At 34.6% G+C, this 140,203-nt stretch overlaps 20 protein-coding genes and 2 non-coding genes across 26 annotated transcripts; 10 read left to right on the top strand and 12 right to left on the bottom strand.

Annotated features, from left to right (window-relative positions):
• Window positions 1–6,162: 6,162 nt before the first annotated feature.
• LOC102624193 (hypothetical protein) lies at window positions 6,163–7,532 on the top strand. The gene has a single exon (XM_006492638.4). The coding sequence runs from the start codon at window positions 6,276–6,278 to the stop codon at window positions 7,212–7,214; it is 939 nt and encodes a 312-aa protein (XP_006492701.1). The 5' UTR covers window positions 6,163–6,275; the 3' UTR covers window positions 7,215–7,532.
• A 5,302-nt stretch (window positions 7,533–12,834) lies between these two features.
• Window positions 12,835–25,032, top strand: LOC102624474 (E3 ubiquitin-protein ligase BRE1-like 2). The gene is made up of 20 exons (XM_006492640.4): window positions 12,835–12,997; window positions 13,204–13,377; window positions 14,375–14,536; window positions 14,657–14,744; window positions 14,862–15,092; window positions 15,994–16,161; window positions 17,466–17,668; window positions 17,766–17,849; window positions 17,964–18,083; window positions 18,164–18,350; window positions 18,432–18,592; window positions 20,119–20,190; window positions 21,011–21,087; window positions 22,282–22,476; window positions 23,259–23,331; window positions 23,498–23,584; window positions 23,735–23,872; window positions 23,956–24,158; window positions 24,412–24,574; window positions 24,683–25,032. The coding sequence occupies exons 2-20, from the start codon at window positions 13,237–13,239 to the stop codon at window positions 24,812–24,814; spliced, it is 2,685 nt and encodes an 894-aa protein (XP_006492703.1). The 5' UTR covers window positions 12,835–12,997; window positions 13,204–13,236; the 3' UTR covers window positions 24,815–25,032.
• A 746-nt stretch (window positions 25,033–25,778) lies between these two features.
• Window positions 25,779–28,590, top strand: LOC102624959 (hypothetical protein). Its single transcript, XM_006492641.4, has 4 exons — window positions 25,779–26,190; window positions 26,313–26,396; window positions 27,972–28,144; window positions 28,244–28,590. Exons 1-4 carry the CDS (start codon window positions 25,896–25,898, stop codon window positions 28,436–28,438), a joined length of 747 nt encoding a protein of 248 aa, XP_006492704.1. The 5' UTR covers window positions 25,779–25,895; the 3' UTR covers window positions 28,439–28,590.
• A 603-nt stretch (window positions 28,591–29,193) lies between these two features.
• On the bottom strand, window positions 29,194–33,950 carry LOC102625244 (uncharacterized). The gene is made up of 8 exons (XM_006492642.4): window positions 33,495–33,950; window positions 32,750–32,875; window positions 32,591–32,630; window positions 32,417–32,499; window positions 31,590–31,667; window positions 31,390–31,443; window positions 31,066–31,197; window positions 29,194–30,933 (listed from the first exon to the last, which is right to left on the bottom strand). The coding sequence occupies exons 1-8, from the start codon at window positions 33,768–33,770 to the stop codon at window positions 29,377–29,379; spliced, it is 2,346 nt and encodes a 781-aa protein (XP_006492705.1). The 5' UTR covers window positions 33,771–33,950; the 3' UTR covers window positions 29,194–29,376.
• Window positions 33,951–34,519: 569 nt separating this feature from the next.
• LOC102625516 (uncharacterized) lies at window positions 34,520–38,252 on the bottom strand. Its single transcript, XM_006492643.4, has 8 exons — window positions 37,688–38,252; window positions 37,503–37,608; window positions 37,325–37,417; window positions 37,028–37,223; window positions 36,592–36,770; window positions 35,894–36,141; window positions 35,331–35,503; window positions 34,520–35,076 (listed from the first exon to the last, which is right to left on the bottom strand). Exons 1-8 carry the CDS (start codon window positions 38,007–38,009, stop codon window positions 34,909–34,911), a joined length of 1,485 nt encoding a protein of 494 aa, XP_006492706.1. The 5' UTR covers window positions 38,010–38,252; the 3' UTR covers window positions 34,520–34,908.
• Window positions 38,253–41,265: 3,013 nt separating this feature from the next.
• On the top strand, window positions 41,266–42,359 carry LOC102613530 (non-specific lipid transfer protein GPI-anchored 6). The gene is made up of 3 exons (XM_015525301.3): window positions 41,266–41,739; window positions 41,862–41,957; window positions 42,063–42,359. The coding sequence occupies exons 1-3, from the start codon at window positions 41,403–41,405 to the stop codon at window positions 42,197–42,199; spliced, it is 570 nt and encodes a 189-aa protein (XP_015380787.1). The 5' UTR covers window positions 41,266–41,402; the 3' UTR covers window positions 42,200–42,359.
• A 3,122-nt stretch (window positions 42,360–45,481) lies between these two features.
• Window positions 45,482–47,785, top strand: LOC107174442 (hypothetical protein). Its single transcript, XM_015525335.3, has 2 exons — window positions 45,482–46,044; window positions 47,438–47,785. Exons 1-2 carry the CDS (start codon window positions 45,562–45,564, stop codon window positions 47,480–47,482), a joined length of 528 nt encoding a protein of 175 aa, XP_015380821.1. The 5' UTR covers window positions 45,482–45,561; the 3' UTR covers window positions 47,483–47,785.
• A 180-nt stretch (window positions 47,786–47,965) lies between these two features.
• LOC127899754 (uncharacterized) lies at window positions 47,966–48,457 on the bottom strand. The gene has a single exon (XM_052433729.1). It carries the CDS (start codon window positions 48,455–48,457, stop codon window positions 47,966–47,968), a length of 492 nt encoding a protein of 163 aa, XP_052289689.1.
• A 1,654-nt stretch (window positions 48,458–50,111) lies between these two features.
• LOC102625982 (hypothetical protein) lies at window positions 50,112–52,394 on the top strand. The gene is made up of 2 exons (XM_015525300.3): window positions 50,112–50,786; window positions 52,133–52,394. Exon 1 carries the CDS (start codon window positions 50,264–50,266, stop codon window positions 50,783–50,785), a length of 522 nt encoding a protein of 173 aa, XP_015380786.1. The 5' UTR covers window positions 50,112–50,263; the 3' UTR covers window position 50,786; window positions 52,133–52,394.
• A 7,155-nt stretch (window positions 52,395–59,549) lies between these two features.
• Window positions 59,550–62,717, bottom strand: LOC102626374 (DAR GTPase 2, mitochondrial). Of its 4 annotated transcripts, none has more exons than XM_006492646.4 (7): window positions 61,981–62,674; window positions 61,700–61,888; window positions 61,394–61,550; window positions 61,042–61,112; window positions 60,775–60,871; window positions 60,338–60,546; window positions 59,550–60,122 (listed from the first exon to the last, which is right to left on the bottom strand). In XM_006492646.4, the coding sequence occupies exons 1-7, from the start codon at window positions 62,383–62,385 to the stop codon at window positions 59,862–59,864; spliced, it is 1,389 nt and encodes a 462-aa protein (XP_006492709.2). In that variant the 5' UTR covers window positions 62,386–62,674; the 3' UTR covers window positions 59,550–59,861. The 4 variants fall into 4 exon arrangements, with proteins under 4 accessions (XP_006492709.2, XP_024948976.1, XP_006492710.2 ...); XM_025093208.2 differs by having other exon boundaries at window positions 61,700–61,829; XM_006492648.4 differs by having other exon boundaries at window positions 59,980–60,181; window positions 61,981–62,717.
• Window positions 62,718–62,893: 176 nt separating this feature from the next.
• LOC102627238 (F-box/kelch-repeat protein At1g55270) lies at window positions 62,894–66,654 on the bottom strand. The gene is made up of 2 exons (XM_006492650.4): window positions 66,298–66,654; window positions 62,894–64,755 (listed from the first exon to the last, which is right to left on the bottom strand). The coding sequence occupies exons 1-2, from the start codon at window positions 66,352–66,354 to the stop codon at window positions 63,505–63,507; spliced, it is 1,308 nt and encodes a 435-aa protein (XP_006492713.1). The 5' UTR covers window positions 66,355–66,654; the 3' UTR covers window positions 62,894–63,504.
• Window positions 66,655–72,780: 6,126 nt separating this feature from the next.
• On the top strand, window positions 72,781–79,324 carry LOC102627524 (serine/threonine-protein phosphatase PP2A-4 catalytic subunit). 2 transcript variants are annotated; one of them, XM_006492652.4, is made up of 11 exons: window positions 72,786–73,132; window positions 74,840–74,896; window positions 75,349–75,432; window positions 75,912–75,983; window positions 76,211–76,282; window positions 76,551–76,591; window positions 77,438–77,504; window positions 78,167–78,358; window positions 78,444–78,533; window positions 78,635–78,742; window positions 78,845–79,324. In XM_006492652.4, the coding sequence occupies exons 1-11, from the start codon at window positions 73,040–73,042 to the stop codon at window positions 78,908–78,910; spliced, it is 942 nt and encodes a 313-aa protein (XP_006492715.1). In that variant the 5' UTR covers window positions 72,786–73,039; the 3' UTR covers window positions 78,911–79,324. The 2 variants fall into 2 exon arrangements, with proteins under 2 accessions (XP_052291453.1, XP_006492715.1); XM_052435493.1 differs by lacking the exons at window positions 78,167–78,358; window positions 78,444–78,533; window positions 78,635–78,742; window positions 78,845–79,324 and adding an exon at window positions 77,733–78,119 and having other exon boundaries at window positions 72,781–73,132.
• A 517-nt stretch (window positions 79,325–79,841) lies between these two features.
• On the bottom strand, window positions 79,842–81,997 carry LOC102628113 (phytoene synthase 2, chloroplastic). The gene is made up of 6 exons (XR_008052577.1): window positions 81,483–81,997; window positions 81,334–81,384; window positions 80,955–81,126; window positions 80,601–80,836; window positions 80,326–80,518; window positions 79,842–80,204 (listed from the first exon to the last, which is right to left on the bottom strand). It is a non-coding gene; the product is annotated as a phytoene synthase 2, chloroplastic (transcript).
• Window positions 81,998–83,498: 1,501 nt separating this feature from the next.
• Window positions 83,499–85,002, bottom strand: LOC102613828 (zingipain-1-like). The gene is made up of 2 exons (XM_006492688.1): window positions 84,534–85,002; window positions 83,499–84,070 (listed from the first exon to the last, which is right to left on the bottom strand). The coding sequence occupies exons 1-2, from the start codon at window positions 85,000–85,002 to the stop codon at window positions 83,499–83,501; spliced, it is 1,041 nt and encodes a 346-aa protein (XP_006492751.1).
• Window positions 85,003–103,359: 18,357 nt separating this feature from the next.
• On the bottom strand, window positions 103,360–104,943 carry LOC107174267 (phytoene synthase 1, chloroplastic-like). The gene is given in 7 exon segments (XM_052433704.1): window positions 103,360–103,527; window positions 103,621–103,813; window positions 103,907–104,143; window positions 104,243–104,357; window positions 104,360–104,413; window positions 104,571–104,621; window positions 104,922–104,943. Coding segments are annotated over 7 exon segments (840 nt in total).
• A 679-nt stretch (window positions 104,944–105,622) lies between these two features.
• On the bottom strand, window positions 105,623–107,245 carry LOC102628404 (ervatamin-C). Its single transcript, XM_006492654.4, has 2 exons — window positions 106,712–107,245; window positions 105,623–106,419 (listed from the first exon to the last, which is right to left on the bottom strand). The coding sequence occupies exons 1-2, from the start codon at window positions 107,181–107,183 to the stop codon at window positions 105,845–105,847; spliced, it is 1,047 nt and encodes a 348-aa protein (XP_006492717.1). The 5' UTR covers window positions 107,184–107,245; the 3' UTR covers window positions 105,623–105,844.
• Window positions 107,246–109,342: 2,097 nt separating this feature from the next.
• Window positions 109,343–111,434, bottom strand: LOC102614132 (phytoene synthase 2, chloroplastic-like). Its single transcript, XM_052434831.1, has 6 exons — window positions 110,789–111,434; window positions 110,633–110,683; window positions 110,304–110,476; window positions 109,949–110,184; window positions 109,663–109,855; window positions 109,343–109,569 (listed from the first exon to the last, which is right to left on the bottom strand). Exons 1-6 carry the CDS (start codon window positions 111,123–111,125, stop codon window positions 109,402–109,404), a joined length of 1,158 nt encoding a protein of 385 aa, XP_052290791.1. The 5' UTR covers window positions 111,126–111,434; the 3' UTR covers window positions 109,343–109,401.
• A 1,266-nt stretch (window positions 111,435–112,700) lies between these two features.
• TRNAG-UCC (transfer RNA glycine (anticodon UCC)) lies at window positions 112,701–112,772 on the top strand. The gene has a single exon. It is a non-coding gene; the product is annotated as a tRNA-Gly (tRNA).
• A 149-nt stretch (window positions 112,773–112,921) lies between these two features.
• On the bottom strand, window positions 112,922–116,006 carry LOC102628708 (hypothetical protein). Its single transcript, XM_006492655.4, has 3 exons — window positions 115,712–116,006; window positions 113,974–114,354; window positions 112,922–113,722 (listed from the first exon to the last, which is right to left on the bottom strand). Exons 1-3 carry the CDS (start codon window positions 115,863–115,865, stop codon window positions 113,022–113,024), a joined length of 1,236 nt encoding a protein of 411 aa, XP_006492718.1. The 5' UTR covers window positions 115,866–116,006; the 3' UTR covers window positions 112,922–113,021.
• An 871-nt stretch (window positions 116,007–116,877) lies between these two features.
• On the top strand, window positions 116,878–118,788 carry LOC102628979 (probable polyamine transporter At3g13620). Its single transcript, XM_006492656.4, has one exon. The coding sequence runs from the start codon at window positions 117,212–117,214 to the stop codon at window positions 118,634–118,636; it is 1,425 nt and encodes a 474-aa protein (XP_006492719.1). The 5' UTR covers window positions 116,878–117,211; the 3' UTR covers window positions 118,637–118,788.
• Window positions 118,789–125,761: 6,973 nt separating this feature from the next.
• Window positions 125,762–127,594, top strand: LOC102609523 (probable polyamine transporter At3g13620). Its single transcript, XM_006488833.4, has one exon. The coding sequence runs from the start codon at window positions 125,862–125,864 to the stop codon at window positions 127,275–127,277; it is 1,416 nt and encodes a 471-aa protein (XP_006488896.1). The 5' UTR covers window positions 125,762–125,861; the 3' UTR covers window positions 127,278–127,594.
• Window positions 127,595–128,209: 615 nt separating this feature from the next.
• On the bottom strand, window positions 128,210–129,875 carry LOC102609805 (ervatamin-C-like). The gene is made up of 2 exons (XM_052432743.1): window positions 129,256–129,875; window positions 128,210–128,964 (listed from the first exon to the last, which is right to left on the bottom strand). The coding sequence occupies exons 1-2, from the start codon at window positions 129,725–129,727 to the stop codon at window positions 128,390–128,392; spliced, it is 1,047 nt and encodes a 348-aa protein (XP_052288703.1). The 5' UTR covers window positions 129,728–129,875; the 3' UTR covers window positions 128,210–128,389.
• Between the last annotated feature and the right edge of the window lie 10,328 nt (window positions 129,876–140,203).

The following is a 140,203-nucleotide window of genomic DNA, read 5'->3' as shown; positions in this document are numbered from 1 at the left end:
ACTCTATCCCGAGGTTCTGGCAGAAATCCCTGAAGCTGTGATTATCGAACTGTCTGCCATTATCCGTTATCAAGGCATAAGGGATCTCGTACCAACAGACCAGGTTTCTCCATACGAAGTCTGTTGTCTTCTTTTCTGTGATCCTGCTAAGGGTTTCTACCTCTATCCACTTCGTGAAGTAGTCTATTGCTACTATTGCATGTGTTGCTGCTCCTCGTCCCCTTGGCAACGGCCCGATCAGATCAATTTCCCATTGAGCAAATGGCCAAGGGGAGGCCATAGAGGTGAGCTTTGGAGAAACTTGCAAAACTCTGGCAGCTTACGCAGCTTCTGGTCTTCTCCTACGCATCCTGGTGCATTGTCATCCTCATCCAAGCACCGAAGGAACGGTAGCGTATATCCTCGTCGATATAACACCTCATCAATCATTGTGTACCTTGAGGCCAGGGCTCTGATCTTCTGTGCTCGCAGCTTATCTGGTGGTAATACCCCGTCTCTAATGTATGAAATTATCGGATCCATCCACGAGCATTTTTGTTCTATCTGCATCGCCTCCAAATTCTGCTCGATGCTAGGGTTGGTTTTCACCTCCAAAGGGACCGACTTAGGCATTTTCGAGTCTGCTACAGCTGGCCAGAATATCTGCTCTATTATTCTGCTCCCTTGGAATTTGTATCACCTCAATCGCTTCGAACTTCCCCATCATCTACTTAACTTTCTTCAAATACTGTTCCATCTTCCCATCTCTCGGTTGAAATCTTTCACTGACATGATTTGCAACCAGCTGGGAATCAGTTCTAAACTTCACTCTATCTGCTTTCACTGCCTTAGCCAATTCCAAACCTGCTATCAAGGCTTCGTATTATGCCTGGTTATTTGTGGCTGTGAAATCTAACTTTACAGCATAAGAGATCTTCTCCCCCTCTGGGCCTTCCAAGACAATCTCTGCTCCTGATCCCTGCTCCCCTGATGACCCATCTACAGACATCTACCATACTCGAGCTTCGCTACTGTCTGTAGCAGTATCCAAATATCAATTTATTTAAGTGTGCAATTAAATTTATTCTTTTTATTTAAGGACAAAAACTCAACCAAAAATACAAACTCATTGTTCAAACAAATAAAAATTATTTTACAAATTCATAAACTAACACTTTATTACATAATTAAATAATTGATAGCATGTTAAATAAATCTTATGTTACAAAAGAAAATTAACTACATAGAATATCAAATTAAATTTATTGCCGTATTTTGTACATTACATTTACTTGAGATAGTAAAATCTCTTGTGATGGAATAAAAAAAGTTATGGGGTTTGAACCTTGGTCACATGGTTGAAAAGAAATTGGTTGTCGTTATGTTATAATAAAAAAAATTATATTTATATTTATCATTAATTATGGTTCATAAATAATATACCTAGTTTAACTATATAATAAATTAGTTAATTTTTTAATGAATAATTAAATTTATTAATTGAAATATATATTAATAAATGCAAGAATAAGTTATTTAATTGGAAATCTAGTTCAATAGTGTAAAAAAAATTCGAATATTATGGACTTATATGTCATAATTTTAAAACTTTTGATTTTTCTTATTTTGTATGAACAAGAAGGGCTTTTAATGTTAATAACCTAAAATCACATCTAAACCATTATACAACTCTTGATTTACATCCAACGGTGAATTTGAAAAAGACAAAAAAATGGGGCACCAAACCTCAAGGGTAACGTAGCTGGACCATTTCAAGAATGATAATCGAAAGAATGTGAGCATTTTGTTGCCTCATTTCGATTAAAATTTCTTTGAGAAAGATGAAACTTTTGAACTTTCTCTTAAAAAAAAAAAAAGAAAAAAAAATCTAAGATATAAGTTGAAATTGGAAAACTCTACTATACATTATACACGGTCGCCCAATTACATGATGGGCTTTTCAAGGCCTGGGCTTCCCCGAAAACAATGTTTGGGCCCATCCTAAATGTTTCTCTAAGATTTCAATTGCATTGATATTAGGTTTTATTTAATTAGATTATTGTGAATATGTTTCTGAGCACAAGCTTGAAAATATGAATATTAATTGCAACTCATGACACTGCCGATATTGGCTTACATTTTTTTTTTCCCTTGAAAGAAATAACTTCTTAATAACGCCATTTATATAAATTGACTGGATATTAATTATACAAAATTACAACGATTACTTACATTTTTACAAATTACACCTTGCTAATACTTATTATTATTTTTTCATTAAAAATGTATAAAATAAAAATTCAATCTCCTCCCCACCCGCATACTATGCAGCAGGAGATCGAATGTTGTTTTGTCAATTCTAACTTATTGATAACGAAGAACCTCTTTACAAGGCAATTTATAAAAATTGATTGGATTTTCGATATTTATAACTTATTTTTGGGTTTGTTCACAATCATACATCGATATGAAATGTCGAAGGGAATAATAACTAATCACGATGCCCCCAATATTAAGCCCCACAGTTACACATGTTTCATTATCATCAGAGCAGTGTATATTATTAATCGAGTATGTTATCTAACAAACCAAAAAAAAATCCTGTAACCTAAATTTAGAACATTGTATAGTATATTTATAATATCGCAAAAGTCGATCTCATATTTTATTAGTGTGGATTCCTTTACCTGATAATATACATATATGTGCGTAGAATGACTTTTTAATTAGTGATTCCTGATCACATTAAGGATAAGTTAAAAAAAAAAAAAACTACATATGTTAATATACTACATATTAAATTATATTGCATTAAAGTCTATCTTTTTTGTCTAAGTTTTTTTTTTCTGAATACTAAATCAGTGGTTGTTTGAAAAGTAAAATATAAAAATAACAATAATAAAGAATTTTGATCAATGATTTAGTACTCAACAAAAACTAAACTCAGCACTGAATTCTAATTTAATTTTAATATGGTTAAGGATTTCTAATTTTAAAAAAATATCTCATAAAAGAAATTATTTGAAAATAACTCGGCTATAAGAAATTAGAGTTTCATTTCCATTATAGTAAAACAATCAATTCTAATTTTTAACAACTATTTAGAAGTTTACATCTTATAAAGAATAATAGTGTGCTTATAAAGTTGATAAATAAAGTTTGTATTCCAAATGATATGATAACTTTATGTGTCATTTGTCCATTTTTATAGTCACTAATGATATACTTATAAAGTTAAGATAAAAAATTTATATCTCAAATGATGTGTCACTTAATATATAATTCATTCAAATGTTCCGTTTGGTACAATTTTTCAAATAAAACTTATTTTAGTAGAGCTTTTATTATTAGACCTTTTGTAAATAGAGCTTTTATTAAAAAAAATTAATTGTTTGGTTGTCAATAAGATCTTTTATTAAAAATGTATGAAATTACTTTAATAGATAGGTTTTTTAAAGTTATATTATAAAAACAATAAATAAGATTGTTAAATAAGTAGATGATATTTTAGATATTTTGGCATTTTAAAAAAGATTTTCAACCTCTTACTTCCAAAAGTTCAAAAAGGTATTTAACATTTTGAACTTCAAAAGCTCTATTAGAAAAACAATCAAACACCAACAAAAATTATGATAAGAGTTTATGAGATTAAATAAGCATTTATTTTCATTAAATAAGTCATACCAAACAGGCACCAAGTAAAATTGCTTGAACTTGATGTGTTATTCGTCCATTTTTATAGTTACCAATGATATACTTATAAAGTTAGGATATAAAATTTATATCTCAAATGATGTGACACTTAATATATAATTCATTCTAAGAAAAGTTGCTTGAACTTTGTCTAAAAGTTATATTTTCTAAATAAAAAACAAGTAATAATATACATCCTAAATTTTTATCCTGAATTTTACCCCAAACGATGTGTCATTTATTGAGTGGTTGATAATTATTTACAAGATTTTAATGAATTAATTATATTATCTCATCAATTAATTAATAAATATCATATTATTTTTATAATTTTTTAAAATAAAAAATTTAAAATGTATAAAACTACTCAATAAAAATTATCATATTATAGTGTACTACCACAGAATCAAGCGTATCCATGGAAATTTCACACCGGTATTTCACAAGCAAAAATAACATTACGTAATTGAGAACGTGACATGTTCATAAAATCTTTTCAGATAACACGTGTGCCGGTCTTGGTTGGCTGGTGGATGGCCATATGCTATGTAATCGATGAGTTCAACATTTTTCTACACGTTTACTTGTCAAACAATTAATGAAGATTCTAAAATTTTATCTAATTATGAGGTAAGAAGATAAGGATCAAATGTTGTTCAAATAGGGGCAAATCGCAGAATACAAATAAATATTGAATTAGAAATAAGAAATGAACCCAAAAAAGAAAAAGAAAATTTTGACTTGTATGTTGAAAAGAAAACAATAACAATGCTAGAGTTCTAAAGTATACTTGGAGAAGAGTGGTGATAATATTATAAATTTTTATGTGAATTTATTTTGCATAAATTAGTGTAGTATAATTTTTTTAGTTGGATGAAAAATATAAAATAATAAAAGTCAATTATGTGATTAAGAGATTATCACATTAATTTGTATAAAATAAATTAATAAAGAGTTTATATCTTAAAATATACTTGGAAACTCTAGCATAATTATGTAGAGGGTTGGGTGATCACCTCAGCCCTCAGGTCGAAAAATACTTTCGCAAGAAGAAAAATATTGAGTTGAAAATTTTATGCGTTTTTTATGGACAATTCACGTTTGGCCTCTTCAAGTTTATTACTTTTTTCATTGTTATCAATAGAACCAAATATTGACCCACTACTTGAGAACCCAGCACTATTCTAAACCAAAAAAATAAATTAATTAAATTGCTGATGGGGAAATTGCGTGAAGGAAAGTGCAAATTTGAATGCAAAAATGGGTTTTCAATCGCAGTTGACTTTATCCACTAAAATAATAAAGCTAGTGAATTAATTAGGATTAGTAATGTAATCGCTTCTCTTAATATTTAAAATTCTCAATGCCGTAGCCGTCGCAACCGGGAGAACATCGTTTTTATGTTTACAAATGAGCAAACATATAAAAATGAAAATACAGGTCTTTGTCATTTTGAAAAGATATATCATCATTATTAAGAAGAAAAAAAAAATTATTATACATTTCCTGTTCTTTTGTATGTACCATTAAGCACTCATAGTATTAGGTTTAATTTCTTTCTTTCTCTAAAAAAAATGTTACTAATTAACCTGTGTAAATTTTCCTTAGAGTTAACAATTTTATTACTAAGATTAATTGACTACGTAAAGGAATCAGAGCTAGGTTGAAGCATAAATTTTTTTTTACATCAGTCAAAAATCGACATCTATTAATAGCTTTTTTTTTCCTCGAGCAAAAATTCAATATAAATTAAAAATTGATAATTCCCACTCAATTCTTAAAAGAAAGACAATGGAGGATTAAGGGTTGTTGCTATCAATGGCAGAAAAAACAGTTTCTGGATGCTACTATAACTATTTTCAGGAGAAAAATGTGTTGAAGCAATATCAAATTAATCAAACCTAATATAATGACCTTATCTTATATTCCAGAAACAATACACATTTGTTAGCATCCAGAATTATTCCAGATTACACTATACTGCAACTGTAAAAGCAAAACTTCATTAATGGAAATAAAGTTTATCGTCATAATTAAAATGCATAATTTAGTGGATTACCAACTAAGCAGCGTATAATTATAAATATAGTGACTTGATGACAGGTATATTCGTTTCAAAATGGCCCAACTTTCATTAGAAGATCGAATAGTTGCATGCAGCACATGAGCACATGCCTGTAATAAATAAATTCACAGCAGCCATGAGAACAAGTACCATTTTTTATTTTATAATTTAATAATCAAAAGGGTAATTCTGTCATTATACACACAAAGCTCGTGTAATTTAAAAGTTGAATGTGAATTCTCCAATGTTTCTAGAAAAACAAGCTACACAAAAGGCACAAATCAATTTCAATGCTAATGGGTTTTATTGGTCAACTTCTGCTAATGACAATAATCTTGTTGTTCAAGCCAGCCAGCAGTCACGTTCAAACATTCAAAACCTTATAGAAGCCTCTAGACATCTTAGGTCCTTGGCATGTTTCAACATCCAAGCCCCCTTAAAACCCCAACCTCCCTCACAATTTTGGCTCACAATTCCTCTCCCTTGTTTGGCTCCCGCAAAAACATATACCAATAGAGCCCCCCTCAATTAAAACATTATGGGCACTTTAGTCGGTCATGTGGCACCTGGCTTTGCCTTCTTGGCACTTGGGTTATGGCACCTTTTGAACCATATCAAGCTTCATTCTCTTCGCCCAAATTCCTACACATCAGCTCCATGGTTCCCCACATCAAGAATAAAGTACTTGGAGCTTTACATGATCATGTTAGGTAGCTTCTTATCCATGGCTATGGAGCTTGTCATCGGCCCCGAAAAGCATCAACCCTTTGACACAGATGGAACAATTCCACCAAACCATCTTCACAACTTTGAGCATGCAACAATTTCACTCACTTTCTTCACTTATGCAGCTCTTTCTATTGTTCTGGACAAAACTTGCTCCAAGCTCCAATATGGCCTAACTCAATTTCTTGGAGCCATAGCCTTTGGGCAACAGTTTCTTCTTTTCCACCTTCACTCGGCTGATCATATGGGTGTTGAAGGCCAATATCACTTGCTTTTGCAAATTGTTGTTCTTGTTTCTTTAATCACAACCCTTCTGGGGATTGGTTACCCAAAAAGCTTCTTGGTCAGCTTTGTTAGGTCAGCAAGTATTTTCTTTCAAGGTGCTTGGTTTATACTCATGGGATACATGCTTTGGACCCCGTCACTTATACCTAAAGGCTGCTTCATCAACAGTGAAGAAGGTCACCAAGTGGTCAGATGCCATGGAGCTGAAGCTTTACATAGAGCAAAATCATTGGTCAATCTTCAATTCAGCTGGTTCTTGATCGGTGTCACCATATTTTCAGTCTCTTTGTACTTGGTTTTGGACAAATTTTATGGTGATCAAAAGGTTGAGTACTCATCATTGACTAGAGAGGAAGATGAAGATTCAGATGATGTCGAGTCACAAAAGGAACACAAACTTGATGAGTCCAAGAGTTTTATTGCCATGGGAAAAAAAGTCTTTGCATCTGTTGACATGGAGAGGTAAATATGAGAGATAATATACACAAAAGATAAAGCAGCTAGAATCTATTCGAATATATTTGATTGTTAATTAGGTGTGTGTACAAAAGTAATTAGAGTTGGTGGAATCCCACTTACTTTAATATTTAAGCCTTCAATAATGTTGGCTTAAAGAAAGCCCATGGCTTTGCTCTTGGTTTGCATTGAGTGTTGGAGTTCATATCTGTTTGTTTGTATAGAAAAAAGTTACAAGTTCTTTTACTTTATATTTTTTAATTGTACCTCTCAATACCAACTTCTTGCAGAAGATCTCTATTTGATTTGATTCAAATTTTTTTTCTAATATTTTATCGTCTCCTAGATACAGCCACCACTTTGCTATGTTGTTTAGACTTGAGATTATGTTTAATTGGCCGAATTAAAATTAATTCTAATTAACTATGGCAATTGGGTAAAATATAAACTGAATTTTGAGCTTTTTTCCCCCCCTTTTTTTCCCCTACAAAACCAACATCCTTGTACATGCAGAACAAATTAAAGGAGGCTGCTGTAGTTTTGCCAGCTTGCCTTAACCTCAAAATATGGCTGACGCAACATCGGCTTTGAAAATGACATTGGCTGCTGGACTGCCCGTAGCTCATTAATTATAATGCCTAATATTGCAAATACTAATTACAATAATACAAATACTAATAATAACAACAATATTCATATTAATAATAAACTTATTCTAATATGTTGGATAATGGTTGAAATAACAATGCTCTGCTTGGGTGTTGATTATTGAAAAAGCTAGAGCAAAGCTATAAGGACCGCAAAATTAGGATGATAGATATTTGAAGTAGGCCATATGAAGGTGATAGAATCTCAACTCTGTCTCAAGGATGAGGCTTAGTCAATAAAATACTACCAAGAAAAACAATGAACAATTACATTGACTGCCTTCACAGCCGCAAACCATTTCAATTGATCCCGACCCATTTGAATTTCATCTCACTGAGTAATTATTTGCATTAAAAAATTTAGTTATTTACAATGCATATAAAATGGATAAACAAAATTAGATAAATAATTAGTTAAATTATGTTGCCCTCACCTTTATCAATGGATAGGGATGTTGACGTAAGATAAAATACTAAATTGACAATGAAGTAAAGTTTAATTATTTGTCTCTCTAATTGTATCATCATCATACGGTACCAAAGTTTATGTCAATCATCCATTGAAATTAACCGTTGGATTCAGTTGTCAAAAGTATTTAGGTGGATCAACGAAAGCAAAACTTGAGATTAAGATAAATTATAGAGGAGGGGTAGGTAATTAATTAATTAATACACACTCTTATTCAAACTCAGACTCCTATCCCTCATATGTTAAAAATCGACGGACTAATTTGAAAAAGTTTCTCCCCTCTTTTCTAGTTAGTCCAATTTTGACATAAACGTGTGTCTAATCCTAAAGGGCCCATTAGCTGTTTTATTTTTATTATTTTTTATTTACTTTTTTTTTGTGTTTTTATGTTCAAGTCCAGCTAGTCGTATTATTAACAAAGAGTAAGAAATTAATATCTCTGGTTCGGACTTTAGAGAAATGAAATTTAATGATACCCAATAATTGTCATTGCAGATTCTTCAAAATAATTATTAATGGACAATTTCATTAGGTGTAGTCTAAACATGATAAATCTAAATTAGTTCAATTATCTGCCGCAGAATTACCTTTTCTGTAAAAAGGGGAGCAATGGAAAATTAACACCCTTTAACATGTTCAAATAATTCATCCACTTAGTGCGTAAGCTCTATGGTGGCATATTCCTATTTGTTAGCCAAACAATGAAACAATGGGCAAAACATGATTACTTTCTAAGACACTAAGTTTTTATTAATTAAGTGTTCTTCTTAAAGACACTTTAAATCCATAAAATAGATTTTTTTTTCTTTTTCCTTAACAATATACTAGTGCTCTGACAATCTCAATCTCCTACAACTCATCAGAGATTTGTATAAGTCATTCATCATGAATGAAAAAGGCCAATCAATCCCAAAGATTTTGATCCACATGTGAAACCATATGAATCCAAGATTAATTTAATCTATGTAATTGCTCAATATCATAATAAAGCTTTGAGCTTTGTGCTTTTCTTCTTCTGCAAAAGCAATTAAGACCAAAGACGTAAATCACCAACTTTTCTCAAAAGACTTGAAACTTCCCACACAACACAAACGATCTTTAAATAATTGCTTGTTGCTTTTCTAATTCAATAATAATTAGATTAGATCCTTTCACGCAATCCATTGCCCGTTGTTGTGCATGCTTGTGCTTCCATGCTTTGCACATGCAGCGATAATGGTGAATTAATTAATACATCCAAATTTGAACATTGCATTCACTAAAATATTTCTTTCTTTTGCTTGTTTAATTTGTTGCCTTTTGTTTGTTTTGTTGTTGTTTTTTGCTTTGTTGCGTATGCAGTGAGGACACAAGGAGGAAGGAATTAAATTATATTTTACATATCATGTGCCAATGAAGTCTGAGTCATTTGAGACAAACAATGAAACAATTAGACCAATAAGTGTGTAGATCAGCTGGCATAAAATTGTTCTAACTTAAAACAAAGTTCTCGGTTCGAGATTTGGGAATGCAACTGTGTTAAATATTTATTGGGAGAGCTTTGTCGTTCTAGTAGTCCTACCCGGCTCGAATCTAGATTAGTTAGGACCCAATGTAGTCTCCAGATACTAGATGGTTTAATACACTTTAAATCTGGATTAGTTATGACTCAATATAATTTTCGAATACCATATGGTTTAATACACCCAAAAAAAGGATGAAACAATTAGGGTGATGATTAATTTTGGTTACGTTACCAATTGCGAAAACGACCTAATTATTCTTTTTTGAATGTGTGACACGTTTGTTGGGATGTATTCGTTATTTTAATGTGTCGATATGTATAATTGACAAATTTTTATGTGAAGTAAGATAGATTTTAAGGATCTCAATCAAATTTATTTAGAAATTCTGGAATTGGAACTACGTACTTGTATAAATATTTATATATACGCGAGTTCATCTTAATTTTTTTATCTTAGATACGAAAATTCTTGAAGTGGCACTCTTTGTGCATATAGGTTGGTCATTAATTTTGCGTGCCAAAATTAACGTGCGATTACATATTAATAATTCATCTGCTTATTGGCTAAATAATTAATTAAAATTGACTACAATTTGATGTCGTATTCTGCCAGAAATTTTCAATTACAACATCTAATCATCTTTGTAATTTGATGCGGACTCTTATCTCATTTAATATGATTTCGATAGGCTCAATATACACTTCATATTTGTACAACTTGTTACCCACGCTTCACCTTTATTTGTTTAATTTTTTTTTGGGGGGAGGCTAAATTATATATGTAGCGTATTAGGTTTCTTGCAAGCTAGGATAATCGTCTTGTTGCAAGCATAACTTTATATTGTAAAGTTTCAACAAAATGTTACATAGTTTTTAAATAAAATATGATAATTTAGGTAAAAAAATCTCTATTCTAGTCTTTGTACACTAATTTATATGCATCGGATTGGCTTGAAAGAGTTGGAATCCCAAATCTGGCCCTGCTTTAAACTGAAAACGAATATGTACTACCATAACGTGTGGAAGCAAATTGGGAAGTTGCTCAACGCTAAGTAATAATGGTTCTTAAGAAACTTATCTACTAAGAAAAAATAAAAAATAAAAAATTGAGAGTCATTTCTTTGTTAGAAGTAAAAAAGAACAATCAAATTCAATTGAGTGTGAGCATTGAAAAGGAAAAAATAAAAAATAAAACACCGTTATCACTAACGAACAAGAACAATCAAATCAATCGATCAAATCCTACCATATTGTGTGGAAGCCAATTGGTAAATTGCTCAATGAATACTACCATATCGTGTGGAATCCGATTAGTAAATTGCTCAATGCTAAGTAATGATTCTTATAAAAACTTATGTGCTAAGAAAAAAAAATGTTTATCATCCCTTCCTTGAGAAGAAAAAAGAACAATCAAATTCAATTGAGTGTGAGCACTGAAAAGGAAAAAAAAAAAGACCATTTATCAATGACGAACAAGAACAATCAAGTCGATCGATCAAATATATTTACATTTCATGAGCTAAATAGATTGTTCTAAAAATACTTTATTAGATATACGTCATAATCTCAAATAGATGTTTTAAGACAGCAAATTTTGGAATATTCTGAAAAGACAAATTGTGAAGTTTCTTTCTAGAAATATACAAGATAATTACATTTATATTTTTACTTAATTGGTGGTGTTCACTTTGAAGAGCGGAGAGGAGTGGAAAAGAGAGGACATCAGAGAAAAAGAGGAGAGGGGAGAGACAATTAAAATTTATATTATTTTGTTTGCCATGAAATTCTAAGGGAGAGGGATGGATTATTTATAATTTGAATAAGTTTATCCTTTGTGTTAAAATTTCAATATTTGTTATTAAGTCAAATTTTAAAAAAAGAAAAAAAATATAAAAATTTGCATCGTTTACCAAATTCGAGAATTTTTCTAGAAAAAACATAAAATATAAATATAAACAAACAAAGTTATAAATAAATAAAGCAGCTAGTAATTGAAAGAAAAAAATTTATAATGAACTGATTTGATTTTCTTTAATTTTTATGTTTACAATTTAAAAATAAAAATGTAGTATAATATATATATCATATAGATAACATTCATTCGGTCGTCAATGATAAGTTAATTAAATATTTGAAGAGAATATAGGCTTCACCTTCACCTTCCTCGTTTGCTGTTACTGCCTTTTTTTTTTTTTTTTTTGTCTTTTTTAATGATTAATTTGTTGATTAAGTGAAAATATGAAGTTTCTATTTTTATCTCTCTCATACTGGCAAATGGTAACGGCAAATAAAATAACCAAGTGCAAATGATTAGCAAAGGATAAGAAGTTTAAGATGTGGACAATAGGACACGATATTTGAGGGATAAATATGGTAATTTACCTCTCCTCCAGTGGTAGAATTCGATTTCCTCACTCAACATGAGAGGAAACTTCAAGCCAAATTCTTCAATTTGCAGCAATTGAATTCCTCTCCTCTCTCTCCTTCTCCCCGGTCAACTCCCGAAAAGTATTCTAAAAGACAGTCAACGACACATGACATAATAATATTATTAGTGTTGTTGTATTAATTAATAAATGGCACAATGGGCCGTCGGATTGGTTGAACAATGCCATGAAAGCACTCACATGCAATGGCAATGAATTAAATGAATGAACCTTCAATTTACTTATGTTTGAAAGTCAATCTCGAGTGCTCTATATAGCAGCCATGTGTACTTTCTCTGTCATTTCATTTTTTTTTGGCCTGTTTGTGCTGAATCTACTTCATTATTCGTCATAACTTTCTCAATGTTCGTCATTGCATACACAGCAATATAGGGTTGTGCTAACTTTCTTGGGTGTATTCAGAAATGAGAAAGGGTGTATCAACAATCTAAGCCTTTGCCACCACCGACCTGATTTTGAGCCCAACTTAAAAAATGAAACCCAAAGTGATATGGGCCCCATTTAAACATTTCATATTTCCATTACCGGAACCGCTACTCAGAACAACGTCGTTTTAGTTCAATATAAAACCAACGCCATTTCAACAACACTTGTCTCTTTCACTCACTGTCGCTCTCTTGCAATTGACGAAGAATTAAAAAAAAAAAAATTCCATTTATTTGCCGCGAACCGAAAGAAGGCAGCAGCAGCCGTAGCCGTTACCAAAACGTCGCCGTCAAACGAACGGTTAGTTCCTTCGATACTCCCCGATCATGTAAGCCTCCGATTTCGAAATGCTAAAAACATGCCATTCGAGTTGAGAAAAAAATTGAAATCTTGAGGGCGATTTTGTCTTTTAATATCGGAAACGCTTTAGAATTCAAAATCTGGACTGAACTTTGCTCGATTTTATCCAATTAGAGAGAACTCACACACGGTGTCTTTGATTTTAGGGTTTTGAATTGCAGAGGTCTGTAAATGAGTAAATGGAAAACGAAGAAGAATTGAAAGAGCCAGAGAAGAAGAAGCCGCACTTGAACTTGAATTCTCACTCTCACTCTCACTCTCACTCTTTGTCTCCAACCATGGCTCGTAATACCCCTAGTTCCCCTTCCAGTAACAAATCTGTATGTTCTCTCACCTCTCTTTGATTTAAGTGTCTATTCTTATAGTGTTTGCCATGCTTGGTTGCATAGATAATGGAATTGAATTGAATTGTGTGCATTTTTGGACATAGTGAAATTTTAGTATTTTCATTTGTGGAAAATTGAATAATATTTGTGGTTATTTACGATTACTGTGGAGATATATTTTGGCGGGAGACGTTGATACTTTATGGATGGAACACATTTGCACACGTGTTGTTTGTGTTGGTACTCCATAAAATAGGCAACACAATCACACCACGTGCGCTCCATAAAGCGGCAATACAATCACATCACGTGTGTACTGCACTCTATGGTTGTGTTATGGAGCGCGCATGCGCTCATGGTGTAATTGTAATACTAGTTTGTGGAGTACACTTGCGCACACGGTGTTATTGTGTTGTTAGGTTAAGGAACATGTTTGTGCACGTGGTGTGATTATGTAGCACCTCATGAATTGAGTTGAAGTGGTGAGTAATGAAATTTTCACATGGTAATGTTGCTCATGATTAACAATATACACACGCACACACAGACGTATATATATATAGTAAAATGTTTAAAAATACTATTGAATAGTTGTAGTTAATGCGGAAATAGGGCTGTATACTTAATTGGAAAAAAATTGTTTCCATTTATACTGGATGCTGGAGCAAGCTTCTTATTTTTTAAAATCTAGTGAAAGATCAAAATAACAATTTGGTCTGGCTGATGAGTGGTAAGCAAAAGCATGGGGACTTTGCCACTCAAGCAGAAACGTGAAACAAATGCTTCTGCACAGACACTCACTGGGTAGGTGGGTTTCTGTTATCTGGTAGATGACTACAAGTTTGAAATACTAGTTGGTGGTTGCAGATAATCATGATGTAATGTGAAGTCGTTGATTTGCTTTTTTAAATAATTGACATGGTTGCCTTTGTCACTCCGGTTGACATGAAGTTAAAGAGAATATCATAAATATTTTTTTTCTTTTGTCCAGGTTGATTCAGCGGTTCTCCAATACCAGAATCAGAAACTAGTGCAGCAACTAGATTCTCAGAAGCATGAGTTGCAGAGTCTTGAAGCCAAAATTAAAGAATTACAAGAGAAGCAAACTTCATATGATGAAATGTTGATCACAGTGAACCAACTTTGGAATCTGGTGAACTGTGAAATTCCCTTATTTCCTATTTACTTTTTATATACTGCACTCTTTTCTGGTCTCTCTATCAGCTGTAGTTTGGATTGTCTGATGGGAAATTTTGCTATGTTGTCCTTGTAGTTTGTCGATGATTTGATCCTGCTTGGAGTACGGGCTGGGGGAGGATCAAATGTTTTACAAAAGTTGGATTCTGAAAACCAGACACGAGGTCTTTTAGCAGTTTATTGTCTACAAGAAGATTGGTTTTTTGGTTGTTTATTCTTCTGTATTACTAAACCCTAGTTTCACGATACATTTAACTATATTGACTTGTTGTATTCTTTAGATTCAATTCCATCTGGTCCTCCAGAGGATATGTTTCTCTGTAGACTACTTCAAGTGAATTCCATTGAGAGCAGTAGCAAAGATGGAATACTCCAATATGTTGAAGAGGCCCTTGCCTCACGTCACTCATCTGCTAGGGAGTTGATGAAATTTATTGAAGAAGTCATTGATGCTCAGAGAGTGAAAACTAAGAGCATAGCTGAGGCTTTCCATGAAAAGCTATCTGCAGAAGGTCAGAAAATCTTGATTGTCAGGTCCAATTGTTATTTTGTATTCATCATTTATGTTTCCTGTGATTAGGTTAGTCGTCTGCGACTAGGGGTGTTTAGAATCCAATCCGATCCGTTCAATTCGTCTGATCCGCAAAATTCCTATCTATAGATTGGTGAATTGGATTGGATTGGATTGAAAATTTGAAAATCCACAGTCAGTGCACTGGCTATAAATTTACTTCTATAAATCTACAAAAATTCACGAATCCATAAAAAAATAAAGAATATTTATTTAATTAAAAAATTAAACTTGTAAATGCGGCATTACTACTTACTAATAATAAAATAAGTTAAAATATACTTACGTTAACACCATATTATATCTTATCCAAAATAATAAAAAATAAAAAATAAGTAAATAAGTAAATATAGCTTCCTAAACAGTTAATTTTTATGTATTGATCTAAACGAATGAGTTTTTTTTCTTTTCAGTGTGTTTTATTTTGAAATTTTGAATGTATTATTCTAGCTTTGTTTAAACAATTAATTTATTTAACTTTTATTCAATTTTGAATTTGATCAGTAGTAAAATTATTTTTATATTATTTCTTTTATTTAATTAGTTCGTGGATTTGATAGAATTAAAAAAATTTAACCTACACACTAATTTGCAAAATGGTAGATTGGATATGAATTGAGTTAAATCCGCATTCGATCCGCAGACATGTGGATTGGATTTGGATGGAATTTCACCAATCTATCGATTGGATTGGATTGAAAATCTAGAAGGTGCAAAATTATGGATCAGATATGGATTGACACCAAATCCGCTCCGCGAACACCCCTATTTGTGACTTAGATCTTCAACATAGTATTTTCTTAGGAACTTCACATTGATTGTCATATATTTGGGGTTCTCAGATGCCATTATCCAGCTGTCTAAGATTGATGATATGATGAAAGAAGAGGCTAAAAATCTGCATGAGGTGATGGAGATTATCCACTTGAAGCATAAGGAATATGCTGATCAAATTGAGAATTACATAAGCAGTCATTCGGTTGATCAAGCTGAGATTCAACACCTTGCAGGTTTGTGAGATGATTCAATCTGAATATTTCTGTTAGGTAGGAAATTTTGTGGATAATTTACCAGCACTTGTGAATAAGATCACATTCATATCTGCACAATTATAAGAATAAGATATAATTCACAAAAATTTTAATATCAGATTTAATTGCTTCGTCACACGTTCATCTTCTCTTTTCATATTCACTTTCTTGCACCCACCAACAACTCTTTTAGTCAAATAAATTCAACGAACCAATTGCAAATATTGATAGACATTGAATCCTGGTACCATTCAGAGGCATTTTAATTTAATGTAATTTTCTTTTTGAATTTATCTGTTGATCCTATTTTAGCTGCAGGACTTAGAATTAAAAAAAAAAATGTAGCAGAGTATATTAATTCAGTTAACAAAAATAATGGCATTATAGAATTTTGTTGTGTAATTATTATTTGCACATATTTTTTTTTTCAGTTCAATTTTTTGTGCATTATATTAATTTTATTTTTTTGTTCAGTTTCTCCTTAAAAAAGGGTGACATTTTTACGAAACTGTAAGAGTATGTTTGTTACGGAAAGAGTGCACCATTCAAAGTAAGCATCAGAGGGAGAAAAAAAATTTAGAAGGAAGAAGGCGTCAGGAAATAGTTTGAGAGATTGTTAACTTGAGAAATTCAGGCAATTATGTTGCCAGCATATTTTGGAATGTCATCTTCTAATTTATAATCTTGTCTGAAAATTACAAATTTTTGTATTAGTTATTATGTCATTCTTATGATAAGCCTTTTCTTAATCACCATAACAATAAAAAAAAAAAATTTCATGATTCTTTTATAAATCCCTACATAATATTCATTAGTAAGCATCAAACTGGAATTACTCGTGATTTTGCCTGTGAAGTATTGTATAGCATAATTTGTTTCTAATATATCAGATAACAAATAACCATTACAAAAATTTAAAAAAATCTAAACAAAACTAATATGCATCTAAACAAAGAAAATATTCATGAAGTTTTTTGTGTATTTTCTTATTAAAAATAGAATAAAAATTAAGTAAATCACCATTTATGCTAGACTTGGCAGATATCAATTTCTGTTTGACATTAATAATTTTACTCTTAAAATGTATTTTTATTGCTTGGAGCATTAAATGCTCCTGTAACCTGATGTATATGCCGGGCATCTTATAGGCTTCTTTATTTAGCTATATTTATATGCCAACCAGATTTAATCTTTGGCCACTCGTTTGATCCAACGGTCAATAGCTGGACAATTCATCTTATGGTTGTCTATTAAATATGCGCCTATTTTATTAATACTTAAAGGTGAACTTGAAGAGACCATGGCTGAACTTGAGGAAAGTAGAAGAAAACTGGTCAGTCTAAAGATGCAAAAAGATATAGCATCCGGTACGCATTCACTGGTTCCAGCTGCTGCTATGGTAAATGGAAGTGTATCGCCAGAGAAGAGGCCTGCTGATGGGAGGATGGATTTGCAAGAATTGAAGGATTCTGTCGAGGAAGCAAAGGTATCAGTTATGGATAATTATCTTTAATTTTTCTGTTTGTGTATATGGACTTGCTTGCTTGTGTGTATAAGGAAACATTACTTATCAAATATTACAGATACTGGCAGCAGACCGTCTTTCCGAGGTTGAAGAAGCACAGCAAGACAATATAAACTTGTCAAAACAATTAGAGAATCTTCAGGTTCACAAATTCAAATTGTTAATATATGTCCCTTCATTTACATGTCATCTCAAGGATAAAAGTTTTTATTTTGTTACATTTCAGAATCTAATTTTTGATATTTTGTTTGCATAGAATGAGCTGAATGACGACAAATATGTACACTCATCTCGATTGTATAATTTAGTAAATGATCAACTCCAGCATTGGAATGTTGAAGTAGAACGATACAAAGCATTGACAGATTCTTTGCTGGTAAACTGCCATATTTTGTTGCTTTGTCATGCTTCAGATATTGGTGTCATTATTGGTCTACTTTAAAAGTGCAATTTCAGATTGACAGGTCTCTTGTTTTGAGAAGAGAGAAGGAAATAAATGTAAGAGCAGAGTCGGCAGATGCTGCAAGGAACACCGTTGATGATTCTGAATCTAGAATTGAACGGCTGGAGGTTCAGTTGCAGAAGAGTATCATTGAAAAAAATGATCTTGGTCTCAAAATGGAAGAAGCCATTCAGGATTCAGGTGAAGAGGTTAATTATGCTAGTTTTTATCTCAGCTGAAATCTGGTGAAGCTTCTGGTTGTAATGTTGTTGTTTACTCCAGGAAGAAAGGATATTAAAGCAGAGTTTCGGGTGATGGCTTCTGCTTTGTCCAAGGAAATGGGAATGATGGAAGCTCAGTTGAATCGGTGGAAGGAAACTGCGGATGAGGCCCTTTCTTTGCGTGAAAAAGCAGTCTCTCTAAAAGTGTCCTTAAGTGCAAAGGTTTATCTTTTCATTATGCTTGTCTTTTCTATTATCTGTTATTTATTTGAGTAAATCCTACTGACACTCATGAGGTGTTATTATTGTAATGTTTTTCAGTCACTCATTCCATTATTTAGCATTGACCTGGACAAATTATCCATAGTGATAGCATTTGTAAGTAGTGTGAAATCATAGCTTACCCGTTAACTTGCTGTTGGGGAGGGTCTACCAATTTTATTTAAGCTCTAATAATGGCATGTGGACAACCTCAACCACACAATAAAACTTATTATACTATAATTTTATCAATATGGAGGGATTCAAATGCAAGATCAGTTTATCAAACTTGGCTTTGATACCATGTTAAGTCTGCATGACCTGGAAGCTAATGCTAAAGAGCCCAATAATAACATGTAATCTCTCTTACTTCCAAAATATTAGTCTAATTTTTCTTTTATTAAAATACGTCTGAGGACGTAGACAAGTCTCATCTCTCCCCTAATGCTTTGTCATCTGTGTGCACCTAGGTACATCCATATTCCATACGATGCAATTGTTAGAATTTTTGTCGCAAAATTTAAATTTCAAACAGTTGATGGATTGCCAAAATCACTGTCCAGAACATTCAAAAGATTATGAGCATTAACATCAGAGTCATGAACTTGGCTTTAGCAAGATTCTAGCTAACACATCTTTGCATTACCTAGTTGATGATGTTCTGAATTCAGAAAACAATATGATAAGCATTTGGCATTACGCATGAAGTTAGGTATTTTGGCGGATGCGCATATAATTCAATTGTTAGATCATTTTTGTAATGCAACTTTAAAGTTTGCCTACTTAGGACAACTGAGCTTGTATTCCACTGCTATGGTGGCTTTTGTGGGTTGCTCTTCCTTTAGGGCCAGTTTTAGAATTTTTTTAATTTCCTTGATGCAGTCAACAAGATATGATAAATTTATCATATCTTTGATCGCATTAATGATTTCTAGCTCTTTCTTTCTTTTTCTTTGTTATTATTATTATTATTATTATTTGGGTATGTGTGTGTGCGTGTGCGTGTGTTGGGTGTTTTAAAATCCAGAAATCCCTAGACTAAGTTGTAAACTGGCTGCTACTTCTAAACCCTATGACATTGGTAGTCAAGAAGCTTGTGGGATATAAAATATTTATCCCAGCTGGTTGTTCAAGGGGATTCAAGTACAAGGGTCTTAACCACTCGACCCAATCCCTTGGAGTTCTAATCATTTTAATTGTCATATTTTATTTGTTGAAGTTCTGTTGTGAAACAAGTGTTACTAAGACTTGATTTCTGCATTTTTTGAATTTATCTATGGCTATTCTTTGGATTATGATGATATCAAAAGGAAAGGAATTTAAATTTTGGAAATAGGTACTTGTTCTGGTTAATTATTGTATCTGTTCATGGATGGATCGATAGCTTGTTGTTCTCATGCCTGCCTATTATTTTTGCCTGTTGTCAGTATATGATGATTGAAACCATACCTGCAGTGATATAAACCAATTTTTTGTTGTTGGCATAGACAAATGAACAAAAGCGCTTGACAGACAAATGTGTGGAACAGATGGCAGAAATCAAATCCCTGAAGGCCCTAGTGAGTTTGCTCATTCTAATGTTAATTTATATTTCATATTCACCTAATGCATTTGGTGCATGGAGCTTGGTTGCTTTCATGAATTCAATAAGAGGAATTTTCTGGCTGTTTATTAGGCAGACTCTGTCAGTATCCACTGCTGTCTTTTGTATAGCACAAACAGTGCTAGTCTTTGTTTTCTGGGTGGACAGCTGGTCCGCTATCTGTTTTTATATATTCTTTATTAATACATCTTTGAGTTTCTTATCAAAAAAAAAAAAAAAGGTATCCGCAGCTCTCTGTGACTTCTCATATTAATTGTCCAAGGTTTGCTTTGAACAAAGTACTTTCATCAGTTGGACTCTATTAACAATGTGTCATCTAGTTGGGCCTAATTGTATCACATCTAATTTGGCTTTTTTTTGTTTCAGTTTTTAACAGCCTCCGCTCTTCCTAGTTTTTTCTATCTGTTATTGCTATTGTCAGGAACATATTTAGGGAAGCAGGATTCCATATGGATGCAGAGTATATTAGTTGAAAATAAACTGTGGATTGACAGATTTTGGTAAACCCTCAAGTGTCGATTGACTTCAAGAACCTACGTTACACAAGGTCATGATTATAAGAATTAAGAGCATAATCAAATGTGGCGAGTGTGCTAGAAATTGGGGCCAGTAGTATCTACTGCATCTGAAATCTTATTACTTGAATCTACCATCACTGGCGAGTGTGCTAGAAATTGCGGCCAGTAGTATCTACTGCATCTGAAATCTTATTACTTGAATCTACCATCACTAACTAAATTAGTTTTTTGTAGCTGAGGTTGATTTTCATGTTGCAGATTGAAAAGTTGCAAAAGGACAAACTGGAATCGCAGATTATGTTGGACATGTATGGCCAGGAAGGTCGTGATCCCAGGTATGTCGATCTAAGTATACTTTTCTACAAAAATACAAGAAGAAGAAGAGAAAAACAATTTGTCAAATCATGTGTTTATGAGCGCCCATAAAATCTTTTTTAGTCCTTTCATTCCTGGTGAACTGATTGGATTGTTAAGAGCGGAACGAATGGGGTGCGCTTTGGAATCCACCGGCAGAAAAAAAAGTTTTGAATATACAAAACAATAGAATGCTACAAACTAGCTGTCTGTACATTATGATTTTGGGATGTAATCTATTGGAAGGTTGGGTAGACTGAACTGTATGATTAACTTTGTTCAGGGTGCATTTACCGTTGCTTTTTCAATTATTGTTTTGAATATAAAAGTGATTAGTTTTTTGTGGATTTGAAAACACATTTGGTGGCATGTTTTGTTAAACAATTTTTGAAAATCAAAACAGTGAAAACACATTTGGTAGTTTTGTTTGAAATATGAAAATATGTGAAACATGTTTGTAAATTTGTTTACAAAAACTGTTATTTAATAGTTGCATTATACAAATATATTAATATAATTAATTAATATATTTATTCATATTAGTTATCATGCATACCTGTGGTTGTGCAATGCATCAATGACTCTGACCTACAAGATCAAAGTTAAGTTATATTAATTCTTTTGAATTTTTATTTTTTATATTTTAAAATATATTAATTTAAGATAATTTAAAATTAATTTATTTTTATCACATTTTTTGTATTAATTTTGATGGATTATATTTTATTAATATATTTTTATAAAATACTTCAGCAGTATGCACGAGTCATAATCTTAAATACACGCATATCCTATTTTGTTATCCATCTATTATACTAATATATTTTATGTATCATTTATATAGCATATCTTGTGGAATCCTGAGGGACCTATGTAGCGTTCTATTGCGAATATTGCACTAACTATTATAAGGAAATTGAAAATCCCATATATTGCATTTTCCATTCCGTTCTCTTTCATGGCAAATTATTCATGTGTACCAAGACTTTTACTTAATTTGAGAATTTTCTCAAAACTGCATGGAGCAAACAGATATTGTGTTTTCCTATTCTTGAAAAGCAAAATACACTGAGCATAAACAGTACTATACACACCGTCGTAATTTGTTTTCATTTCTCCAAAAATTTTCCTTCTAATATTTCCTTCATGCCAAAGTTTTGAATTTTGAATTCCAGGGATTTGATGGAGATAAAAGAATCAGAACGTAGAGCTCATTCACAAGCTGAAGTCCTGAAAAATGCCCTGGATGAACATAGTCTAGAGTTGAGGGTGAAAGCTGCTAATGAGGCTGAGGCTGCTTGCCAGCAAAGGCTTTCTGCTGCAGAAGCTGAAATAATTGAACTGGTGGCCAAACTGGATGCTTCTGAGAGGTTCATTTTTTTATCTCATGTTCTGTACAACTTGTCACGTACATTTGAAAATCACTCATCATTATCCAATGGCAATAACTTGATTGGAAGTGGAAAATGAAACTTGTGTGCTTCTATTGTCAAATTCCTAGAAATTGTATGAATTGATTTTGCTTTCCCTCCACGATCATTGTATAATAAATTTAAATGTTTAGAAATCATATAATTTTTTTGATGTTGTACCTAATTCTTTTTGCATACAAATTCTTACTATTTCAAAGACCTGTTAAACAATGACATAAATGCTTACTGTCTGCCTAAGCTGGGTTTAATGAGTCATAAACTAAGGCTAGGGAGAGAATTTCATACATTGCTCTCATGTAATCCTGGTGTAAGGAAGCCTATGCAGTGCCGATAGGGTTGTACATCCATGCAAATGTTTCAGTCTAACCTAATGGATGGATCACTCTTAAGACATTGACTCAACCTGATTTATTGATCAGTTAGCATTTCCCTTGGTAATTTATCTTTGGCCTCGTATTTTTATCTCGTGCCTTCACCCATTGGTATTTGATCGCGACCAGGTGTGACATAAAGATTGTTTTATGCTCACTTGTGAGTCTTTTTAACATTTCACATCTGTTCACAGTGACATCAGCTGTATGAGCAACATTTGTTGAAATCTGTTTTTGTTATTTGTTTAATTCGGTCATATATAAATGGAACCCTTGCGTGATTTTGAAAATTGGAGGATATGAGATCATTTAATACTCTTTAACCACCTTATGCTATCCCTTCTGTAGGGATGTGATGGAGCTCGAAGAGGCTATGAAAAGCAAAGATCGAGAAGCGGAAGCATACATTGCTGAAATGGAGGTTATTAGTTTTCTATAAGATTTGCTCTTTTTTCCTCCCTTTTTGGCTTTTAGGGGTGGATGGGTTTGCACGGTGCAGCTTTGGTTTCTTGGCACACTTTCCACTACTCTTATAGGCATTTGCTTATTTTTCCTGTTCAATGACTGCCTTCTTTTGTCTTTTTCAGACCATTGGTCAAGCATTCGAAGATATGCAGACACAGAACCAGCATTTGCTCCAGCAAGTGGCTGAGAGGGATGACCTAAATATTAAGGTCTTTCTTATACCATCAGGCTCTTTTTTTTTCTTCTTTTTTAAAAAACAATCTTAGCCCTTTGATCCCGTTACATTGATTTTCACCATTTTTTTTCCTTTTGTTTTCAAAAAGTTGGTTGCATAATGTTCCATCTGGTTTTTGGTACAGCTTGTCTCTGAGAGTGTGAAGACTAAGCAAGTGCAAAGCTTTCTACTCTCTGAGAAGCAGGCACTGGCAAGGCAACTTCAACAAATCAATGCATTGGTGGAATCTGCAAAATTGAGAATTCTCCATGCTGAAGAACAGGTAAAGCTTCTATATGCAATGCAGACAAATTTTCAACTCAGTTACTCTCGTTTTTCCTTTATCAATTATTGATAATCTTGCAGATGAAAGCCTGTCTGACAGAGGCTCTTAGATATAACTCTGAAGACAGACATCTTGCAGTCAACCTTGAAACTACAAAGTGGGAATTAGCAGATGCAGAGAAAGAGTTGAAGTGGCTGAAGTCTGCCGTTACTTCTTCTGATAAGGAATATGAGCAGATCCAGCGGAAGACGGAAGACATGCGAAAAGAATTGGAAAATGAAAGGTGGGTTGTTTTTTTAATGCTGGTTTGATGTCGAGCTCTGGTTATATGTCATCCATCATGAACATCCGTAGTTGGGATGTTGAAAATAATTGAGTGCAACAAAGGGTAATTGCTGGGACATATTGATCTCGATCCTTGTTTCAACATACTCATCAAGTTATTCGTGGATTTCTATCATGTCACTGCCTTAGAATTAGCTCATGGACCAATTTTTTCCTCAAATTTCGGCTTTATCAATGTTTTGTTAATCCAGAAATGAAAGAAAGAAGCTAGAGGAAGAGCTCATGGAAGTAAATAATAAGGTTGCCGAATTGACTTCTGAAACTGGTGAGGCTGCAATACAGAAACTTCAGGACGAGATAAAAGATTGCAAAGCAATTCTCAAGTGTGGCGTGTGTTTTGACCGCCCCAAAGAGGTTAGTATGCCATCCCATTGCTTATTGCTTACTTTATGCTAGGTGATGTTTTTGTTCTGCGTGCTTTGTTTCAAACTGATGAACATTCGGCTGCTTTAAATTTGACAGGTTGTTATAACAAAATGCTTTCATCTGTTCTGCAATCCGTGTATCCAAAGAAATCTTGAGATTCGCCACCGGAAGTGCCCTGGCTGCGGAACTGCTTTCGGTCAAAGTGATGTTCGTTTTGTAAAGATATAAATGAAGCAGAGCTTCACCCATGTTTTTTCTATGAACTGTAAGCTTAGCTTTGCTCCGCATTCAGTTTTGCAGGAGCCTGACCTTGGAGCATCAGCGTAAAATTATTTTTGATTTTTTCCTTTAAATTATATTTTAATAATTTACATATGCAACTATCTAGATATCTCATAATTTATAAAAATAAGAATAATAATAATATGAGAATTATATTGGGACCCCTTGAAAATTGCCATGGCGCTGCCTTTAGTTTACTGTAATGTATGGTTTTAACATATTTTTGCATTCAACCAAACGAATTATCTCTTCCCTATGCATTTTGCAACTCTTTGTTTCTTTGAATCAAATGAGAAGAGAAGAGAAGATCTTTGAACTTCTATTTTTGGATATATTTCCAAGAAGAGAAGCTCTTTGAACTTTTATTTTTGGGTGTTCTGTTACATGTTTCACATGTTTTAAGTTTTTATATTTGTTTGAAGATGTGAGACATGCGACGTGTGAGGGATGTGGTAGTGTTATAACATTGCTAATTTTATATTATATATATATATATTATTCGATTTACTATCAATTCGTACAAATTAAAAAAAAAATCCGTATATAAGTATGAATATGTGGTATTACCTTTTCTTAAAAAAAATTATATTTGATATTTTTTTTGGAACAACATGGTAAGGGTGAAGTCGACGGATATTTGGATTTAATTTTGTCTAGGATGAGACTCATGCCCCACAATTGACTGATACTACTACCAAGTACCAACTTAACAAGGGATGGATAAGACGAAGATAAAGATGAAAAAATTTATTCATTTTCATTCGGAATATTTCAATATAATAGCTGCCAAGCCTGCCTCCTCTCAATTTCAAGCAGCTTTTTCAAATAAATAATAAATTGAGGGCATTATTGAAACAATATTATTGAACCAATCATGATTTGCTATTTCGCTTTGCTGAAAACGACACCGTTCTTATGTTTAGCTCACTAAGACAAACCAAAGCTCGCCAGACCCTGCCTCTCTTCAACAAACCTTCTTCTCTATTAGTCAGTCTGTTTATTTTCACAAACAAATCAATAAAAAGAAATGCAACTCTCAACAAACTTCACAGCTTCACCATTTCGATCCCAAAACCATCTCTTCAACAATCTCAGTCCCACTTCTTTTCTCCACAAATCACTGTTCCTTTCAAGACCCACCAAAACCCTCCAAAATCTGCTCTTTTCAAACCCCAAATCATCACAAAAAAAGTTACTTAGAACTTCAACAATTAATGCCTCTTTGCTTGAAGCTCCACTCTTGTGGGCTGGTAGACTTTGCGTTTACTATGCCCTCTTGAAAGCTGGCTTAGCTGGATCTCAAGCTAATCCTCTCGTCTCTGGTGGGTTTTCATTTTGTTCCTTTTGTTTTTGCTTTACAGATGACGCTTTTTTTTTTTTTTTGCGTTAAAGGTTTGATTTTCATTTACATTTTTTATGTGGGTATTTTTGTTCGTGTTTTCAGATTTGGAAAGTGGTGGTGTCACTGGTAGTGAAGGTGCTGATTTGGGGTTCTCTAAATGGTTAGAAAACATAAAAGGGAAGCCAGGTTTGTGGGTTTCTTTCTGTTTTTGGATTTACTTTGCTTATGTAATAAAGTTGCGAACTTTTATCTTGTTTGTAAATTTGTGAACTTTTATCTTTGTTGTTCATTTACCTGCAAATTGTTGATAAAGTTGTGCACTTACGTAGATTCCCATTTTCTCCTTTTGGCTGTTGACTTGAAACGAAAACTGAAATTGTAATTTTGTGAGCTTAGAATTAGTAGTACCACACTAAATAAGAACAGTGGATCTTGTTGCGGACACAGCTTCATTCAACTTATAACTGCTAGAACATATTGGTTTTAGATTTGTTAGTTAATAAAATGAGAATCCTCAGTAATTATTGGAATAAAGTAATTGCATTTTAATAGTGTGTCCATTGTCAAAGTTGGGAGCCAGAGCATTAGGAGGATTGATCTACAAGTTGAATCAGCATAACCATTTGACTTTTACGGTGGAACATATGTTTTTAATTAGCAATTGGTAAAGCATCTTCACTTCATATATAATAAATGGTTGGGAAAGATATAAGGAAAGTTTCTGTTTTTGCATTTGCTTCTTATATGTAATAAAGTTACAAACTTTTATCTTGCTAGCTGTTTGTAAAGTTGAGAACTTTTGTAGAGTCCCAATTTTACCTGGTTTTGGACTTCTTAACAATCATTTGCTTGTTTATTTTTTATAAAGTTTCATACTTCAATAGAGTCGCATTCTACCAGGTTTCAGACTTTTTTTTTCCGTGCATTTACTTTCCCATTATTGATAAAGTTGTACACTTTTGTAGATTCCTATTTTTGGCTATTAATGGGAAGGGCAAATAAAAGTACCTATTTTAAGATATGATTTAATAATACTAGAATAAAATCACATTGGAAATTGTTGTGTGCACAGACTTAACTGTAGCTTGTTGTTAACTCACTTTCTTTTCAGTATATAATTGCAAAATTTTGTTTGTTTCATTGTGCTACATTCTTTTACTGAGACCCTAATTATTTATTGAGATAGAAGTAATTCAGCGACATCAGTGAACATTGTGGTTGAAAAAAATTAAGTGCAGTTTTTGGAGTCTCTGGTTTCAAAATTGCATGTTAGAATATTATGAGGATTGATTTACAAGTTTAATCAGCTTAGTCTTTTGATCACTCTCAGTGATTGCAAATTTTATTGTAAGTTCTGCTTTTGTTTACTGTAACTGATTGCAAATTTAGTAAGGAAAGAATCATTGTATTTTTTTAAAAAAAATGTATTCCTAATTCTTGAGCTCAATGGCTATTTTGACATGCCTACTCAGCCATTGTGTCTTTTTGGCCTTCCATCAACAATCAGATCCATTTTCATCTTAGTTCAAACTATTGTCCATTCTGTCATACTGGTAGTTGTGACACCGTTTTGGTTGTTTTCTTGGTGGAAACATTTATTTTAGATAATGAATTTAATACCAAAAGATTACATTTCACATCATATAACCTTTATTCTACTTAGCTCAAATATATGTTATATTTACATGTCTCTTACTTGTTGATTTGGAAATATATACTCTTTTTCTCGTTGGAATAATTCTCTTGTTTTGGTTCATCAAGACAAGGAAGCGGCTGACAAAAGGAAATTGGTGAGCAAATGGCATCCTACAACAAAGGGAACACTGAGACGGAATTACAGGGTGCCCTCCAAATCTGAAGGGCGCAGACTTCTTAAAGCCATTGCGTCGTTGCTGTCTGATGATGATCACTTCACGGATGCCACTTCCCACAAGGTTTTTTTTACCTCAAGACAACATATAACACTTCTGAATATATTTGGAATATAGTACTTTGACTGCCATTTTGATGGCACACATTTTGTTGTTTGTTAGGGTTGTCAAATTAGGAGGGAGAATGCTCACGGTGAATCTGTCTGCTGCAATAACGTTAGGGCTCTCTTTGATGAGCTTCCAACTCCTCACTTGGTTGTGGAAATCACACCTTTTCCAGCCGGACCTCTAACCGAAAAGGATTACGTCAAGGCTGAGAAACTAGAGAGGGTACTGAGGTCGGGCCCTTCTATTTGATTTGCCGACAAATCATATTCTCATCTTTTGTATGTATCAAAAATGCTGCTTGACTGTACATATTAGAACGAGAAATAGAAACTTATATTATTTTACCTTTAAAAGTTTACTTGTGCATAACGATTGATAAAGAGAGTTTTTCTTACCTTTCATCGTCTATCTAAAATATGTAAGGCTTTTTTGACGATACAAAATCCATGGTTTAAGTGTATATAATTACGTACACTGGCAATGACGATTATGCTACATTGCTATGCATATATCCTCCTGCATGTAGAGCATTCATTTATCTTTGCAGTGGCAAATCGGGAGCATCTCTTAATTGGGTTCCTGCTCAAATGTTAATGAAACCAAAATTTGATGTTTGCTCTGAGAGAAGTAGAATAAAATTAAACCAAAGTTTGATATTTGCTTGTTTGATTTGAAGCTTCTGATTTAACACCATGCAATTGAAAAAAGTAATATTAATACAAGTGGTGGTACGAAATAAGGAAAGGTTATACACATTCTAATATTCATGTGTTTCTTCTAAGTAATGCATGCATACGACACGTTTGGGAATTGTACATTGAAACAAATCAACATTTTAATTAATTAAAGGCAATATATGATTATACGCAGAGTCTCACTATCATATTGTAAAATAATGATAGTATTTAAAAATTTGTCAAGGAAATTCATCGTTAACATTGAACAAAAAATAAGAACGGTTTATGATGATCAGCACAAGGAAAAATATAAAATAAATAATGAGGTAATCAGCAAATCAAGGATGAAATATTTAAATAAATGTAAGAAGGAAAACGACAACATTTCTTTTTACGATTCCCAGAAAATAGAATTCAGTAACATGTCACAAGTAATTTCAACAATCCTCTATCTCCATTTCTCTCATTTAGGGTCTAACCTACTGATTCATTCAACAAGGCAACACCACATCATTTAACTCCAACAGAAGCCATCAAATCTTCATACTCTGGATCATTCTCCGGTTTTCTTGCCCGAGCCGGATTACCTCCCTGCTGTTGAGATGGAACAGACGTGGAAGTAGGGGAGAATGGATCATAAATCTGTGGTCCTCCAGAGCGGTTGTTACTAAACTGCTGATTCAGGCCCATGTGCCTTTCAGGTCGATTGGGTAGAGCTGGATGATTTCGTGGCAAAGGATTTGCTGGCCGAGGTGGGAAAGGCCCAGGCGGATAATGCATTTGGGGACCTGTACTGAAACTTCTCGGTCCCATTTGTGAAGGCGGAGTAGTAGGTGAAACTGGACTTACATTTGCAAAAGCTGCATTTGGGTTTCTAGCAAATGGAACAGCTGATGTGTGCTGGGCATGAGGCTGACCCATCTGGTTTCCGACCTGTGGCCTAGGAACTTGCATGATATGCTGAGGAGCTGTATTAGGAGCACCCATGCGGAAAGATGGAGATTGAGGAGCAGGCATTTGTCCCATTGATCTAGTGGATTGAGTAGGCAGCATTCCACTTGGCCTCGGAACTGTAAGAGGGGATGGATTTTGTGGCTGGTGAGGTTGAAAAGTGAAATCACCAGAACTTGGGTGTGGAGGTCTGGGGGCTGTTGCAGAAGACAGATTCATAGTCGAAAAATTTGTTATGCTCCCAGAAAAAGAACCCGAAGTTCCTGCCGGCATTGTTGGCCGTGATACAGATAGCACTGGTGATGCTGCCATTGTCAGATGTGGTGAAGGCTGGACTGGTGTATGTGCAGAACCAGGAACTTGTGTTGGACGTAAAGCAGCAGGAAATGCAGGGGATGTCCCCCCTGCAGCGGGAGGTGCAGACGCAAAAACAGGCCGTGACCCCTGGGGAGGACCCATTGCGTGAGCCAACTGCCCCAGGTTGCTTGAACCTAAAGATGCTGCAGCATTTGCAGGAGCTCCAGACCATCCAGTCAAGTTCCCAGCAGGAATCAATGGCCGGTCAGGCAGTGGTCTAGGTCCAACGCTTGACACAGCTTGAGGCAATGAAGGCATCGATGGCCTTCCAATGTGAATTGGCCCTGTTGGTTGGGGTTGGATTCCAGTAAAGGGATGTGAGCCTGGCATGTTAGATTGAATTGATGAAGGCTGCGGTGCTGGCACAGGAAAGTTTCTCGGCGCACCAGAGTGGATCTGAGGCATATACGGACCTGGTGGAACTTGCATTTGCAGCTGCGAACTGGGGGGAACAAGAGATGGGGTCTTAAAAGTTGAAGGGAATCTAGCAGGCATGTTCACAGGATTGGAAAGGATTGGAGATGAAGTGTTCAGAGGATGCATTGGATTCTGAGATGGGCCTGAGGGGAACCATGGAGTTTGGCTCTGAAACTGACCGTGTAAAGGAGTTTGCAATGGACCAACCTCTGGTTGTGGTACTCCCTGGTTAACAAAAGTATTAGGGACCAAAAATTGGGCACCGTCACCTTGGCTTTGATTAAGAGCACTGACATTTTCACCAGAAACCAAAGTAGATGTGGAAATGGCAGCCAAACTTCCCTACATAAAAGGCAATGCAGTTCTGATTAAAACAAGAACAACATAAACAACATAGGACACCATGTATAAGCTCTAAATTCCAACTGAAGAACTACAAGCAAATAACAGTTTTCTTCCAAGTAATGAACTCACTGATACTGAAGTGACTAGCAATTCAATTAGATCAGTTGCTGCATCAACTTTCTCATACGAGTCAGCAGATATACTAATGTGAAACTCTTCGTAAGTACTCTGGACATTTGCATCAGATGTAGAAATTTCAACCTAGAATTAACAAGATAAAGAAGAGAAGTTAAAATAGCTTGATCTAAATATTTTGTCCGATCTAGAAGCAAATATCTCAATGAAGATTTTTATGAAGTAATACATACTTAACAAGGGAAGAAGAAGAATATAAAATGACCTCATTTTTTAATTATCTAGAAGGAAACATCTGATATAAAGTTGATGAGTTACCTTCTCTCCTGTATCTGCTTTAGTGCCATAGACTTTTATTACGGTTCTAGTTTCCTAATATGCAAAAAGAAAAATAGATTATTAAGAAAAAGAAAATCAGTGAACAATGAAATCTTTCGTATACATCATGCAGAATGAATGAGTTTGCTGATAATTACCTCAGCAAAGGATAACATAATGGCAGAAGCTAAAATATTTACCTTTTCTAACCGTTTTTGAGTATCACTAGCAGGTCCAAATATTAGGCCGAGAAAATTGTATCCTGGATACTCCTTAACCTGCAAAGGCAGTCAGCCACAGCCACATCAAGAGCTGCTACTTTATATACTATGAATATACACTTGTACACACACAAAATACATTAGAGACAACTGATGTAGCCACAGATTTAAAAATACTGATATATGTAGTAGTTCACAGTATGTTAACTCTGTTTAGGATGAGTAGTCAGCAATCTAAATAAAAGTTGTTTAATTCTACCACTACTTTCTAAGGTTGGAAAAGCACGATGTTTGTATGTCTCCAAAAGAGCAACCACACAAAAAGAGATGAAAGCTTTAAATATTTACATTGTCCTGACTCTGAAATTCAGCAGGGACGCAAACAGAAAGTATATTCTAATATCTGGATTAAAATCTCCAGCTTTACAGTTTTTCAAGATTAATCGGCACACAGACATACGACAATTAAGACGGGAAATGAAGAAGCTTTAGCAGCCTTTTACTCCTCCCCACCTTCTCTTTCTGACATCCCAGACCCAACTATCAAGCCTGAGTTCAAAACTGGCCCCACCCCCCTCCCCCCAGCAACACACAAAAAAAAAAAAAAAAGCAATGATAGATTCATGAAAAAGGCATAATCCACACTTTGTGATAAAGAAAATGGTTGGTAATCTTTTAATTCGTTGTTGAATTTTCTTGATTACAAAATTGAGCATCTCACTTCTTGCAGCAGAGAAATTAGAGTCTAATAAGAGGATAAATGAAAAACCAATTAAGGAATGTTTCAAGCATTTACACTAACTTACAGGGATAGGAACCACAGCCTCTTTCAGTAAAGGTTTATAATCTGGTGGTGTTCTGTAACTTGGATTCAACTTTAGTATCTCACCTGCAAATGCACGTAAAACATAATCAGTTCATACATAATATGGGAAAAGAAGAAATGTAAAAATAATCTAGGAAAAAAACATTAACAATACCTATCACTTCCTGCTTCTCAAGTTCCAAACATTCTAACTTCTACATTCAGAAACAATACCAAATGTGCTCAGAACCTCAAATATTTCTTAAGATGGAAATAGAGAGAACCCAACAATCAAAGCAATCAACAAGGAATGCAATGTCAATAGTAACTGTACCTCTCTGTCAACTTGAGGATTGGGAGACTTCTGATCAGCATTCTGAGCAGCTACCTCCGGGACTTGATTTTCCTCAGCTTCTAGACTTCCCGATTCCAGTTGTTGCACAATTTGATCCACCCGAGTCTGCCCAAGGCAGTAATATCACTTAGTGGCACCTGGAATGGGAAGCCTCCATGTGAGCCATTCACACGGAAGACACCGACATTTTAGCACCCAATGGGAAAAGGGAAATCTTTAATTGCCACCAGCTGAGCAATGTACAAATTCCTCCCACAAATTGGGGCTCTTAATGCCTCAAACCCACTACACTTCACCATAATTTAAAAAAAAAAAAAATTGGGAAAAGTCCAACAAACTTAACATATTAGGTATCGATTGCTATTAAATTTGAAAAAAGCCATTCCACAAAACAACCTTCAGTTTACATGTTGTCGGAAATATTATTTCAAAACTACAAAAACTCTCCTTCTACTTCTACAAGGAATTAGGTATTGATTGCTATTATGGCCCATCTGGGAGTGCTTCTTTAAAAAAGTAATTGTGTTTTTTTGCATTTCCAGCAAGAAGCATACGTTTTTTCTCTTTTTCTGCTCACCAAACCCTAAAAGTTAGCTGAAGAAAAAAGTTTTTTTTCAGGAAGCACTTCCCTAAAGCGGAAAAAAAAAAGGCTGTTCGATATTCAACACCCAAACGGGGCCTTACAAACAGATAAATATACACAGAGTCGTCATCGTCGTCATACCTGATAAGCCAACGCTCGTCCTCTTTTAACAGAAGCATCTAGCGATAAATCAGGTCCCCATTTTGTCTTCCTCACAACCTTCTTACCGTCATCATTACTACTAGCTTTTTCTTCTTCGTTGATCGCATCGTTCTTCTTCGCGCCTTTGAAAACGGGAACCAGAGAACCCGAGAGCTTGTTCTTCGGTATCACAAACCCTGATTTTGCGGCGAACTTCGAGATCTTGGGCCCCGCATTCGATACTGTAGATGGCGTCGTCGCTGCTGTAGAGGACATGTTAGCTGTATCAGATTTTAGCAAATTGAGAGGGTAAATTACAAGAAAGAGAGAAGTTAGGGTTTTTGAAATGATCTAGGAAGTAGGAACGGAGCCGAGTTTCAGATGATGAAGTGAATATTAGGAGATGAAGTGAAACGCTGCGTTTTGAGAACAGTGAGGACTGATGAGGTCAGAGATACTTTATTTTAAAATCTTTGCATACGAAGGGCAGGGGTTTCTGCCTTTCGGGATTTGATGTGCGGGGGTTTTGGGTTTTAATTGGGCCAGATTTTTCGGCCCCTCTTACCTGGGCCTTTAGAAGTAGATACAATTTTGGGCCTGTATCGTATATTTTTTTAATCAATTTGTACAAAATGTATATGAATTTAAAAATGAGAAATTAATAGCATTACCTAGTAAATAAAATAATTCGCAAGAATTGGAAGCACCCATTATAGGAGTTGAAGTCTATCTTCTGCGTATTTTGAAAAAGAATTTCTTTCAATTATTTAGATTTTGAAGGCAATCCAGATTATTCTATGGCGCAGATAGTCTGGCCGCTCAACAACATAACCATCTAAATAAGATAATGATAGATTACGAATTTATGATTTTAAATATTTGATTATAGTTTTAATATCTTTCGGAATACTAGAGTAATACAATACATAGATCACGTTAACATTCTTAATAAATATGCTCTTTAAAATATTTTTTTTAACTTTTTTCCCCCAAAGCATACATGTGAGTGGGACTTTGTATCACCATGATATCAAATATACCCTTTTATTTTATATAATTTTTATTTTCTTAACAGAAGAACACTACTTACATCAACTCTTATAAACTCAAAAATTTTCATAGCCAAATCTGCACTATCTGGGCCTACAAAATTCGAATAGCAAAAATGGTTCACCAATCTGTTCAGCCTAAGATTAAAAGAAAAATGATAGATACTGACGACAGAAGCGATCATCTCTTGCTGCGGATTTACTCGAATTACTGCAGGGGCATCCAGTGAGTGGATTTTGTAATTTTGTATGATTAGAATGAAGAATTTAAGCAGTCCAGTTCGAGGTGAGGAAAATTGCAACAACTTCGGTTGAGAGAAGCTCCGAGATGGGTATATCAATAAAACGCCATGATAGAAGATTTATCAAGTGAACGGGTAGAAGTTTGAAAAGAGCAAGCTGCCTATAAGGATGTAGGCTGCGCAATACGTCCAGATCAAATAACCCCATCTCTTATCCATAACAGGTGACATTATTAAATACGAAGCAAACCAGTAAAGAGGAGGACTAGCAGATAAGAACCGAGTTGAAACCTGTCAAAGTGTCAGTGGTGAAACATCAGAAATAGTGATGCATGGTAACCGCCTTTAGCCGACTAGATCGGAGTATTAACCATCATTCGTAAAGAAAGAGAAATAGATAAACAGCAAACTAGAACAATGATCACCTCACTTGACAAGTTGGTCATCATTGTGAAAGAAAATTTCATATCTACAAACATGTGGAGCCAGTATCTCTAACACCTATACACGATGATAAATAGAAATAGAATACGGAGGACCCTAACCTGGACATGCATCACAAAAAAGGCTGTTGCTGCCATAAAACCCAAGTGAAAGATAAAAGGCAGGACAGCAGGAGACAAGTATCCAGACTTCATTGTCGATCCACAGTCAACTGGAACCAGAGCAGGATTCCCTCCTTTTTGCATTTGCTTCCTCAGCCTCAAATTTTGAGTACCTGTCTCAAAACAAACGAATAATTGCAATAGTTTTCTTTATATTGCAGTAGATGGGGAAAAATTAAGACATGAACTGAACAAGAAAAATACTTTTCATATCTCTGTCGCATGCAGACAAATTTCACAACACTATAGATAAGTACCACATAGCAAGCATAATGCACTAATAACAAGTCACAATTAATAAACACAATATTAAATTAAGCTGGCTAAATTATTGCCCCTCTCAAATTTGAATGTAAGCCATTGGAAAAACACCAGTCAAGCTAATATCATCTAGGACTGTAGTGTTTAAATTTAAGATTTCACCAATTATATTGCACTTCGGAAAACAGCAGTAAGTGGATAACCTAGCAACTATCAAATCAACACATGTTTAAAAGTAATACCGTGTATTTTTGAAAGGGGTTTCTCTGCAACAGGGGCACTATTTGATTTTGGGGCTGCGCCTGAAGAAAAAAACACAGGAGCATACTCTTTTCCCTCATTGGAAGCTCGAAAACCTAAGGAGTAAACAAGCTCGGGCTGTGACTTCACATAATGGATAATAGAGCAAAGTGCCAGGGTTAACATTGGTGACGCAAGAAGAAAGTTTGGCAACTGTTTGAATTGGAAGTACCTCAAGAAACCCACTCCCCTGGCATTGAAAGAAACTACAATGTAAATTAGAAATATACTAGCATATTCACCTTTTTCATACATAGCTTACCAAAGAGCATCTCCTACATAGAAATGAAAATCTCCGGACACAGAACAGACAATAGCGCTGATTCTATTTTAAATCAAAGTCACTTCCACTTCATCAAAAAAATGCTAATCAGCGATGCTCCTTATTCAATTATTGAACAAAAGGTACTAATGATGTTCCAGTAATATAAAAACAAGAACTTCTTTAATATTGCTCTGAAGTAATTGTTGAGAAGAAATTGTATAGACGCATTAACCTCTCTGTACCAGCAAGAAATCCAAAGAGCAAGTAAATATGACTGCAAAACTATAACCTCGGCCTAGTACCATTGACGCTGCTTAAGTAATTAGGAAATCAACGTGGTAAGAAATTCATATTAAATAGTAAAGATGAATTTACCAATAGTGACTTTGAATAAAATTGTACAGTAATGGTACTTTTGCTTTGCACCAAGGCCTCATTTCATCTGGAGAACGTCCAAGACACATATTGAAGTAGCCATATACTTGGAAAGAAATAAATGGAGCAAAGATGCATATGCAGCGCAACGCTCCACAAACAAGAATCCACATTGCCAACTGCAACAGAGAAAAGAAATTACAAAGCACACAAATTTCAGAGCCTTGAATGCCCAACAACTATGACCCAAGCTTGTTGGAAGCGAACTGCTGGTGACTAATGCATAGGTTCTAATAACCCTGAGCCTATTCAAATGAAAGTTTATTCAGCATACAATTCAATTGCTTCTCCTGTCTTCCCACATCTTTTGCATACTATTAAACAGAAACAGTAAAGAAAAATAGAACATGCCAATCATAAAGAATCACAAACTTACAAAATGGCGTTTCTTCAGGAATAAAGCATCATAAGCCTGATGCATAGTCTGAAAACAGAAATATCCGGCATTAAGCACTCCATTAGACCTTGCACAACCAGAGATAGCAAGCCAAAGAACCGAAATGTTTAATGCACCAGACATTAAGTAGTACAATCCCCCAACTGAAAACAGTGCATATAAACTCTCTGAATATCTGCATTTGCAAACAGAATCAAATTTTGCAGTTCAATTCATTTTGTAGCATATTCAATCTATTTCTTTTTTTTTTCCCTTTTTGACCAGAAAGAGCATTACATTGATGTATAAAAGATGGAAGCCGGATTGAAGCAAAACAACAGTGAAGCGCACAAAGCTGCATCAGGGTCTTTCAAGATCATAACCGATAGCCTGTTAGAACCAATCAACAAATACAAAAAAACTCACCAATCACGTATTCTAAACAGAACCCAGTTCTCAAATTTCAACAAATCACCTGTAAAAATAAACCGCAGCAAACAAGAAAGCTACATTGCTGACAATATAACCAGCCAATCCCAACACAGCCCTATACCCAATAACGCCAATCAACGGCGCTAGAACTGCAAGAAAACACCAAACCCATATAAACAAGTTCCTGAACAAAATGGAATGAATCCAAATGCATCGTTTTACTTTTACCTGAGCGAGATAACAGGTGAGTGAAAGCGGGAAGGAGGGGGAGGAAAGCGTAAGACTGCTCGTACTCGTACCCGCATTGAGCGATACGGACGAAGTAGACGCTGTCCCAAACGATGCTACTTTCGATTCTGGAACCGATCGAACTGTTAGGCGAGTGTTGTTGTTGGTGGGGATCGACGAGGCAATTGGGGTTTAACGGAGCGGAGGTGTCGTAGGGGCTTAAGAGAGCTCGCCAGAGTACTATTAGCGCTAAAAGCAGGAGCCTTGAAACGGCAGCGGATTTGAAAACTTGGGTTTCGTGTGGGAAATTCAGGGTTTCCATTGCTGGTTTTGAAATTTTGAAATTTGACGAAGAAGAAGAAAAAGCTTGAAATCGAGGAGATGGAGGTCAAAACAAATTTTATCATTCAGATCCCTCATCTTCCATTATTTAAGTTGAGGGATTCAATCTGGCGCATAAAATTATCTTCTAGATAATAACGCGTGGATCCTCAAACTTATATGATTTATCAATTATGGACAAAATTTGTCAATTTCGGAACAAGCCTTTGTCAAGCTGCTCAAGCCCGTGGATGGATGAAAATTGGAAAATGAGGGCAGTTTGTGAAGGTCCAATGAAATTTCTCCTTAAATTAAGCCAACGCCGAGCTTTTCCTCGTATTTGAAATTGGCGTGTTGTAATTTTTATAATTTAATTGTTAAGAAATGTTTGATAGTAGTCAAGTAAATGTATCATGCTAAAATGAGATCAAATTTATGTTATTGGGAAAACCAATCACAAATGATGCCGGCATCAAAAGAATAATGTCACCATCGATTGTACAAGCATTGGATGTGAAAAATTAAAATATCATCTAAATCTTAGCAATCGTACACACACACAGATTATGAGGCCATTTTCTGATTTTCATTTGCATGTGAGCTAGTTACTTACATGGGGTCATGTGCAATTTAAAGTTGTTGCAGCGAAAGTACCAATATTCATCAATGGCCCTCCAAAGCCCTAAAAGTTTTCTAAATTGTATAGGAAATATGTGGCTTTTACTTTCTTTTTTTAGTTCTTTGTCCCTCCAAACAAGTCATAATCACTTAGTGCACGCGTGAAAAGTTAGATCCATGTTTAACATAAACCCTTTCTTTTTTTTTTAAGGTACCAAATGGATAAAGTGTAATCTCTTTCATCTTTTAATATATAAAAATTTGAGTGATTAACTAAATAAATATACTTGAAAATCGTTCGATCGCACTCTTAAAGGCATAAATTTTTTAAATAGTAACATAAAAAAATATAATAATAAAATTATCAATGTCATTAAGCTTGAGTGCTGATTTTTCCTAACAAAAGTTGAGGGAGAACGGGTTATGTGCGTTCCACTAAAAAAGACGATACAAATATATATATGTAAAGGAATAGGATCCTCTCGTGATTTGAGTTCTACTGAGCTTTTAAAAATATTATGTCATATGTCTTTTAGTGGTAGTTTATGAGTAAAATTTATTTTTTTATTAACAACTAATTAATAATTAAATTATTTGTTCAAGACATAACCAGATCAGGAGAGTATTTGATCCATATACAAAACATTAATTATGGTGACATATAAATGGTACGTACATTAGTGAATTTTTTGCATGCAATTGTAGGCCTCAATAAATTCAATGACACACCGTTGCCGTGGCACAGAAGGCACATGGCCCCTTTACTTTCGTATTGTGCATGGAAGCGCCTCTGTAATTAAGTCATTGATAACTCTTTCTTTGTCGAAGTGTTCGACGCGTGCGTGTGTGATTTAAATTAAGTCAATGACAATACCCTAATTTTAAGGCCAAAAAAAAAAAAAAAAAAAATTAAAAATTAAGATTAATTCGGATGGCCATATATCAATAAAGAATCTAATAAATTTCTGATGTCCAATAACCTTGCAAGCACGGCATCAAGTTTAATTGTTACCAATCCTAGGAGTAGAGATGTACAAATTTTGCATCATGCTATTGCTCCATTAATTAAATGGTGAGATGTCGTGATTTTAGTGAAATGAAATAACAGATACCAATTCTTGTCATTTGTCGATATTTTACGGTACCAATAACTTCGGTGATGCGTACATGTCAGTCCAACTAACGTACAATCAATGAAAGCAGACCTTATCCTAAAACCAACCTCTATCAAATGATGCACTAATTTCGGACACATTAAATTTCGTAATGTAGCATTTTCGAGCCCCACGATTGATGATGAAGGTTAAAAAAAGATAAAAGACAAATAATGCGCGTCGCCCAATTTAATTATGATCTCCATAGTATTTTTTTTTTTTTTTTTTTTGGGCCAAACCAAGCTAGTTATTTTTCATTTCTAAGGAAATACTCTTGAGTTATTATCATAGGTTTCAAAATTGATTGATTAAACCGCAACATAGGGTACGAACAATTTAAAAGAATAAGACATGTACTTAGAAATTTCCACACAACTCCATAATATTGGAATGATATGAATAAATTAATAGTTGAGGGAATTTTTTTAAAGATAAGAGATGTAGTTACTCATCCTATCAGAAGAAGATGAAGTCCAAAAGCTCAAGAAACAAAGGCCTCTCTTTGATATGTTCTATCAATTAAAATAAATCAATAAATGAAATTTTTGAAACTATCAATTGGATGATATTGATATGTTAGCTAAGGCAAATAATAAAAGTAATCAATAAATCTTGATATAAGGGACAAAATTTTAGGTCCCTTCGTCAACTTTAATTAATTTCTGGGTAATCACGGATTTGATCCCCCCTCCAAAAAAAAAAAAATCACAACAAATGAGAAATTCAGCAGTATCACGGGTCGCAAAAACAAATTGTTCATATTTCCTGAAAGATTCTTTGAAGAAACAATACAAAAACTTGAGTAATTAAAATTTCTTTCTTTTATAGAAAAATTAAACAAGATCACCGAGTGAACTCGACAAATTAAATCTTTGTAGCTAAGCTGTTTCTTCGCAGGCCGCGGCTGCTAACTGTCCAGTCAGAAACAAGAGCCAACGCATTAACTGCTGATTTATTGAGTTGGGGTCCAAAATCTGCGAGTCCACCCGTATAAGGGTCCGAAGCAGATTCTAATCTTTTGTGTGCACTTTGTTAAAGTGACTAGGCCTCATATGATTTTTTTTTTTTTTTTTGGTTTCGATTAATTCAGATTCGAGTTGGATAAGATTATTATGACAATAAAACTCTCTCAATTAATATTTAACGCAGCAACATTTTCAAGTCTCACATGATTTTTACCACAATACAATATGTTTGTAAATATTACAGTGCAGCCGTTGTCAAATAAAACTTAATGTCTTTAATTTTTCTGTTCGCTCTAAACCTCTAAAATAAAATATAATTAATGTAAACCCAAAGACATCAAGTACCATTTTCTATCTTATTCTTAAACTTGACTTGTGTTACTCTCACTAGAATGCTTTGTCCACTCTAAGACAAAACAGCTTCTTCACACGTGAAGTTTAGGGTAAAATTTTGTAATGATTATAAGCAACACAATTATTTCAATTCCACTACCACCCACTACTTGATATCTCTCATAAATTAGCCACAAACAAAAGCATAAAAAGGGACAGCCTTAGCCTAGCCGCCCATATCACTTGAGTCCTTACCCTCCTCATCACCACCATTCACTCAACTCTTCCCCTTTTCTTTTAAGTTTCCTCTCCACAATACTTATTATGGCTTCAAAACTTGCTGCCATGGTGCCGTTTTCTTGCATTCTAGTGTTGATGCTACTCGGTCTTGCAAGCTCGAACATAGACCAGGACAAAGCAGAATGCGCCGACAAAGTCGTCGCGCTCGCCACGTGCCTTCCTTACGTTGGTGGTGATGCAAAAACACCAACCGTCGATTGCTGCGGCGGGCTCAAACAGTTGCTTGACAAGAGCAAGAAGTGCTTGTGCCTTCTGATCAAAGACAAAGATGATCCCAGCCTCGGTCTCAAGATCAATTCCACACTTGCTGCTAATCTCCCTACTGCTTGCCACTCGCCGGCTAACGTATCGGAATGCATCAGTAAGTAAAACACACACACACACACATATATAATTAGCAACATGATGTTAGTTATTACATATGCTTACGCATCCAAGATTATATAATCGTTAATAATGATAATCTTGATTCGTTGTTACTAGATTTGCTTCACCTGCCTCCGAATTCACCCGACGCAAAGGTGTTCCAAGGATTTTCAAACCTAACACAAGGGCACGGTGGCACCCCAGCAACAGCTGGTAACTAATTAATTAACACCACATTTGATTTTGATCTCTTATGTACAAACTTGATTCAGCATAATTTTTAATTAATCAAATTAATTATCCTTTTTGTGATTTCAGTTGGCAGTAACTCAAAAAATGGATCACCAAGTGCTGACCAAAAGAGTGATGGTGGGAAAGCAAGTAGGTTGCTAGGGCTAGAGATGGCTGTGTGGGGTTTTAGCTTGCATTTTCTTCTCGTTACACTTGGTTTCTAGTGTATGAGATAGCTTAGGGGTTTATTTTTAATTTTTATGTGTCGAAGTTTGTGTACTTCATCATCTTTAATTGATATTAATTTTGTATCTTATTTTGTCATCAAACAATCATGATGTGATCAAGTAATTAATTAATCATCCTACCTTCCTTTTACATTAATTTTATTTGTTTTTGCAACTGTAATACAAACTAATTAAAGGGACCCATATGGATTCATTATATTTGATGGGGCAGGATCCCATCATATTCATTTCTTAAATTTCCAACTATACATATGTGATGTAATACTATCGATTGTGTTGAGTCATCTAATATCTACAAGAAGAAGGTTAGTTCCAATTTTTCCCTCTTCGTTAAGGCAAAAGTCATTGAATTAAGGAAAATGTTTATTCTTTATAAAAAAAAAATCAAATGAAGTAATTGACAATTTAAATAAAGGCAAGATCATGATTCATGTGACACTAGCCCTCTTCATTTTATGTTTACCATGGTAACTAGTTGCAAAATTCTCAAAAGACAATAATTACAAGGTTAATTACAATAGATTTTGTTCACTGCTTGCTCATGTATACAAGTTTTAATCACCATATCTGTATGTTCACGGTTTAAGCATGAAGTTTTATTAATTTGGCCCATTTAATTAACCAAACATTTCACACTTCTATTGACAATACAGTGATCTCAACTCACAAGTGCTTCTTTCCCAGGATGCTAAGATGAAATTGAAAGGCTGTGTTTATATATATATATATATATATATATATATATATATATATTCATACTTACTATAAATAGGAGCATTAATCCTTATTTTAGCATTCACATGACACTGCTTCTTCAGTTTAGTTACCAGTTATTCAGCAACATATATATGGCTAAGGGACCATGCCCTTAACCTGCTTCTCTGTTTCAATTAGTCGTTTTTCTTACTCAATAATTAAGAGATTTTATCAATTGAACTACTATTTAAATTCATAGATGAACTAATTTGATTGCTGTATGTTAATAATTAGTAATCAAGGCTTAATTTGCAGCTGTGGCTTTTGAGCTGCAGCTCTCCTACGGCAGTATCAAACAAACCGTTGCTCGCTTAATCTGAATCGCGAAAAACATTAAAACATGGCTGTGAGATTTATTGAAAATTTCCAACAAAATGCATATTAATCGACTCATGGAGCTCCATTCATTACTTGCGTTTGCCTCTTTGATCTATTATATTCCAGAATCAAGATTGCAGAATCAATGTTTAATGACACAAATCACAAATCACCCAATTCATTATACTCTGTTAACCTGAAATGAACATAAGCATGACCTCCAGAAAGAAATTAAAGCTCAGTATTTTTCCCCAGATTATAAGGTCCTTGACGAAGCTCATGAAAGATGCAAACAGATTTGTGCAGAATGTGCAAAGAGTTTCTATCTAGGTCATTATTTTATCAACGATTTATTTGCGAGTACTCATTGATAGATAATGATTTTTCCAATGAAAATATGCATGTGGATTTTGGTTCCCAGTTATTAATTTGAGAATGTTTTGGATGCTTAAATTGTTGATGCAGCCCCGGGGACAGGCTTGAAGCTGCTGCTCTTACTGAGACTGTTTTTAAGACATCGAGATGGCTTACAGTGTTCAATAAACCATTTGATTTCCAGTTCTGATTATATATATCTGGCTAGTAGAATTTTTCTTTTTCAACATTGATAGCCTTTCAAGGGACTCCATTGAAGGAATGAGAATGGATACAAGGAAATGTGAATATGAAAACTTTTAAGAGCTTTATGGTCTGTCCATTTGCTATTGTATAGAGGAATCTTGGATGCCATATATTGATGATTAAATCTTTAAAAAAAATTTTTTTAATTACACGAGACTAGTGCTCAGATTATAACTCATAGTATATGAGGTTTATAACTGATACTTACAATCAAACAATTATTGTAGCGTGACTAATTTACAATTAGTATATCAAATATTCAAAAGATATTTACTTCACTTATATTTTGAAATAAATCCCTACGTGTGTCGCGGGAGCTTGAACTGCTACCCTCATAATTATAAGTGTAAGATTCTGACCACTGGACCTTTGTCAAGTGGTTAAATCTTCACATATAATGAGATCTTATCAGAAGGATCTTGGATGCTATGAGGATTAACTCTTCTATTTTTTTTTCACTTTTGACTCGTTACATCACTAAATCCTTGTGAGTGGGGGTAAATCTTCTAATTATATATACATACTGCTATCGTAATAAATTTCAACTGTTCAATCATTGACTATTATAAGAAGATAATAGCAAAATGCCTGTGATATAAATTTGGCTTTTTAAAGGCGATAATTTTGACTTGTCAATTCCCATAAAAGTCCGAAGAGAAGCATGTAAAGTCGTGTCTACACTGCTGCACAGACGAAATTGTTTGTTTGGAATCGACAAGATCACCTCGCCAATAACTTCATTCAATCTAACGGCCGATATTTCTCCAATCCCTACCTAACAAACGGCCGTACATCCTCTTCCGAGTTCCGACAACCACACAAAAACGAGAACAAGATCTTATCATTTAGATCCCTGAACTTTTATATTATTAATTTAAGGAAAATTTAACACATTTTATCAAACAAATATCTTTATGCATTCCCTTTCCCTCCCCCCCCCTTAATACCAACACAAAAAGTGACTTTGATTGGATTTTAATCATCCATGACTTTCCTCTTCATTCATACGAGCAATGTGCAAAATTTAAATTCAATCCTTTTATACTATATTACCCTAAAATTTTACTTATTAAACGAACTAGAACCCTATAATTATTGTATAGCATAATTATATTTGCATTCATTTTAAAAAATATAAAAATAATATAAATGGTTATCTATTATTGGTATTATATTAAAACTTAAATGAGCAATGAAAAGGTATGAGACTAATCTCACATAAGATCTCCACATAATTAATGAGAAAAAATATTAATTTTTCTTTTAATATTTTATATTTTTCATTCTAATGTTTCACTTAAGATTTTCACATAATTATTGAGAAAAAATATTATCTTTAAAAATTTTAGAAATTAAAATTTAATATTTTACACACAACTTTAAAAGAAATTAGTTTAATTTTGTGGAGGGTCGAGACCGAGTGTCTATAAGAAATATTACTTTGATAAAAGTTGTTAAATCATGTCGCTAAATGGTAAATTAAAGATGTTTAGGGATTTTAATGATAAAACGCAAAGACAAAATCTCTCTCTGTCTGACCAAATCGATATAAATCATACCCTCATCTTAACAAAGATTTCTTCACACTTCACAGCTTTCATTTCATTCTAAAGAAATTTCTCAGAAGCAAATCATCAAACAAAATGTCTGCAAATATCCTCATCCTTTTTCTTCTCTCACTCTTTCTGCTAAGACCAACCCTGTCGCTCTCCTCTGATCCTTCACCACCAACAGTGTACGAAATCCTCCCCAAGTTCGGCCTCCCACAGGGCCTCTTACCCAGCAACGTCGTCAGCTACACCCTACAAGACGACGGCCTTTTCACCGTCGAATTGTCATCCGAATGCTACGTCGAGTTCGATTACTTGGTCTATTATGAGAAGACGGTCACTGGCAAGATCAGTATCGGGTCCATTTCGAACTTGAAGGGCATTCAAGTTAAGAGGTTCTTGTTTTGGTTCGATGTTGATGAGATCAGAGTTGATTTGCCTCCGTCTGATTCGATTTATTTTCAAGTGGGCATCATTAACAAGAAGCTTGATGTTGGTCAGTTCGAGACCGTTCATTCCTGCCGTGATAATGGGCTTTCTGAGTCTGGTTGTGGGTCCTGGACACGCGTTCTTCAGGTAATGGTGTTTTAGGGTTTCTTTCTTTGTGACAACTGATGAAATGTTCATTTAAAGTTTTGATTTTTTATCACGTTATTCACGTGGGTTTAGTGATTGGTGGAGAATTTACATCTGAGTTTTTGAAATTTATGGTTATTGGAGTAAAAGATTTCTTGTGATTTTGTTAGGGTTTGTAGTGGATCGTGCATGTGTTTGCATCTTCTTGTATTTTAAGAACTGGTGATTATGCTATATCCTACAGCAGCTGCGAAATTGAGATATTATTTATTGGTTTTCTACTGTTGTTAAATCAAACCTTTTGCGAATCGATTCTCTGAGCGTTTGTATATGCTTATGACATTTGATTATTGTGACTTGTTGAGGTTATAGTTCTTTTGATGAACGTAACAATATGCTTTTCTGTTATATAAAATAAATGGATAAGTGTGGAAAGGGTTTTTGCTTCTGTTATATTTGTGGAGAATTAAAAGTTAAGTTAGGCCTTGTAAACATTACATATGTTCTTTTTGCATTATTTAGCATTTGAGCTCATAGTACCAATAAAAATGATTAATTAGTTTGTGTTTATCCTATATAATTTATTTATTTGAGTGTGCTCAGGGATTAAAGGTTTTGTCATGGTTTCTGTGAATAGTTTAGAAATAGAGAAATGTGTTATTATGGATAGAATGCAGTTTTAGTTTTATGTTGCCTAGTACTGAGACAAGTGCCTGATTGAAGTTGCTACTCTACCTTGAGAGATTTAAGGTGCTTACCTTTGAAGGCACTATTTGAAGTATTGAGCCGCAGCTTAAAGATAGATTTATAATAAATCATTTGAAGAAGTGTTCTAGTGCTCATAAAGCATTATGTTGAGCGGTCTTACTTGCAGTTTCTTACATATATTTGGGGAAATTATGTGTTTGTGACCAGTCTTGAACTTATATCATCATCTTTCTTTTACTGTTTACTAGTGTATTTATCATATCCTTATTAGCTTCTTTTTCATTATTGAATTTGGAGAAATTGATTATGCTGCGTAACCAGTAAAGGTATGGAAAGTAGGTGACCTTCTCTTTCTTTGTTAGTCTGAAGTTGGTTCTTTATTGTTGAACTGTTCTAGATGAATGTTTGAACTTCGAAGTCTTGTTCATGCTGGCATTCATGCTGATATTACCACATTAGAATCAAATTTCAACTGAACAGTTGCAAAAACAGTCATTTGCAGAGATTTAATTGCGGCATCTGTGTGCTTGTTTCTAAAGTTTTTCTTTGGAACTTCTTTCCTTGGGTTGTTTCATGTTTACAGTTTGTCTGATTATCTGTCTCTGAACTTGATCCATCTATATGCTTTAGCGAAAAATTTTATTGTTTCATAATCATCTCACTTTCAGAATCTTTCTATTTGTAGTTGCCAACCCCCACCAATGAAGTGCAGATGCTAATCACAGAGTAGATGCTCACCAAGCACTTGCCTTCTGCTATATGCGTGTGCACTAAATCGGTGTCACCTAGTTACAATTTAGACCTAGTTATCTTCAGATCAAAAGTCTGATTGTCTTCCTAAACAAGTTGTAAAATTGTACTATGTAGTATATGCTAAGCAGTAGATTTAGCTCTAGCTTTAAATCAGCCACTCTGTACTACTCTGTTTGAACCACTTAGAATGGAACACCATTCTGTACTACTCTGTTTGAACCACTTGAAAACTTATAATGGAACACCATTTCATGGTGCAGGTCTATTCTGTTGTGCTTTACTCTTCATATTTGATCAAATAAAAACAACAATGCAGATTAAAAGAATAAACTTTTAATTAATTCAATAATTGTACTTTTCAATACAAACACCTGAATTGTGTTCCTAACTGTTGTGCTGATCTCACCCTGATATAAAAGAATATCCATATAATAACATCATCAAAACAAAATTTCACGGATTAGTAATCCTCATAATCCCAATCCTCATTAAAACTGTAACCCTCTACTTCATCTTCTTCATTCCCATGGTAACCGCCAATCGCATCCCCATAATCATCTTCTTCTTCACCATAATTCTCTTCGCTTTCAACAATGGTCTTCACTTTCTCATTCTTATTGCCACCTTCTTCTTCGCCTTCATCTTCTTCTTGTTTCTCCAACACATCAAAGTTTACCTTCGAACTCAGCCTCTGCTTCTTCTTCTTCTCCTCAATCTCATCATTAATCCTCTTCTTTCTCTTTGCTCCTTCACTTTTCTCATTCTTTTCCTTTCCGGGTCGCTTTTGTTTTTGTTTCTGGCTCTCGCCTTGCAAATATCTTTTGTTCAAAATTTCCCATATGATATTCTTGTAGATCATATCCTTCTTTGTATTCAAATACCCTTTAATCTCTGCATCATCAATGGCGGCAACGCCTCTGTTTCTTGTTCTTCTTCTTCCTGAATCATCCATAACGCTTTACGTGCAACGCGGAACCATGCAAGCGTTTTAGAAGCCGTTAATATGGAGAAGCCTCTGCCGCCTTATGAAATAAGAGCAACCGACTTGCTTTAGTTTCCCTTATGCTTAGGGTTTATATAGTTTATATATATATTTTAATTAAGATTAACTAGGGTTTGATAATATTCCAAAAATAAAATGCGATCTTAGAAAAGAATTAAAATTTGTTTGAAAATAGGATTTGCAATTAGTTTCCCAACTAATTAGGAGGATATTTTTATCTTTTTTTTTTCTTTAAATGGAAGACATTTTTTTTTATATTGGATAAGAGAATTTGTTGGGAAATTTCTAAATAAAATACAAAAAAATGATTTTAGAAAATCCACAGATTTGCTTAGAAGCGAAATCCATAGATTTGCTTAGAAGCAACGCAAAGGTTTATTCGCATGATACCATTAAATTTGATAAAATGAGAGTCCTTTAAAATTTTTCTATCTCACTTTTTCTTTTCTTTTTTTCCTTTCTTTTCTTGAAGATTATTCTAATTTGCACATTTACATTCTTACAAAATAACATGCAGATGCAACCAGAGCCCAAAAGTCTTTTTCAGTCTTTTGGGCCATTGTTTACCGCATTTAAACAAACAAAATAGTTGTAAAATTTTATTATTTTTTAAATTTTGAAATAAAAGAGTGAAATTTTAGTTTTTGAAACTTTAAATTAGGGGTGGCAAATCGAATAAAAGAATCAAATTCAAATCAAGTCGTAAACGAATTGAGTCAAAATTCTACTGATTCAGATTCAATTTGTTCATTAAACGAATATTCGATTCGATTTGTTTAATTTGTTTAGTAGAATTAAAAAACAAATTGGATCGAATATGGATTTGTTTATTATTCATTTATCATATTATGAATCTATAATGAATCAAATTGAATCAGGATTCGTTTAGAATTTGTTTAAAAAATATAATTAATAAATAAAATTAAGTAAAATAAAATATAAAAAGTCACAAATTTAACATCCTACAACAAAATACAAATGACCCATACCATATTCTAGGATTAAATATACAGTCATCTAAATTATAATATTAACCTTTAAATTTTAAAAAAATTTCAAATAAATTTAAGGACAAAAAAATAATTTAATTAAACGAATTTTAAACGAACCGACATTTATTCGATTCGTTTATGACCTATTTATTAAATGAATCATAAACGAATAAATAAATCAATATCTTCAAATCCGGATTCGATTCGATTTGTTTAATTAACGAATCAAATCGAATTGAATTCAGTCATTTATTAAACGAATCAATTTTTTCAAATATAAACTCATTTAATTCGCATCGAATTGAATAAAAAAAACGAATCATGACCCGTATTGCCGCCCCTACTTCTAATGTCTTCGAATGAACAATTAAAAGATTCTAACCCTTGAACCAAGTCCCCTAATCTGAATCTATATATCCCCCACTGCTTGATCCGATTAAGAATTAACATAATATTGTTGTGTGGTTGCAATTTGGATAAAAAAATAATTTTTTAAAAAAAATTATAGCCCCAGTACTCCAACCAACCATTGATTTCTCGTTCCAATTTTACCCTCCATCATCCCCCCATATTACCATCTCCAATCCTTAAAAAATGGCCCAACACAACAAGAAGATACGACTTACGAACAACATTTCTAAAATAATCAACTCAAAGTCAACTCAACAAAATTTTGTCTTCCAATTTTACGCTTTCATTCCCCATTTTATTACCACCTGACCTTTCTTCTTCCTTTCTCCAGAGTCCAGCCAACCTCTCGACAATGGCTTCTCCTCACTCAATCTCCCTGTGCCTTCTCTTTCTCACCCTCTTATCGCAAACCGACCTCACATTCTCCCTCACCATCACCCAGAAACCCTTTAATCACAGCCGTACATCTCATCCTCTCCAGTCAATCATAGACGTCCACGACCTTCTTCCTCTCTATGGCCTCCCAAAGGGCCTGATTCCAAGCGACATCAAGTCCTACACTCTTGATAAATCCACTGGCTCATTCTCTATTGAGATGACAAGAACTTGCTATGTTCACTTTCAGCAGCTTGTTTGGTATGACAAGCATATAAAAGGGAAACTTAGTTATGGTGCTGTGCATGATGTGTCTGGCATTCAAGCTAAAAAATTGTTCCTTTGGTTGCCTGTCACTGGGATTGAGACAGTCAAAAATTCTGATGTGTTAAGGTTCTTTGTTGGTGCTCTGTCCGAGGATTTACCTGCTGAGCAGTTTCAAGAAATCCCACAATGTAAGAGCAAAGTTTCTCAAAGGTCTAGCATTTCATCAATTTAAGGTAAATTTTATTCTTTTTATTCATATATTATCATTTTTATTTTAGACTGAAATTTGGGTTACAGTTAGTTCTGATTGAGAGGAATTTTGGTTTCTCTGTAGTTAAATTGAATAGTTGTATTGAAATGATGCTTTGCAATTTTGGGGATGAAACGATGATTTTGTTGAATGGGATCATTTTGGTTTCTGGGAATTTGATGTGGCAGCTTCATAAATGTCAAAATGAGGACTCCAAAACTTGTGTGGTCAATTTGTAAAATGATGATCAATAATTTTGGAATTGATGAAAATTTTTAGGTCATCATCCTTGCAACTGAGAATCAAATGTTCATTTTGGGGAGTCGGAAAAGGGAGATAATATTGAGGACAAGTGCAATTTTTTTAATATATTTGAAAGGGTGCTGCTGTGTTTGTTTTCATTTGTTTCAAGCGTCCTCAACTACCAATAATGCATCAGATTAGTTGGACCAACCATGAACAACTCGTTGATTACAAACAACAATTCAAAACTAATGTTGTTAAGATCTCTCAAATTAAAATCTTATTAGCTGACATGCAGCATATGCCTGATAGATACAGTATTCCCAATATTTTTTAAGCAAATGGTGAAGCATCCTGTTTGAACACGCTTCCATTGAGAAATTAGTGTACACATAATTAATTTTATTCGTACTTGAAAAATGTTTTCAGTTTATGATTTTTAACTTGAATAATGAAGTACTCTTTTCTACTTAATAATAATGAAGTACTCTTTTCTACTTAATGTTGTTTCTTAGCCTAGTACTACAATTTGTCTAAATTGTTGCCTACTGCTGGCTTTAGCATTCAACTCCAAAATGATGCCAACCTATGATGGTATTATTAATTCCTGTTAATTGCTCTCTGCGGATGAGCAGCGGAGCTGAAATATAGCAATTATGTTTTGCTTTAATTTTGTAATGAATTGACTGATAGCCAGAGGATTCTAGAATAAGATTTTTAAGCAATAGCAGAAGGACAATATGGACCCTTATTCTAGAATTAACACCATCTTAATTTCTTAAGAAGCATGTGCGGACCTTGAATTTGGACAAGTTCAATAGGAATCCTTTTGCTGATTGAGAAATGAAGGATGCTTTCATATGGCTGAGCAATATTTCTGAATTTCCTTAACAAAATTTATGAGTCATGACAAAGTAGTGGAACTGGTGATGTTTAGATTCCTGCCATCACTTGAAACCAGTTGGACAATTAAATTAAGTATAAATGAAAGCTTTTTGTGTCTGCTGGACAAACTAGAATTGCTAAAGTATAATATATGGTATTCTTTTGTTCTCAAGAAGATGCCTTGAATTTGATTCTTTGCAGGTGGAACTTGGAAGTAGACCAGTTTCTTGTAATTCCAGAGGTTTCCCTATTCATCTTTACATCTGCACAGTTGAAGCCCATGAACATATAGGGATCTCTTAATACGAGTTGAGTGCATGTACTGTAAAATGTTGTAATACTAATAGTTTCTTTGATTATAAGCATTGATCATTTAATAAAAATAACATGCTGGATTTATCTTGTATGTGTAATCACTTCCTGTGTGTTTTTTCAGTAATAAAGCAGTGTGGTTATAGCAACAGATTCAATGTTTGGTGTCTTTCAATTTTTTCTTGCCTTTTTCAGCCACACATTTTCTCATTTTTCATTATTTCTTCATGTCTGTAACTTTATGTGTGAACTAAGATACAGCAGAAATTGCCATTACCGTCCTGGTAATAGAACATATCTTAATAAAGGCTGTGCACATTAATTCAAGTATCCTGTTTTGATTAGTAACTATGAAAGCAAAGCAATCTTTACATTCTTATGATAACCATTTTGAATAATATTATGTCTACTTGTGCTTCCCAGTTTCGCTCATCTAAATTTTTTTAACCTTTTCAATTCAAGATTAAGCAGAACTTTTCTGGAAGGTCATGCATTACCATCTAAGATTAATTAAATAAAACATGTTCATTATTGTGCATAAAAACAAATGTCTGTTTGTATATGTTTGGATGTTTAGCTTCTGTCAACTATGGCAGCTGTTGAAACCCAGTTAGTGACCATATGCCAGCTGTATTTTTCCATTTTTTAATGTAGTTTTCCCGGTTTACAAACAGTTTATGGCCTAATCCATCCTATCTCAAGCATAATTAGTGATCATATTACCATTCATTACATCGGAATCATAATATTTTACTCGAAAATTTGATTAGATTTCCATGAATCGCGACAGAAAATGCCTTAAGGTGGGGGGGAGCCTCTAATAATTAATCGCTAACAAATTAAAGCATTCTCAGATGATTTCTTTAATTTCCATTATCAAAAAGTTGTTTGTTACTTATAATAAACAAGTATTAAAACTTCTTTGCTGTTTCCTAAGCCTCTACACATGCCAAAATCATGCTTCTAATCTTGAACTTGGGAGCTGGAAGCATGATGAATAGACCTATAAATACAGGATAGTGATGTTTTGAGTTAGCATCACTGAAGCAATTCTCTCTATACAGAGCTAGGAACTCTGGTCCAAAAGTAAAGAATAACCTATTACACAACCCTTCAAAGACTCGACGACTTGTCCATCTAAGCAGCTGATATGGAGAACCACAGAGAGGTTTATATTCATGGAGGCCATGGCATGAATGACAAGAAGAAGACTAATACGAGTGGAAAAGCAAGGATGACAAGGCAGCTGATTGTGGAGGATGAGAGGGGTGACATCAATGAACTAGCTGATGCTTTCATTAAAAACTTCCGCAATCATCTGAAGATTCAACGGGATGAGTCCTTCAAACGATATCAGGAGATGATTTCCCGAGGAATTTGAATTCTGAACCATGTATGTCTGGAGTGAAAAGTTGCAGTGAATTCTCAGTGTTTTATAATAAATGAGTATTGAATACAGATAGCCAGCCATATGTATTTGATTTCTTTGTTTTGCGTCTTTTGAGGCAATACTGAAATCAAAAGCCTGAAATTTTAGTTCATCAACCGGCTTCTGTATATTGACTCTCTTTGTTTAGGCATTACAAAAACCAAAACTAATATTGTCAAGATACCTGAACTATCATCTCATTAGCCGACATGCATCATATGCCTTACAAAGCATGATTTTAAAAGCTTTTCAATAATGAGCCCTCCTGCGCAAACACACTTCCCTCAAGATTTTAGTACACTCCAAATTATTTGCACTTGCTTGATAGGCTCTACTGAACCTAGGTTACTGCTAGTTGGTCTCAGAAATGGGAAAATTGTTATCTGTTTTTGAAGTTTGAATTTGAATAATTATCCGAACCAATATCATTATCTGGAGTAATGTTATTTCTGGTTGGTCGCAGATATGAAAAATGACTTCATTCTTCCTGTTAATAGATGATTATAGCAAAGATGTTCGCGTTCTCTGTAGAAATTGTTCATAGCAACAAAGAAATAACTGTACAGAGCATTTTTAGTTTTCGCTTTTTGCATTACACTTGTATAGAAATGACAGATAGCTAGAGGGTTATTGAATAGGGACCCATATTTCACAAGAAGCATGTGCAGACTTTCAACTTGGATGAGTTCAATAGGGATCTTTTTGCAGACTGAGGCTGCTACAAGGAATCCTGACAAAAGTGGGAAGTAGAAAAAAAGGACTCACATTTTAGGCAGTTAGAAATATTTAATCAATTCCTAAGTTGTGGAACTGGTGACGCTTAGATCCCTGCTACCACATTAAACCGGTTGGATACTTAAACTAGTATAGATAAAAGCTTTGTCTTCCTGCTGGACAGATTCTAATTGCTGAAGTATAATCTAAGATTTTCTTTTGAACTCATGAAGATGCCTTGATTCTTTGCAGGTGGAAGCAAACCTGTTTCTTATAGTTATAGAGCTTTCCGTGTTCATCTGTATAATTGCACCGTTGAAGCACATAAACATACAGGGATCTCTTAATGGTTATTTCGTCAAATGTTGTAATAGTTTCTGTGACTACAAACATTGAGCTTAAATTAAATATAACATCAGAGATTTGATCATGTATGTTCGCCATATCTCGTGTGTCTTATATTTTGTAATAAAGCATATGCTTGCTGTGAAAGGAATGTTGAACACAGAAACCAAATACAGAAAAAAATTGCCATTTCTTTTACATTACACTGTTAATTCATTTACCCTTGCGCATTATGGAGAAAATTTAAAAGAGCAAAGCAATCTTGTGCTCTTATGATCACCATTTTGAAGAAAATCATGTCAACATGGACTTCACAGTTTGACTCAAAGCATGTTGTCCAATGTAAAAATGGGATTAGGAAACACCTATTTAGAAATTCATTCATCACCATCTAAGGTTAATTAACAGAAAAACAATTCATTATTGTGTTTATGAACGGATAAGTGTTTGTGTGTACATGTTCGGAATGTTCTAGCTTTTGTCAACAATGGCTGCAGCTGCAAACCTAGTTAATGACCAAATGCAAGCTGTATTTTCACATTCTTTAATGCAAATCAGAAATCTCCCTGGTTTGCAAATTCTTTATTGCCTAAATCATCCAATCATAAGCATTGTTAGTGATCAGATTATTATTGCCTAAATCATCCAATCACAAGTATGGTTAGTGATCAGATTATTATTAACATCCTTATCATTACGTCGGAATAAAAATATTTTACTTGAAAAAGTGACAAAATGTCCATGAAACGTGCCAAAAAAGGCCTTTGTTTAAGAAAGAAAATGGTCCCTATCAAGTTATTGACAAATTAAACCATTCAATAACGATTTCTTTAATGTTTCATATCAAAAAGTTGTCTGCCACCAATGATATACAAGTGCTTTTTTAACTTCTTTGCTGTTTCCTTTGCTTTTAACCATGCCAAACACATGCTTCTAAGCAGAAACTTCGAAACCGGAATCTTGGAAGTACCTTATGAATACAGGATTATGATGTTTTGTGATCATCACAAAGGCAGTTCTTCTCTCTTTCCCAAGAGTGCTGGAAACTGAACATCAAGCGTCCATCATCATAGCGGGGAAATTGACTGTTTGAGCTGCTTAGATGGAGCATAACAGAGAGGTTCTCACTCGCGGAAGCCATGAGACGAAGGATAAGAGGACGACTAAAACAACAAGGCGGTTGATTGTGGGAGAAGAAAGAAGAGATATCAATGAACTAGCTGATGCTTTCATAATGAACTTCCGTAATCAGCTGAAGATTCAACGGGATGAGTCCTTCAAACGATATCAGGAGATGCTTGCTCGCGGTGTTTGAGCTTTGAACCGTGTATACGTAGAGTGAAAAATCGCAGTGTTTTCATAATAAATGATTCTTGAATACAAATATCCATCCATTTATACTTATTGTTCTCTGTTGCTCATCTTTTGGACAGTAATAAAACCAAAAGCCTGAATTTTCGGTTCATCAACTGCTCTCTGCCTTTCTGGGTATTGAATGCTAACTTCTGGCAAAGTTTCATCGAAACAAAAATGGTTCGCTCTATCGGTTCTATCGACCAGTTTCAGATCATCAAATTATTGAAGGATCAAAGACTTTGTATACTATAATCGCATACCATTTGAAGGCTAGCGGTTAGTAAATGTGGCAAAAAGCAGAGGAATCGTTTGTTTCTCAAACAGGCCATGCGCTTTTAGATTACATGATATTTTTTGCCAAAATTATGAAATAATCTATCATCTAAGTTGTAGATTTTTCAGATAAAGTTCAATGACCTTTTCCAAATATTTCAACGTAACAGATATCTCAATTGAAACCTATCCATCTTATTTTAAATTTAATTGCCTCAAGGGAGAATTGTAGATACATGCATGGCTAAAGCGACAACAAGAAGATGTTGGGTCCATCTCACTTGGATGGCCAAAATCCAAAGCTTCCATTAGTTTGGATGTTTAAATAATTAAAGGAAACAAGTTGGGGCTAAAACAAAATTGCAATATGACATAAGTCAATAATCAGGTGGATATAAAAGCATGAGGTAGCAGCTAATTTGGCAAGCAATTCAGCGTGCGAAAACGAGAGAGAAGAAGAAGATACTGCCGTGACCTTGCTTTGGGTGCTAGGGTTTTAATCTTTAAATGAATGATCGGAAGTGATTTTAACTCCGCTCTTTATCATATTTGGAGGGCAAGTTCCCAAGATACTAATCTACAGTCTCAATAGTGTCAATTTACGAAATAGTCTATCTTTAGTAGATACTTGTGATACCCATTTGCAAAATGATTTGGTTATATGTCGTTGTATTGAGCCTAGAATGATGTGGTTCTTGATGTAATGAGACTAGCATTATCTAGAGAAGTGTTGTGCTCAATCTCATTAATTATATAATGAAAGGTTATATCAGACTACAGTCATGTAGTTTTTATCTCCTGAGGTTGGTTTATTATCTTGAATTGTATTAATTGAATTTCTACTTATTTATTTATTTGTGATATGCATCTTGTTTTAATTACACAAAAAGAGAAAAAGATAGTTTTTACTTGACTTGCAGTTGCTTATATGGGTTCTTTGACAATAAAAGGAACAAAACTCTGTTTGATAAATATTTATACCATCAGTCCATCTTGTTGTAAGAGCTCTTAATTTGAATCTCGAGTAATGAGTTGGCTAAACCTCATTAAAATATCATAACCAGCACTTCATAATTAAAAAAAAAAAAGAGTTATTTTGTTAAATTTCTTTTAAGCTTCAATAAAAAAAAAAAGGTTTCCTTTTAGCCACAAATAAGTAAATCTTAGCACTTCAATAATTTTTTGAAATATTAGTTATGCAACCCAAGAGATGGTGAATTAAGTTTCTAAAACTTATGAAATAAGTAAAACAAAATCAATGTAAATATCCAATAAACTCAAATAAATGATAATCAAATTAATATCAACAATCAAAATATAAAGAGAGAAGGGAAAGAGAATCAAACATGGGAATTTTATATGATTCCACAAACTCCATCTATATTCACGCCTCCAAATTCACTGAGTTTGAAGATTTTACTATTTAAACCTTACACCTTAAGGCTTTAAAATCTTTACAATTGACTTTTAAGGTTTCAATCAACCTTTACAATATAAGGTTATCTCAAACCTCTTAATTTAAGTGTTTCTCACACTTACAATCACTAAAAAATGAAGATTACAAAGAGTTTTCCTCGGACAATGTATATGTTTTACGAATGAAAGCTCAAAGTGTGATTTAATGAAAGAATAAAAAGTTTTAAGCACAGGAGAGATTTAATATACAATGACAAGCTCAATGATAATCGCAGAATCTTTTTCAGATTTCAGATAGATTTAGATGTTTAAAATAATTCTTTTCTTTTTTAATATAATAATTGTAAATTTTAGTTTAAGATTGAGAATAATGATGGTGATTGAGAAAAGAATAACCATAGATAACTATGAATTGGGAACACTTCCAACTTAGGATTAATTGATTGAAAAAATAACTTAGATGCGTATCTCTCTATAGCTACAACCTATTCAAGAGAAGCTCATTTAGATTAAAAAATGTTGTCAAACTAACCTACTCACACCTGCTATAATTAGTCATAATATTTTTCAATTGACCTATATATTTATGTGTAGGTACAAATCACAACATTCATATTCGTTAAATGTTACTAACTCGATGTTGGAAAAATTCATATTCGTTAAATGCCAAAGGCCGAGTGGCACCTATTTAGAGATTCAATTATTCATTTATTGTATTTATGAACAAAAAGTGTTTGTGTGTAAAGTTGTTTTTGGAATGTTCTAGCAACGCTGGCTGCAGTTGCAACCCAGTTAGTGACCAAATGCAAAGTTATTTTTTTCTCGTTTTTATTAATGCAAATTTCCTGGATTACAATCTCTTTATTTGCCCAAATCATCCAATCACGAGCATAATTAGTGATATGATTATTATTATAAAACATCGTCATCATAACGGTCGGAATCAAAATATTTTACTCGAAAATGTACAAAATTTCCGTGAAAATGATAGAAAAGGCCTTTGTTTAAGAAAGAAAATGATCCCAATCAACAAGTTATTGATAAATAAAAGCATTCACTAATGATTTCTTTAATGTTTCACCATCGAAAAGTTGTCTCTCACCGAGGATTAACAAGTGTTTTTTTAACTTCTTTGCTGCTTCCTTTGCTTTTAACCATGCCAAACACCTGCTTCTGAGCAGAAACTTGGAAACTTGAATCTTGAAGCACCTATAAATACAGGACTATAATGTTATGTGATCGTCACAGAGACAGTTCTCTTTTTATCTCTTTCTCAAGAGAGCTGGAAACTTAACATCGAGAGTCCATCATCATAGCGGGAAACTTGACTGTTTGAGCTGCTTAAATGGAGCACAACAGAGAGTTTCTCACTCGCGAAAGACATGAGACAAAGGATAAGAGGACGACTAAAACAACAAGGCAGTTGATTGTGGAAGAAGAAAGAGGAGATATCAATGAATTAGCTGATGCTTTCGTTAAGAACACGCGGAACCAGCTGAAGATTCAACGGGATGAATCCTTCAAACACTATCAGGAGACGGTTGCTCGTGGTGTTTGAGCTTTGAATACAAATATCGATCCATTTTGTGTACTTACTGTTCTATGTTTCTCATTTTTTGGACAATAACAAAATTAATAGCCTGAATTTGCGGTTCATCAACTGGTTTCTTGGTACTAACTGCTAACTTCACAACAAATATGATTCATTTTATCAATCAGAAATGAATAAACACCCAATGAAAAGATTGAATCGGTTCTATCAAAATAGCAATCTAGGAAACAAAGATTTTATGTGCTTTCTGTCATAACATTTGAGGGCTAACAGTTGGTAAATGTGCCAAAAAGCAAAGGATTCGTCTCTCAAACAACTATGAGATTTCAATTAAAAGATCCAAGTAAAGAAAGCCTTGAAAGTTAGGATTATGACTAAGAAGCCGAACTCAGGCCGAATGAGCTGCTCATACTGATAGTCAGGCATCACTGCTGGCCCAACTTGATTAAAACGAGAGGGAGATGTAAATGTAATAAATAAATAATTACAAAAGAAAAAAAATAAGTCAATAACATTTAGGAGCTACAAATGATTCATTCGCAGGATGCTCTTCTCTTTGGAAGATGATCCAATGTATAATGCCCAAGCCTGCCAGTACGATAAAGATTCAGCAACTTAGAAGCAACTTTACTGTCAGCATCCTCACCTGAATCCATGGGAATCTGAAAAGCTTCCCTCAGTGCCTTGAACTCTGCCTCAATAAGCTTTACTAAATCCTTTTCATGGTCCAAATTTCCGTTGAAACATGACATTATCTCATACAAGCTCTTCCGAACTTTCTGCACCATGAAATCCTGCCGAACAATTAAGGACTCGACATCAAAACAAATCGCTTGCTTAATTAGACAGTCATCTGCAAAATTTTAACCCAAAAAAAAATTCCTTCACTCATGAGCACTGTTAACCGTTTCATTATTGTCAGCTACAAATTTGAGATAGATAAGTAATTTACAGCGATCATATTTCGTATATGGTTTGTGCAGTGCCCAGTTTATATTGAAATTTATACCTGTGTGTGATCTGTGGGATTTTGCCTTTTCCATATCATCCCTGACTCAGAACCACTTGATTGATCTGCTTTGTGGTGCAACGTTAATGGTTTGTTAATCTGATTAATGGAAAACTTTGCCCACTTCTTATATTCATCACTGAAATTGAGGATGCCAAGAAAATATTGAGCGAGTTCCTTTCCCCCAACGAAGCTGTCTCCGATTGCTCCTACATTTAAATTTAGAGAACAAAAACATTATTTGAGTGACTGCCGAGGCTTTTTGCAATTTGAATCATCATAGGTGTCCCTAATACGTTACAATAAGGACAAGTTGATCGTATGACTTGCCTGAGTAATGCTAATTAAACCAGTGAGCTAGGCACGCTATGGGATAAAATCTCATGAATAATTTTGATCAAAAGTTGGAGAAAAAATCCTTGGTTTGATCATCGCACCTGTTAAAGCTAGCTTGGAGCAAACCTCAACATCATGGATCTCGGGAGGCAAAATGCCTGGGGTGTCCAACACATAAATATTGGGATGGCTGGCAATCTAGAAAAAAGGAAATAATTTTGAGCAATGGCGGCACGGCAAAATGGAAAGTGAAAAGAGAAGTGTGCTAAAAAGGATGTCTAATCTTCAAATAATTGGATTTAGGAATACCATACAGAATTCTGGATTAAAAAGAACACCTCAAGGACAAGGCAAGAGAGGCAAATCACCTTCAAACTGTAGATATCTTTTGTCTCTCCAGGCTGTGGACTCACAGTTGCATGCCTTAGCTTTCCTTTCTCTTTTTCACAACCAAAAAGCCGCAGAGACAAAAATAAAAATAAAACTTCTTACCATTTTTGTACTAAAAAACAATTAGTAATGACAAGCTTACAAATTTTGGATACAATGTTTGTATCTCAAATGACGTGTGATCGTCTGACTATTTTCACCATCATTACTCAGATAATTTCAAAACAGCATCTCTTTTTTTTTGGGGTGGGGGGGGTAAGCAAATCATTACACATCATAAACAAATAAATTAATACTATAAAAAGAAAACTTAAGAGAATACAGAAATACCTGCAGCAGTAATCCTGCCGATTTGATGCAAAGAGTTGGCAAGGGCTGACTTTCCAACATTAGGAATCCCAAGCAGCATTACCGTTACGGTATCACTTGAAGCATCATAATCACTTTTCCTTAAATTTCTGACATGAGCTTGTAAAAATTTAAGAAACTGAGAAAAGCAGCAAAGCAGAATGAATATTATTATCATTATACAGTCAAGAAAATAACTACGGAAAGCAGAACAAATACGTAAAGAAATAAATAAAATAGATGATGAATTGATCATTAAGGAAGATAAAAAGGAAGAGTTAACCAAACCTCCTTGACATTGTCCTTGTTATGGGAATTGACGCCAAAAGAAGGGCAGTTTTGCTGGTCGAAAAAGGTGATCCACTCCTTGAACTGAGTTGGGCTCGCGAGGTCCATCTTGTTAAGAACCAGGATTCTCCTAGATGAAGAAAAAGGGTGGTGGTTCCTTAATTGATCAAACTCAGATGAAAATGGAATCTAAACCACCCCGGAGCATTGTTCAGTGAGACATTCAATCGAACAACAAACGGACATTCATGATGTATACATGCACGTACAAATATACCCACCCTAGCGTCTCTGACTTCGAGGATGATATCAACTAACGGCATCCGATCAGCGATGGCACGAGTGGCTGCGGCCATGTGAGGGCCGTACCAACCTCCTCCTTTCTTTTGACTCACCGCAGTTCCTATTTCCCTCGCTAATTTGAATAAACTAGACGACGACGTTGCCATGGATATCTCCGTAATTAAATAATGAATAAGAGGCGGGGGACCGGCAGGAGTGGTCAAACACTTCAATGTAATATACACTACACTACGATGTACTTGTATTGAATCTGGATTTTTAAAAATATCAACAATTTTGTTTTTTTTTTTCTTTTTTAAAATAAAAATAAAAAATAAATAAATCAGATTATAATCAGCATATAAAGTAAAGACCCCTATCCTCATCACCTTTTCGTATATCATTTCAGTTCATATGATTACTTTATCGAGAATTTATAATCCTCATATGCTACGTATGAACTTTCGGCATAACAACAAATGATCAATTGCTTTAATGATTCCCGTTTGGAGAATAAGATAGTGATGGCATCCCAGTTTGGTGGCAAAAGTTTGTGTTCAAGAAAGAAAGCAAAGCGCCTTTTCAAAAAGTTGCCAACATTCAGGCATGTTTTGTTAAATATTTCTTTTAGGCCTCGCTGTCAAGGCAAACTTTTTAGCCATAAACAAGCAAATCTAAGCAATCCAATGGCTTTCGTGCTGGCCCCTTTGTTACTGCGCATGCAAAACAAAAGATGCAGAGCGAAGAGTCCTTGAAATGTTATCAAGAGATGTGAAACATGCATTTCTGGGTTCAGAAGAAGTTGCAATACAAAAAGGTATAGAAAATTATATGGATCAAATCTAGTATGACGCATATTACCTGTGATGGTAGTTTAGGGACAACACAATGAAGTAACATTTCATAGCCATAGAGATGTGATCTAAGTATATATTGACTCATCTTATGTAACCCATGTACATTCACAAAAGCATCTCAAAGACTACATTCTACATACAACTAAGATAAAAGACTCCAAAATACAAAGAAAGACTCCGCCCTAAAAACCAAATTGACTAAGATTTACATGTATCTGCTCTCTTCCTGAATGTAATCAAATGGCCCATAACTCTATTACCCAAATCAACGGTAACTCTGCCTTGCCTCCAAATAAGGGATTACCACCCGAAAAGTTTCACCATACCTCTCACATGAAATGTCAGGGATAATTTTGCCATCTCCATATTCACGGCACCTTATCGACAACAACCTGAAGAACATTTATCATTTTCACTTTCCCAAGCCTCAGCATGAGCAAAACAATCTAACAAGAAAAAATCCAATAACTCCCCAGGCACATCATTGTCAATTCAATCTCTGCAAAATTGAAGATCAGAGCAGTAACAGAGAGTATATGAAGCTTTCTGGAACAAAAAATGCAGAATTCCCATATAGGTTAACTGCAAATATGAAAACCCATCACAGCCAAGTGAAGGAAATGCACAAATTGCTATGGTAAGCATGAGCAAAATCAATTATGGGCTTCACGCTTGAAGCACCTGACAGTGCACAATGTGACTTTTCAAACCACTCCGGCCTGCTATGCTAGACAGTAAATTTGTGACAAGAGTCCTGAAATGACCTTTCCCAGCAATATTTTCCCATATGTGTGGATTACTCTCCACATGTTTGTCAGGACTAGAAACATCAACCATACTAATGCTCATGTTGTTACGAATGATACAAAGTTTCCCATTCAGGGGAACAATTGCTGCAGCCTCCAATGCGCGGGAGCTCCCTAGATGAAGCTTGCTATCCATAAATTTGTTCCATGAATCAGTGGCTTCATCATAAACCCTCAGCTTGCACCCATCCCGGCAATCCAAAGCATAAAGCCTACCATTTAAAGAGACACTAGGGTTACGCCAACCTGCAACCAGGCCATCACTAATTGGAGTCCAGCTATTAGTTTCAGGATCATAGGCTTCACTCATGACCTCACGGTGGGACCCTAGACCTTTTAGAAACCATTTTCCATCATAAATGACTCCTATGAAGGGCACCATTGCTGTGCTCATGTCTGCAATAAAGCTCCATCGGTTTTTGTTAGGGTCATAGATTTCAGCAGAGCGGAGAGTCCTTTGAATTCCTTCGCATTCCCCACCGGCCACATAGAGACAGTTATTTAGGACACAAGAACCAAAGAAATGACGTTTCCGAAGCATATCAGGCGCCCTATGCCATTTATTTGTTCGGGCACTGTAGAAAATGACCCGTCTCATGGACCCCCTAAGTGGATCCTTTCCTCCAAATAAGTATAGATGGCAGCCGCTTAGAACAGCACAGCCGAAACCAAGGGCCTCAGAATATTCTTTGGGAACTGGTGGAAGTGGTTGCCAGAGCTGATAGACAGGGTCGAAAGCATTCCATGATATCTTTCCATCACGATCTCGCTTGAAGACATAAACCCACTCTTCAGCCATTCCTAGACTTTTTCTAAGAGAATAAAAGTAGTTTCCAGCGAGCAGGCGGTACCATCTCTTACAAACAAGACGAAGTTTTCGATGTTCAGCGCGAGGAACTCGAATCAAACATGCAATCGCCAGATCATCAGGAAGGCCAGGCAAGAGTGGTGGCTGGATTCTGCTCCTCTCCCTCCTTGAGTTTTTGCTTTTGTGTGCATTAGGATTGATATCAGGCTGGATACATAGTTTAGATCCTGGAACAAATTTCCTTGCTTCAGCAACGGTTTTTAGCCCAGCATCTACTTTGCAATAGCATGAAACAGAATCAACCTGCCAAATTATCCATGTTTGGCACGGGATAACAAGAGTTCAATGCCAAAGAGTTCAACAATCCATCAATTAGAACAAAAAAGTATGAATAACAAAAAGAAAATATAATAAGAACCAGAACTTCATCAAGCTCTAGACACCTAGAATGTTGGCGTATTTGATGTCACTTAGCAAGAAGCTGTATTTTCTGATTTATATTTTCCAGTAACTTTTGGTAACAAAATTAACTAGGTGTGGATCATTCTAACTGTTTAGACAGACATCAGAATCTCAGAGATGAATCACAATTCACATAGAAAATCGAATTTGTGCAACCCCTTAGGCTTCATGACAAAAAGAGTTCAGAATATTTCCAGATAGGTGGAGGAGTCAGCAGATTCAACAAGAATCCACATACAAAAAATATCTTCTTTGGTGCTCCATCTTGACAACATTTTGGGATGCTTCATTCCAGACACCATAGACTTAGATGCCCTATTGCTGTCAATTTGCATCAATACTGTACCACTGCTCTATTCTGACACAGAATTCACATTTTGCCTGCTCTTCCATGCCCATTTTACATTTTAGACATAGGCCATACTAGAAGAAACAGGTGGATTTTTACAGGCTATTTCATAATAGATTCAGAAGAAAAAAAGCATGATTTCGAGTGCTAAATCATTTTTTATTCAACAGCATATTCCTCAATGTTTGTGTTGTCTTCAAGACAATGCTGCTTTGATAGCACCAAGAGTGTTAAGCTCCACAAGTGTTAACTAATACTAGAAGATGAAGTCAGACCTACAATCTAGGAGGCAAAATGGCCAAGGATTCCAAGGAGCTCAAAGAAAACAGATCATCGGTGAGGAATCCTATATAAATTTTCTGCATTATTTCAGATAAGACAACCAACCACCATTCATCCAAAATGTACATACAATCGATGAGGAAAACCAGAAAATGAACACAGCTAGATTAAAGTTCCAATTTTCATTATGTTTGAATAGAAACTTGCATCAGTTATTTATGCAAAAACCCCAGCTTTAGAGACACAAAATAAAAATGCAGCATAAAAAATGCAGAAATAAGAACCGGTTGTCAAAAAATTGAGCACTTAACAAGCATACTTTAAGACATACATATGGGATCCTAAACAAAGTTCCAAATTCTCCCGAACAGGTGATTCATTTGACCAGAATTTTGGCATCCATAGGAACTCACGAGACTATAAACCCCACCAAAAAAAATATAGTGAAAAATAAAAACCAAGCAAACTCCGATCCTAATAGTCTCATCAAGGCTACGAATTTATCATCCAATTGCACAGTTGACAAGCATTTCCTGTCTGGGTATCTACAAAAACTCACAAAACCAATAGCCTAAGAACCGAAAAATGCAAGAATTCTTCAGTTACTTAACCACCAAAGCATATCCAAATACCCTCAAAGAATTCACATTTAACGGTAAATTAAGCAACTTGATACCTCTTAAATCTCCTAACAATTCACAAAATTAACAAAAGAAAGGCTAAAACGCACCAATAGACCAAGTAAAGCTTACCAATGGAGCTTGAACTCGAAACCCTCTTAAAGCATTTGAAGACTGTTGTTGTTCCATCTTCACAAGCAAAAATTCATAGACACCCAGAACCCAAAACAAGCTCAAATAGCTCCAATCTTCAAATTTAGATCAAGAAAAAGAGACTTGATCCAAAGAGGCCTTGCTTTACTGTCTGTAATTGTTAAAAATGTTGCCTTTTTTTGCCTCTGCAAATGCAAACAAAGAGTTGACAAAAACAAAACTTAACTGAAGAGCCTTTTTCTCTCTCTCTCTTAAAACTCAAAGCTTGAGTCTTTTGTCTTGTTGAAAATTGAAAGCGTGCACCAGCTGGACATTTTTATGCAATGGGTTTCACCAACTTCTTTAAATTGTCTTGGTTTTGCATTAAATTAATTAATTTGATTTAAAATTTTGTATTTTTATTATTTGTATTATTTTACTATTATATTTTTGTTTTGTTTTTCAACTCTCATGACAAAGAAGATTTAATTAAAAAGTCTTATGACATTTATTCATTTGTTTACCATTTTTGGGTCAAACCCCACTTTGAATGAAGAGAGAGGTGAGGAAAGAAGGTTTATTGCACTGGATTTTAGTGGATCTATCATGTGGTTGAATTAAACATCATTTTCAGATATTTATTTATTTATTTATTTTTCATTTTAGATGTACGAATCCAACCTCGAAATGACCAAATTTTCAACAAAATAAGAAGTTTTAACCAATACTCAAGTGTGTGCTAAAGTGATTTCATTTGATTTCTCGAAAAATCAAATTAAGATCCGTTCACACAATCAACTAAACAATTTATTTTTATTTTTATTTTTTTGGCTCATCTTTTGCAAAATCAAATTGAGAATTAATTGGTAAAAAGTTTTAATCCAATACTAAAGTAATCTATTCTAAATTTTGCCCCCCAATAGTCAATATGATGAGAAGGAGAGATGTGACTTAACACTAGAGGGTACTTAAGTCATTTTGATAGGGTTAATGACCTATCGGATGTCAATAGACAAACTATACTTTATATGTAATAACGCAAAAATCAGGGATCATTTGTTGTTATGGCATAAGTATTAAGAACAAAATATCCATATACTTGCAATAGGAGAAGGGTATGTTCGAAAGTATTTTATGAAAACTACTTTTGGAAGTGATACATGTAATATGTTGTCTTTCCAATATTTTTAGGGGGCATTTTTTATTGAACATAAAATAGTATTTTGAATGACATATATGCATTTATTTGGGAACTTAGTTTTTTTTTTAATTTTTTGGGCCACTTTAGTTATTTTTGCAAAATAATACGAAGATATTTTTTTAGTTTATTTTAAAATATTTCTAGGTTGATTGTTTGGATCTAATGAAATTTGACCCTGTTCAACCTATGAGGTTTAAAACTATATTAAAATAGAAAATTAAACTTATTCTTCTTTTTGAAAAATATTGGGATTGAAAGAGATGTTAATGTGTTATCATTAAAAAGTTATTTTTGATACTAAATATTTTTTCACCTTTTTAATTGTTTCTTATTTGTGATAAATGGGAAAATCATGAATAAATAAGAAATTTTGGTATTATAAATTGCACGTGACATTTAAGAATATTTAAAACAATAAGAATTTATTTGACAAACAAATATAGATAAAATTTAAAAATTATATTAAAATTACCTCAGTCTCACTTTCTCTACGAGTGCTTGTAGTCTAGATATTATGAAAACTATAAGTGTTAGTTAATACAAAAATTAACTTTTTTATGGTCTCATAAGAAAAAGAGAGGGATATACAAATATGTAACAAATGCAATTGAAAATATAAAAAAAAAATTTGGTATAAAAAGAGAGCTCACCTAAAATGATTGATAAAAAGATAGCCTCTTGAAAGGAAATTAAACTCTTCTCAGACAACAGCTTGAAAATATTCCAAACCAACTTATAACACTAAAAGAAAGATTATGAAGGAAGTCGAAGTTAACATATTTTCCATTGGGATCTCTACATTATACTTTCTCAGCACTAGAATTGTCATATTTATACTAGTCTTAAACCATGGTTTATTTACTCTGGTTAAAGAATCAACGGCTTAGACGAGTAACGCCCGTTGTTTTAAATGACTCAAGAAGAATCAATGGCTAGAGTCACAAAATCTAAAGATATCATAATTGAGATATTATGACTTGCTAAATATGTAAAATTGTCAATAAATTTATAACCAAATCATTAAAGGTGAGTTATCTGTTCTGAACTGGCTTTGTCAGATATACTGTATATATTTGATTGAATATTTGTTTTATTTATTTTTTATTTTTTACATATATTAATGTGCATAATTTCTAAACTATTTGGGCGGAGTTGGTACACGTGCTGCATTGTATGCACTACATGAAATTGAATGGACTATAATGTATTGTATTAAGGTGTTAGAAAACTGAAAAAAAAAGGTGTTTAACTAAATTACCAGAAATTGATCTCCCTTCATATAAATTTTATTTTTACCCCTAGATTTATTAAAATTTTTATTATGACTCCCCAATGTTGTAATATTTACATTATAGTCCCCCAAAATGCAAATTCTTAGTTCGGTAGCTTCAGCCATCTCACAATGCTGAGAAGATATTTTTCCAACTTAAATACTCAATTTATTATGTTCGTACATTTGAGCAATTAATCATTTTTTATAGGCTGTTCTAACGTACTCATTGGACTTTCATAAAAATCTTATTCTCACTAATTTCTTAGGCTTTTGATGACTTGGTCTTCTTTGCATTCCATTAATGCCTACATCATTGGCTGAAATTCTCTCCTCTACTTTCATTTAAATAATTAACTTAATTATGGTCATACATACCACAAATATATAAGCAATATTATAACCAAAGTTGGTTGGTGTGAGTGATTCGACACTCTCACTTCTTAAGAGAGGTCAGGGGTTCAAGCCCCGCTCTCGTATGAAGTCACCACTTTGGCCAGCACTTTACCTCTTACGGGCTGACCCGGTGCGAGCGGGGATTAATCTGAGTTGTGGTACGGGCTTAAAGATATTTCCCACAGTTGGGGCCCACTCAAGACCATCTCGCGTTTCAGACAAAAAAAAAGGGCAATATTGCAATTGAAAAGCAATAATTGACTTCAGAATATAGCTAAAATTCATCTAAGACCGTGTATGGACTTGCGCATCCCCCTCAATTAACAAATTAAAGACTTCTAATTCTTGTAATCTTAAAAGGTTCATTTGCATATATGCACAAGCCATAAATGTACTTGCCCTTTTGGCTCGTATGCACACACATGATAAGAAATCTGCAAATGTCAATACCCAGAAGTGCTTCATTTTCTTAAGTAACCAGTAACCAACCATTTTGTTCAAGCACGTACTCTAATTGCTTTGTACAGTTGTATTTGACTTGAGGCAAACAAGTCCTCTTTTGGACCATTGTGCACGTGGGAAGTATTTTATTATTATTATTATTTTCTGTTGTTGATTTTTCTCAGTTCATGTGTTTGGTAACTTTGGCTCGCAAGTTTTGTCTTATTTGGAAAAATTCTTTGTGTTTTCACTTACGAGTGAAGTTGACCAAAAAGCATTTTTTCTAGATTCCCAAATTTTGCTCTCTTTTTTTTTTCCTTATTGTTTCTTAAATTTTTAATATGAAGGGTTTGCTGGAGAGATCATTTCGATCCGTGTTTGTAAAGTGCTTCTCTATTCTCTAAAGTAAGTTTCTCGTAGACAACTAACAACAACATAAAAAAGCACTTATGAAAAGCACTTTTATCTACTTCAACCAAATCCATAAACAGTCGTCTTTCAAAATAAATCAAATAAATTTAGAGACACACGCATATGTGAACAATCTGGTTACCTTTACAACATGCTACGTAATATTATCAAATTAAATGAGAGATCACAATCATACAAGGTTTGGTTTCAGGCACCTTTCAGTTCATTTTTAAATCTCAAACTTGATAACTTATCAACTAAGCAAGATTATGATACATGTACCGTTGATGCACGAACGGGTTGATTTTCAATATTTAATCTAGCTAGCTAGCTAATGCATGGCAACATATATATATATATATATATATATATATATATATATAGGCATCCATATGCAACGTAAAGTGACAGTATACTCATCCATGATCTAAAAGTCTGATTAATGCCTCCATGTATATATATATATCTATCTATATATATACATTAATATTTATTTGATCCATTCGTAACGTATTTGAAGTTTTAGAATTTTTCTTAGTCCAACTTTTGAAGTCTAATTTAATAAAAATAAAATTTTATATATCGTAAATTTGTAAAATATAATTAACAAAATATCTAAAAATATAGCACATAAATTTTGGACTTTTAGGTTGGGCATAAAAAAATCTGACCCACCCCGACAAAAGACATGCTCTAATTGTGTTTAGGCATGGCCAAGTCCAAAACTCGAAATTTTGCCAATCCTATTGAGAGAAAGAACCCATGCACCAAAAATTTGTTTTATTTAGCATGATATATAATATTGGAACGAATAACGATATTTGGACCAAAGTGTGACATAAATGAAGCATCATTAGCAAGCTGCTGAATAAATAAAAAAAAAAAAATTCAAGATTTTCAATCTCTATATCCAAGAACCAATAAGAAGCAAAGTGACTAAGGAAAAGTGTATTCGAGACTTCTGAACTACTCAAATATCATACACCATTTCAAAGCCTTAGCTATGCATATATAAATTCTCGCCTATGAGATACCTCAACGTAATTGTGATATATAATTAAGATTTTTGAGGTCATTGATAAGAAAGATTTAAAACATTTTTTTTTTGGGTTTGTGTTTTCTTTTTTCCCACTCAATGGGGTTAAGAGTTATTTTGTTGATTGCAACAAATTTGAAAACCATCGTCGCATTAATTATCTTTTAAAATCATCATTACATAATTATTGGCTTTGGTCTTTTCGATTTTGCCTCAATTTCACTTGACTAATGCAAGATTTGTGAAGATGAAGTAGGTAACTTACTTAAGGTATACTGTAGTGTTAAAAATTTGTTGTTTTTTAATCGTATAATGTGTTAATAATCTTTTTTTTAATACTGTTATACAGGACTGTAGGTACTACAATTAATATTTACAAACAGATTCTACAATTGGGACCTTTTTCGTGGCATGTACTCTTCTGAAGCGCTGTCCAAATTCTTCAAACCCTCTCAAATATTCGAGGACTGTCCACTTCACTCACATTTCGTGAGGGATAGACTGACTCCACTCAATTATTTGATAATTGAGAGAGGATTGTAAATAAGCTTCATAAATACTTTTATAGAGGCTCGAACCCTTATACTTAATATTGTAAGTGCAAGGGTTCTCCCACTGGACCTAATGCCCATTGATTAATGTGTTAATAACCTACTTGTATAAAGGGTTTCTCAAATTTTATTTGTTTGTTGTAAAAAGTAGTTTGGAAAATCTACGTCAAATCAAGGCTTTCTTTTTACAAGCATATCCCACTTATTAATTACCTACTTTAGCAAAGTAGATTTTTTTTTTTACATGAAACTATAAGTAATATTTAAAAATCAAATTATTATTGGGATCAATTTATATAAATACTTATAAAGTTCTGTTAAATTTTAACCCTCATTGATATTTGAGAGATGCATACTCCACTCACATTTAGGTAAAAGAAAATACTACTTTCACTCAATTATATAATATAATTAAGAAATAAAATACCCCCACATTACGCTTGTGGGGGTTCCTTCCAAGTTGAAGGACAGTAGCTCTAACCACTTGACCAAAGGGCGAGTGGTTAAAAAAAAAAAAGAACATTCTAAACATAAAATACCCTTGAGTAATTTACTGTATAAGGATCGCGCAAATATTATTTTACAAAGAGTGATAATATTTGAATGTCATGAGACGTTAGAGCCACAAAATAATATTTTACTACACGATAACACTTAGTATACCATAGCATCATATTATTTATAGATAATATCATCGTTTCTATCACTCTACTGGGATCTTAATGTGAGTTAAATAAGAAAAAAAAAGGGGGTCAAATTAGACAATGCCTTCTCGTCATTAATTGACAATTTAATTTCTCGTTAGAATTATTTACTTTGATTTCCATTAAAATAATTTACTTTAAAAAAAAATTAAACTCAACGATATTTTTCAATGAAGCATCTAGTTACCAGAACATCACTAAAAATCTCACGTCTCTGGTTTCTCTAAACAGTCGAAAGATCTTTCCCTCTTTAAAATGGGCCACTCATATCCACAATTTCATACCCCTCAATTCCCCACGCGCGTCTTCCCGTCTGACGCACCACTACCCAGTCCTCAATGGGCGGTGGCATCACGCTCCCTGTCCGCATGTCGCTCGTTAGGGACCCAAATGCAAAAAAGAAGTTTAAACAAAAAAGCGAAAATTAAAATAATAAAATAAAAGAGAGTAATTATCATTACTATTATTGGTTTCCTCGCCACCGTTCGCCTTTTGTTAAAACTTTCTTTCAAAATGTTTGTTATTTTAGCCCATTTCTCTCTCTCTCTCTAAACACTGAAGCCTTCTCTCTTTTTTTTTTAAAATTTTTTTTTGAGATACAAAATTGAATTTTGATTATAGGGTTTCGAAAAAATTAGGGTTTGTTTGTTGAAATTTAGGGTTAGGGTTAGATTAAAAAGAGGAAAGTGAAGGGATCTGAGTCTGCAAATTAAGAAGAAGAAGGACAAGAAAATGAGCTTGGATTCGGTCCCTTCAAATTCACATGGAAATCTCGACGAGCAGATTGCTCAGCTTATGCAGTGCAAGCCCTTATCGGAACAAGAGGTACTGTAATGTGAAAATTAAAAAAATATGATTTTTTTGTTATTGTGAAAATTTGTTTTTTTTTTTTGGATTTTCGCTTATTTGTAGTGGTTGTGTTAATTTATGAGTAGTGGTACGGATCGGGGTTGTTTGGTTTGTTGTGTAGGACTTGTGAGGGATCGATGAATTTGATGTTTTTGGCGGGAGATCTGTCAATTTTGTTAATCTTAGGGATATATTGGATCGATCTGGAAATGGATTTGTGGGTTATCCTAGGGATTGAATAAGATCTGTTAAATGAGATGATTTTAAATTGCATTTTCGGTTTCTTAAGCTGGGAACTTTTTATTTTTCTGGTTTATTGAATTGTAATAGATGCAGAGATATAGAAATTTTAATCTTTTCTTCTTGCATTTAATTTTTGGGATGCCCTAAGATTTGGTCTTGCTCTGAGTGCTGCTGATACTTTCACGGATTATATTGTCGGTTGTCCGCGCAGTCCTGGTAGATGTTAATGTGAGAGCTGCAGATCTTGGCATTTGTGACTGCGAATTTTCAATTTCTGTTTTCTTTTTGTTTGGGATATGGGGAGTAGAAGCCTTAGTTAGATTCATTTGATGGAAGATGCTTTTGTTGTGTTTTTCCTTTTTCTTGATTAGGCTTGTTGAAGCTGATGTCCATTTACATTGTATGTGGAATAGCATGTGAGGGGTGGGGAAGGATTTCAAAGTGCTTAGTCCGCAGAGGTTTTTTATATTTCTGAATGGGACTCTTGGAAAAAAAGAAATGGGTTGTGGAGGGAATCAGCATATTAGCATGCAAGAGGGCAGTTTGTACATACTTGTATTTTGATGCTTCTTTCTTTATTCTCAGCACTTTAATTATGTTAATCAAGATTTCTTATTCTCAATGCTTCTTGGTTGAGAACTGAACTTCATGTTGAGTTGGTGTAAATATGTGAGGGACCTAAGACGTGGAATGTTGTAAATTTTTTCCCCCTTCGTTTTGGTTCTACCTAGTACTTTCCTGCGATGTGTTTGGGAAAAGTCAATGAATGAGCCTATGGTTTTCTACATGAGAATGTTAATAGGCAACTGCATGCCATGAAAATTTCTGAGCCTTTTTTGGAAATATTTTTAGGATTTAGGCATATCACGAAGTTACTTCAGAAAATTGGCAAATACCATGCTCATGAAGAATCGGAAAATACCATGCTCATCTGCTTCCATCTTTCAATCCATTTGATAAAAAAAGGTGTATCAATGTTCCTATAGTGAGTTTTGTTTCAAGCTTGTTGATTTAAGGAGAAAAATTGTTATGGTGATGGCATAAACAAAAGCCAACGATTTTTGAACTGTTGACAAAATATGTTTTGCCACAGTTTCCTGGAACTCTGTCAATGTTTTCACTTCCATGTGCTTTTTTAGCATATTTACTTAAGTGGCAGTTTTTCCTTGCGATGTTTGTATTTTAACTGCACATAGGTCCATTGTCTGTGGCACATGTCCTTTTTTTTTTTATTTTTACTATTTTCCTTGTCTTAGGTTATGTTGCTTGTATCTATAGGAGTAGAAATACAATTTGTATCAGCGTTTTTACTGTTTTCCTTGGCTCAAGTTATTTTATTTGTATCTATTGGAGTAGGAAAACAATTTGCATCAACACTACTAGAGGTGTCTTTTATTTTATTTTATTTCTTTTTCCTGACATTTCTTTTTTATGTTTCAGGTTAGAGTGTTATGCGAAAAGGCCAAGGAGATATTGATGGATGAAAGTAATGTCCAGGTGTGCTTATTCTGCCATTGTATACGATGGCCTTTTTTTAAAAAAAAAAATCTGACAATTGTTTCTGTAGATACTATCAATTATTATTCTTTATGTGCTTGAATCCTGTTTTGTTTACATTTTGTTTTTCTTTGTCATTATCGTACTTTTCAATCTCAAGTTTCAACTTAGTAGATTTTAGGATGGCCATTTGGGTTGTGTTAGAGACAATGATCATGACCAACCTTAGTTTACCGCCTGTTGGTACTGTTAGTGCTTACTAAGCCTAAGTGATATGTAGGATCATTTGCTGTACTGTGTTTAAGGTTCTCAATCTCTTTTTCTTGGTTAGCTGGTCTATGCTTCATTTTTATATTTGGTAGTGCTTTTCTTGTATCAAATTTGCTAGTACTTACCAGGAGTTTAAGGTGTTGTGAATTTTAGTTAATCTTGTTTGTTTGCTTGCATTGCAGCCTGTAAAAAGTCCTGTTACAATTTGTGGTGATATTCATGGACAATTTCATGATCTTGCAGAGCTTTTCCGCATTGGAGGAAAGGTACTTCTTCTTAAGGGGTTATTATTGTCTCTGCTGAAGAAATGTTCATTAGTTATGCTGGATATTTAAGATATTCTAATTGGAGATTTATATTAGCCTCTTTTAAATATGGGGTTGAAGTCCTCTGCATATCTCAAGTAGAGGAGCTTTTACGTTCTAGCAGCTTAGGTGATGTCATGTGTGATGCATCCTGGCAATAGTGGTAATAACTGTCTGAAGCTGGGATCCTATGCACATTGTCACCTTATACCTACTTTTGTCAGTGCTGGGATGGTTCATAATTTAGCCAAAGTCATTTTCAACTGTATATGTTATCTTAAGTTTGGTGTTTTTGGATTGATAACTTTTGTGTTTGATTGTTTTGTCTGCTTGACTTGTTGTCTCACTGTATGTATTCATTTTCATTTATTATTTGGATATATTCACCATATTGGAGTTCGCAGTTAAATGTGTATTTTCGATTCCATGGTTTCTTTCAGTGTCCAGATACAAACTACTTGTTCATGGGAGATTATGTTGACCGTGGTTACTATTCAGTAGAAACTGTTACGGTATGTATAAGTTGGTATCTTTTGTTTTTAGTTTAAATGTTTAATTTCAGTTCAAAGAGTTATCTATAGGTAAGAGTGAGGATGCACTCTTTGTAGTTTCTTTTCAATCTGAAGCTTCTCATTTTCCGAATTATCAATCACTTTGGATTTAGTTTAGGTTTTGTGGTTTATGGCTGGGGCAGTATATTATGTTTCTGAATGTTTTTTTTGCCTCCCTTTTTCTCCAGCTTTTGGTATCTCTGAAAGTGCGTTATCCTCAAAGGATTACTATTCTAAGGGGGAATCATGAAAGTCGTCAGGTATCCTTCATATTTTATTTTAGATATGCTTTCTGGAAGTGCTTGTCAAAGTTGATATAATTGTCCTCCTCTTATTTCAGATTTCTTAAAATAATAGGTAGTAATCAAAGAACTATAGTTAGTTATTCTGTTTAAGTGGTGCCTTCTCTGTACGCCCTTATACAGGTTTTGAAATGTTTGCTTGCAGTTGAAACTTGTGATTCTCAGTCTTTTATCTCTAAAACTTTATCAGCATTAGCTGATTATGGCATTGTGTTTCCTTCTGCAGATTACTCAGGTCTATGGATTCTATGATGAGTGCCTTAGGAAGTGAGTTTCCGGGAATCCTTGGTTTCTAAGGTTCATCTTTTGATTGGAACAAAGAATTTTTGTAGCTTGGGACCTTGATTGGAAATTTTATCCTCACAATTGTAATATTGACTGTGTCAGACAACATGCTTTTCTTCTATTCAAGGTCTTGGTGCGATTATCTCTAGGCTTTCATCTGCTCTCAGATAGATCTAATGTGTTGATGGAACAGTTGTAGCTAGTCAGTCAATGTGGTTTTATTTTAAATTATTCAATTTCTGATTCATGAACACGGGCATCGATACCAATAACTGGTGCTGGCAGTCATTTCAAATAGATGCTGAAGAAAAAAAGTAAACATATTAAGGATTGGCTGTAGTGATTGGTTCAAATTTCCCCATAACATGCGATTGAAAGGTCTATTGTTTCTATAAAGGGACACAAGGGTCATGCTTCAACATTTATAAAGGTTGTCAGTCATCTGTCAAATATTCTATACACTCAGAGCATATCTATTCATGTGTATACATGGATTTGCAATGAACATATAAAAGTGATTATATGCCACGTTTATTCTGAAAAATGTGGCGAAATAACTACGAAGACAAAATTCGGTTTATAGCAGTGAAGACATATTTTGTAACATTGGATTGGGAAACAGTCTGCGGACCGTAGTTGGGTTGATGCACATGAAGAATAAGAATATAGTTTACCCTTAAGAAATGACTACTGTATTTTATGTAATTCTACTCAATATTCTTTCACGTCTGAAGTGTAAATCTTTTTTTCTTGGTTCAGTAAAGTTTCTTCTATATTTATCCTTGCTTGCTGTTTGTTTAGATATTCATCTCTTGCTTTTATTTGCAGGTACGGCAATGCAAATGTTTGGAAGATATTCACAGATTTATTTGACTATTTTCCACTGACAGCATTGGTTAGTATGACTTTATTTGTTTCTTTTGTTTTATGTCTAAAATGAAAAAAAGAAAAAAAAAAAGGGTATTCTTGGGTGCATAGAAAAGGGGCGTTGGGAGGTGGGGGATATTAGAGGATGGCCATTTGAATATTCATATCCATTTTAGATGAGAGTCCTAGTTTGGAAACCCCTAAAGATGTGATAATTGATTGTTGATCTGAGATAGTATTTTTTTTTTTTTTTCAGTCATGAAGGACTGTCTTATTTTATCAGTTTTTGAGCTCGTGCCAGGCAAGCATGAGTTACCTGAGTGTCAATTGTCAGCGTGGTTGCACTATTGTACTCACGACAGACCAGTACTGCTGCTACACAACCCCATTTATCATCATTGCCATCATGGTCAATGATTTAGAACCTGTAAAGCGCTCCACTCTGTCCTCTCTGCTAGAACACCCTCTACAACCAGCTTAAACCCAATCTGTTTATTTTCCAATATCCTCCATTTCATTTTCATGTTGAGTGTTGAGAATGCTGATTTATATTTTTTTATTTCCCCAACTACTACCTTAGCTGATCCTCAAGCTTGATAAGTGAAAATTAAATATTTTAATTGCTCTGCCATTGTTTTAGTTGATATTTGTAGTTTTCCATTATTATATGTAGTTTTTTCTGTTTTGAAGGTTGAATCAGAAATATTTTGTCTCCATGGTGGATTGTCTCCGTCCATTGAGACTCTCGATAACATTCGTAATTTTGACCGTGTTCAAGAAGTTCCCCATGAGGGTCCCATGTGTGATCTTTTATGGTCTGATCCAGATGATCGTTGTGGTTGGGGTATATCGCCAAGGGGTGCTGGATATACCTTTGGCCAAGTAAATACAATTGCTCTTTCCTTTCGTCATTGTATGTCACCCATTCAGAAAACTGTTTTTGTTGCTTATTTTCTTGTTGTTGCAGGACATATCAGAGCAATTTAATCATACAAATAACTTAAAGCTGATTGCTAGGGCTCACCAGCTGGTTATGGAAGGATACAACTGGGGTCATGTAAATACCTCCTATTTTAAAGCTGATGTGGCATTCTCTCTTTTTGGATTGGTGGTTTTCTTTTTTTCTTTTTTAAACTACGTTCTGCATATCTTTGACAGGAACAAAAGGTGGTTACCATATTTAGTGCACCCAATTACTGTTATCGCTGTGGGAACATGGCGTCCATCTTGGAAGTTGACGACTGCAAGGGCCACACATTCATTCAGGTTGATATCTCTCTCTTTGTTTTCCCGACACATGGTTCAAAATCCTAGAAGGCATGCGGATTGTTGCACTTGCTAAATCTTATGAAATTTCTATATTTGCAGTTTGAGCCTGCCCCAAGAAGAGGAGAGCCAGATGTTACCCGGAGAACACCTGATTACTTTCTATAATGCAAGCCGTCACAAACTTGGTATGTTACCAGCAGCCACTGCCTATCAGCTGGTGTATGTGTTCAGGGCGTTTCTCAAATTTAAGATTTATGCTTATGATTATGGTGGTGGACGGAAGGCAAAATCATGTAAAATGGACGGGTGAGGCTTCCTTGAATTGATTGTTTACTTGGATTATGATTGAGTTTCAAGAGGAAGCAGTGGAGCCGGCATTGCTCTAATCGACGTATGTACCATTTCCTGCAAACAAACAATATGGCCTTTTTTTTTTCCTTCTCTTGCTTTCAATTTTTTTGTTTCTTTTTGGTTCTTTCTTCTGTAGAAGGATGATGCTGGGAGTTGGGGATCTGTAGAGGGACGATGAGTTAAAAACATTTTTCTTATAATGGGTGTTTCTATAATTTTTTTCAATCATTATCTGTTGTGCTTTCAAATATTGCAAGCCTTATATTGTTCAAATTATTTTGTCTTTCAAACGTAAAAAAGCTTAGATTCCTTTGGTAAATTAACCCCTAATTCTATTATCTGATCCGTTCATAATTTTGAGGGTGGTAATTCTAATGGATATCGATTACAAATCTCATAGAATTATTCATTTATTTGAGGATGGGGATGTTGAATCTGTGGGAACAAATTGAAAAACTGTGTTGGGGGTTACACGGTGAAATCACAAATTCACAGTGAACTCTTTTGGCAATCTAGAAGATATTCTCCTGCGATAATGTTATGTTTACAAAGTTAACCAACGTACCATATGAAGGTTATTCATCATTTTTTATTATTAACTTTGTAAGGATGTAATTTTAGTATCTCACCTTTATAACCATATTCAAATGTCCCTTTATTTTGGCAATGAAATTGCAGAATCTAATGTAATTATCCTAAATTGCCAAGAGTTTGGATATTAAATCTAGATTGCATCATAAGAATCTATTGCAAATGTGTATAAATCAATATATTTCTTACTACAATGGACGTATTACAAATTTAATACATGGTCTGCTGATTGAATGCTTGTATGGCTGCCTCAACATGATATGAGTATTGGTGCTTCTAAATAATATGCTAAATCCCTAGGTTTTCCTGTATTATCTTCTTAAAACAATGTGTAAGAAAAATTGGAATAAAATAATTAATCCGTAGCTGTTGAAATTGATTGAGCTCTATAGTATGCCTGTCGCACCAAGAAAAGCTTTTTAATGTTTCCAACATAGGCTCTCTTTGTCAAGTTGTCATAGTCATTATCTTGTATGGCATCCAAGATTTTTTGATACAATATCAAGACTGTCCACACCTGCATGCATATCATTCACCGTGTCAATAATCTTCAGACTTGAGTCTTGTTTTTGTTGCAATTGTGAATCTTCATTAGATGGATTAATTCTTAGTTTATTTCAAAGTATTTTTTTAGTTACCGGCCATCGGCTAGCCTTGTCAAGCTCTGAAGCCCCCTCTTCTGCTAGCTTGTAGAAATATCTTGCTCTTGTAATTTGCTCTTTCATGAACTCTCTCCATTCATCACTGACCTTTCTTGAGAAAATATCCTCGTCGCGTAATCCAAATTTCGCAAGCTCGTCTTGAGGAAGATAAATTCTCCCTCTTGAAGCACTGAAAGTAAAGATTTTAATTGTTGGTAAGGATGTATTTAAATGCAACCACTAGCTGCCAAGTAGAAGTTTACGAAACTTACTCTTCGCCCACATCTCTGAGAATGTTTGTGAGTTGATTTCCGATACCTAAGTAGAGAGCTGCATTGTATATACTTTGAGCAGAAGCTGAGGAATCCGGATCCATCCCCATCACCGGAACGCTCATTAGGCCTACAGTGCCACCTGCATAGTAGCAGTAAAGATAGAGCTCTTGGAAGTTTGCATATCTGCATTTCTCTGTGTCCATTCTCATGCCCTTAATCATGTCCCTAAAAGGCTATTCATCATAAAAAAATTGAAACACCACATCAGATTCATAGACATAAGCCTAAAGCCAAAAAAATTTTAAAAAAATAAAATAAAAATCCATTTCTGAAATCAAAACTTTGAAGTACCTTGATGTGTAAATTGAACTTGGAAACAGTATCAGTAAGTGCAGCATCAAGAATGTCATTAGGGTGCCCATTGAAGATATCTTGTAGTCTCTCTTCCATCTATCAAGAGCAGCAGGGCTTACACAAAATGCATTCGGGCCATCAACTAGCTCATCAGTTCTCTTGCACCAAGCTGTGACAACAAAGCATTGAGTTGAATATTTAACACTTACATGTGCATTGCAACAATTAGTAGCACACATGACACGATTCTGTAACAGTTTTGAAGTTATGGATTAACCAAACAAGCGTGGTAATGTTGTTCACTATAACCTGCGCAACTTCGCTCATTATATCATTTCTATGATTAATTTACGTAAATTTAGTAGCTATTCCTCACCGTAAACCGCCCATATGGCTTTCTGTCTCTCTTTTGTCAGCAACAAAGTTCCTGCATCAACAACACAACTAGAATCATTTAGAAGAACAAAAGCAATAGAAGTTCATGTGCTATTAAGCTTCATCAAAATGGATGGAAATTAAAAGTACCCAAGTAATAAGTCTTTGCATATTCTGCACAAATTTTCCTGCATCTCTCATAAGCTTCATCAAGAAACATAGCATCGAGCTGTGGCTTGCTTCTGAAGGCATCTCCCTTGTCTGATAAATTGTTAGCCAGTGACTGTCTTTCCGCGATTTCGCATATATGTACATCACTCTGAAGCATGCCTTGTGTTGATAATCTGGGAGAATGATCGAGTTTTTCTCTCTGGGGATGTTTATGTTCAATTCAGATCTTGCCGCTGAATTGATAACTTGTAGACTCCATATTTTGCCTCTGCTCTCTCCGATGGATGGCTTAGCTGCAAGTGAAAAAGTTGAACACATTTTGCAGAAGCTTCAATTTTTCCCCCTTTTTTTGTTTCTCTCTTCAAAGATTCAGCACAACAAGGTGATGAATGTAGGACGATTTTACTTGCTACCCCACAGATTATGTAAGGTATAAGCCTGAGGGACCCTTAAGTGTTGTTTTAATATAGTAGCAAGAATGTGACGACTTTTCAAATTATAAAATGATGAATCAACTTTGAAATTTTTGATGACTTCTTCCGTCTCTGAAACTTTTGTTGACGTCTTGGCGCTTGCTTACTTTGACTCAAATGCCGTATAAAAATGAATGTCTACGCCAACTAATTAATGAAATGGGGAATCTATGAATTCACAGAGCTGAAGTGTTGAATTTAATATAATTAAATTCTACATATATTTGTGTGTTCATACACACAAACACGTAATACATATTAACATGTGATTCGCGTTATAAAATATCTACGTAAATTTTTCCTGCATATTTCATTCAAGAAGAACTAAAATGATTATTTTATTCTTAAAAAAAATACATTTTATTTGACAATAATAACACTAGGGAAATAACCTTTTGTTCGAACTGATATAGCCAGATACACCATCGACACATATCTCGTCTTATAAATATATTTTTTAATTCCCTCCATACATGAGACATGCGATGATAATTGATTTATATACATATAATATTGTCACATTACTTTTACTAACAAAAATGGCACAAGAATTTGTATATACAAAATTAATTAAAATAAACACGTTGTACTTTACAGTGACATGGACATTATATTTGTTTTCTTTTAGTAATAGTTTTAATATGTTGACGTATTCAAGGGTCCACAGAGGTATCAAGAGTGAAATTAAAAGAAAATCAAACTTATCTCTGTATTTGTTGGGTATTTAATGTATTAAAAATTATGCAATCACCTATTGTTAATAAGGTGGCAAATCACATTATTTCTGAAGTGTCCTTGTAAATGGAAAGGTTTTCTTTAACATATTGGAAACAAATTCAGTCGTAAGTCGTTCTAAGCCCAAACATGTGGACAATAAATGCCTCAACCGATCTGTCTAGGAAAGTTGTAGGGAATTTCTAGTTGTTATTGTAATTAGTATTCATGCAAATTCAAGACACTCACAAGTTTCTTCTTTCAACTTATAGTATTTGAAAAATAAATAAATAAAATGCAAATTCTTGTCCAGTCAATTTGGGTGCATGATATATGAAGATTTATCCTACTACACATAACACACTTTGACAAGGATACACATATAACACATTATAACAAGGATTTAATGCTGAATTGAGTCTCTTTAGTACTAAATCGCTGGTTGTCGGGTAATATAAATAAAAAATAAAAACACAAAATAAATATTGACCATTGATTCTTTGCTTAATAAAAAATAAGCTCAGCTTTAAATTCTAATCCAACACATTGATGTTGCAACTTGGAGTTTGGAATCTACAAAGAATCATATTGTAAATATGATATGAATTTTCTGTAATTACCTTTTTCCACCTAAAATTTCTATATATTAAGCAATTTTATTTCTCAATGTAAGTTTATTTATTGAATCAATTGTATTCTAATTAATTAGCATTGTAATTTTATCAATTTGATTAACTTGTACAAAGTTTGTGACTTCTACCATTATTGTATAATATAATATGAAACTAACACTAGCTAGTAGCTACAGTCATGTAATTGGATAGGCAGCCTGAGTGCCAATGCCGCAGAGACCTTCATCTCTTTGAATCCTCATGTAGCCAGCCTCACCCCAAGTGTCCCCCCATGAATTCTTAATTAACCAGTATTTGGTTCCATCTTCAGTTGTTCCAAACCCAATAATAGTGACAGCATGATCCAACTGAGTCCCACATACTCCATTAAAAATACCTCCTTTGTAATTCTTGAAGTCTTGTCCGGTGCCTTCAATATTAATGGATACTGGCTGCATGCTCACAGCCTTAAGTAAAGCCTGCTCATCACCCGAGGGTAAAACTTCATAACTACTGATTTTAGCGGCAGCTGCATGCTCACGGCCACAGGATCCTTGGACTTGATGGTATGGATAATCAGCTTCCGTGGCAATACCCTGGTTTTTTATGATATATTTAAAAGCAATATCACTCTTGCCTGCGACACAACCCGAGTTACCATTTGAAGAGCAGTCTAGTAATTGTTGCTCCGAAAGTCGAATCAGATTACCACTACTTATCTGAGTGATCCCTTCCACCGCCGCCACTGCTGAAAATGCCCAACAAGCTGCTGCATATATATATGTCCTAGATCAGTGATATTCAGTGAAAAATTAAATGCTGATAAAAATAACGATAAACTGAAGTTTACCTTTGCAACTTGAAGTCTAATTTTACGATGGATGGAAAATTGATATTTTTTAAATCACTGGGTGGACCGCTGCAATCACATCTATTTTATGTATGTCATGTTGGCATGTTAAATGTAATTTAACAAATCAATTGTTTTAGCCCCTACATCCCTAAGATTCAAATCAGAGTATCCACATAAAGAAAATTACTTAAAAACCACTAGGACAACAAGCACATGTGACGATGTATAATTACCATAGATAAAATTTAATTAGTATTTATGTATGTGTGTGTGTAATTTTACAAATCCAGAATCCTGGATTGAAACATCTATATAAACACACAGATAAAATCACATTGATTTGATTCACATTATTAGTTAATCAATAATAATAGATTACCACATCCGCCTTGGTTCTTAATAGAAGTAACAGCTCCTTTCTCCCTCCAGTCCATGCTAGTTGGAACTTGGGTCAGGTTTTGGTACTTGAAGGATGAGTGCTGGCTAGTTATTGCCATGCTGTTTCCGGCATATGAAGCACGAAACTCCGCATTGGTTAAGTCTGAAAATTGATTGGTACCTAACTGGTACGTCCGATTGATCCCTTCATTACTATTATTATTATTATTGACTTTGTCAATGTATTCAAGGTTTTGCTTGAATATCTTAAAGCGCATGTCCTTTTCTAGCTCGTCCTTGTAACTGCGTCCATGCTCAGCCATCCATTTTTCGTGTTTCTCAGCAATGGAGATGGATGCTGCTTCATTCATTGATCGGGACACCGCCACTTGAACATGTGATGCACAAATGGTGATCACCACAACGATGATAATCATCATAAAACCGCTCTTCTTGAATATTAAAACCATGGTTTATTTAGCAAGTCGAAGGAGTTGGCTATATAGCTAATTTATAAACAAAATTGTGAATAACTGAAGCAAACATGGCAGCTCCCTGTCTATATATAAATAGTAGCAGCAGAAGATCTGGCTGATTTGTTCTCTCAGATAACGTGGATCACATTTAATCCCCTGTGTATGTGTAAGCGCGGGCAATAATTTTCGGATTTGGTTGTGCTGAGTTTTTTTTTTTATAATAATATGTAATTAAAATTTAACCTTACACTATTATAAATGCACGTGCAACAGAAATGTACTGCTTTATTCTAGAGCTAAATAATTAAATTACATAAGAGTTATGAGTGAAGTCATGCCCTGTGGTAAAAGATTTATAATTCGATAATACATGCACACATTTGTTTGCACGGAGGAAATCTTGCAAAATCTGCGATGAATTTTGATACCTATAATATTAATGAGTCGCATGAAGAATCCTTAATTAATTACCAACATCAAGACGTGCTATAATGTCATAAAACATACAACTAGAATCGGGTATAATCTCAAATACGATAAAAATCATAAGTATTTTGACTTGTAAATGTGGAAAATGCATCTCTGAATTATTACACGTCTGTGTGTGCTTCTGTTTTTCGTTTATATAGCAATTCTATTTCTCATTGAAAATTATTGTTTTTCTCGATTCTTGAAAATGAAATATTATCCTCTGATATGTATAAATATTCTTGCTCTACTTGCTTAGTTTATCGTCTCGAAGCAAGTAAACTGTAAACGTGAAATTTCATTTTTAAAATTGAAGACACAATCAGAGAAGTGAATCTGAAAGCAGAATTCCATAATTCATACAAATTTCAGTGCTTTCAACTCTTGATTTTGTTCTTTGTATAATTTATTGGTTGAAATGTAAACAAATAATTGCAGCAAAGAGCAAACTTATACATTTAATCGCGAGACTTAACATTAATTGATACCAGGCCAAATACATACATTCAATTACAAACATTAATAGTTTAAATAAAGATTAAAAACATTATTTAACTTAACGAAAAATAAAAAAACACAAAATATATATCAGCTTTTTGTGGCAAATACATAATGCACGTACGTATTCATGCAAGTGGATAGAAAGATTGAGCGCCCAGTGTCACGGAGACTGTCATCTCTGAGAATCTTCATGTAGCCAGCCTCACCCCAAATGTTGCCCTATGAATTCTTAATTAACCAGTAATTGGTTCCATCTTCAGTTGTTCCAAACCCAACAAAATCTAATACTGGCAATTAAGCCTAATAAATTATTCTCATATGTCCGCGGCCGCGTGTTTTACAGTGTTGTAAATGCATAAGCCCGCACTTGATAATGCTCTCTAAACAAAATGACCAGTGATTATCTGGTGTGGATGTCCGCCTTTTATAAAATGAAGACAGATGGTCTTTTTCACATGTTTACAGTAACGTCACCGGAGAAATTCCCGATATGGTATACGATTCACTTAATATAATTACAATTTTACCGCAAAAGCCTTGGTCCTTGATAAAGTGACAGCTCCTTTGCCCGCTAGTCCAGGCTTGTCGAAACATTAGTCAATGGACAGGTTTTGGTACTTGAAGGTGATGATGTTGTGGATGGGTGGCTCGGGCTTGGCATCTTGTATCCGGTGTATGAAGTCACGTACACATCGTTAGTTAAGCCCGAAAACTTGATTGGTGCCTAACTTGTACGTCCAATTCCCCTCCTTATTGGGTTTTCTCAATGTATTCAAGGTTCACCTTGAATATCTTAAGCCTCGTTTCCTTCTCTAGCTCGTCTTTATAACTGCGTCCGTGTTGAACCATCCATTTTCGTGTTTCTTAACAGCGGATTGTTCAAGTGATGCACAACTCACCAGGATGATAATAATAAACCATGGGAATAATATTATTGATCTAAAATTGCTACTTTTCTCAAATATTAAAACCATGGTTAATTTTTGCAAGATAATTATATGTATTGATTAACAAGTTGTGAAAAGTTGAAGCACACATCGTAGCTAGCAAATAGATGGAACTTGTTCTCTCAATTAATCGACATGAATCACATATATTTAACCCGTAATGCGTGATCCAGGCGTATACATGCTTTAATTTGTTTGTCGTACGTGCCGTCCATACTTCCTGACTTTTCAATCAAGAATAAGAAGAGGGAAATTTTGATAATAACAAAGCTATTCTTGCGTTGCGTTGGGCGTGAGTCAAAGCAGCCTTATCAAGAAAGACTGCAAGAATCTGTCAAATTATACTCTAAATTTGTTTTTTGTCAACTCAAACTTTAATTTTATTGCTATACAATCATAGAAGTGCTTTATTATCCCCCACAATTAACAATTGATAGAGATACGAGATTAATTAGTTAAAAGAATGTGAATTGAAAAAGCTGTAAAGGGTTTTACGTACGGGGGTGGCAGGTAAATGCATTATAGATTAAAAAAAATAATATTAATGAAAGGACTAAAAAAGATTTTATATAAACACATGATTTGACAAATTGCTTTTCTCTTCTTCTTCTTGTATTTTTGTAGAAAAGCATACTTAGATCGACATACCTGGGATCATGACCTTCCTGGCCATACATGTCCAACATAATCTGCGATTCCAGTTTGTCCTTTTGCAACTGAATTAGTGTTTTGTAGCTGAGGTTGATTTTCATGTTGCAGATTGAAAAGTTGCAAAAAGAAGCTCAAGTGCAGGAAATTTTCTGAACTTTTCAACAAAAATACAAGAAGTTGCAAAAATCTTATAACTCATAATCATGGCTTTTGAATGATTACCTCTTCCCTTTTGAACATAAATGGTGTTAATTTAGATGATAAATGGACCTAGGATTACCTTACAACATTGCTTTGGCTGTGAAGCCTGTGATTATTAACCTTGTATGAAGCTGCCTCAATCTTCCCCTTAAGCTATGGTTTGGCAAGCCAATAAGTCAAACCCAGTCAGCTTTAATACATTGAGTTACCAACTTTGCGTGAGCATTTGTTTATAATTTAGATGATGTTGATTGTCGGTTTGGTTCATCAGCGCAATTAATAAAATTCTAACTTTGGACAAAATCTTAGAAGATGACATCATGACAACACCACCACTTCCGTGTACTACTATTTAATAAAATTTTACCATATATACAAAATGTGCATGATGCTTAATTTATCGGTAAGTTTGTATGTGAAGAAAATTAATTGCTCCATAGAGTAGTGTGCTTACATGCGATATAATGGCATCAGCACCACCTAAAAGGACAGATTTTTGCAACTTCTTGTATTTTTGTTGAAAAGTTGCAACTTTTGATTCATCATAATCCTCTCCAACATCAAGGGCATGGTGTATTCCACTTTTATTGAGCAGTAGCTGCTTCTAGGGCTCCGGGGGACAGGCATCCCTCTTTTTGTTTTCTTTAATTTTACCCGTACAATTTGCATGAATGAAGTCTTTATTCTCCTTGCTTAATTACTATGTTATAATTTTTTGAAAAAAATAATATTTATTTGAGAAAATAAATTGGCTAATATCTGTTTAACATCAAAATAACACCCTTGCATAAATATTTCTCACTCAAAATTTTATTTTTCCAAGAAAAGATTGAAAAAAAAAAAAACCCATCAATACACCATTATTACTTTTCCACTTCTTATTTTAACCCCCCCTCTTTTATTATGATATTCACAAAGAATTTGAAGTAAATAGGTCCTCTTAATTATTAATGGAGTGAATTTAACTCATTTTGAACCTAAGTTTTTATTTAGATATTCAAACTACTTTGTATAATTGATTTAGGATATTAGAATAATTTTTTAATTATAAATATCAATATTTTTGTCAAGTAATTTGATGACTTATAGTGAAAAGTCATTTTTTACTTGTATAATTTTTTTAATAAATAAATTTAATGTAATAGTGACTCTATATTTTTATTCCTAAACCTTTTTTTTTATTTTTTGGTTAATTATTTGTCTTAGGAAATAGATTAAATAAATATATAAAGGTGCTTCTATCACAAGAGTATTATTGACGTAATCCATACTAAAAGCAAAACCTAAAACTATGATAGAAGTGTTTGGTCAGGCACAGAAACCTAAAACTATCAAAGTTGTTTTGTGATTTATAACTATCAAATAAAATCTGGATTTTATATTTTACAATTAAGATTTACTTTAGTTTTTTCTTCTCTTAATTACAAGCCTCCACCAAAGCCTTAGTACCATTGCAAACAAGTGTACAAATTCCCCAAATTTAATTCCTATTATTCTCAATTAAAGTATAAAGTTAGATAATTAATAAATATAACAAAACATGCATCTTGTGAGAAACAAAGAGGAGACAACTACCATTTAGAGAATTTAACTACCGAATGCTAGCGAACAAAAGTTTAAGATTTTAGTTTATAAAGTCAACATATCCAAAAGAAAAAAAATTAAAAAGTTAAAATTGACTTGCAGGTCCATGGCCTATATACATACATAATAAATCAGCTTAAGCATAATTCATTTGCCACTTTGAAAAAAATTTTCGCTTCTTTTTGTGGATCTCTTCTGAATTTGGCTTCTTTCTTCCATCAGCTTAAGCATAATTCATGTTTATTTCCTCATGAACCTGAAGATCTATGCAATTCATGTCACAAGTTTCAAGAACAAAGTGTCATTCAAGGTTTTTTTCATTGGCACCATTAGGCTTTCTTCTTCATGCCTCCTTTTAAGCCCCCTTTGCCCATTCCTACTCCCTAAACCTTCCTACTTTCTTCTTTCTTCCATAAGTCCTAATTAATCATATCCATGATGATCAAATTCTTCCCAAGTTCAATAGATCTTGATGATGATTTATTTTGCATTTCTTTTCTTGTCTTTCAATTAATTGATTTTCATTTTTGATGTTTTATTATCTGCTTCTTCCATGTTGATTATGAATAATTGCTGATGATGATCATCATATCTTGCCCTTCTTTTCTTCTTTTTATTTATTTTTTGTCTTTTATACTTTATCCACCTTCAGTGCTCGTTTCTCTTTTTCTGTTACTGATATATATCTCTTTGTTGTTGAAGATGAACTAGTAGCTTTTGTTAGTAATGATGAACTAGCTTTTTTTTTTTTTTGTTTTATTGGAACCATTAGGCCTTCTTCTTCATGCCTCGATAACCCACTTTGCCATTTCCCTAATCCTGAACCCACTTCCCCCATATCCTCATCCTGAACCCAGTTAGTTCTTAATTAATCATAAGTTTCAGTGGTTCTTGACGATCCTCAAGTCTCGTTCAAGATTTTTTTTCATTGGAACCTTTAGGCCGCCTTCTTCATGCTTTCTCTTGAGCTTTGTGTTCCTATAGTAGTTTATTGGTTTCATTGTCGGTCCTTCCAGGTAGATGGGCACCAATTACTGACCATCTGCTTCCACTGATAGCAAAGAGCCTGCAGATCAGCCTATCTTCCTCATCAGGAAATCCCCAAGGTTTCATATCTAGCCTCAAATAGTTGCCACCAGTGCCATATATCTATATGTACTCCTTAAGCTTTGAGTCTTCTTCAGGTGACCATGCCCTTCTTCACACTTTCCTTGTCATAACCACAAGCTCTTTCGACTTCTTTCTTCCATAAGCTTAATTCATGTTTATTACCCCATGAACCTAAAAATCTATAAAATTCATTGCACAAGTTTCAGTAGTTCTTGATGATCTTCAATTCTCATTCAAGGTTTTTTTCATTGGAATCCATTAGGCCTTCTTCTTCATGCCTCCATAACCACTTTCCCATATCCTAATCCTGCCCACTTCCCCCATATCCTCATCCTGAACCTAGTTAGTTTCTTAATTAATCATAAGTTTCAGTGGTTCTTGACGATCCTCAAGTCTCGTTCAAGATTTTTTTTTCATTGGAACCATTAGGCCGCCTTCTTCATGCTTTCTCTAAGCTTTGTGTTCTTATAGTAGTTATTGGTTTCATTGTCAGTCCTTCCTGGTAGATGGGCAGCAATTACTGACCATCTGCTTTCACTGATAGCAAAGAGCCTGCAGGATCAGTCTATCTTCCTCATCAGGAAATCCCCAAGGTTTCATATATGGCCTCAAATAGTTGCCACCAGTGCCATATATCTATATGTACTCCTTAAGCTTTGAGTCTTCTTCAGGTGACCATGCCCTTCTTCACACTTGCCTTGTCATAACCACAAGCTCTTTCGGCTTCTTTCTTCCATAAGCTTAATTCATGTTTATTACCCCATGAACCTAAAAATCTATAAAATTCATTGCACAAGTTTCAGTAGTTCTTGATGATCTTCAATTCTCATTCACGGTTTTTTTCATTGGAACCATTAGGCCTTCTTCTTCATGCCTCCATAACCCACTTTGCCATATCCTAATCCTGCCCACTTCCCCTATATCCTCATCCTGAACCCAGTTAGTTTCTTAATTAATCTAAGTTTCAGTGGTTCTTGACGATCCTCAAGTCTCGTTCAAGATTTTTTTTCATTGGAACCATTAGGCCGCCTTCTTCATGCTTTCTCTTGAGCTTTGTGTTCTTATAGTAGTTATTGGTTTCATTGTCGGTCCTTCCAGGTAGATGGGCAGCAATTACTGACCATCTGCTTCCACTGATAGCAAAGAGCCTGCACATCAGCCTATCTTCTCATCAGGAAATCCCCAAGGTTTCATATCTGGCCTCAATAGTTGCCACCAGTGCCATATATCTATATGTACTCCTTAAGCTTTGAGTCTTCTTCAGGTGACCATGCCCTTCTTCACACTTGCCTTGTCATAACCACAAGCTATTTCAGCTTCTTTCTTTCATAAGCTTAATTCATGTTTATTACCTCATGAACCTAAAAATCTATAAATTCATTGCACAAGTTTCAGTAATTCTTGATGATCTTCAATTCTCATTCATGGTTTTTTTCATTGGAACCATTAGGCCTTCTTCTTCATGCCTCCATAACCCACTTTGCCATATCCTAATCCTGCCCACTTCCCCCATATCCTCATCCTGAACCCAGTTAGTTTCTTAATTAATCATAAGTTTCAGTGGTTCTTGGACGATCCTCAAGTCTCGTTCAAGATTTTTTTTCATTGGAACCATTAGGCCGCCTTCTTCATGCTTTCTCTTGAGCTTTGTGTTCTTATAGTAGTTATTGGTTTCATTGTCGGTCCTTCCATGTAGATGGGCAGCAATTACTGACCATCTACTTCCACTGATAGCAAAGAGCCTGCAGATCAGCCTATCTTCCTCATCAGGAAATTCCCAAGGTTTCATATCTGGCCTCAAATAGTTGCCACCAGTGCCATATATCTATATGTACTCCTTAAGCTTTGAGTCTTCTTCAGGTGACCATGCCCCTTCTTCACACTTGCCTTGTCATAACCACAAGCTCTTTCGGCTTCTTTCTTCATAAGCTTAATTCATGTTTATTACCCCATGAACCTAAAAAATCTATAAAATTCATTGCACAAGTTTCAGTAGTTCTTGATGATCTTCAATTCTCATTCACGGTTTTTTTCATTGGAACCATTAGGCCTTCTTCTTCATGCCTCCATAACCCACTTTGCCATATCCTAATCCTGCCCACTTCCCCCATATCCTCATCCTGAACCTAGTTAGTTTCTTAATTAATCATAAGTTTCAGTGGTTCTTGACGATCTCAAGTCTCGTTCAAGATTTTTTTTTCATTGGAACCATTAGGCCGCCTTCTTCATGCTTCCTTAACCCACTTTGCCACACCCTAATCCTGAACCCAGTTAGTTCATTAATTAATTAGGGTGACCATGATCCACGATGATCATCAAATCTTTTTCAAAATTTTAGGAGGTCTTGATGTTGACCATATTTATCCAATGTGTATTGATGATCATCATATTATTCAAATTGTTTCTTTTCTCTTTTTCTATACTGACACAAATAATTATCTCTTTTGTTGTTGGTGGTGAACTAGTTTCTGTTGTCAACTTTGTAGTTTCTCTTTCTGATAAATGATTTTCTTTTCTTTTAAATTGATAACATGTCTTCTCGTTTAAATTAACAACAAAGTAACTTCGTAGTTTCTCTTTCTGATAAATGATTTTCTATTCTTTTAAATTAATTACATGCCTTTTTAGGTACTGATGATTGGGTAAACTAATTTATATATAGATTAGAAGCTATGGCTCCTGTATCTCTTGAAGAACAAGCGAGAAGACGGCGTATTGTGCAATCTATCCTTGTCGATGTTCGTGAGACGGTTGTGACAAAAGAAGAGACTGTTCGTTCGATCAAAGAAGAACTAGGACTCCATGACTCTGTGCGTTCGTTGCTCTTGCAATTGTGTCGGAATGAAATTATTGTTGATGATGTTAAAGAGCAGTTATTGGCAGCTGCGAGCCTGACATCTTTTGGCCGAGATGAAGCACCAGTTGATGAAGAAGCCATTAACTCTCCGCTGAGCGAAAGACTCAGAAATGCTCAAGTTACAAAAAGGGACATTCCAAATTAGGCAAGCTATGGGTATTCGAGATACCGTCCAACAAACCGTTGAGGAAGTGGAAAGAGGGAACATAAGTGTCCTGACTGCTGTTAATCGTCTGATGGACTGATCATGAGGATGCCCACTCAATAATATACCATGCGATACATAAAGTATGCATGCATGCATTGTTAGCTGCAAGAACTTTCGTTTAATTTCTTTTACTTGGTTAATATGGTTTATCACTCTGGAAGATGTGTCTGAACGTTCAATGGATTGTCCTTTTGGAGTTTGGACAAGTAATGGGCAATAATTATGTTGTGCTAGAGTGGCTTACAATACTTCGAGAAACAAAAGAAGAGTGGTTTACGTATGCGCAAAAACACGGCGAAATTGAAATTACTTTCTTCTTTTACTTGTCCATTAGTGGGACCCACATGTTAAATAATATTAAAGACAAGATTTTTCACTCTTTCCCTATATAACTTGATTAGGGTTATATATGGTTATATAGACAAGATCTTTAAATAATATTAAAGATAGCACTGCGCCGCTGTTACTTAGTAATGCAAAAAGTCGACATAAATGAACGAAACCTATGATTAATAAGTCAAGAGCAATTGATTATATGGATTCAAAAACGTATCATAACTGAAGAATTTCCAGCAATTGATATATGTAATATGCACGCACACACATGCACTTTACTTTTCATGAAACAATGAATTAGAGAGTGCATTATGGGGAGCACCATTTATAATAACTTTATATTTTCGTAGTTTTCATGAACAACAAATGCATCTCTACCGTAGCTTTCACCATTGAAATGCAAATGGAAATGCTATACGCATACAACTAGTTGAAATTATATATTAACTTAACCCAGATATCCAAATTAAACCAAGTGAGCAAATAGCCCAAATATAAAGCTTTCAGAGCCATGAACCACGAAAAATCAGAAGAAGCTCGGGAAAATTTAAAATATAATAGAATTTTAAAACTTTAGATAACAATACTAATATGGAAACAAAATTAAAAAAAAATGGGTAGTAAAGCACCAACATTAGACATTAACTTCGATATAATTATGCACACTCCTAGAACATGCAATTTAATTACATGTTCATTCCTTGCCTAAGTTAGCCATAGAGTTCAAAGATTCAGCTCTATGAAATAATGAAATCCCAACTGCCATAATGGATGTATTCACAAGGTCAAGGTAATGGAAGTGTTACTTTCCTTTCTCAAAAGGGGGGAAAAAAAGGCTAGCTACTTTTATGGTCGATCATGGTGATAGACAGGCTTGTCCAATTCCAATTCCGAGCCATCTCATACACAAAATTAGTTATCGAATTTAGTTATATAGTTTTTTTAATTTGTTTTTCTTTCTCTATTTAATGTGGCTCTCTTTCAATAAACCTTAGAGTTTCTTCTTTCTTCCATATGCCTAATTTATCATGACCATGATGATAAAGTCTCACTAACAATTAAATTGACCAAACATAACTAAATTCAATACATTTCCATCTATTTTGATTGGTGACAATTAAAGTAAAACGAACCACTATCAAGAAGAACTGAACTGTGATGAGAGAGAATATAATCGATTGAGGAAGTTAAACTGTAAACAATAAACATTTTATATTGGTCAATTTTAAATAATAAAGTCACTGAAAAAAACAAAAAAAAAATCCCGGCTTTTGCTACAAAGGTCAAAGGTACGTGCCACGATTAATTTGTCAGTATTTTCTTGAGGTGACTTATCCAGCTCCTAATTGGATGCATTTGTTGGTTTCTCTCTCTCCTCAGGACACATGTGCACTTTCCCTTGGGTGTGTATGTTACAGATTCTATAACATAGCAACCTCCTATATATATATAGAGGAAAATGCTTGGTATGGAAAAGTACGAGAGAAATAATAAAGAAAGTGGTAGAGAGAGAGAATAAAATTCTCTCGTCTTTCTCTCGTGCTTATCTCTCTCTAGCACTACTCATATATATATTATATATTTTTTTTTTCTTGAGGTGAGAGAAGCACTCGTAGTTTATTTATACACACACACACACCCCCTCCGCTTTAGCTTCAAAAATTACAACGCTACCCTTGTCTCCTTATCATTCACAGTTACGTTGGTGACCACAATTGCTCATCAACTTCGGTTCATTGATTGAATTATGCTCCTATCTTTTGCAGTTTTGTTTTTCATTTTTTTTTAGTAATTATTACACTGATTAGATTTCACCCAAAAAAATTCTTCTAAATTATCTCAAATTCTGACTAAAGCCCCAATCCACATTCTTTTTTGCCATTAGTTTTATTAAAGCATTTAATAATTTAAAATTTTTAAAATTTTTAAAAATAACATAAAATTATTATAAGATTATGATATGTCTAAAGATAAGAGCCTAATTCAATCAACGAACCAAAGTTGATGAGCAATTGTGGTCACCAGCGTAACTGTGAATGATGATGCAAGTTGGTGCATCGGGGTGCACTGGTTGACGCGGAAGGCCAGCGTGGGGCCATTCTAATGAAGTGGATGGTGTGATGAACATTTTGTATTGGTCAATTACTTAATTTATAAGATAAAATTTTTCAAAGAAGACAAAGGTAGCGTTGTAATTTTTGCAGCTCAAGTGGAGGGTGTAAAAAAATAAAATATGAGTACTTTTCTAGTTTAATGAACCGACATATTTTGGTCACGCTCTAAGACTCATCCAAGGAAAGCCGCGCGCGAGCGACTGCCCTAGCACTCCTCAATCCTCATCTCTTGTCGTGTGTGTAGGGGGACCGTGCTGACCATGAAATGACAAGTTAATACTACCTAATAGATTGGGTTGGGAGAGAGAGCCGCAAAGTTAAAGAATGTGAAGTGGGGTAAGAGTCATAGAAGTGGTAAAATACCATTGGTCAACTTTGTACTTATTAGGCAACGGTTAAGGACTTCCAACTCAGAGTATCACGTGTGTTATATTTCTTTATCCATTACAATTCCTTAACTTTGTAGTAAGTTAAGAATTTCCAGCCATATGTATTATTTAGTTCTAATCATCAAAACAATCACTGGTTTTGATTCATCAGTGCTTAAAACACTTGTTCTACTTTGGACATGCTCCATAGTAGGCGAAAACAAATACATAAATAAGGTAAAGACATATCCCTCTTTTAGTAATCTTTATAGTTTATGTTACGGAAATTTTTATTTTATCTCGCACTAGTTATGACATACTTCAACTTTTCCCACCATAATTAAAAACACCAGTGCACCCAAAAGAAAAATTAACAAAATATGTGAATTTTGAAGGGTTAAGAGATAAAACAAACTTAATTTTAGGCATTCCTTAAGTTATAATCAATGTAATTTACAACCTAAAAAAAAAATTCCTAAAAATGAGTAACATAGCAAGTGACTTAAGTGTGTCAACAAGATATTTTTACTTAGCTATTAGTTATAATGATCGTAATTTAGTGATGAGACCCTTATTTCTTGCAAACATTAATGGTGCATTTACAAAACTAAAATCAGAATAAGAAAGAATGAGAATAAGCTAGAATGGAATAAATAAGTTATTTACTTGATCTGTATGAATAAGAGTCAGAATGAGCTGCATTGTTATTAATGTGTTTACTTTGTCTTAAAATCGGGATCAAAATGAATTAGATTGTAACAAATTACTAAAAAGCATAAATAAACTATTGTCATCATTATTATCTATATTTTAATTATAGTGATTATTTATTTAAAAAAATTTATTTTGTTAGAGAAGTCAAAATGGTCATTCGAGACTAATTCCCGTGGCCCCACGAATCAATCTCCCATTATATTGAAAAGTGAAAACAATATTGGCTTTTTTCGGTAAAAACAGCAATCACTGACTTCAAAATATTGAGGGCTAGCAATCAATGAAATCACGAAGTAATTTGTTGTCCTAGCTTTACTTATTACTTTCTGAGCACCCTCTTTAGAAGAAAGTCTATTGAAAACAACTATGAAACTACTTGGTACAAGGAAGCTGGATCCTATGGGAGTGTAATAGATTTTGTTACTTTTGAAATTATTACATTTGTTCCCCACTAAAACACATGATGATCTTCACTTTCAATAGCCTTATAATTACTAATAACTGGGATCTTAAACTTGCTAGCCTTTCAATCTTTTGAACTCTTGTCATTACTGCTTTATACCAAAAATCCCAGTCTCAGTGATCGCTATATTTTTATTTTCCATCATATCTTCACTTTGAAATTAAAGTTTTTTTGAATTACATATAAACCATGCATATTTACGTGATATTATGAAGTTGAGAACAGCAACGAAAATTATATTTAAAAAATAATAGTAAATAGTTTATTAAGCATTTAGTTTATAAACTAATGATAAACACCTGGATATTGGACATAATTGAAAAAAAAAAATCGTTATTCATATAATTTCATTCATATAGCTGTAAAACTTAATATGTCGCCAAACACTTTTAAGCCAGCACCCAGGTTTGAACCTTGACCGCTTAAGTTTTTTTTAAAATCATTTTTAAGAAATTTCAAAAGCCAGCACCCAGGTCCCAATATTCATTTCCCTCATCTTCAATTTTTCATCAATACTTTTTTGCAAGTACTCACTGCACATTATTAAGAGAAGTGCCCGCGACAGTCCCTAGCATCACTAACTCTTATAGTTACTGGCCTTTCGTCGAGCCACGTGCACTTTTATTTGCTCTTTAATTGTTTTATTATCACTTGCAAAATTTAATTCCAATTCTAATTTTGTTAAATGCCAAAATTTAGTATTGATTTTTAATCTTCAGATTTTTTTTTAACTAATTTCCAAAACAAAAGACCCAATTTGAAAACTTAATAAATGATTTTTAAATTCGTCTTTCATATTTAATTCTCTCGACAATATATAATTTATAAACTTATAAATTCTGTCAACAAGTTTATAAACGAGATTTTGTTTGTAAGACTTTGAAAAAAAATGTATATTACTGAGAGAATTTAGATATGAAAGATGAAATTAAAATTTATTTATTAAGATTTTTTATTTGTGTCTTTTGTTATAGAAATCAGTTCAAAAAATTAGAAAATCTGAAGATTAAAAATCAATAATCAATTTTTGTATTTAATAAAATCAGAATTTGGAATTAAATTTTACAAGTGATAGTAGCTCCTCCAACCCAACCCCCCCCCGCGAACATTTTGACTTGAGAGAAAAGTGTGTTTTATTCATATTTTTAGAGAGAGTGTGTGTGCGAAATGTTTTTGGAGAGAATGTGCATAAATGGATGAAGGATGCCCATGACAATTTTAAAATAAAATGGAAAAGAAAGGGTCTTATAATTAACACATTTATTGTAAAACAAAAAGCAAATAAAAGTATAGGTGGCTTGAAGCAAGGCTAGCAACTGTAGAAGCAAGTGATGCTGGTGACTGTCGCTAGCACTTTTGAATTATTAATAATTTGATAGTACAAAGGGGTACATTTAAATTAATTTACAATTGCAATGATTTTTCACCATGTAGTTTGGTTCTTCAATTATATATATCTACACTTTGATTTTTCCATTCCACATTTTTCTATCAACATGTCATTTTTTCTTACATCTGTTTCAATTCTAATTTAGGATAAAACTATGGTACAACTGTTGCATGGTGCTACAGTTTGTTTTATCTTTTTTGACCCCCTACTTTCTTTTTTGTGTATAATTTATTCATAAGTATTATGATAATTTTATTTTTCTATTCTCTTTTCCTCTTCTCCATATTTAGATATTTGTCTCTTTTTCTCCATTTAAATAATTAATCAACCATTAGTGAGCAACCCCTTTAAAATAAAAATATCATTAATCAACAACTACCTCAATTATTTGTCACATCACAACAAAAAAATATACAATAACTTGAATCGAATATCTAGATGACAATTACGAGGACATGGCAATTGAATAAATTAAAATAATAAATTAAATCTATCAATTAGAAGTGATTGATGTCATATTGGTTTAGATTTATGAATAAAATTTAAGTTTTGTTGTTTTTTAGTGACAAATAACTTTGAAATTAAATTAAATTAAATTATAGTTATTTTTATTTAAAGTCCAATCTATATGCAAAAGGGCACACGAAGTGCAAGGAAAGAAAAGAAAATAAGTAATTTTTATAATTATTTATTTAATATTTATTTTAGTAATATTGGTAGTGTCATTAAGGTGCACCAAATTTAAAACCTTACCACTAATATAAATAATTAGTACAGAGCGAGTAAGGATCGATCCCACAGAGGCTATGCTAGTTATATTTATTATCAACTCTAAAGGAAGATTTAAAATAAAATAATAGTAGTAATAATATAAATTAATCTAACTAAAGAAAAATGCCAATTATAAATAAAAAGGGGTTTATGAATTTTTAACTAAATAGTAAGAAATAAATAAATTAAAACTACGAACAAGAATTTAATAAAAACTCTAATTAAGGAGAAAGAAATAATAATGATGAAAACTTTGGTTAAAGGATCATTCGCCACCACCAAACATGCACATAATATATCAATTCTATCATCAATTTATATTGAAACTATCAACCGTAGACAATAATAAACTCTGTTAATCTCAATCTTTCCTTAGTGTGTCGTTAGGCAAAACAAGATCTTTACCTAATCTCTAACCATTAAATAATTTAAAACAAGCTCTTTAAATTTAAGATAATGGAAGCATTAAACATATAAAGATATTAGGTTGATCTAGGCAATAAATACACAAGTTCAGATTATTTAACCTAGGTTATGTTCTCCAATTGAAATCATTGATTCCAACCTGCTACTAATGATTAAAATATTAAGACAATTACGGATCGAGAATTTTAATCTAGCAATAGAATTTATTCAAGTCCTATCTAATTGGCCACTCAAATAAAATAAGAATAAACCATGAACATTAATTATAGAAGAACATAAACAATCTCAATTAAATAAATTGAATGATAAAAATTAAAAATTAATCATGTGACATGTTCGGAGTTTTGAATTCACCCTCAACCAAATAAAAATCTAGCCTAACATAATTGAATTGGGAATAAGAAAATTGACAAAACCAATCATAAAGATTAATTCAAGCGGCTGCCTTTTTCTTCAACTACTTTTCGGTTTCTCCCTTCTTTTCCTTCTTGCGGCTGCTGGTTCCTCAAATCCTCTTGCTGCCGATCTCCTCCCTTTCTCTCGCTCTCTGGCGGCTCTCCTTTTATAATGCTAGTTGACCGAATTCTTCTCCAAAAATTCTAAAGAAATCCTTTTTCAATTCTAATTGAAATCCTTTTTCCAATTTAACGCCACCAAAAGCCATTAATTCCAATTGCGGGCCCATTTAAATTGCTTTCCACTTTTGCAATGCCATGCACGTGCACTCCAATTGCCAATTGGAAAAATTAAATCTTTTAATTATTCAACATTTCTCAATTGGATTAATTGCTTTGATTTCTTCCACTCGGTTCTATCAATTCTTGACTGTATTTTTGTCTTCCAATTTAATCTTTAATCCTTCTCAATTTGAACTTCTTCATGCCCTTTTTATCCACAATCTCCAATTAATTCCCTATTCAATAAAATAATACAATTAATTAAAAATAAGAAATAAAAATAACTAGCAAATATATAATAAAGGGTAAAATATGTATATTAATTAATTCCTTATTCAATTAAAAATTAACTAAAATAACTAGAATATTTAATATCAAAACAAGAAAAAGATGGAGAAATTAATAAAAAAATATATGGAAAATATGCACTTATCAAATATCATGTTTTTTTTTTCAAGTTAATTTATTAATTGAATTTTAATGTCCAATCATCTCTTATTTCACTCCTTACATCAAAGAAAATAGAGGGTTAGATGTTGATGTTTAGTTTGAAGTTGATTTTTTAAGTTAAGACAACTGACCCATTTTTTAATTGTTTATATTATTTACAAATTTGAAACAATATGAATTTATGTGTTAAAAATTTGAAAATTTTAATTTTTTTTAAATTTCAATATACAACAAGGAGTGTATTGTTAATTATCAAATCAAAGCATCCTACCATTGAAAGATGTCAGAAGAAGAAAAATGGGGGTATCGTGCAACAGTTACATGGTTGGCAATTTTATTTCCCATTGACAATTTAGTTGGAAAGATTCTGGAATATAAAAATGAGAAAATATACACCGTCTACCCGTTTTTTCCAACTTTTTCAAAAATACACAATTCTTTTTTTTTTTTACTGGAATCCACCGAAAGTTACATTTTGTTTCACTTTTCCACTTCCGTTTGGAATCCGTTAAGAAAACTAAAGGAAACTTAAAAAAAATGACCATTTTACCCCCAAAACAAAAATTACAATTTCAACCTAAAAAATACCAAAAATAATTAGATTTAATGATTAATATCATTATTTGTACGTTAATGAAGTACAAAAAAATCTTAACTACTAGAGATTATAACTCAATAAATAATAAAACTCTACTTATCTTAAATTCAATTAATGGTTTGTGAGATTTGACTATTTTTAATACTACTGTTATAATTTAGCATTCTAATTACAGACATATTTATAAAAAAAAACATGTATTTGATGGTTGTGGAATTAATTTCCTCATTGACCAATGGGGAAAATATTTAGATTTAATCTGATTATTTTTGGTAATTTTTAGGGTAAAATTATCATTTTCGTTTTGGGGGAAAAAATGGTCATTTTTTTAAGTTTCCGTTAGTGTTCTTAACGGATTTCAAATGGAAGTGGAAAAGTGAAAAAAAATATAACTTTAGGTGAATTTTAATAATAAAAAATTGTGTATTTTTGAAAAAATTGAAAAAAGCGGGTGAACAGTGGATATTTTTCCTATAAAAATTTATGATTTGACATGTGTGAAAATTTCATTTCAGAAGACAGTCAGAGAATCATCGAATCTGAAATCAGAATTCATTCAAGTTTCTAATTTCAGTGCTTTCTGTACTAGCCAATGGGCTCGCACCCATTAGCACTTAGGGTGGGTAAAAAAGTTCAGATTATTCTAAATTTATAAATTAGAATAATATAACTAAAAAATAAAAAATAGCATACAAATAAAAATAAAAACTAAATTCTTAATTTATAAATTAATAATGATTGAAAAAAAACTAAAATTATAATATTAATTCTCTCTTGTTCATTAAGTAATTAAGTGACTGCTTGAATTAGAGAATTCAGTATTAAAAAAAATTAAACTTTTATTTGCTTTATTTATTATTTTATTTTAAAATATTCATTTTCTTTAGTTTATTTATGATTATAACAACTTGTTAATCATTAATTCATTTCAAATTTATAATAATTTTAAAAATTTTAAAAAAATAAACAAAGTCCAAGCTCGGCTTAGCCCTACAACTTATGCTTATCTAAATGTGGGTCTGGGCCACTTTTTGCCATCCCTATTTGCACAACTCATGCACTTAAGGTCCCAGTTATGGCTGGCAGTCAACTTCTTTCTTCTTCAATGAAATTAGGTAGGGATAAAATTATCTCCCCATAATTTAAAATCGAATAGATATCTGTTTGGTATTATGTGAGAGTATAAATTAGGGCTACGCCATAATAAAATTATCATGGAGAGTCCCGATCAATTTTTTATTCTAAATATAAGTAGAATTTTAATTGAAATATACCAATATAACAAAAAAAAAAAAACTTTCAGTACTATAAATGCTTTCAATTGCATGCCTACTTTATATTAAAAGAATTAATTGAATAGTCTTGTGAATAATATCATTCTGACAATGTTATCTTGTATTCAACTTAATTTACATTCACAAGCAATATTAGACAGTCAGTATACAAGTTTTAATTCTTCTCTATAAAATATGTCATTTGCGGTTTCTTTCCCATTTGCTGGATTCTGAAAATCCTGATCAGTAGGGAAAAATCAGACTACCTTTTGATTGAGTTCTATTGTATGCCTGTGGCAACATTAGATATTTCTTCATCCTTCCAACATAGGCTCTTTTTGTCAAGTTGTCATAGTCATTTTCCTCAATAGCATCCAAAATCTCTCTATATATTAACAGGGATGACCAAACCTGCAAATCACCATCAATCAACAGATCAACATCTACAGAGCAATTTCACAGGGCCTTTTATATAAGGGGTGTCTAATATATTGAAAAACTCACCGGCCAACGGCTATCCTTGTCAAGCTGTGAAGCTCCTTCCTCAGCCATGTTAAAGAAAGTTCTCGCTCTTTTAATTTGCTCTTTCATGAACTCTCTCCAGTTATCAGTGACTTTTCTAGCGAAAACATCCTTGTCGCATAATACAAATTGTGCAAGCTTATCTTGAGGAAGATAAACTCTCCCTCTTGAAGCACTGACATGCATAAAAATGAATTGAGTTGAAGAAATTAAAATTTGAATAACTCTTAGCATATATATTGCGCTGTTTTGATATGTTGAAACTTACTCCTCTCCAACATCTCTAAGAAAGTTTGTCAATTGATTTCCAACACCCAAATTGAGTGCCCCATTGTATATACTTTGTGCAGAAGATGAAGAATCTGGTGCAATTCCCATTACTGGAACACTCATCAGGCCTACGGTACCAGCCACATAGTAGCAGTAAAGATAAAGCTCTTGAAGGTTTTCATATCTGAACTTTCTTGTATCCATTCTCATCTCTTCAATCATGTCTCTAAAAGGCAGTCATGGAGGAATAAAGGGGGAAAAAAATCCATTAGATCATTATATTTTGTCTTGATTTTCATAGAAAATAGCTTTTGAAACTTGTAATTTAAGCACCTTGATGTCTAAAGGAAACTTGAAAACCGCATCAGTGAGAGCAGCATCAAGCATGTCATACGGGCGCCCATAAAAAATGTCTTGCAGTCTCTCTTCCCATCTATCAAGAACTACAGAGCCCAGTAAGTAGCATTCGGGCCATCAATTAGCTCATCGGTTCTCCTGCACCAGACTCTAGACAGAATTTTAGCCCCGAAATTGATTCATCGAAGAGTCTAGACGTGAAAACATGATTCATCTAGTCAAGTAATAGTGTTAATTTTATTCACATTTTTATCTGCAAATGTCATTTCATTTCTTGCACAACAAGTTTCCGGGTTATTTCTTACCGCAAATTGCCCATATTGCTTTCCGCCTCTCCTCTGTCATTAACAAGGCTCCTGCATCAACAAACCATAAGAAATACTATTCTCAAACTTTTTCTATAATAATATGTAATATAAATTTTAACCTTGTACTATTATAAATGCACGTGGAACAGAAATTTCATGTTTTATTCAAGAGCTAAATAATTAAGTTACAGAAGAGTTATGAGCGAAGTCATGGCGTGTGGTAAAAGCTTTATAATGCGAAATACATGCACACATTTATTTGGACGGAGGAAATCGTGCAAAAGCTGCGACGAATTTTGATATCTATAATATTAATAAGAGTCGCATGAAGAATCCTTAATTAATTACCAACATCAAGACGTACTGTCATGTCATAATATATAAAATTGGAATCGGGCATAATTTCAAATACGATAAAAGTCATAAATATTTTGACTTACAAATGTTCAAAAAGAATTCATTTTTGCCGCTTATTAAACAATTCTGTTTCTCATTGAAAATATATTGTTCTTTTCGATTCTTGAAAAAGAAATATTATCTTTTCATATGTATGAATATTCTTGCTCTACTTGCTTACTTTATCGTCTCGAAGCAAGTTGACGTGAACTTTCATTTTTGAAACTGAAGAGACAATAGAAAGAGTGAATCTGAAAACAAAATTCATACAAGTTTCTAATTTCAGTGTTTTCAACTCTTGATTGTGTTGCGTGTGCATATATTATATAGATGATCGACTAGTAGCATAATTGAAACTAACTCAAGATGAATCAACTCATTAATTTATTCTCATGACCATGAAAGCTACAAATTGGTGATGGCCTAAATGCCATCAATTTTTGGGAGCAATGATATTTGAACTGAAAAATATAATATGATGGCAACAAAATAAAGTTACACTTGTAGGGATAACCCTGCACGGTTTACTTATTTATTATTATTATTTTTTCTTTGCCATGGTGTCGAGCCGTCGACCTTCGGGCTCCTTATTATTTTTCATATTCGACAGGTAAGTTTTTAGCATGGGCCCTGAGACATTCTCTGTACAATCTATTAGTTGAAATGCAAACCAATAGTTACGGCAAAGAGCAAACTTAGATATTTAATGTGTAGATTTAACATTAACTGATACCAGGCGAAACACATATTGGCATTCAATTACAAACATTAATAGTTTAAGTAAAGATTAGAAATATTATTTAATTTTATGAAATATAAATTAAAAACCACAAAATATATATCAGCTTTTTGTGGCAAATACATAATGTTCGTACTCATGCAAGTGGATACGAAGATTGAGTGCCGATGCCACAGAGACCTTCATCTCTGAGAATCTTCATGTAGCCAGCGTCACCCCAAGTGTCCCCCCATGAATTCTTAATTAACCAGTAATTGGCTCCATCTTCAGTTGTTCCAAACCCAACAATAGTGACGGCATGATCCAATTGAGTCCCACATACTCCATTGAAAATACCTTCTTTGTAAGACTTGAATTCTGTAGTGTAGGCAGCAATGCCAATGGATACTGGCTGCATGCTTACAGCCTTGAGTAAAGCCTGCTCGTCACCCGAGGGTACTTCTTCATAATTACTGATTTTAGCAGCGGCTGCCTTCTGTGCGGCACTGCAAGTTCCTTGGACTGCCTGGTACGGATATTCGTCTTCTGTGGCAATACCCTGGTTTTGTATAATATATTCAAAGGCTTTTTCCATGGTACCGCCACCGCATCCGTTGTTGCCATTTGTCGAGCAGTCTACCAATTGTTGCTCCGAAAGTTGAATCAGATTAGCACCGCTAATTTTAGTGATCCCTTCCACTGCCGCCACTGCTGAAAATGCCCAACAGCATCCTGCACCAGATTAAACATATATAAGCTAGACGAAACAACAAAATATAATGCTGGCAATTCAGTCTAATAAATCATTCTCAGATGTGTGTGGCAGCGTGTTTTTACAGTGTTGTAAAGGCGTGAGTCCGCACTTGAGAATGCTCTCTAAATAAAATGACGAGTGATTCTCTAGTGTGGATGTCCGCATTTCATAAAATTAAGATGGGCGGTCTTTCTCACATGTTTACAGTAACGTCACATGAAAAATTTCGTATTTAGTATATGATTCACTTAACATAATTCTGCTTATTACCGCATTCTTGCTGGTCCTTGATAGGAGTGACAGCTTTTTTGTCCCGCCAGTCCAGGCTAGTTGGAACATCAGTCATGGACAGGTTTTGATACTTGAAGGTGGATGATGTTGTGGATCGATGGCTCGGGCTTGGCATCTTGTATCCGGTGTATAAAGCACGAAACTCATCGTTGGTTAAGTCCGAAAACCGATTGGTGCCTAACTTGTACGTCCGGTTCCCCTCCTTATTGGCTTTCTCAATGTATTCAAGGTTCTCCTTGAATATCTTAAACCGCATTTCCTTCTCCAGCTCGTCCTTATAACTGCGTCCGTGTTGAGCCATCCATTTCTCGTGCATCTCAACAACGGATTGTTCATGCGTGGACCTGGAAGACACCACTTGTGATGCACAACTCACCAGAAGGATGATAATAATAAACATGGGAATAGTATTGATCTTAAAACTGCCACTTCTCTCAAATATTAAAACCATGGTTAATTTTTGCAAGATAGTTTTATGTATTGATTAACAAGTTGTGAAAAATTGAAGCACACATCGCAGCTATATATAGGAGTATAGGACTAGCTAGCTTGTAGATGGAATTTTTTCTCTCAATTAATTAACATGAATCTTATCCAGACGCATGCATGACTTAATTTGCTTGTCGTAGACCACGCGAATTTTCAATCAAGGTAATTAGTACCGTGATACTCGCTAGGAGATTTGCTGATTCGAGTCGTTTAACCTAAGGATCATTTTGGGATCGTTGTGGTAAATGAAATAAATTGTCTATGTAATGCCGACAAAACAAGTCGCTGAACAAAAAATAATTAGGTTAGTAAAATGTGTTGTTGTGCAATTTATGTGAATTTCAAAAACAAAGTATATGTATTTTTGTCGCCCTTTTATTTACCACATAAATAAGTAAATTGGTATTAAAAGAGTCTTTTGGTAACATTCTAAATATTCTTATTTATTAGGATCCATTACATGGTAAAATTTTCCATTTTGGTATTGGTAGTTTATTGTCATGAAAGCTACAAGTTGGTGGAAGCCTGAATGCTACCAACTTTCGGTGGCTAAGTTGCTAACCAGAGATATTTTTTGTACAATTTCTTCAATGTATATCACTCTGAAAAATGTCTGATGATAATCCTGGAAACTGATTGAGTAAACCATGTTTAACTTTTTGCAAGTTAATTATATAAACGAACAAGTGTGAGTAATTGACGCAGACACATTTAATCCGTAATGCACAACCCAGACGGATACATTACGTTAATTTGTCTGTCGTGCCCCATTCTCGACTATTTTCAGTCAAGTTAATTAGTGCCGTGATGCTCGCTATGCGATCGCATGTTGGAAACGTTGTGGGACTAGCCATGGGCCCATGACTTTGTTTCAGACTTTCAGCTAAGTTACGTTACAAAAGAGTTCCGAGTTTAACCAACAAGCGCGTAGATCAGCTAGCATGAGGCTGTTTTATCTTAACTAAGGTCCTCAAGTTCGAGGTTTGGGAATGCAACTGAGTTAAATACTTGTTGGGAGAGCTTTGCTATCCTAGTAGTCCTACTCGGCTTGAATCTGGATTAGTCGGAGCCCAATATGGACTTCAGATAGATACCAAATGATTTAATACAAAAAAAAAGAGTTACGAGTTAAGGACATTTTGGAATTGCTGCGATAGATAAAATAAACTCGAATCTGGATTAGTCGGGGCCTAATGTTGTATTCACATACCAGATGGTTTAATACACAAAAAAAAAAGAGTTATGAGTTAAGGGCATTTTGGAATTGTTGCGATAGATAAAATAAACTGCTTCTATTATGCGGCAAAAAAAAAAAGGAGTTAAGTATTCAGTAACTTGTGCTATTGCAATTACGTAATTTTTTTTTTATAGTGCATTTTATAAATTTTAAAATTACTAAAGAATTGTTTTATTGTATAATGACTAAAATAGATATAGCTACTGATTTTTCAATGGATTGTGATGCTTGCTAAATAGTATAATAGCTAATTTAGTACCGTGATGCTCGCTAGGAGATTTGCTGATTAGCTTCGTTCTGGGGTACCTTTGTTTCAGCTAAGCTACTTTACAAAAGAGTTATTAGCTATCGGTCTCATGCTGCGTGGTGGAAACTTTAATACTTATTTTAATAAATATAAATAAAAAAATGGGAAAAATGGATAGTCATGTTCGCATTTGGATGGAGGAAGTTTACAAATTTGTAACAGAGTAAAATTATTATCATACCCTCCAATAGATAAATGCCACATTAATTAGAATACAAATTGAGATTTTTAGCATTATTCTAGTTGGTGTTATGCCTTATAAATGTGGAAAATGAATCTCCAAATTATCACATTTGTGTGTGTGTGCAAATATCATTATTTCCTTCATGATTTTATTTTTCTTCAATCTGGAGAGAACACGTGCTTTCAAATGTGTGTTGATTATATCCTGGAAATTGACTAAGCCTTGATTAAGTATTGCTTTCAAATGCATGCCTACTTTATATTCAAAGAATTAATTGGAGAGTCTTGTGAACAATATCACTCTGAAAAATGTTAATTCATATTCAACTTAATTTACATTCACAAGCAATATTAGACAATCAGTATACAAATTTTAATTCTTCTCTACAAAACATGTCATTTTGTGGTTTCTGTTTTTCCATGTTCCCATGTCCTGGATTCTGAAAATCCTGATCAGTAGGGACAAATCAAACTACCTTTTGATTGAGCTCTATTATATGCCTGTGGCAACATTAGAAACTTCTTCATCCTTCCAACATAAGCTCTTTTTGTCAAGTTGTCATAGTCATTTTCCTCAATAGCATCCAAAATCTCTCTATATATTAACAGGGATGACCAAACCTGCAAATCACCATCAATCAACTTGTCAACATCTACAGAGCAATTTCATAGGGCCTTTTATATAAGGGGTGTCTAATATATTGAAAAACTCACCGGCCAACGGCTATCCTTGTCAAGCTGTGAAGCTCCTTCTTCAGCCATGTTAAAGAAAGTTCTTGCTCTTTTAATTTGCTCTTTCATGAACTCTCGCCAGTTATCAGTGACTTTTCTGGCGAAAACATCCTTGTCGCATAATCCAAATTGTGCAAGCTCATCTTGAGGAAGATAAACTCTCCCTCTGGAAGCACTGACATACATAAAAATGAATTAAGTTGAAGAATTTAAAATTTGAATAACTCTTAACATATATATTGTGCTGTTTTGATATGTTGAAACTTACTCCTCTCCAACATCTCTAAGAATGTTTGTCAATTGATTTCCAACACCCAAATTGAGTGCCCCATTGTATATACTTTGTGCAGAAGATGAAGAATCCGGTGCAATTCCCATTACTGGAACACTCATTAAGCCTACAGTGCCAGCCACATAATAGCAGTAAAGATAAAGCTCTTGAAAGTCTTCATATCTGAACTTTCTTGTATCCATTCTCATTCCTTCAATCATGTCTCTAAAAGGCTGTTATGGAAGAAGAAGAAGGGGGGTTGGGGGGGGGGGGGGGGGGAAATCCCATTAGATCATTACATTTCATCTTGATTTTCAGAGAAAATAGCTTTTGAAACTTGTTATTTAAGCACCTTGATGTCTAGCGGGAATTTGAAAACCGTATCAGTGAGTGCAGCATCAAGCATGTCATACGGGCGCCCATAAAAAATGTCTTGCAGTCTCTCTTCCCATCTATCAAGAACTACAGAGCCCATGTAAGTAGCGTTGGGGCCGTCAACTAGCTCATCGGTTCTCCTGCACCAAACTGTACACAGAATTTTAGCCGCGAAATTGATTCATTGAAGGTCTAAATGAAAAACCATGATTCATCTAGTCAAGTAATAGTGTTAATTTTATGCACACTTTTACGTGCAAATGTCATTTCATTTCTTGCACAACAAGTTTCCAAGTTATTTCTTACCGTAAATTGCCCATATCGCTTTCTGCCTCTCCTCTGTCATTAACAACGTTCCTGCATCAAGAAACCATAAGAAAAGTTAATCTCAAAGGTTATGCACTTAGCATTACAGAAGCAGCACGATGGAAAAATTTGAAAGGAATAATAGGAATAAGTTACCTAAATAAAAGGTCTTTGCATATTCTGCACATATGTTTCTGCATCTTTCATATGCCTCCTCGAGGAACATAGGATGAAACTGTGGCTTGCTTCTACAAGCATCTTCCATGGCTAAGCTATTATCCTGAGACTGTCTTTCAACAATTTCACTTACATGTAGAGCAGTACTCTGAGGGATGCCTTGTCTTGATAATCCCGGAAAAATATGTGAGCTTCTTTGCCTAGGAGCTATGGTCACTCCAGCTCTTGTTGCTGCAACTGTAGTCTTTTGACACATGATTTTGTCATTGCTTACTCCTATGCAAGGGTTAGCTGCGATCGAAAATGTCGAACACATTTGGTATCTTCAGCTTATTTTATCACTTTGATGAATTGAGGCGAAGAGTTGAGATATAAGCAAAAAATATTGTCTCTGAAGCAATACTAAATTGAATTATGGATCTGTCAAGAATGTTTCATATAACATGCTGATGTTTGATGTTGTGTGCTAAAATATTGCTGCATGCAACAAATTGGGACAAAATACATCGGCGATAGAAGCAGAAAAGGAATCAAATTTTATGTGACCAATGAAAAAAATTGTTTAAGACAAAGCTTCAATTTAATATTTGCAATGATTTTTCCCTCTGTATGTTAACTTTGAAATTCTGTTTGTTATTCAGAGTTCTGCAAAGATGCTAAATTTTGTCTGAGAGAGCAATGTGGCCAATTGTTCTTGCAAGTGCTGTCTTGTTGTGCTATTGGGCATTGGAATCTTGAGCACGTTCGATACCCCCGTAAGGCTCTTGTTTCCATTCAAGTGCTTTTTGTCTTCAAGCGATCGTATTTTAAATAAGAAAATTACTTTTGGTTGCCAGATGGAACCTAAAGAACTAAGTTAATACTAATGAGCGGATTAGGTTAATGTCATTTTCCTTTTGCCTTTTTCCTTTTCTTGGTTTTAAGATTTTCATAAGTCAGTCAAAGCTATGAGCATATCGAAATTCGAGGTTCTTAAACCAATAGTTTAGTCATTTGAAATAGGAACAAGAGGTCAAGTGATTGATTTCCTATCACACTAATATTGTTAGACAAAATATTTGACATTAATATAAAGTAAAATTTAATAAGTCTTCCCTCGCGTGAAACATCGAACTAATTTTAAAGTCACGTAGATCAGATAAAACCAAAATGTATCGCAAATTTAATTTTAAGGTGATTTTAATCCTGTGAGATCGATATAGATTGTGATGTAAATTGATTGACAACAAAACTCTCCAAGAAATCTTGGAGGCTCTATTTGGAAATATTTAGAGTGGTGGGAGTCATGTCTGGCACTTATCTAAGACAACAATTCCAATGGCCGAACCAATATCCTTCAATCCAATGAAGTAAGAACATTGCGGCCGGATTGAGAATAAAATTGAGAATGAAGCAAGAATGCAAGGCCAAAGCAAACAATTCACCCCATGTTTATCAAAAGATGCAAGAAAATTCTAAGAGACATTGACTCAGTGTAGCTAAATGTTGATTTTTAGATGGACCAAATTATTGTTAGAATGAGTTTACGAGAATGTCATGCAAACCAAGGAAAATAAATAAAACAAAAAGTGTTTTGAAATTGTTTTATGTGTTATACTTATTTGTGTTGCCGAGGTCAAAAGGGATTTGATTAGGTGAAATTTAAGGCAAATGTTTAGATATATAGAGATGGTTACTTGGCTAGATAACATATGTTTACATACAAGAAAAATGATCCAAGAAAGTTTCAAGGGGGCCAAAAAAAAAAAAAATGAAATCTCATAATCCCCTAATGTTCTCAATAATGATGCGCTGCATGAAGAAAAAAATAATAATAATCTCAAAATGTCGAATTATTGCCAAAACTTTGTTCTTGGTTTTAAAGTAATATTAAGAAGTCGTATGAACACAAGCGTTTGTAGTCCAACGGTTAGGATAATTGCCTTCCAAGCAATAGACCCGGGTTCGACTCCCGGCAAACGCAAAACCTCGTAATATTTTTATCCACTAAAGCACAGCATTATACATTAATACATACGAGCTCTGCAATATTAGGTCACTTCCTTTCTTCTAGAAGTTTTGTTTTGTTCTCCGAAAATATATGCATCTAGATGTTGTTTTGTCTCCCGAAAATATACGCATTCAGATGTCTTCTTATTAGGTATTTGTCCAAATAACCAATACATTCTACAATCTATCTTTCCCTTTAAATAAAGCATAACACGAGAATGTATTACTTGTTCTCCTTCAGACTCACTGGCACTGTCTTGAAGGCAGCCAGAACCACGGCCACTTTACATGCAAGAAATCCCAGCATCCCAACTAAGAGGTCTTTGGGGGTAAGCACAAAGGGAAGAACATCATCTCCTGAGATGTTACTATACTTGAGAGCTAAAAATGATATTCCTACTGCCAATGCAATACTCAACAATGGAGATTTAAATTGATTCTGGGGCTGGCTGGAAATTGATTTTGGGGCTGGCAATCCATCAATGGACCTTTGCAGTAGCAACAGATACAAAAACCCGCTGAACCCACCAATCAGGAATGCCAAAGCAGAACTTTCGCCAATTGAGAATGATGTAACTGATGTACCAACAAGAATCAAAATAGCATCATAAAGTAATAAAGAGAACTTCAAATCTGCATATTCCTTCAGGCTTTCCTCCTTAGATATCTGAGCATTCGAAAGTGAATTTGATTGTGACTCAGCTGTAGCCAAGAAGGTGAATGGGTCGAGCCCAGATAATTCAGTTAAACGGGAAGGTCTAAGCTCCACCATGGACGCATTGCTTCCCTCCCCAAGCAAGATATCATCAACTTCAAAATCATAACAATAGCCTTTACATTGGATCTTTTCTTCGCCATCTTCTTCCAATGAAGATTCACAAGCATCGATGATTGTAAGGCTTATGCCTCTTAATCTCCACTGACCTGATCTTAGAAATGAAAAAAAGAGAGAGACAATTATTAAAATCTTCCAGAATTCTTCAGTTAAAGCCGTAGGACTAAAAGTGATTCATCAGTGGTTAAGGAGAAACAAGTTTTTTGAAATATTAAACTACTCACCTACGACCATCATCATAAATTTTCCAATTGTGTCCAAGCTTCTATAACTCAGGGTATCAAGTATTAACGGAACAAGTTATATATCATGGCTGCATAATAGAAGATTGTAGACTAACCTGATTCAAGACTGATCCAAAGAGCTTCAATTTGTCCCAGTCTAGGTCCCTCAAAGGTAAACTCGTCAGAAGAACCTCTTTGAAAGTGCATCCTATCAGGATCAATTGAGTCCTCTGTCTTGGTAGAATGATAAGTCATTGAACTAGAAGGTATTCTCTGTAATATTGAGTCACCATTTTCGTCTATCAAGCACAAGAGTATACCAGCATTCAAATCACTCAGACTTGAGCCATATATGTTACTTGTCTTTATCTTAACCTTAAACAAAGACCGAGATTCTTTGGGACTGAAAGAAGAAAATGTCCTTGGTGAGGTATCAGTAGAGATTTTCACTTCTGTGGCTGGCAACAGACGTTTAGGTTTTGCATAGCCCTGAAAATCTGAAGCAGAAATTTGACGTTAACTTAAATTATGCTTTGAAATTACAACATAGTTGAATCATATTACAAAATGATAAATGAGAATCAAACGTATAATATTATAGTTTTAACGTCATTAATTTGACAGATATATTAGTCCACTTTAAGTGCAGTACAGAACGAAACTATGCACAAAGAAGATAAGATCCTCCATATCAACAAGGCCTCTGAGATTATGTCATACAAGAGGTCAGAGTTTGTTCAACTAGGCTATCTCTTGGCTGAGTTTCTAAAAGATTGCGCGTACTATTTTTAACTTCTTTTTGATGCCTAGCCTAGCCCACTTCCCATAATGCACATAAAATTTAGTCCTCCCTAAAATAAATTCCTGGCTACAACAAGGATTTATGCCTCTCTCATTCCATGAGTACACACAAATGGGGGTCTACAGAAAGGATTGAAAAAGGAAAATGTCTGAACGATACATGATTTAGTGAATCAAATCTGACATTTTTTTGTAAGCAAAATAAAAGGATCATCACTTGCTGTATTTTTAAAACCAGAATACATTTAATACAGAGATCGCATGGCAGACTCAATGTTGAGACTATCACCTGGTAAACCTGGGAGGCTAAAAAAAAAATGAAACCATAAGATATGCAACTAAAACTTTGAGCAGAAAATGGTCATTCATCTGATATGAATTCTAAATTGAAACACTTGTCCAAGCAACATAACATTGAAGCTCCATGAAAAATTAAACCTTCTCAAAGGTAAGTAATCACGACCCAAATGCAGTTGACACAAGATAAGCATATATTAAGGATTGTGGTTATAAGTTATAACTAAATAAATGCTTTTAAGGTGAAGGATGCCTGAGTGAGACTCAAAGCAACGACATAGCCATCACAAAAAGTCTTGAATTCCCACATGGTACCGAAGGCAAGCCTATGAGTGTCTATAAGTCTTCAACTCCCCTAGTTTAGTATATGCATTTAAGGTAAAGGACCTTTGCCTGAAGCTAAAAAGCAAATCCTACGACGGATGTATCGCAAACAATATCTACTTGGCGACCGTGACCCACTGATTAAAGTTGTGATTGTGCTTCACTTTGATTGAAAATACAACATCACCTATTTTTACTATCAGCTACCATTAATAAAAGCATCCTTATTGAACGCTATGAATTGCTAAGTTTGGACTCATTAGTTATGTCAAAACGCTGTGAAATGGAACCTGTGCTTGCGAAAAGGGGAAAAAGAACAATCATTTAACCAGTTATTGTTTAAACCATCTTTGTAAGCAATTAATACCAGCTGATAAACTAAAATTACTGCTACTATACATTGCAAAATTGTCAGAAAACGAAGAAACTTACCTTGAAAGTCAGATTGTTTAGAGCGAATAAGAGGACACGGAAAGCGACGATTTTGAAAGTGTAGACTAAGATTTCTTGAGTACAAACGGAGTGGGATTATTGGGTATCTCCAATTTGTCGCGGAAATTAATTGCTTTAGAGATACCGATTCCATTGATGCTTCACCCGTGAGCAACAGAGAGCTGCTCTGTTTTTGATGGGTAATACTTTTTTTTTTTGATTGAGTAATAATTACGGCGTGGGTTTTATTTTATGAACCCCATACTTTTTATATTTCTACATTTGCCTCTACATTTTTGGCCTTTGTTTCGGCTTCGGCTCTCTGTCTCGTTAACATTTTGGCCCCCTCAAAACTTAGAAGTAATATTTCCGATAAAATTTTCGTTAATAGTCTGCGACCATGGGGTACGGTACCCAAAGTATGAAAAATAAAGTCTAAATAATTAAAGTTTATTAACTTTTTAATACTTAAATTATGGGATAAAAATAACCAACTTGAGTTCGAGTCCCGCCATTGTTGAGATTGGACCCCCTTTTGATAAGAATTTATTTAGTTTTTTTTTTTTATATTAACTAGGTATCGTTATTCGATGCTGTCATTTATTCCAAATACAACTTCAATGCCATTTATTTTAGTGAAAGACGACAAAATAAAAAGAGGATTCGCAGAATCTGGTTATCTGCTCAGAAGGGGAATCCCTCAGTGGAGTAATCTACCAAACTCTTAATGATGTGGCTACTTTTTGGTCCAACTGAAAAGGTTTAATACTATTGACACATTGACTACTAAAATTTTACGTTGACAAGTAAACTATCAATAAGTGCTTAGTTAAATAATCTACAGATGCCAACAAAGAGTTGCTCCATTGGTCATGGAGTTTCTTTAAATGTCTTGACTGAATTTATCTTTTAATTCAAGTAGTAGGAAAATTAATTCGAATTACAGAAAAGTTATTTTTATTGGGAGAATATGGGAGGGAACATGTGCCTCCCGGTTTGAGCAAAAATTTCTAACCTAAATTGTGGTACGGACTTAAAAGTATCTCCCACAGTTTGAACTCTTTCCAAAAAAAACATTTTGGTTATGCGTGACTAAGAAAAATACTGAAGTGCCGTCTTGGCAAATCATGACTCCCCACAAAAAAAGAATTAAATAGCAGTCGGATTATAAAGATTATAGAGTATCTAGGGTTTGGGATAAGAAATATGCGCATGAAATTGCATTAAACACTCCCAAAACAACCCAAATTGTATTCTCTCACATAATCCTTCTCCTTGTCGGCCATGATGAGTCCCCACTTCCGATTTATCTTTAACTCATGCAAAATTTACTTCTTTCGTCACTACTCTCCTCTATCACTACATTATTTGCCTCACTGAAATCAAAGCCACACCAGCCTCCAATCCCTTGATATCCTCCTTCTGACATCTGAGTTTCATCTTTTTTTGTTTTTATAAATATGAAATAATTAGAATCTTCCTGATCTGAAACCTAATGACATGACGACGATGAAGATGACGGAGACGGAAGCCATGCAAACCTCAGCAGCAGCATCACCACCAGTCGTTTTGCCGACCACCGTGGCAACAACCACAATAAAATCAAAGAAACTAACTCTTATCCCTCTCATATTTCTCATCTATTTCGAGGTGGCCGGGGGCCCGTACGGGGAAGAACCCGCCGTGAAGGCCGCCGGGCCCCTCTACGCCCTACTGGGGTTCATGATCTTTCCCTTTATATGGAGTATCCCCGAAGCCCTGATCACGGCAGAGCTCTCCACGGCCTTCCCCGGCGATGGCGGCTTTGTCATATGGGCTGACCGAGCATTCGGCCCTTTCTTTGGCTCCCTCATGGGCTCCTGGAAATTCCTGAGTGGCGTCATCAACATTGCTGCTTTCCCTGTGTTGTGTATTGATTATCTGAAGAAAGTGATTCACCCTCTTGAATCGGGCTGGCCTAGGAGTCTTGCTATCATGGTATCGACTTGTATACTATCATTCTTGAATTTCACTGGCTTGACAATTGTCGGTTATGCTGCTGTGTTACTTGGGTTAGTTTCACTTTCACCTTTTATAATAATGTCACTAGCTGCAATCCCAAAAATTAAGCCACATAGGTGGTTCAGTTCAGGCCAAAAGGGTCTTAAAAAAGATTGGAATTTGTTCTTCAACACCCTATTTTGGAACTTGAATTTTTGGGACAATGTTAGTACATTGGCTGGCGAAGTTGATAGGCCACAAAAGACATTCCCTGTGGCACTACTTGTGGCTGTGATTTTCACTTGTGTGGCTTATTTGATCCCACTTTTTGCTGTGATTGGTGCTGTCAATGTGGATCAGAGTCAATGGGATTCCGGGTTCCATGCCACTGCTGCTGAGATGATTGCTGGGAAGTGGCTAAAAATTTGGCTTGAAGTTGGGGCTGTGTTATCGGCAATTGGGTTATTTGAAGCTCAATTAAGCAGCAGTGCATATCAAATTTTGGGCATGGCTGATTTGGGATTTTTGCCTAAGTTTTTTGGTTTAAGGTCCAAGAAGTTCAACACTCCTTGGGTGGGCATATTGGTGTCAACTTTGATAACGCTAGGGGTCTCGTATATGGACTTTGAAAGCATAGTTGCATCAGCAAATTTCTTGTACAGTCTAGGGATGTTATTGGAATTTGCAGCATTTATTTGGCTGAGAATGAAGAAGCCACAATTGAAGAGGCCTTATAGGGTGCCAATGAAGCTGCCTGGTTTGGTGATTATGTGCTTGATCCCATCTGGGTTTTTGGTTGTGATAATGGTTGTTGCTACGAAGATTGTTTATTTGGTGAGTGGGTTGATGACTTTGGGAGCCATTGGGTGGTACTTTTTTATGAAGTTTTTGAAGTCTAAGAATGTGATTAAGTTTAATGATGGTGGTGAAAATGAAGAAGGATGAGGCAAAGCTCTTGATTTAAATATGTAATTGACTTTATTTTCAAAATAAGAAAAAATTGTGTACACATACAGAGTGAGGCTTGTGGCTTTGGGCTCAATATTCTTACTCAAAAAAGTGGTATATAAAAGTTGTTATGTGGACTTTTTTTTTTACCCTTTGATTGTGAACGTCTTTAAATAAAAACTAAAAGTTGAAAAAATTACATACACTCTACACTGATGCAATCGTTCCTCTTTTTCCTTTTTCTTTTATCTGCCCTAATATATCCGATTTCTATATATGCTATGAATTTGGTAACAAAAAAAAAAAAAATATTTAGTATTTTGATTCCAAGATGTAAGATATTTTTTTTTGAGACACTGATATATTATAATTAGAGCTCTACTGATATTTGATTTTATTCAATGTGGAGAGACAAATAAACACTTATTATACATGAATGTCAAGTTTGTGCTAGCGCTGGAACTCAAACCCATACACCCAAGGTTGTTCGGCGCATGGGTGCATGGGTATACCAATGAGCTACGGGCCCATTAATTGTCAAAAGCAGCCATCTAGATGGTTTGAAACAACCATCTAGATGGTCAGCATCCATGTTGTTCAAAGAAGAGGAATTTTGCAGCAAGTTGGAAAGGAAAAGGAGCACACGGGTTTGACATTTGAAAGAAGAAAAAAGAACGTAAAAATAATATAGAATTGCTGCATAGTGCCAAAGTTTTCTCTATAAATAGAAACGAAGAGAATGAGCAAAGGCATTCCATTTTAGAAAGCAATTTAGGGATTTGAGAGAGAGTTCAAGAGCTTGCATTTATAAGCTCTTGTTACAGTGATAGAGAGAGTTTGGGTGTATTGGGGTTTTGGGTAGTGAGCTAAAATACTACAATACTTGTAACTCCTTTTCACTAGTAAAATATTTCCTTCTGTCTTCGCCTGTGGACGTAGGCTAAAAGCCGAACCACGTAATTTCTGGTGTCCTCTATTGTGCTTGTTCTTTATTTTCTTACAATTTTATTTTAGCTGCGGTCCTACTTCACCCACCAATTTCCTAACAGTGGTATCAGAGCTATTGGTTGTATTTTTGGAGTCAGGAATTGTTCACGTATTCACGTATACGGTGTACGGCACTATTCACGTATACGGAGTACGGCACTATTCACGTATACGGTGTACGGCACTATTCACGTATACGGCGTACGGCACTATTCACGTATACGGTGTACGGTACTATTCATGTATACGGTACTATTCACGTGAAACGGTGGAAGCGATCCAAGAATTTTGCGGTGCAAAGCAGGGAATAGTGGTGTGAGTAAAGCAACTGTGTGATTCTGTACATGTCTAGGAAAGTTCTGTCACAAAGGCGATAAGAGCTTAAGGAGTCTGGGTTTTAAGTGGGACCATTGTGACCCCTCCAGTCTTTCCTGGGAACTTTCCTGGTGTGCATTCTCACACATACTCACAACTATTCAAGGTGGTACACTAGCTTGTGTACAGTATTTATCAATAAAATGGCGGCAAAGTATGAAATTGAGAAATTTAATGGAAATAATTTTTCGTTGTGGAAAATGAAGATGAAAGCTGTATTGAGGAAAAATAATTGCTTGGCAGCAATTGAAGAAAGGCCCATGGAGATAACTGATGACAAGTGGAACGAGGTAGACGGCAATGCCATTTCTGATCTACACTTGGCACTTGCGGATGGAGTATTATCCAGTGTGGCAGAGAAAAATACGGCGAAGGAAATATGGGATACTCTCACAAAATTGTACGAGGCCAAGTCACTACACAATAAAATCTTCTTGAAGAGGAAACTCTATACTCTTCGAATGGCGGAATCTACAATGGTGACCGACCACATCAACACATTGAAGACTCTATTTTCACAACTCACAACGTTGGGTCATAATATAGAGGAAAATGAACGTGCAGAGCTTCTACTTCAAAGTCTACCAGATTCGTATGATCAACTCATCATCAACCTGACGAACAACAATCCAGTGGAGAGTCTAGTTTTCGACGATGTTGCAGCCTCCGTATTAAATGAGGAGAGCAGACGTAAAAATAAGGAAAACAGACAAGCAAGTTCGCATCAAGCGGAGGCGCTATCGGTGACGAGAGGGAGATCAACGGAACGTGGCCCCAGTGGGAGTCAAAATCATGGTAGATCAAAATCCAGAAGTAAGAAGAGTGTTAAATGCTACAACTGTGGCAAGAAAGGGCACGTCAAGAAAGAGTGTTGGAGTAACCAGAAGAGAAGAGAGGGCAAAGAACCTGAGTCATCAAATGCTCAGGGTTGTGTAGCAAGTACCTCGGATGATGGCGAAATACTCTACAGCGAGGCAACAATTGTTTCAGAAGGCAGAAAACGACTTTCTGATGTCTGGCTTATAGACTCAGGAGCTACCTGGCACATGACCTCTAGGAGAGAATGGTTCCACACATATGAACCTATTTTAGGAGGATCTGTATATATGGGTAACGATCATGCCTTGGAGATTGCTGGTATTGGTACTATCAAAATAAAAATGTTTGATGGTACAATTCGCACAATTGGGGAGGTACGACATGTCAACGGCCTGAAGAAAAATTTATTGTCTTTGGGACAAATGGATAATCATGGGTACAAAACTCATGTGGAGAATGGAATTATAAAGATCGTTAAAGGCGCGCTTGTATTGATGAAGGCAGAAAAGATCGGTGCTAATCTATTCATGCTTAAAGGAGAAACACTACAGGAGGCTGATGCGTGTGTCGCATCAAATGGAGAAGAGTCAACGATGATGTGGCATCTCAAACTTGGCCACATGTCAGAACAAGGTTTGAAGATTCTCTCTGAGCGAAAATTGCTTCCGGGGCTCAAATCGGTAAGTTTACCATTTTGCGAGCATTGTGTTACAAGTAAGCAGTATAGATTAAAATTCAGTAGATCTATTGCTCGAAGTAAATGCATTCTAGACTTGATTCATTCTGATGTTTGGGAATCACCGGATATATCTATGGGAGGTGCAAAGTACATGGTGACTTTCATTGATGATTATTCCAGAAGATGTTGGGTGTATCCAATTAAGAAAAAGTCAGATGTATTTCCAGTGTTTAAAGAATACAAAGCGCGGGTGGAACTTGAATCTGGTAAAAAGATCAAGTGCTTGAGGACAGATAATGGTGGAGAATATACAGACGGCGAGTTTCTTGCTTTCTGTAAGCAAGAAGGTATTCAGAGACAGTTCACGGTGGCATACACCCCTCAACAAAATGGAGTGGCGGAGCGGATGAACAGAACTCTTACAGAAAGAATAAGAGCTATGTTGAAAACTGTTGGTCTACCCAATTCATTCTGGGCAGAAGCAGCCAAAACTGCCTGTTATATAGTAAATCGGTCGCCATCTACAGCAATTGGGTTGAAGACGGCGATGGAGATGTGGACTGGAAAGCCAGCTGATTATTCCTACCTACATGCATTTGGATGTCCTGTGTACGTGATGTACAATGCCCAAGAAAGAACAAAGCTGGATGCAAAATCTAGAAGATGTATCTTCTTGGGGTATGCTGATGGAGTAAAGGGGTATCGTCTGTGGGACCCCACTGCCCACAAGATCGTCATCAGCAGAGATGTTATTTTTGTAGAAGATCAACTGCAAAGAAAAGATGAAGATGATGGCACTGTAAAAGAAAAGTCAGAGACTGTGCCGGTATATGTCGAAAATAATCCAGAAGATTCAGATTCTTCTGAAGTAGCATCAGAGCACGAGGAACAAGAACCAGTTGAGTCCGAGGCTCCAGAAGTTCGTCGGTCAACTCGTGAGAGACGACCGCCAACGTGGCACTCGGAGTATGTCATAGAGATCAACGTTGCATACTGTCTTCTAACAGAGGATGGAGAGCCTTCAACTTTCCATGAAGCTTTAAACAGCTCAGATGTTGCTTTGTGGATGACAGCAATGCAGGAAGAAATTGAAGCTCTACACAAGAACAAGACATGGGAACTTGTACCACTACCACGTGGAAGAAAAGCCATTGGAAACAAATGGGTCTACAAGATCAAACGTGATGGCAATGACCAAGTGGAGCGGTATCGTGCGAGACTGGTAGTGAAAGGATATGCTCAGAAAGAAGGTATTGACTTCAACGAGATATTTTCTCCGGTGGTTCGACTCACAACAGTCAGAATAGTCTTGGCAATGTGTGCTACATTTGACCTACATCTAGAGCAGTTAGATGTTAAAACTGCATTTCTTCATGGAGAACTTGAAGAAGAAATTTATATGCTCCAACCAGAAGGTTTTGTAGAAAAAGGAAAGGAGAACTTGGTTTGCAGGTTGAACAAATCTCTATACGGTCTCAAACAGGCGCCGAGGTGTTGGTATAAGAGATTTGATTCCTTCATTATGAGCCTTGGATACAACAGACTCAGTTCAGACCATTGTGCATATTACAAGAGGTTTGAAGATAATGATTTCATCATTTTGCTGTTGTATGTGGATGACATGTTGGTAGCAGGTCCCAACAAAGATCGAATCCAAGAATTGAAGGCACAGTTGGCTAGGGAGTTTGAAATGAAGGACTTGGGACCAGCAAACAAGATTCTAGGGATGCAAATTCACCGAGACAGAAATAACAGGAAGATTTGGCTTTCTCAGAAAAATTACTTGAAGAAAATCTTGCGGCGCTTCAACATGCAAGATTGTAAGTCAATTTCTACCCCACTTCCTGTTAATTTCAAATTATCCTCAAGTATGTGTCCTAACAATGAAGCGGAGAGGAAGGAGATGTCTCGAGTACCGTATGCATCAGTAGTGGGAAGTTTAATGTTCGCTATGATATGTACAAGACCGGACATTGCACAAGCAGTGGGAGCAGTCAGTCGATACATGGCGAATCCTGGCGGAGAGCATTGGATAGCTGTGAAGAGGATTCTGAGATACATCAGAGGAACCTCAGATGTTGCATTATGTTATGGAGGATCAGAATTTACTGTCAGGGGCTATGTGGATTCAGATTTTGCAGGAGATCTTGATAAAAGGAAATCCACTACTGGTTATGTGTTTACACTTGCGGGAGCAGCTGTAAGCTGGGTTTCGAAACTGCAGACCGTTGTGGCTTTATCTACAACAGAAGCAGAGTACATGGCAGCTACACAAGCTTGCAAGGAAGCTATTTGGATACAAAGATTATTGGAGGAGCTCGGGCACAAACAACAGAAAATTCCTGTGTTTTGTGACAGTCAGAGTGCCTTGCACATTGCAAGGAATCCAGCCTTTCATTCCAGGACAAAGCACATAGGAGTCCAGTATCACTTCGTTCGTGAAGTAGTGGAAGATGGAAGTGTGGATTTGCAGAAAATCCATACCAAAAAGAACCTAGCAGATGTTTTGACCAAGCCGATAAATACTGATAAGTTTGTCTGGAGTAGATCCTCTTGTGGCTTAGCAGAAACGTAGGCAACATGATTATGGCGAAGCAGAAAGGATGGTGTGGAGATTGATTGACTCTCAATCTAATCTCCAAGTGGGAGAAATGTCAAAAGCAGCCATCTAGATGGTTTGAAACAACCATCTAGATGGTCAGCATCCATGTTGTTCAAAGAAGAGGAATTTTGCAGCAAGTTGGAAAGGAAAAGGAGCACACGGGTTTGACATTTGAAAGAAGAAAAAAGAACGTAAAAATAATATAGAATTGCTGCATAGTGCCAAAGTTTTCTCTATAAATAGAAACGAAGAGAATGAGCAAAGGCATTCCATTTTAGAAAGCAATTTAGGGATTTGAGAGAGAGTTCAAGAGCTTGCATTTATAAGCTCTTGTTACAGTGATAGAGAGAGTTTGGGTGTATTGGGGTTTTGGGTAGTGAGCTAAAATACTACAATACTTGTAACTCCTTTTCACTAGTAAAATATTTCCTTCTGTCTTCGCCTGTGGACGTAGGCTAAAAGCCGAACCACGTAATTTCTGGTGTCCTCTATTGTGCTTGTTCTTTATTTTCTTACAATTTTATTTTAGCTGCGGTCCTACTTCACCCACCAATTTCCTAACATTAATAACCCATTGGCAAGATGCAAGGCAATTAAAGTACGATTTTTAGAATTGATTTTTACCATATGCATGAAGATGAAGTTAAGATTTTTATTTTAAATTATGGGACACATGATCTTGCAGTCAACGATTGTAAGTCAAGTAATTAAAGTCTCGTAAATGTCACAATCTCTTAGGATATTAAATATGATTACATTTATTAGGACCGAAATATACCAACCATTACTTAAAGAGTTATAAAATCAAAACTTTGGGTCAATGCAAACTATATATACATATATACAAGGATTTGGGCTTAGCTGTGCGAAGGATGCGTGAAGATCAAAGACTCAATTATTGGCAGAAAAGAAATATATATATATATTATTTAAAGCCGAGAAGATAAGATTGTTGAGATTCTATCTAAGGAATCGCCATTGCCAAGGATATGATTTCAATTGCCAACATTAATTCAAATAAAAAAATTCATATACTGAAATTCATTTTTTTTTCTCAATTAATTTATGCTTCAATCAATCAATATCTTCGATTGCCTATTTTCAAGCCCCCGTATTTTACTGGCCAAACTGTTTAGTTGGTGAGTGATTTGGTGCAATGAAATCTTGCAGATATTTTGTTAAGTCATTCGATTGGCTTTGTCACAATGGCTTTACACCTAAGAAAACGACTTTACTCCATGAATTTGTATGAAAAATTAGGACTTTATGCAGAAATTGAAGCACTTTTGGTCGCAAGAGGATTTGCTTTATGCAATTGCGAGATTTGATCAACTTTCATTACACAAATTTTTATCAACTGTCTTTATTAAAGTTATAGAATGCGCAAGGTTTAAATTAATTTTTTTAATTTCTACCTTCATTGCGATTTGAATTAGGGTGGTCTCAGCTAAATACTTAATATAATCTTAAATGCATCTTATTCTTATCTAACTTAATCATCGCATGGTCAAGATATTTATATTTCCCAAAAAAAAAAATGAAGAAAAATGTGACAACATACCAGAAATTATAGCAATTACAACTTTACAAGTAACTCAATGCTTGTGGTTGCAAGTAAATTTGACAAAATCCATGTGATGTGCCATGTGGACCACTCAATGCCATCATAATTGGCCACGCTAATTCAACAGCACCAACCAACCCAATAATACAATTCCCAAGCAAACAAAAATTTGAGGCAAATAATACCTCACAAAGCAATGGGCCAAGAACAAGAAACCATCTCCCAAGTTCCCTTTCTTGAAGATCAACAACAACAGCAATCTACCATAACCGTAACCTCCAAGAAGTTATCCCTCCTTCCTCTCATCTTCCTCATCTACTTTGAGGTTGCCGGGGGCCCCTACGGTGAAGAACCCGCAGTAGGAGCGGCCGGGCCGCTCTTCGCTATCTTGGGCTTCCTCATTTTCCCCTTCATTTGGAGCATTCCTGAGGCCCTAGTGACTGCTGAACTTGCCACAACTTTCCCTGGAAATGGTGGCTACGTCATTTGGGCCCACCATGCTTTTGGTCCCTTCTGGGGATCCCTAATGGGCTCCTGGAAATTCCTCAGTGGTGTCATAAACCTGGCCTCGTATCCAATTCTTTGCATTGACTATCTCAAATTGGTCTTCCCGATTTTTGCTTCAGGTTTTTCTCACTACCTAGCAATTTTTGTGGTAACTTTAGTTTTGTCCTTTTTGAACTACACGGGCTTGGCTATAGTGGGTTACACAGCAGTCACTTTAGGTGTAGTTTCACTTATACCATTTCTATTCTTGACTGTAATTGCAATTCCCAAGATTGATTCTATAAGATGGATTAGCTTAGGCCAAAATGGGGTGCCAAAAAATTGGAGATTATTTTTCAATACCCTTTTTTGGAACCTGAATTTTTGGGACAACGCAAGTACTTTAGCGGGTGAAGTTGAGCAACCCCAACGTACTTTCCCAAAAGCACTTTTCTCAGCTGGGTTACTCACCTGTGTAGCCTATTTGCTGCCACTTTTGGCTGCCACTGGGGCTATACCATTAGATCAACAAAATTGGGTTGATGGGTATTTTGCTGAAGTAGCTGAAATTATAGCAGGCAAATGGTTAAAAATTTGCATAGAAATTGGTGCTTGTTTGTCAATTATTGGACTCTATGAAGCTCAATTAAGTAATTGCGCGTACCAAATTTTGGGCATGACTAATTTAGGACTTTTACCAAAAGTTTTTGGATCAAGATCAAGTTGGTTTCACACGCCTTGGGTTGGAATTTTCATTTCAACATTAATAGCCTTAACGGTTTCTTATATGGATTTCACAAATATAATATCTTGTGTGAATTTTTTGTATAGTTTGGGAATGCTACTAGAATTTGCATCTTTTTTATGGCTAAGGAAAAAGTTGCCTGCAACAAAGAGGCCATTTAGGGTGCCGATGGAGATGCTTGGTTTGATTTTTATGTGCATAATTCCATCTGGGTTTCTGGTTTATGTGATGGTTGTTGCTACTAAAATGGTCTGCTTTGTGAGTGCTTTGTTGACATTTTTTGGGATTTTTTTATACTTTTTTATCAAGTTGTGTAGATCAAACAAGTGGCTTGAGTTCAAGAATTTTGAAGAAAAGTTAGATAACGAGGATGTAAATTAGTTTTTTTTAAAGGTTTTTTAGGGGGTTTCTTTTGAGTTTTAGAAACGTTTCAGTTGTATACTTATATTAGTTTTCTTTGTAGAAAATTAGAATGAGAATCAATGTTGGAAACTTTCATTGAACATATGGAGGAGGATAATCCATAATCATATTATTTCTTCTTTTATTGTGCTGACGAAATAATTAATTAGAAAACTATAGTTAAATATTTAGCAAAATGTGTTGTTAGTTGTGTATGGTGAATTTCAAAATCAGAGTATGTTTGCAGTGTTGTAACATTATAAAGTTGACCATAGTAAACAAGCTTAAATTACCCACATCTTTTTTAAGTTCCTTTTTTTTCCCTAACATTCTCAAACTTATACAAGGTGCCAAAACAAAGTCGCTTGATTCAAAATGCAATGAACTTCACAATTAATAATAATAATATTATTATTATTATTATTTATTTTTTTAATGAAGTTGTGTAGATCAAGGGTGTTTAAAGAACTTTACATTTGAATTTTCAAGTGGATTCCAATGGAGAAAAGTCAAATTAAAGTGGATATATGATCCAATTCACATATTATATAGATGATCGACTAGTAGCATAATTGAAACTACCCCATGAATCAATTCATTAATTTATTCTCATGACCATGAAAGCTACAAATTGGTGATAGCCTAAATGCCATCAATTTTTGGGAGCAATGATATTTGAACTGAAAAATATAATATGATGGCAACAAAATAAAGTTACACTTGTAGGGATAACCCTGCACGGTTTACTTATTTTTTTTTTTTTTTTCATTGCCATGGCGACGAGCCGTCGACCTTCGGGCTCCTTATTATTTTTCATATTCGACGGGTAAGTTTTTAGCATGGGCCCCGAGACATTCTCTGTACAATCTATTAGTTGAAATGCAAACCAATAGTTACGGCAAAGAGCAAACTTAGATATTTAATGCGTAGATTTAACATTAACTGATACCAGGCGAAATACATATTGGCATTCAATTACAAACATTAATAGTTTAAGTAAAGATTAGAAATATTATTTAATTTTATGAAATATAAATTAAAAACCACAAAATATATATCAGCTTTTTGTGGCAAATACATAATGTTCGTACTCATGCAAGTGGATAGGAAGATCGAGTGCCGATGCCACAGAGACCTTCATCTCTGACAATCTTCATGTAGCCAGCGTCACCCCAAGTGTTCCCCCATGAATTCTTAATTAACCAGTAATTGGCTCCATCTTCAGTTGTTCCAAACCCAACAATAGTGACGGCATGATCCAATTGAGTCCCACATACTCCATTGAAAATACCTTCTTTGTAAGACTGGAATTCTGTACTGTAGGCAGCAATGGCAATGGATACTGGCTGCATGCTTACAGCCTTGAGTAAAGCCTGCTCGTCACCCGAGGGTACTTCTTCATAATTACTGATTTTAGCAGCAGCTGGCTTCTGTGCGGCACTGCAAGTTCCTGGGACTGCCTGGTACGGATATTCGTCTTCTGTGGCAATACCCTGGTTTTGTATAATATATGCAAAGGCTTTTTCCCTGGAACCGCCAAGGCATCCGTTGTTGCCATTTGTCGAGCAGTCTAGCAATTGTTGCTCCGAAAGTTGAATCAGATTACCACTGCGAATTTTAGTGATCCCTTCCACTGCCGCCACCGCTGCAAATGCCCAACAGCATCCTGCACCATATTAAACATATATAAGCTAGACGAAGCAATAAAATATAATGCTTGCAATTCAGTCTAATAAATCATTCTCAGATGTGTGTGGCAGCGTGTTTTTACAGTGTTGTAAAGGCGTGAGTCCGCACTTGAGAATGCTCTCTAAATAAAATGACGAGTGATTCTCTAGTGTGGATGTCCGCATTTCATAAAATTAAGATGGGCGGTCTTTCTCACATGTTTACAGTAACGTCACATGAAAATTTCGTATTTAGTATATGATTCACTTAACATAATTCTGCTTATTACCGCATTCTTTCTGGTTCTTGATAGGAGTGACAGCTCCTTTGTCCCGCCAGTCCAGGCTAGTTGGAACATCAGTCATGGACAGGTTTTGATACTTGAAGGTGGATGATGTTGTGGATCGATGGCTCGGGCTTGGCATCTTGTATCCGGTGTATAAAGCACGAAACTCATCGTTGGTTAAGTCCGAAAACTGATTGGTGCCTAACTTGTACGTCCGGTTCCCCTCCTTATTGGCTTTCTCAATGTATTCAAGGTTCTCCTTGAATATCTTAAGCCGCATTTCCTTCTCCAGCTCGTCCTTATAACTGCGTCCGTGTTGAGCCATCCATTTTTCGTGTATCTCAACAACGGATTGTTCATGCGTGGACCTGGAAGACACCACTTGTGATGCACAACTCACCAGAAGGGTGATAATAATAAACATGGGAGTAGTATTGATCTTAAAACTGCCACTTCTCTCAAATATTAAAACCATGGTTAATTTTTGCAAGATAGTTTTATGTATTGATTAACAAGTTGTGAAAAATTGAAGCACACATCTCAGCTATATCTCGGAGTATAGGACTAGCTAGCTTGTGGATGGAATTTTTTCTCTCAATCAATTAACATGAATCTTATCCAGACGCATGCATGACTTAATTTGCTTGTCGTAGACTTCACGAATTTTCAATCAAGGTTATTAGTGGCTAAGTTTCAGTGGCTAAGTTGCAAGCCTGAGATATTTTTTGTACAATTTCTTAAGTCTATATCACTCTGAAAAGGAAAATGATAAGTGAACACCAGAACCACAAAATGAAGACAGGAACGACAATCACTCATTCACTTATTATTATTTTTTTATTGGGCCCACAATTATATTAAAAAAAAGATAAGTGTCTGTTTGGTTTGACTTATTTAATGGTCATAAGTGCTTATTTAATACAATAAGCTCCTATCATAATTTTTGTTGATGTTTGACTGTTTTTCTAATAGAGTTTTTGAAGTTTAAATAAGTTATTTTACCTCTATTAGTAAAATTTTAAATTTTTGGCTTTTGGAAGTAGAGGTTGAAAAACTTTTTTAAAATGTCAAAATATTTAAAATATCATCTACTTATTTAACAATCTTATTTATTCTTTCATAATATAACTTTAAAAAATTTACCTATTAAAATAATTTCATAAATTTGTAATAAAAACTCTTATTTACAACTAAACAACTAATTTTTTTTAGTAAAAGCTCTATCTATAAAAACTCTACTTAAATAAGCTCTTCTTGAAAAGTTGTACCAAACAGAGCCTAAATATTAAAAAAAAAAAAAACTCTGCTTTATCTCTAAATCATAAAAGGATATCAAACTAAACTTTATTCACCCATGCAGAGAGTGGACAAGATAATAAAAAAGAGAGAGGACAAGATAATAGAAGAGAGAGAGGACTGAAAACGGCAGCATGTGCTGAATATTCTTCGGATTTTAGTCATTTTGTCGTTCGTCTTATGCTGAATATTCTTCGGATTTTTTTCTTAATCTTTTGTTTTGTTGATTGCTTTGTCGTTTTTACTTTGAAGAGGGAAAAGAATCTTCAACTTCTGGAACGTGAGTCAAGAGTAGCGTGAGCAGAAGTTGATGACATATTGTATTTTTTATTTTATTTATTTTTCTTATACGCAAAGCAGCGAGCCAAGTCCAGAGCCGAAGCGAATCAAAGGCAACAGTGATTAGCTCATCAGTAGGCAGTAGCTAACATCTGTTATATGATGAAAATCTACCGGAGTTTGCGGCCCAAGTATTTTGTAATTTAATGGCTCTGTCTCTGTTAAGCGTGATTTTGCACGCTTATTTCTTGTTTAACTTTTAATTATTTTTCCTTTTGTTGAAGATATTGCCCATTTAATTGCTAATTACTTGTTCAAAAGAGAAGAAAACCCCGTCGCCCTGTTATAATTAGTATGTATTGCCCATCCTAATTACATGGCACTGTATATTGTGGAGATTCATTTTCATTATCAACACTTTTTCAAAAGCAAATAGTATATAAAGTATCTTATATTGTTTCATGATATCTTTCGTTTAAGTTTCTATTACTTTAAACGTTGGTTTGTGAGGATATTTTATGCATGTGCGTTAACTGCAAAAACTTTAATTTTCTCTTTCTTTATTCTTTATTACTTTGAGATGCCTACACAGCGATATATTTCCTTACTCTTAATCTCTTACGTAGTTTTTCATATTAATTGTAACATTTATTCTCCCCTAAACACAAGATTTCTTCACTTTCAGTACCCTTTTAATTAGTAGACTTTTTTGCACTCTAAACAGTATAAACACAACATTTCTTGCATTAATCATATATATATGTGGATTGGCCTCAAACTTTTGTGATTGCTGCTTTCTATTAAAACAAAAAAAAAAGGAACACAATCTTAATAATCAATTTCCCAGCACATCCTCACTTTGAATTAATGTTGAACGATGTGGTCATTTACATGACACTATTGATATTGCATGTGTACACATATTATTATTCATGAAGTAGATATGAGCAACAAAAAATTTGTTAAAAGAATAATAATAAATAGTTTGGTAAGCAGTTGGTTTATAAACTAATTGATATAAAAAGGACACCATTAAAATACATAACAGTCTTAACTCCTGGATATCAGCCTCTTCAACCCTACTTTACCAGGATACTGTGTGGTATGCATTTGGTTCCTGGTCAACTACACCCAAATGGGTGGAGAGTTCTTTCTGCCCTATTTGTATTGTGGGAAAGGTATAAGCTCGGGGAGTCTTCCCTTGTGGAAATAAAACATCTATACCAACTGAGAAGCAGTCCAAAAAAAGCGGTCTCGTATTACTTCATGTCGAGCTCTGCAAAAAGGAAACCTGTCACCGGTTTTCCTTCTTCTTGTAAAAACTGAAAAAATAAAATTTTCTTTGCTGGGGGAAATTGGTGTCCAACGATCCATTCACTTAGTGGTGATATTCACATTCCAACGCGTTTTATCACTCCATGTCGTTTATTTTTCTTTACATTCTACATCTCTGGTCGTCACTTATCTGTTTCTTTTAACCTTGTTTATGCTTTCAGACTCGTGGGGCCTGATCAGCTAGCTTGATGACAGTCTGCTACTCCATGTCGAGACTGCTTTGGTGAACCCCTCCACTTGTCAAGAGTTCTTGTCACCAACAAACCTCGTCGGGTCGGGCTTAGTCGACGTAGCTGCTGGGATGGACAACAAAATCCTTAGCGCCATGTCGAGGAAACGTGCTCGGGGAACTGGTGATTCTAGCAGCGCTCCCACTCCTCCGAAGAAGAGCCATTCTAGTCCTTCAAAGACCCCAGCTCCTGCTTTGCCTCCTCATCCGCCTCGAAAGAATAGCAAAAAAAAGCTTCATGACAAGAGTTCTAAAGTTAGCACTCAATTTGGAGATCGATCCTCGCCTCTTCCGCCTCAGGATCAGAGTGACTATTTGACCCCGTACCAGAGGGATTACGGCAAATCAGTGGGGTCCAAAATAGTCAAGGATATTAAGAGCATGAATCTTAGCGAACTAGCTGGCTCTGTTCAGATGGTCTCTTTTAAGCTTGCCACTCTGATTTCCTACTACAAAAATAGGTCTGCGCGCCATGAGAGGAAGTTTCAAGCGGAGAATCAGGATTTGAAGAAGAAAGTTGAGTTTGCTGACCGTTCTAAGGAGCAATTGCTCAACCAGCACAGGCAAATTCTAGATCTGGAGGATAAGGTTGTCATTGCTGAGTTCAAGTCCTCTAAGCTCGAGAGCGAGTTTGGGGATTTAAAGTCTGATCTTGAGGCTGCACGGAGCGAGCGGGACACTTTGAGAATGGCTTATGAAGAGTAAATCTAGTCCTTGAACGAGCAGATAGCCGAGCTGAAAGGCAAATCTGTTGATATGGATGACCGGCTAAATGCAAAGTATAATTTCGGACTCGCCTTTTGCTACAAGTGCATCATGTTTGTATTCAAAAAAGAATATCCAGAGCTGAACATGGGCAAGTTGGAGACAAGAGTGCAGAAGCATATAGACGATGAAGGCCAGAGGGATAAAGACCAGGGGAACTAGGGTCAGGTCAAAGATCTTTCAAGTGGGGAGCAGGAGAAGGAGGCAGGGGATCAAGTTTTGGGACCAGGTCATGGGTCAACACCTGCTCCTCCAGAAGTCGCTGGTCTTTCTCTCTCCAAAATTGCAAATCCTCCTGCTAGTGAGATTGTTGAGTCTTAGAATCCATAAATTTACTTTCTATGTAAATTCAGGATTTTCAGTTTATTTGTCAACATTTGAGCATTTATAAGCTTTTGATGCTTTCCAACTGCTTTTTTGCTTTAGTTTTGGTTGTTTCTACAAATTATATTGAGAATTGTGCTTGCTCATTTTTAAAAAGATGGATAGGAAGAGGCAAACCCTTTACCTTAGTAAAAAATTTATTATTTTGCATGTCTGTCCTTAGACGACCGAGCAGGAATAAGCACGTGTTTGCCTTAGTGAATTTTGTAGAACTTGTCTGCTGATTCTTATACGACTGAGCAGGAATAGATACATAATTGCCTTAGCGGATGTTGTAAAACTTGTCTGCTCCTTTAGAAGACCGAGCAAGAATAGGCACATGTTTGCCCTAGTAAACTTTGTAGAATTTGCCTGCTGGTCCTTTAAACAACCAAGTAGGAATAGGCATATGTTTGCCTTAGTAAAATTTTACAAAATTTGCCTGCTGGTCTTTTAGACGACCGAGCAAATAGGCACATGTTTGCCTTAGAAAATTTTTTGTAAAACTTGCTTGTTGGTCCTTATATGACCGAGCAGGAATAGGCACATAATTGCCTTGGCGAACTTTGTTTTAATAAGATAGCTATGAGTTGAATTCATCTCTATTGAATTTTTGTAGATGCCATTCTGGCCAACATATCTGCTCGGTAATTTTCTGTTCTGGCAATCTGCTTTACTTATACTTCTCGGAAGAGCCCCATCACCTGCTTTGCTTTCTTCAAATAGAGCTCCATCTTCTCTCCCCTTATCTGAAACTGTTCATCGAGCTGATTACAGACCAGCTGGGAATCTGTTAAGATCTCTACCCTCTCTGCTTGTAGAGTATGTGCCAACCTAAGCCTAGTAATGAAAGCTTCGTACTCTGCTTGGTTATTTTTGAGTTGGAACTCTAGTTTCACTGCATAAGAGACCTCGGCCCTTTCTGGACTTCGTATTACCACCCCTGCTCCATATCCTTGTTCACTGCGAGATCCATCCACCATTACCAACCACACCCCTTTTGGTTTTTCTTGTTCAATCGGTTAGTCCATGAATCTCCACCACCACCTCAAGAGAATTCTCCACATTAGTACTATTGAAAGTCTCCACCACGACCACTAAAGCTGCCCCAAACGGACCCTACTTCTCCGCCACCATCACCAAAAAAAGTCTCTACCTACATCTTAGCACTACTACTACAAATCTCTACCACCACCGCCACTAAAGTATTCTCCACCTCCATATGAGTACTATTTCAAGTCTCCACCACCACCACCACTAAAGCCCAAATACTAATGCAAATGAGTCCATGAATCTCCACCACCACTACCTCAAGAGAATTTTCCATATTAGTACTACTGAAAGTTTCCACCACGACTACTAAAGCTGCCCCAAACAGACCCTAACTCTCCGCCACCATCACCAAAACAAGTCTCCACCTACATCTTAGCACTACTATTACAAATCTCCACCACCACTGCCACCAAAGTATTCTCTACCTGCACATGAGTACTATTCAAGTCTCCACCACCACCATCACCATCAAACCCTCAATACTAATGCAAATGAGTCCATTAATCTCTATCACCACCACCTCAAGAGAATTCTCCACATTAGTACTACTGAAAGTCTCCACCACGACTACTAAAGCAGCCCCAAACGGACCCTAACTCTCCGCCATCATCGCCAAAGCAAGTTTCCACCTACATCTTAACACTACTGCTACAAATTTCCACCACCACCACCACTAAAGTATTCTGTACCTCCACATGAGTATTATTCAAGTCTCCACCACCACCACCATCAAACCCTCAATACTAATGCAAATGAGTCCATTAATCTCTACCACCACTACCTCAAGAGAATTCTCCACATTAGTACTACTGAAAGTCTCCACCACGACCACTAAAGCAGCCCCAAACGGACCCTAACTCTCCGCCATCATCACCAAAGCAAGTTTCCACCTACATCTTAGTATTACTACTACAAATCTCCACCACCGCCGTCACCAAAGCATTCTCCACCTCCATATAAGTACTATTTCAAGTATCCACCACAACCACCAAAGCCCTTATACTTATGCAAATGAGTTCATGAATTTCAACTACCACGTCAAGAGAATTCTCCACATTAGTACTATTAAAAGTCTCCACCCGACCATTAAAACTGCCCCAAACGGACCTTGAGTCTCTGCCACCATTGCCAAAACAAGTCTCCACCTACATCTTAGCATTACTAATACAAATCTCCACCACCGCTACCACCAAATTATTCTCCACCTCCACATGAGTACTATTTCAAGTCTCCACTATCACCACCACCAAAGCCCCAGTACCGATGCAAATAAGTCCATGAATTTCCACCACCACCTCAGAAGAATTCTCCACATTAGTACTATTGAAAGTCTCCACCACGACTACTAAAGCTGCCCCAAACGAACCCTAAGTCTCCACCACTATCGCCAAAATAAGTCTCCACCTACATGTTAGCATTACCACTACAAATCTCCACCACCGCTACCACCAAAGTATTCTCCACCTCCACATGAGTACTATTTCAAGTCTCCACAGCCACCATCATTACCAAAACTCTAGTACTAATGCATTAATTAAATTCTTTTATACATGTTGGTATCTTAATTTTTTTGTACTGATATGCATATCTTTTTGTCAAATTTATGTATTAATTAGCTAATAGAAGCTATGGATACCTTACGATGAACAAGATGCAACATGGAGTGTTGTGCAGTCGATCCTTGTCGAAGTTCGTGAAATGGCTGTGTCAGAGGAAGATGCAGTTAATCGATCAAAGATAAGTTGGGACTCCATGATTCTGTGCTTTCGTTGCTCTTGCAGTTTTGTCGGGATCAAATTATGGTTGATGATGTTAAGGAGCAGTTATTGGAAGCTTTGAGCCTAACATCTTTTGGCCGAGATGGAGCACCAAATTATGAAGCCATTAACTCTCTGCTCAACGAAAGACTCAGAATATCTCAAGTTATTAAAAGGACATTCCAAATTAAGCAAGCTATGGGTGTCCAAGATACTGTCCAGGAAGTTGTTGACGAAGTGGAAAGGAGGAACATATCTATTTTGATTGTTGTTAGTCGTCTGAGGGTACTGATCATGTAGAATATTTAAAAGCTTGCATCGAATATCATATAACATAAGCAACTTAATTGCATGCCTACTAAATAATAAACCATATGACATATAATGTATGCATGTGTTGGTTGCTGCAAGAGCTTTGGTTTTGATTTATTTCGTTTATACTTTTTATAATTGTTGGATGATGTCTCTAAAGGTTGAATCGATTGTTCTTTTGGACAAGTAATGGGCAATAGTTTTGTTGTGATATGAGCACAAAGGAGAAATTCACATTATTCTCTTTACCTTATGTAGGGACCGGCTCAACTATATTTGGGGCCTTAGGCAAATAGTTTTAATTAGTTCTTTTTAAAATTTAGGATATATATTATAATGAGTGCTTTGTTGACATTTTTTTGGGATTTTTTTATACTTTTTTATGAAGTTGTGTGGATCAAACAAGTGGTTTGAGTTCAAGAATTTTGAAGAAAAGTTAGATAACGAGGATTTAGATTAGATTTTTTTAAAGGTTTTTTAGGGGTTTCTTTTGAGTTTTAGAAACGTTTCAGTTGTATACTTATATTAGTTTTCTATGTAGAAAATTAAAATGAGAATCAATGTTGGAAACTTTCATCGAACATATGGAGGAGGATAAGTCATAATCATATTATTTCTTCTGTTATTGTGCTGAAGAAATAACTACTTAGAAAAAAAAAAGTTAAATATTTAGCAAAATGTGTTGATAATTAAATATGGTGAATTTCAAAATCAGAGTATGTTTCCAGTGTTGTGACGTTATAAAGTTGACCATAGTAAACAAGCCTAAATTATTTACCCACATCTTTTTAAGTTCCTTTTTTTCCCCTAACATTCTCAAACTTATACAAGGTGCCAAAATGCATTGAGCTTCATAATTCATTATTCATATCAAATATGATAATGACGATCACACACACACGCTAGGGTTATGATATTAAAAAAAAAAAAAAGGAAGGTTTACAATTGCGTATAATTGTACTATTGTTGAAACAATTAGGTTAAAATGGTAACTTAAAAGTATCATAATTTATTATAGTGAATTTATTTGGTAAGTTGCACTTAAAAAACCGTCCCACGTTTATTTACAAAATGGCTGCCAAATTAAAAGGGAAAAAATATTATTATTATTATTATTATTATGAAGTTGTGTAGATCCAGGGTGTTTTAAACTTTTAAAGAATTTTACATTAGAATTTTCAAGTTGATTCCCATGGAGAAAAATCAAATTAAAGTGAACATACGATCCAAACAAAAATTATAATATAGGACTGAAAATAAAATAAGGAACTGTAGCAGAAACAATAGTTAATTGACACAAATAAATGAACACCTACTATGGAGAAAGTATGAGAGCATAATTCTGATACCATAAAACATAAACAACTCACAAAACACCAGTACTCAGGTAACTCTTATTGAAAATTTTAAAACAATTTTAATTTTTGATTTATCTATATACCCTACCAGATAAATCTTGAAAAAAAATTCTATTTAAAAAGGAAAAATAAACTCTAATATTTTTTCTCTTTCACTTTGCATCATTAGAGCCTTTCAAAAAAAAAAAAAAATTCGTCGGCATATATGATAGATGACTTCTTGTTTATAGTTTTATTATCTAACGCAATGTCATTTATTAATATATGGTATAAACTACATGTCATCCGAATAATTCCGACAGGCACATACTGTGCGCTGGTGCATCATATAGACGACTTATTTAGTAATAGTAAACTACACGACCTTTATGTTATACAAAAGACAACGATATGGCATCATATGATTTCTTCATGAGTAACACGTCATCTACTTTTTGAATTCCACATGTTTTAATATACACTCTTTTTTTTTTTTTTCTTTTTGAACGATTACATGAAATAATAATAATTATGATTGTAATTGTAAACAAGTAAAAAAAAAAAAAAATACAAGTGAATTCCACATTTGAGTCTCAACTACTGAGGTTGCTTATCTATTAGATAATGAGTTTTATAATATGTAAAATTACTTATTTACTATCCAACAAATATGTTACTAAATTTTGATAGTTAGTAGTTAGTACAATAAAATTATGATTATAATTACAACAAAAACTATAATTATGATTATAGTAACAATAACTAGATGATAAACTTCGGTCATATAAATAATGATCATTATATTGTAATTGTAAAAAAATAAAAAAAAATTACAAGTGAGTTAGGGGGTTGCTCATCTATTAGATGATAAATTTTATAATATGTAAAATTACTTATTTACCATCAAACAAATATATTATAAAATTTTGAAGTAAGTACAATGACAATTCTAATTATAATTACTAAGTTAATAATATAAGCTCAGAACAACACTCAACTCAATAACAAACTGTAAATTAATAAAGTTACGGCAACTCGATATTTTATATAGTACGTCATGAGTGAGGAGGAGTTGAAGCTGCAAATCGCAGTCATGAGTGAAAACAAATTTGATTTTCTCAAGATTTTGCGTTTCGTACACGTTGATCATGGAGTGAATCAAGTTAGAAAATATTTTCACAAGATTTTCCCTTGAAATTGCATGGATGGAACCATAGAGGAATTATACATCGAAAAGTTTGTCTTCTTGCCATGATGTCAAGTGATAAGATTAAAGTTCTTAAATTAAGCTATGACGTTTTACCTCCACTTAGCTTGACTTATGAAGCTGAAGACTCATCCTTTTGCATTGACTTTGTTGGTATTTAAATGACCTCGGAGTCTTGGACGTGTTTCTTAAGCAATATGTCATGGTCTCTGAGTAGGTTTTTTTTGGGTAAGAAAGGGAAAGTCTGTCGTTAGGAAAACATCCTGATAAGGGGATGGTGAGAGGGGGAAAAAAAGAAATTATGCACTTAGTTACTTCCTGATGATATTCCCTGTGGTGCTCTGCTTTTTGTTGCATGGCATTATTAATCAATACAGATGTGAACGATTATAACTTTTTGGATGCGTCAATAAGATGCTAATGATTATATACCTTTCGGATGCCAGAAACAAAAAAACTAGGGTGGCAGCAGCAACCAACCCCAGATGACGAATTCTAACACTTTCAAGGAATACAAGGGGATTTCGTCTGATCAAGTATAATATGATTTTACTAATAAGTGTTTTATTAGTTTGTTTTGCGCTCTAATGTGACATTCATCATTAGATGTTGGCCAAATAATTTTATAAATTATGAAATTCATATCTAATAGATGAGTTATACGTAATATTAAGACTCAAATGTTAAGATTCCTAATGTTATTTACATAAATATACCTTTACAGTAAGGGTGTTCAGCGATAATGGATCCTTTGGCCGATTGACCCGATCCTTAAATTAATCTTTAAAAATAAAAATATAACACTCAAGAGTTATTGAAGCGCACACACAAAACACATGGTCGCAATTAAAAATGGAACCATAGTGATGCAATACTATTAGTAGAGAATGAAGAATAGGAGTATTATTCTAAAAACTAAAATATATAAAATAAAATAAAATAAACTATGGTTGGGCTTGGCTAAAGCTTGAGCCCGACACTGACCCAACAAGAGTTTGGCCTGACTTGTAGTTTGTAG

Source organism: Citrus sinensis, chromosome 2, assembly GCF_022201045.2.
Source record: "Citrus sinensis cultivar Valencia sweet orange chromosome 2, DVS_A1.0, whole genome shotgun sequence".
NCBI classification, from domain to species: Eukaryota; Viridiplantae; Streptophyta; class Magnoliopsida; order Sapindales; family Rutaceae; genus Citrus; species Citrus sinensis.
Note: the sequence above shows the minus strand (reverse complement) of the source record. Positions and strands in the feature narration are given on the sequence as shown.

Bases quoted from the DNA above. Each gene is read 5' to 3' on its own strand.
- LOC102624193 (XM_006492638.4), top strand. From the start codon at position 6,276: ATGGGCACTTTAGTCGGTCATGTGGCACCTGGCTTTGCCTTCTTGGCA.
- LOC102624474 (XM_006492640.4), top strand. From the start codon at position 13,237: ATGGAAAACGAAGAAGAATTGAAAGAGCCAGAGAAGAAGAAGCCGCAC. The intron at 15,093-15,993 runs GTCAGAAAATCT...TGGGGTTCTCAG, and splicing joins TGAAAAGCTATCTGCAGAAG to ATGCCATTATCCAGCTGTCT. The intron at 23,332-23,497 runs GTTATTAGTTTT...TGTCTTTTTCAG, and splicing joins CATACATTGCTGAAATGGAG to ACCATTGGTCAAGCATTCGA.
- LOC102624959 (XM_006492641.4), top strand. From the start codon at position 25,896: ATGCAACTCTCAACAAACTTCACAGCTTCACCATTTCGATCCCAAAAC. The intron at 26,397-27,971 runs GTTTGTGGGTTT...TGGTTCATCAAG, and splicing joins AAACATAAAAGGGAAGCCAG to ACAAGGAAGCGGCTGACAAA. The intron at 28,145-28,243 runs GTTTTTTTTACC...GTTGTTTGTTAG, and splicing joins CGGATGCCACTTCCCACAAG to GGTTGTCAAATTAGGAGGGA.
- LOC102625244 (XM_006492642.4), bottom strand. From the start codon at position 33,770: ATGTCCTCTACAGCAGCGACGACGCCATCTACAGTATCGAATGCGGGG. The intron at 31,444-31,589 runs GTAAATATTTTA...TTTGCATATTAG, and splicing joins CTCAAAAACGGTTAGAAAAG to GAAACTAGAACCGTAATAAA. The intron at 31,198-31,389 runs GTAACTCATCAA...TGTTAATTCTAG, and splicing joins AAGCAGATACAGGAGAGAAG to GTTGAAATTTCTACATCTGA.
- LOC102625516 (XM_006492643.4), bottom strand. From the start codon at position 38,009: ATGGAAACCCTGAATTTCCCACACGAAACCCAAGTTTTCAAATCCGCT. The intron at 37,609-37,687 runs GTAAAAGTAAAA...GTTTTCTTGCAG, and splicing joins TCACCTGTTATCTCGCTCAG to TTCTAGCGCCGTTGATTGGC. The intron at 37,418-37,502 runs GTGATTTGTTGA...TGGTTCTAACAG, and splicing joins GCTGCGGTTTATTTTTACAG to GCTATCGGTTATGATCTTGA.
- LOC102613530 (XM_015525301.3), top strand. From the start codon at position 41,403: ATGGCTTCAAAACTTGCTGCCATGGTGCCGTTTTCTTGCATTCTAGTG. The intron at 41,740-41,861 runs GTAAGTAAAACA...CGTTGTTACTAG, and splicing joins TAACGTATCGGAATGCATCA to ATTTGCTTCACCTGCCTCCG. The intron at 41,958-42,062 runs GTAACTAATTAA...TTGTGATTTCAG, and splicing joins TGGCACCCCAGCAACAGCTG to TTGGCAGTAACTCAAAAAAT.
- LOC107174442 (XM_015525335.3), top strand. From the start codon at position 45,562: ATGTCTGCAAATATCCTCATCCTTTTTCTTCTCTCACTCTTTCTGCTA. The intron at 46,045-47,437 runs GTAATGGTGTTT...TTCTATTTGTAG, and splicing joins CCTGGACACGCGTTCTTCAG to TTGCCAACCCCCACCAATGA.
- LOC127899754 (XM_052433729.1), bottom strand. From the start codon at position 48,457: ATGGATGATTCAGGAAGAAGAAGAACAAGAAACAGAGGCGTTGCCGCC.
- LOC102625982 (XM_015525300.3), top strand. From the start codon at position 50,264: ATGGCTTCTCCTCACTCAATCTCCCTGTGCCTTCTCTTTCTCACCCTC.
- LOC102626374 (XM_006492646.4), bottom strand. From the start codon at position 62,385: ATGATATACGAAAAGGTGATGAGGATAGGGGTCTTTACTTTATATGCT. The intron at 61,889-61,980 runs GTGGGTATATTT...GGGGTGGTTTAG, and splicing joins TCGAAGTCAGAGACGCTAGG to ATTCCATTTTCATCTGAGTT. The intron at 61,551-61,699 runs GTTTGGTTAACT...TGCTTTTCTCAG, and splicing joins ACAAGGACAATGTCAAGGAG to TTTCTTAAATTTTTACAAGC.
- LOC102627238 (XM_006492650.4), bottom strand. From the start codon at position 66,354: ATGGAACAACAACAGTCTTCAAATGCTTTAAGAGGGTTTCGAGTTCAA. The intron at 64,756-66,297 runs GTAAGCTTTACT...ATAATTTGGCAG, and splicing joins TTCGAGTTCAAGCTCCATTG to GTTGATTCTGTTTCATGCTA.
- LOC102627524 (XM_006492652.4), top strand. From the start codon at position 73,040: ATGAGCTTGGATTCGGTCCCTTCAAATTCACATGGAAATCTCGACGAG. The intron at 73,133-74,839 runs GTACTGTAATGT...TTTATGTTTCAG, and splicing joins AGCCCTTATCGGAACAAGAG to GTTAGAGTGTTATGCGAAAA. The intron at 75,433-75,911 runs GTACTTCTTCTT...GGTTTCTTTCAG, and splicing joins TTTTCCGCATTGGAGGAAAG to TGTCCAGATACAAACTACTT.
- LOC102613828 (XM_006492688.1), bottom strand. From the start codon at position 85,002: ATGGTTTTAATATTCAAGAAGAGCGGTTTTATGATGATTATCATCGTT. The intron at 84,071-84,533 runs GTAATCTATTAT...ATATATATGCAG, and splicing joins TAAGAACCAAGGCGGATGTG to CAGCTTGTTGGGCATTTTCA.
- LOC102628404 (XM_006492654.4), bottom strand. From the start codon at position 107,183: ATGGTTTTAATATTTGAGAGAAGTGGCAGTTTTAAGATCAATACTATT. The intron at 106,420-106,711 runs GTAATAAGCAGA...AATCTGGTGCAG, and splicing joins CAAGGACCAGCAAGAATGCG to GATGCTGTTGGGCATTTTCA.
- LOC102614132 (XM_052434831.1), bottom strand. From the start codon at position 111,125: ATGTGTTCGACATTTTCGATCGCAGCTAACCCTTGCATAGGAGTAAGC. The intron at 110,684-110,788 runs GTAACTTATTCC...TTCTTGATGCAG, and splicing joins TGCAAAGACCTTTTATTTAG to GAACGTTGTTAATGACAGAG. The intron at 109,570-109,662 runs GTGAGTTTTTCA...GGTGATTTGCAG, and splicing joins ACAAGGATAGCCGTTGGCCG to GTTTGGTCATCCCTGTTAAT.
- LOC102628708 (XM_006492655.4), bottom strand. From the start codon at position 115,865: ATGGAATCGGTATCTCTAAAGCAATTAATTTCCGCGACAAATTGGAGA. The intron at 114,355-115,711 runs GTAAGTTTCTTC...TTTCTGCTTCAG, and splicing joins TAAACAATCTGACTTTCAAG to ATTTTCAGGGCTATGCAAAA. The intron at 113,723-113,973 runs GTTAGTCTACAA...TTCTAAGATCAG, and splicing joins TTGGATCAGTCTTGAATCAG to GTCAGTGGAGATTAAGAGGC.
- LOC102628979 (XM_006492656.4), top strand. From the start codon at position 117,212: ATGACGACGATGAAGATGACGGAGACGGAAGCCATGCAAACCTCAGCA.
- LOC102609523 (XM_006488833.4), top strand. From the start codon at position 125,862: ATGGGCCAAGAACAAGAAACCATCTCCCAAGTTCCCTTTCTTGAAGAT.
- LOC102609805 (XM_052432743.1), bottom strand. From the start codon at position 129,727: ATGGTTTTAATATTTGAGAGAAGTGGCAGTTTTAAGATCAATACTACT. The intron at 128,965-129,255 runs GTAATAAGCAGA...AATATGGTGCAG, and splicing joins CAAGAACCAGAAAGAATGCG to GATGCTGTTGGGCATTTGCA.